This window comes from Erinaceus europaeus, chromosome 2 (assembly GCF_950295315.1).
Source record: "Erinaceus europaeus chromosome 2, mEriEur2.1, whole genome shotgun sequence".
Lineage (NCBI taxonomy): Eukaryota > Metazoa > Chordata > Mammalia > Eulipotyphla > Erinaceidae > Erinaceus > Erinaceus europaeus.
The window spans coordinates 160,442,450-160,586,628 of record NC_080163.1 but is presented as its reverse complement, the minus strand read 5'-3'; the positions used below and the strand labels follow the sequence as shown (position 1 = coordinate 160,586,628).

The 144,179-nt window shown below is 42.1% G+C and overlaps 2 protein-coding genes and 1 non-coding gene across 6 annotated transcripts; 2 read left to right on the top strand and 1 right to left on the bottom strand.

The window, feature by feature from the left end:
• The first annotated feature begins 40,885 nt into the window (after positions 1-40,885).
• On the top strand, positions 40,886-69,154 carry CNEP1R1 (CTD nuclear envelope phosphatase 1 regulatory subunit 1). Of its 2 annotated transcripts, XM_060185587.1 has the most exons (6): positions 40,886-41,026; positions 42,053-42,124; positions 48,746-48,819; positions 54,536-54,645; positions 54,769-54,823; positions 60,191-61,544. In XM_060185587.1, the coding sequence occupies exons 1-6, from the start codon at positions 41,002-41,004 to the stop codon at positions 60,230-60,232; spliced, it is 378 nt and encodes a 125-aa protein (XP_060041570.1). In that variant the 5' UTR covers positions 40,886-41,001; the 3' UTR covers positions 60,233-61,544. The 2 variants fall into 2 exon arrangements, with proteins under 2 accessions (XP_060041570.1, XP_060041571.1); XM_060185588.1 differs by lacking the exons at positions 48,746-48,819; positions 54,536-54,645; positions 54,769-54,823; positions 60,191-61,544 and adding an exon at positions 68,831-69,154.
• Positions 69,155-70,307: 1,153 nt separating this feature from the next.
• On the top strand, positions 70,308-132,203 carry HEATR3 (HEAT repeat containing 3). Of its 3 annotated transcripts, XR_009548298.1 has the most exons (16): positions 70,414-70,869; positions 70,962-71,134; positions 73,509-73,596; positions 76,395-76,507; positions 78,737-78,846; positions 83,377-83,517; positions 85,332-85,609; positions 95,028-95,118; positions 95,220-95,377; positions 95,773-95,855; positions 98,055-98,191; positions 102,690-102,778; positions 112,453-112,596; positions 117,394-117,570; positions 120,597-121,317; positions 132,186-132,203. XR_009548298.1 is itself a non-coding variant. In XM_060185586.1 (15 exons), exons 1-15 carry the CDS (start codon positions 70,732-70,734, stop codon positions 118,860-118,862), a joined length of 1,947 nt encoding a protein of 648 aa, XP_060041569.1. In that variant the 5' UTR covers positions 70,308-70,731; the 3' UTR covers positions 118,863-119,490. The 3 variants fall into 3 exon arrangements, 2 of the variants coding, with proteins under 2 accessions (XP_060041569.1, XP_007538504.1); XM_060185586.1 differs by lacking the exons at positions 120,597-121,317; positions 132,186-132,203 and adding an exon at positions 118,836-119,490 and having other exon boundaries at positions 70,308-70,869; XM_007538442.3 differs by lacking the exon at positions 132,186-132,203 and having other exon boundaries at positions 120,597-121,328.
• On the bottom strand, positions 105,052-105,185 carry LOC132537352 (small nucleolar RNA SNORA70). The gene has a single exon (XR_009548798.1). It is a non-coding gene; the product is annotated as a small nucleolar RNA SNORA70 (small nucleolar RNA).
• Positions 132,204-144,179: the final 11,976 nt, after the last annotated feature.

Below are 144,179 nucleotides of genomic sequence, written 5' to 3'. Positions count from 1 at the left end.
CACTGTATCACAAGAAAAGAAAAAAATGATAATAAGGTTGTGCAGGCACCAAGTTTCAGTGACTCCCCTGGTGGCAAACATAATTAACTAATTAAAAATAAATATGAGAGCAGAGGGGGAGATGGTGTGATGGTGAAGCAAGAAGACTTTCATGCCTGAGGCTCTGAGGTCTCAGGTTCAATCCCCCAACACCTCCATTAGCCAGAGATGAGCAGTGCTCTGGGGAAAATATATATATATAAGTTATAAATGTGTGATGCAGGGGAAATAGTTCTGCTGGTAGAGTGTAGGACTTGCATGTCTGAAGCTCCTGATTAGATCTTTGGCACCATATGTCCCAGAGTGGTACTGTGCTTTTTTCTCTCTATCTTATGGATCATATGAAACATAAGAGATTTTTTAATGTTTTATTTATTTATTTAACATTTATTTATTCCCTTTTGTTGCCCTTATTGTTTTATTGGTGTAGTTATTACAGTTGTTATTACTGCTATCATTGTTGGACAGGACAGAGAGAAAGGGAAGACAGAGAGGAGGAGAGAAAGATAGACACCTGCAGACCTGCTTCACTGCTTGTGAAGCAACTCCCCTGCAGGTGGGGAGCCTGGGACTTGAACCCGTTTCCTTATGGTCCTTGCGCTTTGCGCCACCTGTGCTTAACCTGCTGCGCTACTGCCCAACTCCCAAGGTTTTTTATTTACATATTTTATCAAAATTTTTATGTTTACTTAATTATTTTAATGAGAGAGAAGAGGGAAAGAGAGAGGCAAAAGCAATCTGGATTATGGTGATACAGGGGATTGAACCTAGGATCTCAGAGCCTCAGGCATAAGTCTCTTGCAGAATCATTATGCTGTCACCACTGCCCTAAAATATTTTTTTTTAAGATAAAATCTTAGAGTCTGGGCAGTGGTGCACCAAGATTAGTGCACACATTACCATGCATAAGGACTCAATTTCAAATGGCTGGTTCCTGGCTGCAAGGGGAAGCTTCATGAGTGGTGAAGTTGTATTACAAATCTCTCCCTCTTTATCTCTCTCTCCGTCCATCCCCTCTCTGTCTATCTCTATCAAATTTAAAAAAAAAATGGCTTCCAGGAGTGGTGGATTCATCATACAGGCACTAAGCCTCAGGGTTAATAACCCTGGTAACAGACACAAAAAGAGAGAGAGAGAGAGAGGGAGAGAGAAAGGAAGGAAGGAAGGAAGGAAGGAAGGAAGGAAGGAAGGAAGGAAGGAAGGAAGGAAGAGAGAGAGAGAAAGAAAGAAGAGAGAAGAGAGAGAGAGTCCGGAGGAGTTAAGTGCACGTGGCACTAAGCGCAAGGACTGGCTTAAGGATCCGGGTTAGAGCCCCCAGCTCCCCACCTGCAGGGGAGTCACTTCACAAGTGACTCTCCCCCTCTCTGTCTTCCTCTTCTCTCTCCATTTCTCTCTGTCCTATCTAACAATGACAACATCAATAACAACAACAATAAGAAAAAACAAGGGAAAATAAATAAGGAAGGAAGGAAGAAAGAAAGAAAGAAAGAAAGAAAGAAAGAAAGAAAGAAAGAAAGAAAGAAAGAAAGGAAGGAAGATGCAGATGTGGTCAATCTAGCCTCTACAGCTGTAAGAGAATGCTTTGTTTAATCCATCTACTTTGTGGTACATTGTTTTGATAGCCCTAGAAAACTAGTAAATTCTAATTCAAGTTTTCATGAAAGAAACTAGGTCACACTGGAGAAAGTACTAGACGTTTCTTCAAATTAGTTACTATTGAGTTGATAGTTGCTTGTTCATGTTTGGTTTATGGAAATTACAGCCATGAATCAATGGCACTGGAAATGCTATACACAGAAACATATCCATGTGCACATATAGACATCATCTGCCATATTCAGATGATACTAAGAAAATCTCATTCCAAGATACTAAAAACATTCAAGGAATATACAATAATTTATCTTGATAGACAATTTCTGATTCTAACATTTGATGTTCAAGGATTTCCCCAGGAAAACATTGATCAATGGTCAATTGATCAATTGGTCAATGTTAAAAACTAGGCTACTAGGCATATATATATAATTTATTTCTTTTAATGAAAGAAAGATACAAATATATAGATAGAGAGAGAGAAAGAGAGAGAGAGGCAAGAGCACCGCTCAGGTCTGGATTATTGAGGTGCTGGGGATTGAACCCAGAACATTAAAGCCTCAGGCATGAGTCTTTGCACCCATAGCCCCACGATTAGACTTGTTGAGAGGACTTGTAATCCTGATTTTGGTAAAGGCTCATACAGTTATTGAGCAAGCCAAATTCAGAAACCTGATATTTCCTCTAGCCAGGCAAGTATGATCAGGTTCAAGAAACCAAATCATGGGGCTGAATAGAGGCTCACCCACTAGAGCAAAGAATTTAATATGTGTAAAGAGCTAGATTCAAGTCCTTGGTCCCCATCAGCGTGCGGGAGGTTTTACAAGCAGTGGAGCAGTGTTAGAGGTTCTCTCTGTGCCTCCCCCCCCCCATATCTCACCTTCTGTGAAAAATAAATAAAAAGAAAAAATGAGTACTGAGAGTGGTGGAATATTTTTGCAGGCACTACTAACCCTGGTAGAAAAATACATAAACAAACAAAACCAACCCACAGAGCCTGATTTCCAAGACAAAAGGTTAACCCATTAAGTTTCTACATACCTCAGGCAGGGGAGAGATAGTATATCGATTATGTAAAATGCTTTCCATGCCTGCAGCACCAAGGATTGCAATTTCAATCTTCACACCACCATAAACTAGAGTTTAGAAGTAGTAATAAATTTTAAGGCTCTCAATAACCAGAACACCCTGCTTGCTATCTAGAGCTCCCTCACTCCAGATTACAATTAACAAAAAAACTAAAATAGAAGTCAGGAAACAGCTTAGTTAACAAGTTCAGGCTATAAGGCAGAACACTCTCTTTCCTCAACCAACAGAACACTTGATTACAATTATATTTACTGCAGTGCCTATCCTCACTACTACTCTAAGGAGGTAGACATTGCCACCTGTGAGTAAACTAATGTTGGGGGAGTTAATGGATCACCCTGTATCGGGGGGAAGTGGATCAGCACTTGTTTCCCCAATATTTAAAAAGTCTTGTCATTCATGTCCCTGGGTCCATGCTCCCAGAGGGTTAAAGAATAGGAAAGCTATCAGGGAGGGAACGGGATATGGAGTTCCCATGGTGGGAATTGTGTGAAATTGTGTCCTTCTTATCCTATGGTCTTGTCATTGTTTCCATTTTATAAATAAAAACTTTTAAAAGGGGGGCCAGGCAGTAGTGCAGTGGGTTAAGCGCAAGGACTAGCATAAGGATCCCAGTTCGAGCCCCTGGCTCCCCACCTGCAAGAGAGTCGCTTCACAAGCGGTGAAGCAGGTCTACAGGTGTGTCTATCTTTCTCTTCCCCTCTCTGTCTTCCCCTCCTCTCTCAATTTCTCTCTGTCCTATCCAACAACAACAGCATAAATAACAACAACAACAACAACAACAATAAAACAACAAAAAGGGAATAAATAAGTATTAATAAAAACTTCAAAGAAAAAGTCTGTCATGAATTATCTCAACAAAGAATTGAGGAAAGAGTATGATTTTCAGTAATTTTTTAACTTTATTTAGGAAAATTGAGAACATTCACATTAGGCTGAGAGAGAGAAAGAGAGATAAGCCCCTACTCACATCTTGATGAGAGACCCATGTTATGAGAGAGAGAGAGAGAGAGCGTGAGACAGAGAAAAGAGAAGAGCTCTTACCACATGGTGACCTACGCAGAAAGAAAAAGACAGAGAGAAAAACCCTTGAGAGCTACTTACTATTCATATGTGGACTAGACTGAGTGTCATGCCTACAGATCCAGCTTTTAACACCCAAGCCCCACCTCTCCCTTTCCAAGCCACACCTGTCACCACTCCCATTTGCTGGGAAGCAGTTTCCTTCTTCCAGACAGGTGTGTCTAGAGAATATGTGTTCTGGTGTGGCACAACAGTGTCTGTCCCCTTAAGTACTTCTCGTCCCTCAACAATCCATTAGCTCAAAGAATAAAAATGAAGCCCAAAGCAATAAGGTGAATAACAGGCAGCAACTAACTCCAACATCCTGACACTTAGCTCTTCACCACACATCACTGCCCCTTCTCGGAACAAGCCTCCCCAGCAAACAGGAACACAACTATCTGCTAGACTGAGGATCTTTCTTCCACAGAAATTTGCATACATGGAAAAACCTGCTGCCCCCAGCACTTCCATTTGTCCATATGTTACATGCAATGTACTGATACACTACCCATAACCCAAGCCTATTACAAGTAATCAGATCACAGCTGACCTTTACTAAGTGATTAAAAGGCTCTGTTCTCTAACAAAGAGGAGGAAATGCCACCAGGTTTATTGCTGGGTCTCGATACCATAATGAGACCACCACTCCTGGAGGGCCTTTTTTTCTCCCCCTACCCTATTCTTTCATTTGACAGGACAGACAGAAATTGAGACAAGGGAGGGGAGATAGGGAGAAAGAGAGACAACTGCAGCACTGCTTCACTAGTTGTGAAGCTTCCCTCTACAGGTGGGGACCAAGGGTTTGAACCTGAATTTTTTTGCACATAATAATGTGTGTGTGTGTGTGTGTGTGTGTGTGTGTGTGTGTGTTTTGTTTTGTTAGAGAAGGAGGGGGGAGAGAGGGAGAGAAAGAGAGAGCATACAGCACTAGAACTTCATTTAATGCAGTGGAGGCTGGGTTTGAACCTGGGCTGCACTCGCGGCAAAGCAGCACTTTACCCAAGTGAGCCATTTCACTGGCCTGGGGACCTGGGAAATGTTGAGTTTCACTAACAACACACTCACAAATCCAAGAGACTGTCACTGAGACATTCTCCGCTGATCTCATTAGCTTCAAGAGTATTCTCCCCAAACTCCACCTGCACAGTCTATCGGGTCTCTGTTGCTGCCTGATTTCCCAGAAAAGGCAACAACTGACTCTACCCATCTTATCATTTTGTTGCTAGTTCCTGTATGTGGGGATCATGCTGGTCAATACATTAAAACTCTCCATTATTGGGGATTAAGAATTGATATGCAGCCTGTGTCACACAGAAACCACACCACAGACTATTCCCTTGGTTACTGCCTAAGTAGCACACGATCACAGGGAGCTCGGTGATATCACAAGCAAGATTAAAAACATTGCCAAGTGACTCCACAGAGATGCTAGGGCTTCATGGTTACCAATCAATCCCACTCCTAGAAACAAGTTGCACCTTTAACCTCCACAGCGGGGAGGAAATTAATGTATTCTAGTTAAATGAAAAAGAAATAAGATAAGGACCAAAAGAAGAACCAATGTAGCAGATAGTAGCACACTTGCCTCTTTAGATATGCAGCCCTATTCTTTGCCAAACCTGACTTCTAGAAAAAAGTATGAATGTCAAGCATGTCAAGCTGATACTCTCAGGAAACTTACACTTATGTATTTTGTTCTGTTTTGAGGCCATTTTATTGGGTGGTTAAGAGTTTACAGTGCAGCTGTTGACACCTGGGCACAGTTTTTCATCTCCCTGTGGTAGATGTCTTCAAAATGCTCGCACCCCAACTTAGGTCCCTCTCCATTATCATGCACCAGGACCCCAGCTTATGTGCTTTTATTCTGTCTCATTCCAAAGGACCTAAAGGTTCTGTATCAAAGAAAGTAGCTGCTTAGAACTTGGACTGCAGTTGGTGTATTGCACCAAGGAAAAGACATTGGTGTAGGGAGGTAGGATTCAGGTCCTGGAACACAGGCAGAGTGGAGGTTGAATTGTTATGTGGAAACAGAGAAATGTTATGCATGTACAAACTATTGTATTTTCAACTGTAAACCACTATCCTCCCAATAAATAAATAAAAATAAACAAATAAATAGAAGAAAATAGCTGCATAGGTAGGGCTGAGCAAACAGCATGATGCAAAAAGACTTGCATGTCCAAAGTCCCAAATTCAGTCCCTGGCACCAACATAAGCCAGAGCTGAGCAGTGATCCAGACTTTTAAAAAAATGGGACTATTTTTTCTTTTTCTTTTTTTAATATTTACTTATTTATTTATTTTCCCTTTTGATGCCCTTGTTTTTCATTGTTGTTATAGTTATTGTTATCATCATTGTTAAATAGGACAGACAGAAATGGAGAGAGGGGGAGAGAAAGATGAGAAAGATGCACCTGCAGACCTGCTTCACCACCTGTGAAGCGACTCCCCTGCAGGTGGGGAGCCGGGGGCTGGAACAGAGATCCTTACGGGGTCCTTGCGCTTCGTGTCACATGCGTGCGCTTAACCCATTCCACTACCGCCGGACTCCTGGGACTATCCTTTCATCATCTATGTTTTTTAATTACTCCCAGTCAATTTTGCAATTATGTCCATCATTACTGGAGTTTCTCAATTGTAAGATCAGCACTATTTTGCTCTACAGCTGAAGCTAGGAATCTTTTCTTACAACTTAGTATGTGCATGTAGTGTTGCATATTTTCTTATTAAAAGCTAATAATATGAATTATTTCCTTCCCAGTAGGAATGACACCTCAGAATAACTGCATCATTAACAAAGGGTGGTACAGAAGCAGGTCTGTTAATAAATAATGAAAGGATAATATAGTAACAGATTACCAACATCCTGCAGCAGCCAATGAATTAATGGAGCTCGACAAAGGTCAATGGTTGCTAACAACTCAGGCATAAAGACAGCTAGGCATGAGGCATGTCTCTGAAGGGATGCACATCACACCTCTGGAAACAGGCAGTCCAAAAAAGAACTGGAATCTCATTATCTCTAGAGTTGCCCACAACTTACAGGAAATACAGGGGCAGAATGGCAAGTCAAATGACACAGCAGAATGCAACTGGCACAATCCAGACTCTAGAAAAGCAAGTATTTTCTTCTTCTTCACAATTGTTTTAATATCTTCTTGCTTTATATGTTGGAAAGAGACAGAAATTGAGAGGATATAAAGACCACGTGGTCCAGAGGTGGCACAGAGGATAAAGCATTGGACCCTCAAGCATGAAGTCCTGAGTTTGATCCCTGGCAGCACATGTGCCAGAGTGACATCTGGTTCTTTCTCTCTTCTCCTATCTTTCTCAAAAATAAATTAAAAAAATTTTTTAAAAAGACACCTGCAACATTTCAACACTACTCCTGAAGCTTCCTCCCTGCAGGAGGGGGCTGGAGGTTTGCACCTGGGTCCTTACATGTATGCGCAAACAAATGTGCCACTGTACAGCTCCCCAAATTTTTTTTAAAAATTTTTTAATATTTATTTATTTTCCCTTTTGTTGCCCTTGTTGTTTTCTTGTTGTAGTTATTGATGTCATTGTAGTTGGATAGGACAGAGAGAAATGGAGAGAGGAGGGGAAGACAGAAAGGGGGAGAGAAAGATAAACACCTGCAGACTGCTTGTGAAGCAACTCCCCTGCAGGTGGGGAGCCAGGGGCTAGAACCAAGATCCTTACGCTGGTCCTTGCGCTTTGCCCCACGTGTGCTTAACCCCTGCACTACCGCCAGACTCCCCCCAAAATATTTTTTTAATGAATCTATAGATTTAAAGAAGATTTAAAGGCACACACATTACAGTGCCCAAGGACCCAGGTTTAAGCCCCTAGTCCCTACCTACAGTGAGGAAGCTTCACAAGTGGTAAAATAGTGCTGCAGATCTTTCTTCATCTCCCTAACACTCCTTCTCTCTCAGTATCTCTGTCAGTATCCAAATAAATTGATGGATAAGTTTTGTTTTTTGGTGTTTTTTTTTGCCTCCAGGGTTATCGCTGGGGCTCGGTGCCTGCACTACAAATTCACTGCTCCTGGAGGCCATTTTTCCCATTTTGTTGCCCTTGTTGCGCTTTTGTAGTTGTTGTTGTTATTGTTATTGTTGTCATAGCTATTGTTGTTGTTGGATACGACAGAGAGAGATCGATAGAGGAGGAGAAGACAGAGAGGGGGAGAGAAAGATAGACACCTACAGACCTGCTTCACCACTTGCGAAGTGACCCCCTGCAGGTGGGGAGCTGGGGGCTCGAACCAGGATCCTTATGCTCGTCCTTGCACTTTGCACCATGTGCACTTAACCCGCTACACTACTGCCCAGCCCCCTGAATAAGTAATTTTTAAAGGGTGGGGAGATAGCATAATGGTTATGTAAAGATACTCTTATGCCTGAGGCTCCAATGTCCAAAGTTCAACCCCCCCCCACCTCCAGAAGCCAGAGCAGAGCTAAAAAAAAAAAAAAAAAAAAAAAAAAAGGCTTGAGAATGGCGAGACAGATGGCAGAGCATATAGAGCACACAATTTACATACTGGAGGTCCTGGGCTCAATCCTCAGTGCTACACATGCTGAACAACAGTCTAGTCTCTCTCTTCTTCTATCACAAATCTTTTCTTTTTTTTTAACAATTGTTTTTTTAATTAATTTATTCCCTTTTGTTGCCATTGTTGTTTTCTCATTGCTGTAGTTATTGTTGTCGTCATTGTTAGATAAGACAGAGAGAAATGGAGAGAGCAGGGGAAGACAGAGAGGGGGAGAGAAAGACAGACACCTGCAGAACTGCTTCACCACCTGGAAGCGACTCCCCTGCAGGTGGGGAGCTGGGTGCTCGAACCGGGATTCTTACACTGGTCCTTGCGCTTGGCGCCACTTGCGCTTAACCCGCTGCGCTACCTCGCGACTCCCATCTTTTCTTTTTTTAACATTTACTTATTTATGAGCGAGGATAAGAGGGAAAAGGAGGGAATCAGACCATCACTCTGGCACATGTAATGCCAGGGCTCAAACTCTGAACCTCATGACTTAAAAGAGCTCCACATTTTGGGAGTGGGGCGGCAGCACAGCAGGTAAGCGCACGTGACACAAAGAGTAAAGACTGGTGTTAAGGATCCAGGGTTCGAGCCCCCGGCTCCCCAACTGCAGGGGAGTCTCTTCACAGGCAGTGAAGCAGGTCTGCATGTGTCTTTCTCTCCCCCTCTGTCTTTCCCTCCTCTCTCCATTTCTCTCTGTCTTATACATCAACGCCGATGACATCAATAACAATAATAAAACAACAAGGGCAACAAAAAGGAATAAATAAATAAACATTTTTAAAAAGCTAAAAAAAAAAAAAAAAGAGTTCCACATTGTATCCAATGCACTACCTCCTGGGTCAACCAAAATAAATCTTTTTATTTATTTTTTTATTATTTATTTTCCCTTTTGTTGCCCTTTTGCTGTTGTTGTTGTAGTTATTATTGTTGTTGATGATGATGTCGTTGTTGGATAGGACAGAGAGAAATAGAGAGAGGAGAGGAAGACAGAGAGGGGGAGAGCAAGACAGAAACCTGTAGACCTGCTTCACCACCTGTGAAGGGACTCCCCTGCAGGTGGGGAGCTGGGGGTTCAAAACGGGATCCGGTCCTTGCGCTTTGTGCCACATGCGCTTAAACCGCTGCGCTACCGCTGGATCCCCCAAAATAAATATTTTATAAATAAGAGAGGGCTGGGCAGGAGAGATAGCATAATGTCTATGCAAACAAACTCTCATGCCTGAAGCTCCCAGGTCTCAGATTCAATCCCCTGCACCACCATAAGTCAGACCTGAGCAGTGCTCTGGTAAAAATAAATAAATAATAAAAAATAATAAAATTAATCTCAAAATAATCTGTTTTAAATTAGAAAATAAATAAATAGAAGAGGGCTGTAGATATATCAACCACCAGAGCATATTTTACCTAATAACAGTAGAATACACACTTTTTAAAGCACATGGGTAGCATCCTTTAGAAAAGACATACATTAGTCCATAAAACAAGTCTTAATTTTAAAAAATTATTCATGGTGGGGAGAGTACAGGTCCTGGAACAAGATGGCAGAGGACCTAGTGGGAGTTGTATTGTTATGTGGAAAACTGAGAAATGTTGTGCATGTACAAACTATTGTATTTACTATAGAACATTAATCCCCAATAAAGAAATTAAAATAAATAAATTAAATATTTCCATTTTAAAATTTAAAAAATATTCAGACCTTCCACCTTCTGCACTCCATAATATCCCTGGGTCCATGGTCCCAGAGGGTTAAAGAATAGGAAAGCTGGGGGTCGGGCAAAGTGTAAGGACTGGAGTAAGGATCTCTATTGGAGCCCCTGACTCCCCACCTGCAAGAGAGTCGCTTCAAAAGCGGTGAAGCAGGTCTGCAGGAATCTATCTTTCTCTCCCCCTCTCTGTTTTCCCCTCCTCTCTCCATTTCGCTCTGTCCTATCCAACAACAACAACATCAATAACAACAACAATAGTAACTACAATAATAAAACAAGGGTAACAAAAGGGAATAAATAAGTATTTTTTAAAAAAAGAATAGGGAAGCTATCAGAGGAGAGGATGGGATACAGAGTTCTGGTGAGGAATTGTGTGGAATTGTACCCCTCTTATCCTATGGTCTTGTCAGCGTTTCTATTTTATAAATAAAAACTTAAAAAAAATTATTGTTGCCAGGACTATTGCTTGGTGTCAGGACTATAAATCCACCACCCCACCAGCTACATTTCTCTTTCTTTCTTTCTTTCTTTCTTTCTTTCTTTCTTTCTTTCCTTCTTTATTTATTTATTTATTTCTCCCTTCCTTCCTTCCTTCCTTTCTTTATTTTATCTGATAGGACAGAGAGAAATTGAGAGGGGAGAGATAGAGAGTGAGAGAGAAAGAGAGAGAGACGCCTGCAGTAGCTGCTTCACTACTCATGAAGCAGGTGGGGAGCAGGAGCTTGAACCCCACCCCTTGCACACGGTAATTTGTGCACTCAGTCAAGTGCCCTGGCCCCTCCCTCAGACATTGAACTCTTAAAACCATAGCACATTAACATCATAACCAAGCAGGAGATAAGCCTTTGAATGCAAGGATTGTTAAACATACGAAAATTAATGTGCTGTGTGTCTTTAACAGAATTGTTTTCTTTATTGGGGGGTTGTTGACACATGGGTACTATTTCTGACCTCTGTGTACTAGGTGTCTGCAAAACACTCTTGCCTCCAACTTAGGTCCTTTTCAACTATGATGTACCAAGACCCCAATGCCACCCCAATCTATTCCCTTGTTCTCCTTCTCAGAGTCCTTTGTTTTGGTACAATGCAACAAACCCAGTTCGTGTTTCACTTTGTCTTTTTTATGTCTGTCCTTGTTTATTCAGTTAAACTTATATGTGAGATCATCCAGTATTCATGCTTCTCATTTTACTTATCTTACTTAACATGATTTCTTCAAGCTCCAATCAAGTAGATAAAGGAGAGGACTTTGCCATTTCTCAATGGTGAAATACTGCTGAGCAGTATTTCATCATAGATCACAAGTTTCTTAGGTGCTTTTCTGCTATTGTATGTCTAGGTTACTTCCATTTTGGGGGTTATTAAAATGGTGATGCTGTTGACACAAGTGTACACAGATCTCTTTGGATGGATGTACTTGCTTCCTTGGGAAAGGAATTGCCAGGTCATAGGATAGGTCCAGTGTTCTGAGAAGTTTCCCAACTATTTTCCACACAAGTGGAAATGTAGAAGAGTTCCTTTCCCCCCAACATCCTCACCAACACTATCCTTTCTTTTTATTCTCTTTAAAAATAACTTTCCTTTTTATTTATTTATTTAGGATAGAGATAGAAGTTGAGATGGGGATAGAGAGGAAGAGAGAGAGCACTTGCAGCACTGATTCACAGCTTATGAAGCTCCCCCCTTGCAGGTAGGGCCCAGTGACTTGAACTTGGATCTTTGCATACTGTAATATGTGCACTCAACCACCGCTGGCCCCATTACTCTCCACTCGAATGTATGACATTCTCACAGGTATATTATCTCATTATCTTATATGTGTTTCTCTGATAATCAATGACTCAGCATTTTTTTTTCACATATTGACCCTTTAGATCTCTTCTTTGGTAAAGTTCTGTCCATATCCTCTCCCCATTTTTTTGATGAAGCTATTTGTTTCCTTGTTGCTGAGTTCTTTATAAATTTTAGTTATTAGCCCTTTTTATGATGTAGTGTATGTAAAGATCTTCTCTTGTTCTGCATGGAGTCTCTCAATTTTGGTGGTGTTTCCTATTGTTGTGCAGAAGCTTCTCAATTTGATGTAGTCCCATGGTTTATTTTTGGTTTTGTTTTCTGTACAGCTGGACTGGAGTCACTGAAGATGGTTTGAAAACTAACATCAAATAGAGTTCTGCCAATGTCTTCCTCTAAATATTTGATGGTTTCTAGTCTAACTCCAAATCTGTGCTCTGAATGGAGTTTACTTTTGTGTGTAGTAAAATATAGCGGTCCAGTTTCATTCTTCTGCATGTTTCAACATTAACAGAATCTTAAAAATTCATGTGATCATCTCTTTCATGATAGAGAACACACAACAAGGAACAGAAGGAAACTACCTCAGTATTATACAGGTCATTATGAAAAGCAAATAACTAACATCATTATCAATGAAAGACAGTTTTTCCAAGGTCAGAAACAAGACAAAGCTGCCCAGTGTCACCACCTCCACTCAGCGTAGTATTTGAAGTCTTGCCACAAGCAATTAGGAAAGGGAAAAAGGTAACATGGAAAAGGCTATCCAAATTGTAAGGAAGAAGCAATCCTATATGTAGAAAATATAATGGGGCCCAGTGGTGGGGCACCTGGTTGAGCACCAACATTACAATGCACAAGGAACCCAGTTCAAGCCTCCAGGTCTCCACCTTCATAAGCAGTGAAATAGTGTTGTTATTGTCTCTCTTCTCTCCCTCTATATCGCCCCCCCTTCCCTCTCAATTTCTGTCTCTACCCAAACTAAATAAATAAGAATAAAGTTTAAAAATTAATTTAGAAAAAGAAAATATACTTACATGTAGAAAACCCTAAAAACTGCACAGTAAAAAACTGTTGGAAGAGTGGTCCCTGAGGTAGTGTAATGGATAAACCATTGGACTCTCAAGCATGAGGTCCTAAATTCAATCCCTGGAAGCACATGTACCAGATTGATGTCTGGTTCTTTCTCTGTTTCTCTCTCTTCCTATCTGTCTCATTAATAAATTAAATATTTTAAAAATAACTGTTGGAAAAAGCAAACTAATTCATCTAAAATAAAAGCTACATAACAAGATGAAAGATCAATTGTATCTGAATACACTAACAATGAAAAATGTGAAGGGAAATTAAGAAAAGAATTCCATACAATACTGCTCAAGGACCCAGGTTCAAGACTCCAGTTCACACTTACAGGGGGAAAGCTTCATGAGTGGTAAGACAATGCTGTAATTCTCTCTCTCTCTCTCTCCCTCACTCCCTCCCTTCCTCCCTTCTTCTCTCCCTCCTGTCTTCCTCTTCCCTCTTTTTTAAAATGTACTTTTAAATGTTTATTTTTTTCATTATTTACTTAGGATAGAGATAGATAAATTGAGAGGGAAGGGGGAGATAGAGAGGAAGAGATATAGAAAAGATATCTGCAGCACTACTTCATCACTATAAAGTTTCCCCCCTACAGGTGGGCACCAGGGTCATGAATCTGGATCCTTGTTCATGGTAATGTGTGCACTCAACCATGTGTGCCACTGTCTGGTCCCTTCCCTCCCTTCTTGATTTCTCTTTGTCTCTATGCAATAATAAATAAATAAATAAATAGTATAAAAGTATATTTATAATAGCATCAGTAGGATGCTATTATAATAAGAATAAGATACTTCATAATAAATTAATAAGAATAAGATACTTCATAATAAATTAAAAGCAAGATAAAGAATTGTTGCAAAAAACTAGACACCAATAAATGGAAATCTCTCTCATATCCACAAACTGGAAGAGTTAAGTAGAAAAATTCACCATAAAGTTCAAATGGAATATCAAAACATCCCAAATAGCAAACCCAAAAAGATAAAGTACTTTGGGGTGAATCTCACAGAGGAGGTAAAGGACCTTTGAAATGAAAACTATAGGGCATTGTTTAAATAAGGAAGTACACACAGAAATGGAAGAAAATTCACTGTTCTTGTATGGGAAGAGTAAGAGTAAGTATTATTAAAATGGCCAATCTACTAAAAACTATCTACAGTTTCAGTGTAATTCCTATCAATATCCCAAAAGCATTTTTCAAGCAAATTGAACAGCTTATCTTAAAATATGTATAGAACCACAAAAAGACATGAATAGCCAAAGCACTTCTTAGATAAAAGGAAAATTATAGAGGTATCATGTTCTCCAACTTTATAATTCTAGTATAAAGTAAAGTATAAATATACTTCAGTTTTCTAGTATAAATAGTAGTCAAAACAGCATGGTACTTGAATAAAAATGGACATTTGGATCAATAAAGCAGAGTCCAAATCCCAGAAATGAGTCCATGCACATACAACCATGTAATATATGACAAAGGGGCCAAAGTCATCCAATGGGGTAAAGATCTTTTCAACAAGTGGTGCTGGGAAAATTGGACAACCATATATAGAAAGTGAAAGTAGACCACGACCTAATACCATACACCAAAAAGTCAAATCAAGGGAGTTGGGCAGTAGCGCAGCTGGTTAAGCACACATGGCACAAAGCACAAGGACTCACTCAAGGATCCTGGTTCAAGTCCCTGGCTCCCCACCTGCAGGAGAATCGCTTCACAAGCGGTGAAGCAGGTCTGCAGGTGTCTATCTTTCTCTCCCCCTCTCTGTCTTCCCCTCTTCTCTCCATTTACCTCTGTCCTATACAACAACAACAACATCAGTAACAACTGCAATAATAACTACAACAACAATAAAAACAACAAGGACAACAAAAAGGAAAGTAAATAAATAAATAAAGAAAATAATTTTAAGTAAAATAAAAATGGGTTAAAGATCTGGTTATTAGACCAGAAACTCTAAAATTTATAGAAGAAATGCTGGTGAAAATTGCAGGATCTTCACATCAAAGATGTACTGAGAGACTCAACCATGGATGTGAGAAAGGAAAACAAGAGTAAGTAAATGGAATTACCTGAAACAAAATAGCAAAAAATAATGTTGAAGAATAAAGAACAAAGTTATAGATCTCATACTTCCTGACTTCAAGACTTATACAAAGCCATGGTAATCAAAAAAGTATGATAGTGAACTAGGAATACCAAAGGAGACCACCCGGGACCGAAATAAGACAGGACTAGAATGACCACAGGAACCCAGTAAATCACCAGTGAGTACAAACACATGTGGCTGGTGACAGAGAGGAGAGAGGAGCCTAAGGAGAGATTAAGTGACTGCTAACAGTTCAACAGTTTATCAGTTGAGACACCACCTCCAGTCTGCTCCACCAACAAGAGGACAGCTTAAGGGAGGAGAGGACTCCCCAGAGACTCACCAAGTGCAACTCTGAGTCTCCATTGCTACTACCCTCAGAATCTGGAGCAGCGACAGGGAGGGACACCAGGGGACAGAGATCTAACCAGGAAAATCAGAAGACCTATACCTCGGTGGCATAGTTGAGGGGCTGTGAAAGTCTCTTTGCATAACCACTGGATTATCTCTGCCACACCCTGCTTTCTCTCTTGGTCAGGAGTCAGTGATTAAGCTAAGAAGCCTATTGATAGTTTAAAAGCCCTCAGGCTCCCATAGCCTACAGGGAAGAAAAAAAAAGAGGCTTTTACACCACTGAGCTCCAACTCAGGGACTGAAAAAACTGTTAACTTCCATCACTGTGAGCCCTTTAATTAATTTACTTAGACACAAGTCAATCCAGGCAATAGTGATCAATAATTTGAAAAGTACTGATAAAGGGAACTCATAACATAATATATAAAATGGTTAAAACAACAAGAAAAAATATTGGAGAATCGAACCAGGACAAGAGTCCAGCTAAAAGTCCTCCAGAGGGTGAAGCACAAAATAAATTCAACATCCAAACATTAGCTAAGGAAATAATAACAGGAGTGAGTAAAGAATTTGAAAAAATTATAATCATAAATGCAGGAACAACAAATGAGAATATGGAAGGAAATACTAATTATCTCATGGTTATTAAAGAGCTGAAAGCTGAAATCGCTGAGCTAAGAATGCAACTAGCTGAACAAGCTAAAAGAGTATCAGAGCAGGGCAACAAAATAGATGAACTCCAGAAAATAATAGAGGGCAGAGAGAATAGAATCTATGAGGCTGAAGACAGAATTAGCAAGATTGAGGATGAATTAGAGACAACTAAAAAAGAAGTAAGAGATCTCAAAAAGAGATTAAGAGATGCTGAAAACAACAACAGAGTCCTATGGGATGACTTCAAAAGAAACAATATACACATTATTGGCATACCAGAGGAAGAAAGAGAAGGAGAGGAAGAAAGCATTTTCCAGGCCATAATAGCTGAAAACTTCTCTAGTCTAGAACAACATCAAAGACATAAAGATTCAAGAAGCGCAGAGGGTCCCAAACAGAATTAACCCATACCTAAAGACACCAAGACATATCATACTTAGAATGGAAAGGAATAAGGATAAAGAAAGGATCCTCAAGGCTGCAAGAGAAAAACAAAGAGTCACCTACAAAGGAAAACCCATAAGATTAGCAGCAGACTTCTCCATACAAACACTACAGGCTAGAAGAGAATGGCAAGATATCTACTGAGTGCTCAATGAGAAAGGCTTTCAGCCAAGAATACTATATCCTGCTAAACTGTCACTCAGACTAGATGGAGGCATCAAAACCTTCTCACACAAGCAACAGTTGAAGAAATCAACCATCACCAAGCCTGCCCTGAAAGAAGTTCTGAAAGGTCTCATATAAACAACCAGACCACGACAAATAGGACATATATCAAAACACTCTAAAACTCTACAAGAATGGCGTTAAAATATCTTCAATCTTTGATATCAATAAATGTCAATGGCCTGAATTCACCGATTAAAAGACACAGAGTAGGAAGATGGATCAGAAAACACAACCCAACAACATGCTGTCTATAGGAAACTCACCTAACTCAACAAGACAAACACAGACTTAAAGTAAAAGGATGGAAAACTATCATACAAGCCAATGGCCCACAAAAAAGGGCAGGAACAGCTATTCTCATATCTGACATGATAGACTTTAAAATACATAAGATTAAAAAAGATAGGAATGGACACTACTTAATGCTCAGAGGATCAGTCAATCAAGAGGACTTAATAATTATTAACATCTATGCACCCACTGAGAAGCCATCTAAATACATCAAACTTCTACTGAAAGAGCTACAGCAATATATTAACAGTAACACATTTATAGTATGGGACTTCAACACCCCACTCTCTCAACTTGACAGATCATCCAGGAAGAAAATCAATAAAGACATGAGGGAGCTAAATGAAGAGATAGATAAACTAGAACTATTCGACATTTTCAGAGTCATTCATCCCAAGAAACTGGAATACACATTTTACTCAAATCCACATGGGTCATTCTCAAGGATAGACCATATGTTAAGCCACAAAGACAGCATCAGCCAATTCAAGAGAATTGAAATCATCCCAAGCATCTTCTCAGACCACAGTGGAATTAAACTAACACTTAACAATCAACAGAAGATTAGTAACAGTCCCAAAATGTGGAAGCTCAGCAGTACACTTAACAGCTTCTGGGTAAAAGATTAAAGGAAGAAATCAAAAGGTTTTGAGAGTTCAATGAAAATGAAGACACAAGCTATCAAAATATTTGGGACACAGCTAAAGCAGTCCTAAGAGGGAAGTTCATAGCTATACAAGCACACATTAGGAAACAAGAAAAAGCACAAATAAACAGCCTGATTGCACATCTTAAAGACCTAGAAGAAGAATAACAAAGGAACCCTAAAGCAACCAGAAGGACAGAAATCACTAAAGTTCGGGCAGAAATAAATAACATTGAGAATAGGAAAACCATACAAAAGATCAACAAAAGTAAATGTTGGTTCTTCGAAAGAGTAAACAAAATTGACAAGCCTTTAGCCAGACTCACAAAACAAAAAAGGGAGAAGACCCAAATAAATCGGATAGTAAATGAAAGAGGAGATATCACAACAGACACCACAGAAATTCAACATATCATGTGAGGCTTCTATGAACAACCAAGCTAGAGAACCTGGAAGAAATGGACGATTTCCTAGATACCTACCAAGTTCCAAAACTAAGTAAAGAGGAAGTGGATAACATGAACAGGCCCATCACAGCTAATGAAATTGAAACAGTTATCAAAAATCTCCCCAAAAATAAAAGTCCTGGACCAGATGGTTTAACAAATGAATTCTACAAAACCTTCAAAGAAGAACTAATACCTCTACTTTTAAAAGTCTTCCAGACGACTGAAGACGCTGGAATACTCCCTGCCAGCTTCTATGAAGCCAACATCACCCTGATACCAAAAGCAGACAGGGACACAACCAAAAAAGAAAACTACAGACCAATATCTCTGATGAACATAGATGCGAAAATATTGAACAAAATTCTAGCCAACCGGATACAGCAGTATATCAAAAAGATTGTTCATCATGACCAAGTGGGGTTACTCCCAGGCATGCAAGGTTGGTTTAATATACATAAATCAATCAATGTGATCCACCACATCAACAAAAGCAAGACCAAAAACCACATGGTCATATCAATAGATGCAGAGAAAGCCTTTGACAAAATACAACATTCCTTTATGATCAAAACACTACAAAAAATGGGAATAGATGGGAAATTCCTGAAGATAGTGGAGTCTATATATAGCAAACCTACAGCCAACATCATACTCAATGGTGAAAAACTGGAAGCATTTCCCCTCAGATCAGGTACTAGACAGGGCTGCCCACTATCACCATTACTATTCAACATAGTGTTGGAAGTTCTTGCCATAGCAATCAGGCAGGAGCAAGGAATTAAAGGAATACAGATTGGAAGAGAAGAAGTCAAACTCTCCTTATTTGCAGATGACATGATAGTATACACAGAAAAACCTAAGGAACCCAGCAAGAAGCTTTTGGAGATCATCAGTAAGGTGTCAGGCTATAAAACTAACATTCAAAAATCAGTGGCATTCCTCTATGCAAACACTAAGTTAGAAGAAATTGAAATCCAGAAATCAATTCCTTTTACTATAGCAACAAAAACAATAAAATATCTAGGAGTAAACCTAACCAAAGAAGTGAAAGACTTGTATACTGAAAATTATGAGTCACTACTCAAGGACATAGAAAAAGACACTAAGAAGTGGGAAGATATTCCATGTTCATGGGTTGGAAGAATTAACATCATCAAAATGAATATATTACCCAGAGCCATCTACAAATTTAATGCCATCCCCATCAAGATCCCAACCACATTTTTTAGGAGAATAGAACAAATGCTACAAATGTTTATCTGGAACCAGAAAAGACCTAGAATTGCCAAAACAATCTTGAGAAAAAAGAACAGAACCGGAGGCATCACACTCCCAGATCTCAAACTGTATTATAGGACCATTGTCATCAAAACTGCTTGGTACTGGAACATGAATAGACACACTGACCAGTGGAATAGAATTGAGAGCCCAGAAATGAGGCCCCACACCTATGGACATCTAATCTTTGACAAAGGGGCCCAGACTATTACATGGGGAAAGCAGAGTCTCTTCAACAAATGGTGTTGGAAACAATGGGTTGAAACATGCAGAAGAATGAAACTGAATCACTGTATTTTACCGAATACAAAAGTAAATTCCACCAGTCAACGCCCATGTTCAGCGGGGAAGCAATTACAGAAGCCAGACCTTCTACCTTCTGCAACCCACAATGACCCTGGGTCCATGCTCCCAGAGGGAGAGAGAATGGGAAAGCTATCAGGGGAGGGGGTGGGATATGGAGATTGGGTGGTGGGAATTGTGTGGAATTGTACCCCTCCTACCCTATGGTTTTGTTAATTAATCCTTTCTTAAAGAAAAAAAAAAGTAAATTCCAAGTGGATCAAGGACTTGGATGTTAGACCAGAAACTATCAAATACTTAGAGGAAAATATTGGCAGAACTCTTTTCTGCATAAAGTTTAAAGACATTTTCAATGAAACGAATCCAATTACAAAGAAGACTAAGGCAAGTATAAACCTACGGGACTACATCAAATTAGAAAGCTTCTTCACAGCAAAAGAAACCACTACCCAAATCAAGAGATCCCTCACAGAATGGGAGAAGATATTTACATGCCATACATCAGATAAGAGTTTAATAACCAACCTATATAAAGAGCTTGCCAGACTCAACAACAAGACAACGAATAACCCCATCCAAAAATGGGGGGAGGACTTGGACAGAATATTCACCACAGAAGAGATCCAAAAGGCTGAGAAACACATGAAAAAATGCTCCAAGTCTCTGATTGTCAGAGAAATGCAAATCAAGATAACAATGAGGTATCACTTCACTCCTGTGAGAATGTCATACATCAGAAAAGGTAATAGCAGCAAATGCTGGAGAGGGTGTGGGGAACCCTCCTGCACTGCTGGTGGGAATGTCAATTGGTCCAACCTCTGTGGAGAACAGTCTAGCGAACTCTCAGAAGACTAGAAATGGACCTACCCTATGACCCTGCAATTCCTCTCCTGGGGATATATCCTAAGGAACCCAACACACCCATCCAAAAAGATCTGTGTACACATATGTTCTTGGCAGCACAATTTGTAATAGCCAAAACCTGGAAGCAACCCAGGTGTCCAACAACAGATGAGTGGCTGAGCAAGTTGTGGTATGTATACACAATGGAATACTACTCAGCTGTAAAAAATGGTGACTTCACCATTTTCAGCCGATCTTGGATGGACCTTAAAAAATTCATGTTGAGTGAAATAAGTCAGAAACAGAAGGATGAATATGGGATGATCTGACTCTCAGGCATAAACTGAAAAACAAGATCAGAAGAGAAAACACAAGTAGAACCTGAAATGGAATTGGCGTATTGCACCAAAGTAAAAGACTCTGGGGTGGGTGGGTGGGGAGAATACAGGTCCATGAAGGATGATAAATGACATAGTGGGGGTTGTATTGTTAAATGGGAAACTGGGGATGTTATGCATGTACAAACTATTGTATTTACTGTTGAATGTAAAACATTAATTCCCCAATAAAGAAATAATTTTTTAAAGTATGATAGTATGATAAAATATATGAACTAATCAAGTATAATAGAAAGTCTAAAAATATCCTACCACTTCTAGGGTTAAATCATTTCTAATGTCAAAACTATTCAATGAGAAAATGATTATATTTTCAACAAATTTTGCCAGGTAAAGTGGTATTCACAGGTAAAACAATGCAGTTAGACCATTTTATACTATACCACATATAAAAACTCAAGATAGACACAAAGTCAGACATAGAACTAAAGCTAATCAATTCTTAGAAGTAATGAATTTTTGTCACTAGGGTTTCTCTGACTTTTTCTTTTTTTTAATGAACCTCCTGAAACATTCACAATTTCAATATTTATTTATTTATTCTCTTTTGTTGCCCTTGTTGTTTTATTATTGTAATTATTGTTGTTGTTGTTATTGATGTCATATTAGATAGGACAAAGAGAAATGGAGAGAGGAGGGGAAGACAGAGAGGGGGAGAGAAAAACACCTGCAGACCTGTTACACCGCTTGTGAAGGGACTCCCCTGTAGGTGGGGAGCCAGAGGCTCAAACCAAGGTCCTTACGCCAGTCCTTGTGCTTTGCGCCACCTAAGCTTAACCTGCTGCGCTACCGCCCAACTCCCTCTCTGATTTTTTCAAAGAGAGTGAGGGGGAGATGGAGAAAAAGAGATAGAAATATCATAGCACTGCAGCTTCTTCCAGTGCAGTGGAAGTTGCAGGTAAGGTTTGAACCTGGGTCATATGGCATGGAAAAGTAGATGTACTATGCAGGTAAGCTCTTTTGCCAGCTCTTACGAATAATTCTTAGAGGAAAACTTTAACATATTGGATTTGACAGTTGTTTCTTATATGGCACCACAAGCACAGACAACAACAACAAAACAGATAAAGTGGACTACATTAAAAATGCACACTAGTGGTATGATTATATAAACTGGTGACAGCTACAGAGAATAATCTGGCAGTTGCTCAAAAAATTTTAAAATAGAGCTAGTACATGATCCAGCAATTCCACGTCTGTATATCTATCCAAGAGGACTGAGAGCAGAGTTTCTATAGATATTTAAACATTCCCCCCTGCAGGTGGGAGCTAGGGGCTGGAACCTGGGACTTTGTCCATGATAACTTGTGTGCTTTACCAGTTGTGCCACCATCTGGCACTGAATATTATTTTTTTCTTTTTACCAGAGCATTATTCAGTTCTGGATTATGGTGGCACTGAGGATTGAACCTGGGACCTTTAGTGGCTCAGCCATGCAAGGCTTTTGCATAATCACTATACTATCTCCCCAGTCCAAAAAGTCCAGAAGTCAACAATAAAATAGAGTTGGCTGCAAAGTTTCCCAGATAGCCAGCAGCAACAGTTTGCAGAGCAGGATTAGTCCAATGGCTTCAACTGCCAGAAGCAGGAATCACCTGAGCTTCCCACTTAAACATCTGGACCTCAGGAAACAGCAGGTGTGGATGGAGTCTGGGAGCCTGAATTTTAACAAGCTCTTCATGCAAGTCTTAGGCACCCTCCAGTTTGAGAAGCAAGGTCAAACCTAGCTACATTTCTCTGGGAGCCACTGGACTCTGAGTATGCTTCTCAGACCCTGTCAGCAAGGATGAAAACAACAGTCCAGAAAAATATAAATATGTCAGCTCTTCACATTGTCTAAGCACTCAAGTCCTTCTTGGATATAAAAGTTGCAAATGTTGTCCCCCATTCAGTGGGATCTACTGTGGTGTTGACAGAAATGAGATGTTAATGTGTACTCCTTAGCAATTAAGTTGGCAGACTATTTCCAAACAAGAAAAAAAAAAAAAAAAAGGAAAATTAACCTGAAAATTCAATAAAATACAACAAAGATCTCTCCAGAAACTCACTAAGCTAGAGCCACCAAGTTGCAGATGCTACTGTCATTTCATCCTGAACTCCCTGGGCAGATGACCTCACCAATGTGTCCTGGAGCCTCATCTCTCTAGAGCCCTATCCCACTAGGGAAAAATAGAAATGGGCTGGGTTATGCATCAACCTGCCATGGTCCATGTCTAACAGAGAAGGAATTATAGAAGCCAGACCTTCTGCAGGTGGTGCAAATTATAGAAGCCAGACCTTAAGCGCAGGTGGTGCAAAGCGCAAGGACCTGCGTTAGGATTCTGGTTCGAGCCCCCGGCTCCCCACCTGCAGGGGAGTTGCTTCACAAGTAGTGAAGCAGGTCTGCAGGTGTCTTGTCTGTCTCTCCCCCTGTCTGTCTTCCCCTCCTCTCTCCATTTCTCTCTGTCCTATCCAACAATGACAACAACAATAATAACCACAACAATTTTAAAAAAAAGAAAAAAACAAACACAGGATGAGAGGTAGCTAGGATATCTATTTAGGTATAAACATTCCTAGAAGAAGACTCCCAACAACCATTGATTGAGCTGTTACCATGAAGGCAGGCTTGGGCCAGGTGGTGGCGCACCTGGTTAAGCACACACATTACAGTGCGCAAGGACCCAAGTTCAAGCCCCTGGTTCCCACCTGCAGGGGGAAAGCTTCACAAGTGGTGAGGCAGGTCTGTCTCTTTCCTTGTCTTCCTCCCCCTCCCTTCTCAATTTCACTCTGTCTCTATCCAATAATATAAATAAATAAATAATGTTTTAAAATTACCATAAAGGCAGGCTTGAGAAATCAGGCTGACTTTTTTAAAAACAAATATTTACTGCAACTTCCTGTGAAATTATTATTACTTCAAAAGGAAGTTGAAAAAGAATAAAGGAATTGTAGAGGACGGATGGTGGCACAGTAGGTAGAGCACACACATTACCATGAACAAAGATCCAGCTTCAAGCCCCCAGTCCCCACCTGCAGGGCAGAAGTTTCACGAGTGGAAAAACAGGTCTACTGGACTGACTCTCTCTCTCTCTCTTTCTCTTTCCCTTCCCCTCTCTATTTCTCTAAGTTTCCATCATAAAAAGAAATAAAAAGGAAAAGAGTTTAAAATTAAAAGGTCCCTGGGAATGGTAGAGTTGCAGTGCAGACATTGCACCCCAGGAATAACCCCGGTGGGGAAAATTATATCTTTTTTTGCTAGAAGAAAAGACTGAAAAGCATGCTGGGTTTAATTTAAATTTATTATTTTATTTTTACCAGAACACTGCTCAGTTCTGGATTATGGTGGTCTGAGGAAAAGAACCTGGGACTTTAGAGCCTTCAGGCATGAGAGCCTCTTTGGATAACCATTTTACTGTCTCCTCCACCTTTAAGCATTATATTATAGATGAGTAAAATGTACGGTATTTATTTCCTTTGTTTGCATTGGTCAATGGGGCTTCAGTCCTGCATCGACCACTCCCAGCAGAGGGTTTCTTTCTTTCTTTTCAATCACATTTACAAAGAGGCAGAAAGGAGAGAGAGAGAGAAAGAGAGAGAGAGAGAGAGAGGAAACATCACTGCTCCTTTGCTTGTGAAATTCCCCCTGTTCATGGTGCTCCCTTGTGGTGCCAGTCATGAACCTGGGTCTTCACACTTGGTAAAGTGTGTACTCTACCCAGGAAGCTATCTCCCAGCCTTCCAGTAAGTTGCTTGTTTGTTTGCTTTGTTTTGTTTTGTTCTTTTTCTTTCACCAGAGCACTGCTCAACTCTAACTTACAGTGGTGCAAGATTGAACCTAAGACTTACCTGACACTTTGGAATCTCAAGACATGAGAGTCTCTTTGCATAATCACTATGCTATCTCATCCTACCCCCCAGTAAGCTGGTTTTGGGGGGGGCTATTTTGTTTTTGCCTCCAGGGTCATCGCTGGGGCTCATTGCTTGCACCACAAATCCACTGCTCCTGGAGGCCATATTTTTCCCATTTTGTTGCCCAGGTTGCCCTGGTTTTTGTATTTATTGTTATTGTTGTCATTGCTGTTGTTGTTGTTGGATAGGACAGAGAGAACTCAAGAGAGAAGGGGAAGACAGAGAGGGAAGAGAAAGATAGACACCTGCAGACCTGTTTCACTGCTTGTGAAGCAACCCCCTGCAGGTGAGGAGCTGGGGCTTGAACCAGGATCCTTATGTTGGTCCTTGCACTTTATGCCATGTGCACCCAACCATTGTGCTACCACCCAGCCCCCTCACCCTGGAAGCTGTTTTTAACAAATGAATAAAACTTCTGGTCTGGGCTATGAGGTCCAGTTTGACTAGTAAGGTCCTCTGCCATGAACTAAATGCAATAAATCTGCAATTCCTAAAATTTGCTCAAAATAAGATAAACATACACACACATAGCAAATAGAATATAAGAAGGTAATAATGCCCTTTCCAGGGGACAGGACATAGGACAGGGTGTACCCAGTTGAGTTCACACATTCCCATGAGCAAGGACTTCAGTTCAGGGCCCTTGCTCCCCAGCTGCAGGGAGGATGCTTCAGAAACCATGAAGCAGGTCTGCAGATCTCCCTCTCCCTCTCTGTCTCCCCCTTTCATCTCAATTCTTTGCTGTCTTATCAAAAAGGGGGTGTGTGTGGTGGTGCATCTGGTTGAGCACACATTACAATATTCAAGGACCCAGGTTCGATCCCCTGGTCCCCACCGGCACTGGGAAAGTTTCATAAGTGATGAAGCAGTGTTGCAGGTGTCTGTGTCTCTGTTTCTCTCCCTCTGTATCACCCTGTTCCCTCTCAACTTCTGGCTGTCTCTATCTAATAAATAAATATTTAAAAATAGAAAAAATACCCTTTACAACTCTTTAGAAGGGTAATGAAAAATGTCAACCCACAAACATGTGACACTAATTTTAGTTCCTCCACCATGGACTTCAGAACAGGGGCACTGAGGCATTATTACAGGACAGTGAGGTCCCCAGCAAGAGCCAGCCCTGCTCCACTGGCTCAGTACCTTTTCCAGACCTAGCCATCTTAATCACCTCTGTCCCTCCTGCTTAACCAACACTGGCTGTAGAAGCCTCCGCTCAGGCACAGAGCTGGGAGTGCAGGTGAGCTAAGATAATGCTACTACCCTACTCTCTTGGAGAACAAGTATTCATCACAGCGCAGCACACAATCACAGACGCAAAACTGCACCTGTGTGGGACCTGGCTACAAGCAGAGGCACCTGAGCAAAGGTGCTGCAAGGGCGTCTGCTCCAAGCCTCCCTCCCGAATGGCTCCTTTAACTATCCAGAGAGGCAACGAGGCGAGTTCTGGTATCACTGCTATGCCAGGGATGAGGCAAAGAGGGCACAAGGAGGTCAAGTAACTGTCCCAGGTTCCACAGCTTATGCGAGACCCATCCACATCACGGACAAATATGATTCCAGGAGCCTGGCATCGGCGCCAAATCCACTGCCTCAGTGAATAGCAGAGAAAACAGTGAGCTGTAGACAGCCATGGCACATGGACACGAATTCTTCCAGGGAAGGAGAGGTTAAGAGAGGCTGACAGCAAACTGCACCAGCCTACACACCCCCAGCCCCGCCCCAGGCTGCTCCCTAGGACACCCCTGGCGCTCCCAAGCGGGAAAACAGGGGGTCCTCCAAGCGGGGTGGCTGAAAGAAGGATAAAGGGGGCGCTGGGCATACCCGAGTCCCTCTGTGGGCCATACACTCAAATCCATGAGCCCACTTTCCAACTGGGTAAGCTGATGCCCCCAAAGAAACAGTGCACCGGGTCCGGGGCCTTGCCTGGGCCCAGCTCCCCGGTGAGATCTTAAGGCTTACAAGGCTGCGGAGAAGCGGGGCGGTATCCAGTTGGCCGGGGGTGGGGGTGAGGGGACACACTGACCTGGCTGCCTCGCACAGCACCTACCAGGCACCTACCTCGCCCTCCCCCACTTTGCCCTGCGCACCAGCCGCCCAGTGCCCAGCAAGCCCCGCCCACCGCGCCCCCTGCCGGCAGGGAGGCGCAGACACGAGCAGCATATGCACGCACTGTTCTTTCCCTTTTTCTTTTCTTTTGCTTTCTCGGTCACGCCATTCCTTGGCCCTTCCTCCTCTCTACTCATTTTACCTCTATCTCTCTTTTTTTATCATTTAGAAGCATTCTTTTTTCTTTCATCCACAAATATCTGTGTGCCAGAAATTGGAAACTCTTCATAATGTTAGGCAGAGGAAACAAAACACCTGTGCCCTTCCGTTTAGGTTTACTAGAGGGAGCCAGCAGTAAATCAATGGAGGGGATGAAAACTGTGGCAGCCGGCTAGGGAGACAACATAACGGTTTTGCAAAAATTCTTCCAAGCCTGAGACTCTGAGGTCCCAGGTTCAATCTCCAGCACCACCATACGCCAGAGCTGAGTAGTACTCTGAAAAGAAGGGAGAGAGGGAGGAAGGAAACAGGCTGTAGCTTTGGATAACTTTATGGACATTGCTTTAAAAAATGGAAATACTGGGGCCAAGCAATGGCACACCTGGTTGAACGCATGTTACCATGCGCAAAGGCCAGTGTTCTAGAGCCTCCAATCCCTACTTGCAGTCCCTATTTGCAAGGACTGGAGGCTATGCTACAAGACTGTAATATTACGGCGTGTACTTCCACATCACAACCACCACTAATGTTGTCACAAGTCTTAGAAACAGTTTTCTTTTTTTCAAGTTCATGTGTATTAGATCTCTAGATTCCACATCAGTGAAACCATCTGGTAGTTGTTTTTATCTCTTTACTTATTTTGCTAAGTATAATTACCTCCTGTTTCACCCATTTTTATCCCAAGGAACACAATATTATCTTTTTTTTTACCGCAGAGTAGTATTCCATGAAATATATATGCCATAACTTCTTTAGACAGTCATCTATTGATGCACATTTAGGGTGTTTACAATATTTTGCTGTTGTAAATAATGCAGCTATGAACATAGGGGTGCATATGTCCCTCTGAATTAGTATTTGAGTGTCCATTGGATAAATGTCTAAGATAAATATCATAAGGAAATATCATTTGTTTGTTTAAGGTCTCTCCATACAATCTTTCAAAGGAACTGCACCAGTTTAGTGCTTTGGTTTTCCTCCTTCCCTTCCTCACTCTCTTTATTCCCCCTCCATCTCTCATTAAATAATTTAAAAGATTTGGGATTTGGGCAGTAGCTCAGTGGGTCAAGCACACATGGTGTAAAGCAGAAGGACTGGTGGAAGGATCCTGGTTTGAACCCCTGGCTCCTCACCGGCAGGGGAGTCTCTTCACAAGCAGTGAAGCAGGTCTGCAGGTGTCTGTCTTTCTCTCCCCCCCCCTCTGTCTTCCCTTCCTCTCTCCATTTCTCTCTGTCCTATCCAACAATGATGACATCAATAACAAAAACAATAATAAGTGCAACAACAATAAAACAACAAGGGCAACAAAAGGGAAAATAAATTAATTTTAAAAAATTTACACCATTGTGTTCATAGTAGCAATACTCACAATAGTCAAAATGTGAAATCAACTTAAAAGCCCATCAACAGATGACTGGATAAAGAAGCCATGGACAGGTGGTCCGGGAGATGGTGCTATGAATAAAGCACTGAACTCTCAAGCATGAGGTACTGAGTTCAGTTCCCAGCAGCATATGTACCAAGGTGATATCTGGTTCATTTCTCTCCTGTTATAATTCTTCATGGATAAATAAATAAAATCTTTTTTTTTAAAAAAAGCTATGGGCAGTTAAATGTATGAGACCACAGGGAAAGAGAGCTACTACTTCCATCAAGTCTTAGCAGTGTCTCACCAGTGGGCTGTCATGAGTGAATTTGTAAAGCGTTTCAGGATATGGGCACAAATGGTTTAGGCAAAAACTTTCACAGAGTTTAAGGGTCTGGCTGGGAGTATAGTAAGTGCAAGGCATGGTAATTTAGTATTGGCGACCACACAGGGGAAGGCTTTGAAGGGAGTCGTGTTATATACTGATTGAAGAGAGAGCTGTCTCTTGGGCCTGAAGTTAACTCACCCAGTAGGAGACATGCCTTACTATACACAAGGTGGGTTTTGTTTTGTTCTGTTTTTTACCAGAGCACTGCTCAGCTCTGGCTTATGGTGCTTCAGAGGATTGAACCTGGGACTTTGGAAACTCAGGCATGAGAGTCTCTATGCATAACCACTATGCTATCTACCACTATACCCCAGGTTTTGAGTTCAAAACATGATACCAGACAGGAGTACCAAAGAATTGGTACTCAGAATAAGGGTGGGTGGAAATGCCTTTGTCCCTCAATCTCTTGCTCTTTCTTTCAATAGAAACAATATTTAAAAGGGAGAGGCTAACAAAATAGTTCACTTGGGTAATGCACTGCTTTGCAATAAATGCTATCCAGGTTTAAGCCTGGCACTCACCACATTGAATGAACCTTTTTAAAATATATTTTATTTAATTTAATGAGAAATATATAGATATATTATAGATAGACAGATAGACACCAGAGCTCTACTCATCTGTGGCTTATGGTAGTGCTGGGGATTGAACCTGGGATCTCAGAGCCTCAGGCATGAATCTTTTGCATCACCATTATGCTGTCTCCCAACACTCTGAAAGAAGATTTGGTGTTGTGATCTCATTCTTTCTCTCTCTGTGTCTCTCTGTCTCTCTCTCTCTCCTTCCTTCTCTCCCTCCCTTCTTCCCTCTGCTTTGCCTTTGTTTCTGTCTGAGACAAAAAGTCATCTCATACAGTCAACAATATTTATACTCCTTTCCCATATTAGGGAGCTACTCTCTTCCCTGATACAGCTTTCTCGTTCTTCTGTCAGCCATGACATCATCTCCCCAGACAATAACTTGGATCCACCTGCATATCAGATTTCAAGCTCAGGGGGAAAAAGAAAAAGAAAAGAAAAAAAGCTAGTATCGCCACAGGCCTTTTGGAATATAATTAAAATATGCCTACTAGATATCTACAAAATGAAGGACCCCCCCCACACACTCTTCATCTGCACTATTCCAGCCTTTAGATCCATGACTGCTCAACAATTTGTTTGGCTTTGTATGTTAACTCTCTTTTCAACCTCCAGGTTCCAGATACTAGTAGGATGCCGACCAGACTTCCGTGGACAGACAACCCCACCAATGTGTCCTGGAGCTCCCTATTCCCCAGAACCTCGCCCCAGTAGGGAAAGAGAGAGGCAGGCTGGGAGTATGGATCGACCTGTCAATGCCCATGTTCAGCAGGGAAGCAATTACAGAAGCCAGACCTTCCGCCTTCTGCATCCCACAATGACCTTGCGTGCATACTCCCAGAGGGTTAAAGAATAAGAAAGCTATCAGGGGAGGGGATGGGATATGGAGGTCTGGTGGTGGGAATTGTGTGGAGTTGTACCCCTCTTAGTCAATGTTTCCTTTTTAAAAACATTTTATTTATTTATTTTTCCTTTTTGTTGTCCTTGTTGTTTTTCATTGTTGTAGTTATTTGATGTTATCATTGTTGGATAGGACAGAAAGAAATGGAGAGAGGAGGGGAAGACAGAGAGAGGGAGAGAAAGATAGACACCAGCAGACCTGCTTCACCGCCTGTGAAGCAACTCCCCTGCAGGTAGGGAGCCGGGGGCTCGAACCAGGATCCTTATGCCGGTCCTTGAGCTTTGCACCATGTGCACTTAACCCACTGCACTACCAACCAACTCCCCAATGTTTCCTTTTTATAAATAAAAAATTTTAATAAAAAGGTCATCTCAGAGTGGTGAAGCCACAGTAATGACTACTACTACTAATGATAATAATGATGATGATGATTGTCTGGGAGCAGTGGAATTGCATGTCTACAAAAGCCAGAACTGAAAAGAGAAAAAGAAAGGGGGGGCTGAGTGGTAGTGCACTGGTTAAGCACGCATGTTACAATGCTCAAGAACCCAGGTTCAAGTTCCTGGTCCCCACCTTTACAAGTGGTGAAGCAGGACTGCAGGTGTCTCTCTGTCTCTTTCCCTGTCACCTCTTCCTCTTGACTTCTGACTCTCTCCAGCCAATAAATAAATAAATAATAGTTTGAAAAATTTAAAAAAGAAAAAGGGTTTCTTGTCTACATCAACGAACTGGTCAGACAAATCAGTTTACAGGAATTTCTTGAAGCAAACAGTGAATTTGTTTATTTATTTTAATTTATTTTCCTTTTTGCTGCCCTTATTTTTTTAATTGTTGTTGTAGTTATTATTGTTGTTGTTATTGACGTCGTCGTTGTTAGGACAGAGAGAAATGTAGGGGGTGAGACAGAAATGGGGAGAAAAAGATAGACACACCTGAAGACCTGCTTCACTTCCTGTGAAGCAACTCCCCTGCAGGTGGGGAGCCAGGGCTCAAACCATCCTTAGGATGGTCCCTGAGCTTTGTGCCATATGCTCTTTTTTTTTTTTTTTTTAATTTTCCCTTTTGTTGCCCTTGTTGTTTAACGTTGTTGTGGTTATTGGTGTCGTTGTTGCTGGATGGGACAGAGAGATAGATATGGAGAGAGGAGGGGAAGACAGAGAGGGGGAGAGAAAGATAGACACCTGAAGACCTGCTTCACCACTTATGAAGCGACCCCCCTGTAGGTGGGGAGCCAGGGACTCCAACCGGGATCCTTCTGCCGGTCCTTGCACTTTGCGCCACGTGTGCCTAACCCGCTGCACCACCGCCCTAGGCTCCCTAGGCTACATGCTCTTAAGCCACTGTGCTACCGCTACCGCCCGACTCCCGAATTCATTTATTGGTTTACAATCTTATCTTGCTGGGACACATTTCCCTGAAACAAATAATTTGGGTGAGTGCAGTCAACCCTCAATCCTGACATTTTTTTAGCCATATGGATGTAGGTGCTCTCAGTGCACCCCTTGTTTCTGTGATAGACCCCGATATCTTCACATCTCTGTTTCTGTTCTTTTTAAAAGTCTCTATTTAGTGGTCCGGGAGGTGGCGCAGTGGATAAAGCTTAGGATTCTCAACCATGGGGTCCTGAGTTTAATCCCCAGCAGCACATGTACAGAGTCATGTCCCACTCTTTCTTTTTCTCTCTGCCTATCTTTCTTATGAATAAATAAATAAATAAAATATTTTTAAAACTCTATTTAAAATGTCTGAGTGCTGGATCAAAGTCATCATTGGTTTTATAGAACACTAATAGGTCAAAGCCCACAGATAGAAAGCATCGACAGTGAGGTGGTGCAGTGCTAAAGCTTTGGACTCTCAAGCATGAGGTCCTGAGTTCGATCCCCGGCAGCACATGTGCCAGAGTGATGTCTGGTTCTTTCTCTCTCCTCCTATCTTCTCATTAATAAGTAAATAAATAAATAAAATCTTAAAAAAAGAAAGAAAGCATCGACAAACTAGATTGTTTTGGATGTGTCTCTATTCTGGAAAAAAATAATAATGAAAGGAGAAGGAGGAGGAGAAAGAGAAGAAGGAGGAGGAAGAGGAGAGGAGAAAGTAATGAAAGAAGATAACGTGACAAAGCATTATGGGCTGTTAGTGGTTCCCCCCAAACCTTCACATTTTTGCAGATGCAATTAAGTTAAGGATTTCAAGGTGATATTGCCCTAGATTCTCTAGAGGGACCCTAAATTCAATGACAAATGTCGCTAAAAGAGAAGGGAAGCAATAAGGAAGAGAATAGAGCACTGGACTCTCAAGCATGAAACCCTGAGTTCCATTCCTCTAGTCACATGGGCAAGAGCGATACGATGGTTTTCCCTCGCCTCTCCTTTCTCTCTCTCTCTTAACAAAAAATAGGTAAGTAAGTAAAAATATAAATAATTAAATCTTAAAGAGAGAGGGGAACAGGGATAGATAACGTAATGGTTATGCAAAGAGACTCTCATGCTTGATGATCCAAGGTCCCAGGTTCAATTCCCCCGCACCACCATAAACCAGAGCTGAGCAGTGCTCTGGTAAAAAAAAAAAAAAGAGAGAGAGAAAGAAAGAAAGAAAGAGAAGAAAGGATGGGGGCATAGAAGAAAGCACATAGAAAAGGTGACAAGAAGACAGAGGTAAAATGACACAGTCACACTATAAGACCCATGGTTCAGGGAGTCAGGCGGTAGCACAGCGGGTTAAGCACACGTGTTGCAGAACGCACAGGCGGTGAAGCAGGTCTGCAGGTGTCTATCTTTCTCTCTCCCTCTTTGTCTTTCCCTCCTTTCTCCATTTCTTTCTGTCCTATCTAACAACAATGACATCAATAACAACAGCAATAATAACTACAGCAATAAAAAAAGCAAGGACAACAAAAGTGAAAATAAATAAATATTTTTTAAAATAATAAATAAAAATAAAAACCCATGTTCAAGCACCATCCCCACTGCATTGGAGGAAGCTTCACTGCTCTAACATCCTTCTCTCTCTCTTTTTGTCTCTCCACTTCTGTCTTTCTATCTTTCACTGTGAAAGTCAGTGCAGTGTAGTGAAATCTCCAAAATGGAGGGGGAAATAATCAAATCAGCCATTTAGGCTCCAGAATCCAGGGAATAAATTGTTGTTGTTGGAGCCACTTCAGCTTATGGTCGTTTCCTGTCTCCACCCCAGCAAATGTGGCTAGAAAGAGCCTGGAAGGTGGCACCCTTTGACAGGTATGCTCAGGAAGAGGTGACACTGGTGCAAAATCCGCCGCTTTGCAGGCTCTTTCTCCTACATTGAGGAAGAACCCTCTTACTCATGAATTCGTTGCTTAAGTGGCTAGATTAACAGGGTGCAACAGGAGGGGTAGCACTTGGTGGCACACCCAATAGAGTGCACACCTTGCCATGCTCAAGGACTGAGGTTCAAGCCCCTCCTCCCCAACAGCAGTTGGAGAAGCCTCTTGAGTAGTGAAGCAGTGCAATGTCTCTTTATCTCTCCCTATCTTCCCCTCTTCTCTCAGTTTCTCTCTGTCTCTATCAAATAAATAAATAATAAAATTAATTAAAAAATAAAACTGTTCCCTGCCAGCTTCTATGAAGCCAACATCACCCTGATACCAAAAGCAGACAGGGACACAACCAAAAAAGAAAACTACAGACCAATATCTCTGATGAACATAGATGCGAAAATATTGAACAAAATTCTAGCCAACCGGATACAGCAGTATATCAAAAAGATTGTCCATCATGACCAAGTGGGGTTTATCCCAGGCATGCAAGGTTGGTTTAATATACGTAAATCAATCAATGTGATCCACCACATCAACAAAAGCAAGACCAAAAACCACATGGTCCTATCAATAGATGCAGAGAAAGCCTTTGACAAAATACAACATCCCTTTATGATCAAAACACTACAAAAAATAGGAATAGATGGAAAATTCCTGAAGATAGTGGAGTCTATATATAGCAAACCTACAGCCAACATCATACTCAATGGTGAAAAACTGGAAGCATTTCCCCTCAGATCAGGTACTAGACAGGGCTGCCCACTATCACCATTACTATTCAACATAGTGTTGGAAGTTCTTGCCATAGCAATCAGGCAGGAGCAAGGAATTAAAGGAATACAGATTGGAAGTGAAGAAGTCAAACTCTCCTTATTTGCAGATGACATGATAGTATACATGGAAAAACCTAAGGAATCTAGAAAGAAGCTTTTGGAAATCATCAGGCAATACAGTAATGTGTCAGGTTATAAAATTAACATTCAAAAGTCAGTGGCATTCCTCTATGCAAACACTAAGTTAGAAGAAATTGAAATCCAGAAATCAGTTCCTTTTTCTATAGCAACAAAAACAATAAAATATCTAGGAATAAACCTAACCAAAGAAGTAAAAGACTTGTATACTGAAAATTATGAGTCACTACTCAAAGAAATTGAAAAAGACACAAAGAAATGGAAAGATATTCCATGCTCATGGGTTGGAAGAATTAACATCATCAAAATGAATATATTACCCAGAGCCATCTACAAATTTAATGCCATCCCCATCAAGATCCCAACCACATTTTTTAGGAGAATAGAACAAATGCTACAAATGTTTATCTGGAACCAGAAAAGACCTAGAATTGCCAAAACAATCTTGAGAAAAAAGAACAGAACCGGAGGCATCACACTGCCAGATCTCAAACTATATTATAGGGCCATTGTCATCAAAACTGCTTGGTACTGGAACATGAACAGACACACTGACCAGTGGAATAGAATTGAGAGCCCAGAAATGAGGCCCCACACCTATGGACATCTAATCTTTGACAAAGGGGCCCAGACTATTACATGGGGAAAGCAGAGTCTCTTCAACAAATGGTGTTGGAAACAATGGGTTGAAACATGCAGAAGAATGAAGCTGAATCACTGTATTTCACCAAATACAAAAGTAAATTCCAAGTGGATCAAGGACTTGGATGTTAGACCAGAAACTATCAGATACTTAGAGGAAAATATTGGAAGAACTTTTTTCCGCATAAATTTTAAAGACATTTTCAATGAAACGAATCCAATTACAAGGAAGACTAGGGCAAGTATAAACCTATGGGACTACATCAAATTAAAAAGCTTCTTCACAGCAAAAGAAACCACTACCCAAATCAAGAGACCCCTCACAGAATGGGAGAAGATCTTTACATGCCATACATCAGATAAGAGTTTAATAACCAACATATATAAAGAGCTTGCCAGACTCAACAACAAGACAACAAATAACCCCATCCAAAAATGGGGGGAGGAATTGGACAGAATATTCACCACAGAAGAGATCCAAAAGGCTGAGAAACACATGAAAAAATGCTCCAAGTCTCTTATTGTCAGAGAAATGCAAATCAAGACAACAATGAGATATCACTTCACTCCTGTGAGAATGTCACACATTAGAAAAGGTAACAGCAGCAAATGCTGGAGAGGGTGTGGGGTCAAAGGAACCCTCCTGCACTGCTGGTGGGAATGTCAATTGGTCCAACCTCTGTGGAGAACAGTCTGGAGAACTCTCAGAAGACTAGAAATGGACCTACCCTATGACCCTGCAATTCCCCTCCTGGGGATATATCCTAAGGAACCCAACACATCCATCCAAAAAGATCTGTGTACACATATGTTCTTGGCAGCACAATTTGTAATAGCCAAAACCTGGAAGCAACCCAGGTGTCCAACAACAGATGAGTGGCTGAGCAAGTTGTGGTATATATACACAATGGAATACTACTCAGCTGTAAAAAATGGTGACTTCACCGTTTTCAGCCGATCTTGGATGGACCTTGAAAAAATCATGTTGAGTGAAATAAGTCAGAAACAGAAGGATGAATATGGGATGATCTCACTCTCAGGCCGAAGTTGAAAAACAAGATTAGAAAAGAAAACACAAGTCGAACCTGAAATGGAATTGGAGTATTACACCAAAGTAAAAGACTCTGGGGTGGGTGGGTGGGTGGGTGGGGAGAATACAGGTCCATGAAAAATGATGAATGAAATAGTGGGGGTTGTATTGCTAAATGGGAATCTGGGGAATGTTATGCATGTGAAAAAAAAAAAAGTAGAAACGCAAAGCAGAAATTGAGTTTGGAGTATGGCACCAAAGTAAGAAAGCAGAAGTATACTAGAGTTTGCAGTGAGTACCTCCCTAATACTTCCTCTCCACTTTTCCAAGCTTTGGGTCCATGATTGCTCAACAATTTGTTTGGCTTTGTATGTTAACTCTCTTTTTAGTCACCAGGTTCCAGGTGTCATCAGGATGCTGGCCAGACTTCCCTGGATTGAAGACACCACCAATGTGTCCTGGAGCTCAGCTTCCCCAGAGACCCATCCTACTAGGGAAAGAGAGAGGCAGACTGGGAGTATGGACCGACCAGTCAACGCCCATGTTCAGCGAGGAAGCAATTACAGAAGCCAGACCTTCTACCTTCTGCAACCCTCAATGTCCATGCTCCCAGAGGGATAGAGAATGGGAAAGCTATCGGGGGAGGGGGTGGGATATGGAGATTGGGCGGTGGGAATTGTGTGGAGTTGTACCCCTCCTAAAATTAAAAAAAAACACACACACACACAAAAAAAAAGAAGTTGAAAAACAAGACCAGAAATGAAAACACAAGTAGAACCTGAAATGTAATTTGCATATTGCACCAAAGTAAAAGACTCTGGGGTAGGTGGGTGGGGAGAATCCAGGTCCATGTAGGATGATAAATGACATAGTGGGGGTTGTATTGTTAAATGGGAAACTGGGGAATGTTATGCATGTACAAACTATTGTATTTATTGTTGAATGTAAATCATTAATTCCCCAATAAAGAAATAAATTAAAAAATAAAAAATAAAAAAAATAAAAATAAATAAATAAATAAAACTGTACTATATAGACTATTAAACATAAAACCAGGTGGCACATACAGTACAAAGACCTGCACAAGGAGCTGGGTTGGAGCCTCCACTCCCCAGTTGCAGGAGGGACACTTCACGAGTGGTAAAGCAGGTCTACGGGTGTCTCTCTTCTCTCTCCCTCTCTCCCTCTCCTTTTCTCCTCAATTTCTCTCTGTCCTATCATATAAAATAGGGAGGGTGTAAGAAAAAGGAAAACTATGTCCCCCAGAAGTTGTGGATTCTGGCACCAGCACCAAGGCCCAGTGATAACCCTGATGGCAATAAAAAAATAAAATAAAAATTTGAGGAAAAAAAAAGCCTTATAGAAAAAGAGTGGAGCAGTGACTTTTAAACAGTAAAAGCTGATTGATTCTAAACTGTTAGTGGTATTAGAGGTGGCTAAAACACTCAAATCACAAGCACTCAGTTTTTGTTTTTCTACTCAGCTGTCGGGCTTCTGCTAGTGCTAGAGCTTGAACCTGGAACCTCAGGATCTCAGGCATGAGAGTTTTTCGTATAACCATTATGTTACTCCCTGGTATTCACATGAGCATCTGAAGTACACAAAACAGCCAGTTTCTCCCTGGCCAGATGACCTCAGCAATGTACCCAAGGACCCCACCTCTCCAGAACCCTGCCCCACTGGGGAAAGATAGAAACCAGATGGGAGTATGGGTCGACCTGCCAACACCCAGGGATAAAGAATAGGAAAGCTTCCAATGGAGGGGATAGGATACTGAACTCTGGTGGTGGGAATTGTGTGGAATTGTACCTCTCTTATCCTACGATCTTGTTGATCATTATTAAGTTAATTTTTAAAAAGGAAAAAAAAAAAAACCCTGGCCAATTTCTATTTAGCTGATCTGAGAGGTGGCTGAGTAATAGCAGAGGACTTGGAAGCCTAAAGATCTGAGTTTAATCCCTGGCATTGCATATGCCAAAGTGATGCCCTGGTTCTCATTCTCACCCATATATGTACATGTGTTTACATTCTTTTTATTTAAATTTAAATATTTAATGTAAACTTAAATCTTTTGTTTATTTTTGCCATCAGGACTTCACTGGAGCTGTGTATCTGCACAATACATATATGTATATCCCTCTCCACTTTCCCAGGTAGAAAGTGAAAGACAGAAGGGGAGAGAGAGGGGTGGAAGAGAAACTCCACGGAACTTCTCCACAGCTCATGAACCTTCCCCTTTTCATAGTGTTCCCATTTGAGGGTCAGTTCCTTGTACATAGTAAAGTTTGAGCTCTACTGGGTGAATTATCTCCTGATCCTTAAATAAATGAACCTTAAAAAAATAATAACTTGGGAGTTGGGTGGTAGAACAATGGGTTAAGCTCACATGGCGCAAAGCGCAAGGACCAGTGTAAAGATCCCGGTTCAAACCCCCAGCTCCCCACATTCAGGGGAGTCACTTCACAGGCAGTGAAGTAGGTCTGCAGGTGTCTATCTTTCTCTCCCCCTCTCTGTCTTCCCCTGCTCTCTCCATTAGAAAATAATAATAATTACAGAAGGATGAATATGGGATGATCTCACTCTCAGGCATAAGTTGAAAAACAAGATCAGGAAAGAAAACACAAGTAGAACCTGAAATGGAATTGGCATATTGCACCAAAGTAAAAGACTCTGGGGTAGGTGGGTGGGGAGAATACAGGTCCATGAAGGATGATAAATGACATAGTGGGGGTTGTATTGTTAAATGGGAAACTGGGGAATGTTATGCATGTACAAACTATTGTATTTACTGTTGAATGTAAAACATTAATTCCCCAATAAATAAATAAATAAAAATAAATAAAAAAGGAAAAAAAAAGAAAAGAATAATACCTTTTAGGCAATGGAACTAGAATAAAGCTCAGCCAATAGAGCACATGCTTTACCATGAGCCAGGACCCAAGTCAGAACACCAAGCACCACAAGGGAGCACTATATGTGGCATTAGGGGAAATTTTTTGAGTGGTAGAACAGCACTGTGGTGTATCTTTGTCTCTGTTTCTCTCGCTCTCTGATTCTGTCTTGTTGGTGTGCTTCTAAATTCTGCTTCTAAGACCCCTTCTGTTTCATTGGTTTAATCCCCCCTGCTTAACATTGTATTCTATTTACATAACCACTGTTAACTAAGCACCACCCTGCCTCCAGGGCTTTGGTTTAATCCTGTTTTGCACGCTTTTTCCTTCTCCCCACCCCCATCCTATGTACATCCTCTCTGGACCTGACTCTTCGGCCTCAGGATATATAAGGACAAGATTGTGATTAGAGATAGCTTAGATTGCACTGCCTTCCACATGAATAAAGACTGAACTGTGTACCACTCAGCCATGGGAAGTGGGGTCTTGCAGCTGGGTGGTTGCACGTGGTAACATACACTTGGAGTCCCGCTGCTCAGTCCCTTTCCACTCATTTTCTGATGTTAAACCATCTAGCATTCTTGGGATGAATCACACTTCACTATGTTGTAAAATGTTTTATGAGTGTTATTTCTATGTTCAATTTCCTAATATCTTTTGACAGAGCTCTTTTAATCATGGCCATACATATAGATACACATATGTGTAATTTTTTGTTTATTCGTCTTCAATACTGTGTACAAAAGAATGAATCAAGAACCTCACACATATGTGATACTACTGAGCTGAGTCCAGTTTTTCGTTTATGGAGCTATTCGCCCTCCCACCCTCCCTATGAGTCAATTTTTTATTCTTTAAAAAATTTTTTTTTTCTCCTCATCATCTTGAGGTTCTCAAATCAAAGGCGTAGGAGGGGAGATAAGCATGTTTATGCAAAGAGATTATCATGCCTGAGACTCCAAAAGTTCAACCCCCTACACCACCATAAGCCAGAGCTGAGTAGTGCTCTGGTTAAAAAAAATAAAATAAAATAACTAAGTAATAAAGCCAAAGGTCCCCAGACCCCCGCAGCTCCTGCCACCTATCACCTATCCCTTATTTGCATGTTTATTGCCTGCTTCCACTTTGGGGACAGGAGTCTAGTCTCTTGCTCATCACTGTGTCGCTGATAAAAGGAGTGCCTAGCATGTCATGCAATGAATGATTCCGGAATGAATGAGTGACATAGCATTTTAATCAAATGCAAATGTACTCAATGTCTTGCAGATTTTTTTTTTTTTAGATGTTATGTCTTATACTTTGCTTTCTTCATGATTCGTGGAAGTTGACTGATGTGAACAAGGAAGAGTTTACTTGAAGGGCTGGATATCTAGGCAAGCGATAGTCTCCCTTTAAGTAAAGAAATCTATTATTTTCGATTCTAATCAGTTCTTATTTCGCCTCCCTTTAAGTAAAGAAATCTATTATTTTCGATTCTAATCAGTTCTTATTTCCACTTGAGTCCTAGAAGGAATACCAGCTCGTTGATTTCTGTCTTTTGTTAGCGATCTGGACGCTGCCTGGCAGACAAACCTGCAGCTCATTTGAGGAATGAAATCATCACTCCTGAAAGAGAGACAGACAAATGAAGGAGCGACTCCGACAGGTTGCAGTTCCTCCCCGGGACAGGAGGCGGCACAAACGTTTCTTCAAGTTGGCCGAGGGCAACTTGGGCCCTCCGGCTGGCCGTCTAACGCCGGGCCCCGAGGCCCGTGTAAGATCCAGCCACTCAAATGAAGTCTTACTGATGAGGTCACCACCAGAACACCCAATGAGAGTAGCCAGTCTAGGAGAGGGGCGGGGCGACGAGGGGCCGAGGTGAGCTGTTTAAAAGGTGGGAGCTGGCGCTGCGGGCCGGGCGGGGGGCCGCGGGGCTGCGATGCGGACGACACCGCGGCGGTGACCTGAGCTGCCGCCCGAAATGAACTCGCTGGAGCAAGCGGAAGGTAGGATGGGGCTCCCGGGCTCTTCCCGGAAGCCTGCGGGCCGGAGGTGCAGAGGCACCGCCCCGGACGGAGCTTGGAGGCCGCAGAGGATGGATGCCGGGGGCCGCGCGGCCGCGGGGTGCGTCGGCTGCCGCCTTGCCGCTCCCTCATTTCCTCGCTCCTTTCATCCTCGTTGCCGCTGCTGGGAAACGCTTTGCACGCCGTGCGCTCTGCGGGTGGGGGGGGTGCCCTTTGGCTTTGTCTGTATTGGGGGGACTCCCTCTGCAGCCGTGGTCCTAGGAGCTGGCGAAGTACGAGTGAGAAGTTTCTCTCTCGAGTTCCCTTAGCAAGTTGAAAATGCAAAACCGCCAGGGCGATCAGCCCCACACACCTTGCTCTCCCGGGAGGGGGCTTCTCGCACCCACCTGCTCCCACCCCCCACTGCCCGTCCGCTCGGTGCCGCCCAGGCCACCCTGGGGGTGCGGCATGTTGGGGGGCAAGGGGCGGCGACTCCGCTGCCCCGGAAATGCAGGTGGGCGACTCGGCGCAAATGCCCCTTGGATGTTAGCTACCAAGTCGTTCTGTTAATGGGAAATTCCCATTCCCCCACAATCAAAACTCGACCTGAGCTGGATCCTTTTTTTATTTTCTTCTCTACCTCCCCCAACCCCCCCCCCATCACCACCCCCTAAGTCCCCGTTATGGGGCGGCCTGCAGGAGCTGCTGCTGCAGGTTTTCTTTATGGGCGTTTCAGGAAACTTTTACAAGTGAGCCATCCAGTTTGCCTCTGTGCAACTGGTGTGAGAGAAACACAAAATTGGGGGGGGGCGGTGTCGAGGTCGATGGTTAAAGCCACCACGGTAACCAAAGTCAACTGGAGGGCGAGGGGGGGTGGTCGCTGTAAGCGGTGAGAAAGACCGGAAGCAGCTAGAGCAACTCAGATGTCATCTGAACATCACATTAGCAGCGCACGGCTAATTAGAAAATTAAAATCTTTTTACCTAGACCTCAAGCGGCTAATTAGAAAATTAAAATCCTTTTACCTAGACCTCAAGGCTTTCGAGAGGAGACTCACTGAATATATTCATTGTTTGCAACCTGCCACTGGGCGTTGGAGAAGTAAGTTGCTGATTTTCTTTTTTTTTTTTTTTTAAGGAAAAAAATAAACAATGTTGGCACTTGGTATTCCCCACCCCTCTACGCCCCCCCCACACACACCCTAAAAGAAAAGACTATCTTGTGTGGTTAATTTTAATTTTTTTGTTGAATATTTTATTTCTGTTACTTTTACAAATATGATAAAAGACAATAAGGGAGGGGGTAGATAGATAGCATAATGGTTATGCAAAGAGACTGAGGCTGCAAAGTCCCAAGTTCAGTCCCCCGCACCACCATAAGCCAGAGCTGAGCCATGCTCTGGTTAAAGAAAAAGCTTTAAAAAAACAAGACGGGGGTCCGGCGGTAGCACAGCGGGTTATGAACACGTTGCGGAAAGCGCATGGACCGGCATTCGGGTCCCGCTTCCAGCCCCCGGCTCTCCACCTGCAAGGGAGTCGCTTCACAGCGCTGAAGCAGGTCTGCAGGTGTCTTTCTCTCCCCCTCTCTGCCTTCCCTTCCTCTCTCCGTTTTTCTCTGTCCTATCCAATAACACCAACAGCAGTGACAACAACAATAACAGCAACAATAATAACCACAACAACGATAAAACAACAAAGGCAACAGAAGGGAAAAAATAGCCTCCAAGAGCAGTGGACTTGTGGTGCAGGCACGGAGCCCCAGCAATAACCCTGGAGGCAAAAAAAAAAAAAAAGGACAATAAAAATGTCAAAGTCTTGTTCATTGGTCAAAGTATTGAAATAAAATTTTATTAAAGGAAATAACATTTTCTCTCTCTTTTTTTTCATTTTATTGGGAGGTTAATGGTTTACAGTATGGTTGTTGACATGTGGGTATATCAGTACTCCAAGACTTTCCACACCTTCCTACCACTCCCTCCCCAGTCTTTTGTTTCAGTGCAGTACACTCCACCCAGTTCAAGTTTTGTGTTTTCCTTTTCTGTTGTTTCTGAAGTTTCACTTATAATTGAGACAGAAAATAGCTTAATGTTTTGTAAGGTTATAAAATTACCCTTATTTGATTTTGATGGTGAATAATTGAATGATTCTTTGGGGTCTGAGCTAGAAAATAAGTTTTCCTAACCAGTGTTGGAACCTGTTATTTGTTGTTATTTTTAGTGCAGTTCTAGGACATCACACTTGCATAATACCAGCCTCCAAAGTCCAACTTTTTTTATTTTTTAAACTATTTCTTTATTAATGCGGAGATCGGGGGAGAGAGAATAGGGCATCACTTTGGCACATGTGATGCCAGGGATCGAACGCAAGGCCTCATACCAGATAATCCATATAACACTATCCGCTGTGCCATTTCTATTCTTTTTTTTTTTTAATTATTTATTTATTTTTTGGATAGAGACAGCCAGAAATCAAGAGGGGAGAGGGTGATAGAAAGGGAGAGAAACAGACACCTGCAGCCCTACTTCACCAATTGTGAACCTTCCCCCCTGCAGGTGGGGACCAGGGGCTTCAGCCTGGGTCCTTGTGCATTATAACGTGTGCGTTCAACTAGGTGTGCCACCGCATGGCCCCCTATGCCATTTCTCAGATTGAGAAAAAGCAAGATTGGGGGTCCAGGCTGTGGCACACTAGGTTAAGCCCAAGGATCCCGGTTCGAGCCCCCGACTCCCCACCTGCAAGGGGAGGGGTTGTTTTATAAGCGGTGAAGCAGGTCTGCAGGTGTCTATCTCTTCCTTTCAACTTCTCTCAGTCCTATCCAAAAAAATCGAAAAAATGACCGCAGGAGCAGTGGAATCGTAGTGCAGGCACCAAACCCCAGCAATAACCCTGGAGGCAAAAAAAAAAAAAAAATTGAAATTGGTAGAAGAGACGGTATAGTACTGCACCATCAGCTACAGAGCTCCCTGGTCCTGCATCTAATGGGCTGGTGCATTCTACTCCGTGAGCTCTCTCCAAGACTTTGGACTAGTTTTAATTTTGTTTGGATATTCACTAAAACTTTAATTTCTGGGGACTAGGAATTAAATACTATGCACCCAGTGGAGTGCATAGCATTTCATTCGAGAGAACCCACAGCACCAAATAGAGTTTTCTTATTTATATTTTACCAGAGCACTGCTCAGCTCTGCTTATTGTGGTGCAGGGGATTTAACCTGGAACTTTGGAGCCTGAGGCATGAGAGTCTCTTTCGGTAACCATTATGCTACCTACCTCCGCCCCCACAGCACCAAATAAATGGAAGTTTACACCTGGGGAAGCTTTATGAGTTGTGGAATGTTATATAGTTTTTCTTTCTCTTTCTATTCTGTCTGAAATCTAAACAACAATTCACAAAAAGAAAAAAAATAATATTCCCTGCAAATAAGGAAGTATACTAGCACTGAAGGACCAAGGTTCAAACCCCTTGTCCCCATCTACAGGAGCAAAGCTTCACAAGTGATGAAGCAGGTCTGCAGGTGTCTCTCTTCTCTCTTTCTATCTCCCCTTCCTCTCAATTTCTATCTCTATCCAATAAAGAAAAAGATAACGTAAAAAAAAAAAAAAGAGGTACAGTAGCACACATCAAGATAACTACATTTTTTAAATTTATTTTGTTTTGCCTCCAGGGTTAGTTATTGCTGGTGCTCGGTGCCTGCTCCTGGAGGCCATTTTTTTCCATTTTTGTCGCCTTTGTTGTTGCCCTTGTGGTCATTATTATTATTGTTGCCATTGATGATGTTGTTGTTGAATAGAGCAGAGAGAAATTGAGAGAGATGGGGAGACGGAGGGGGGAGAGAAAGATATACACCTGCAGACCTGCTTCACCACTTGTGAAGCGACTCCCCTGCAGGTGGGGAGCCGGAGGCTTAAACCAGGATCCTCATGCCGGTCCCTGCGCTTCGTGCCATGTGCACTCAACCTGCTGCACCCCTGTCTGACCCTCAAGATAACTGCATTTTTCTAAGTATAGCTCAGTTCTTCTAGCATTTGCCCTTCTTCCGTAGCCAGTCAACAGGTCAGGTTGAAAGCTGTCAGGAGCTGCTTGTTGCTGGCTTTGAAAGTGACTGGGATCCATGTGGATTCAGACGGCTAGGAGTCAGTTTCCCCAATGAATGGGTACTCACGGGATGCACCACGAGAAGGTCGAGTAAGACCTAGTAGGGGTTGAATTGTTATAGGGGAAACTGGGAAATGTTATACATATATAAACTATTGTATTTTACTGTCAGCTGTAAACCATTAATCCCCCAATAAAAGAAATTAAAAAAAATAATAATAATACTGGGGGTTGGGTCGTAGCGAGCGGGTTGAACGCACATGGCACTAAGCACAAGGACCAGCATAAGTATCCTGGTTAGAGCCCCCACCTCCCCACCTGCAGGGGGTCGCTTCACAGGTGGTAAAGCAGATCTGCAGGTATCTCTTTCTCTCCCCCTCTCTGTCTCCCCTCCTCTCTCAATTCCTCTCTGTCCTATCCAGCAACAGTGACAACAATAATTAATAATGACAACAAGGGTAGCAACAAAATGGGAAAAATGGCCTCCATGAGCAGTGGATTCGTAGGGCAGGCACCAAGCCCCAGCAGTAACCCTAGAGGCAAAAAATATATTTATAACACTAAAGTTTGGAGGACTTTCCTATGTCAAAGCTTTTTCTTTAATTTTTTTTTTTTTAATGAGAGGGTAAAAGACAGGTTGAGCATGTGATAAAGTAGCACAGTATTCAAGTTAGTTTGTGAGGTTAATTTATAAAATTTTAATCATATGTTGTAAGAGTTCTAACTGGTCAGGACTAGCAAATAAAATTATTTACTTGGGTTTTCTGGTTTACACTAGAGACTCTCCCCAAAACCTTGTTTCATTGCTACTTAAAAATCTTTTAGGGAGCTGGGCTGTAGTGTAGCGGGTTAAGCGCAGGTAACACAAAGCGCAAGGACCAGCATAAGGATCCAGGTTAGAACCCCCTGGCTCCCCACCTACAGGGGAGTCGTTTCATAAGTGGTGAAGCGGGTCTGTAGGTGTCTAACTTTCTCTCCCCCACTTTGTCTTCCCCTCCTCTCTCCATTTCTCGCTGTCCTATCCAACAACAACGTCAATAACAAGGGCAACAAAAGGGAATAAATAAGTATTTTAAAAAAAAGAATCGGGAGTCCAGCGAGTAAAGCGCACATGGTGTGAAGCTAAGGACGGTGTAAGGATCCCAGTTGGAGCCCCTGGCTCCCTACCTGCAGGTGAAGTTGCTTCACAGGCAGTGAAGCAGGTCTGCAGGTATCTGTCTTTCTCTCCCCCTCTCTGTCTTCCCCTCCTGTCTCCAGTTCTCTCTGTCCTATCTAACAATGATGACATCAATAACAACAAAAGGGGAAATAAATATTTATTTAAAAAATAAAAATAATCTTTTAAAATATGTATGATGCTATCTGATCTTAAACTTGATACACTGAACATACTTTTTTCTCCAGTTTATTGTCTCCCCACTTACATATATAAATGACTTTAATTTGGTTAATCAGATACTTGTGTATAAAGTCGCTTCTAATTGGTTTAATTTTACTTTTCATAAAATATACATTTTTTTGTACTGTGGAATTATAAAAAAGTTGAGTTTGTATTCTGCTCTGAGAAATTTTTGTTAGCAAAAAGTGAGGCTGATACTTTGTGATTTGCCTTTTCTGAAAGTATTTGCCAGGAATACTGGATCATTAGGGTCTAATTACTGTATTTCTATTGCTCTTTGAAATTTGATCTGTACATTTAAAAAAAAATACATGTGTCCCAATTAAAGACAATGACAAATAACTGTCTTCATTTCCAAAATATTAACTAGGTCTTTCTGGTGCCCCCCCCCCTTTTTTTTATTTTGAATCATTGTGTGTTAGGTCAACCTTTTCTAAGTTCTACCACCAGTAATTTCTACTCTGACCTTCACTTAAAAAATTTAATACTGAGTGAGGTCAGGTGGTGACTCAGCGGGTTAAATGCACATAGGACAAAGCTCAAAGACCTACAGGGGGGTTGCTTCACAAGCATTGAAACAGGTCTGCAAGTGTCTATCCTTCTCTCTCCCTCTCTATCTTAAAAAAAAGATGGAAAAAATGGCCACTAGGAGCAGTGGATTTGTAGTGCCAGCATCAAGCCCCCCATGATAACCCTGAGAGCAAAAAAAAAAAAAAAATGGGGGGGATCTAATAGTGATTAATATACACCAGACTTCCTAACACTGCCCTTTGTTTACTTCAACTGTAGGCAGTTATCTGCAAGGCAGAACTCTTTAATCAGATTCATAAAAGAATCTTTGTTTAGTTTGTTTACATTAGAAAATGGTGAGAGAGGCTGGAGAGACAGCATACTGGATATGCAAAAGATTTCAAAAGGCCTGAAGTGTGGTCTCAGGTTCAATCCCCAGCACCACCATAAAAGCCAGAGTTGAAGTCTTTTTGTTCTATCATTAAAAATAAATAAATAGGGGAGTCGGGCGGTAGTGCAGCGGGTTAAGCGCAGATAGCACTAAGCACAAGGTCCAGCAGAAGGATCCCGGTTCGAGCCCCCGGCTCCCCACCTGCAAGGGAGTTGCTTCACAGGCGGTGAAGCAGGTCTGCAGGTGTCTATCTTTCTCTCCCCCTCTACCTTCCCCTCTTCTCTCCATTTCTCTCTATCCTATCCAACAACAATGACATCAGTAATAACTACAACAATAAAACAACAAGGGCAACAAAAGGAATAAATAAATAAGTAAATAAAATAAATTAAAAAAAGAAAAAGAAAAAGCATTTTCGGGGAGTCAAGCTGTAGCGCAACAGGTTAAGTGCAGGTGGCGCAAAGCGCAAGGATCCCGGTTCGAGGCCTGGCTCCTCATCTGCAGGGGAGTCACTTCACAAGCGGTGAAGCAGGTCTGCAGGTGTCTGTCTTTCTCTCTCTGTCTCTGTCCTCCCCTCCCTTCTCCATTTCTCTCTGTCCTATCCAACACAATAATAACTACAACAATAAAAAACAAGAAGGGCAACAAAAGGGAATAAATATATATATAAATAAATAGGGAGTTGGGCAGTAGCGCAGCAGGTTAAGTGCACGTGGCGCAAAGCACAAGAACCGGCATAAGGATTCCGGTTTGAGCCCCTGGCTCCCCACCTGCAGGGGAGTCCCTTCACAGGCAGTGAAGCAGGTTTGCAGGTGTCTATCTTTCTCTCACCCTCTTTGTCTTCCCCATTTCTCTGTCCTATCTAACAATGACGACATCAATAACACAATAACTACAACAACAATAAAAAACCGAGCAACAAAAGGGAAGATAAATATAAAAAATTAATAAAAAATAAAACATTTCAAAAAATGAAATGATAGCAGGTGTTTAGTGTTTTTTAATTTGTAAGATCTGTAGAATCAGTACAAAGCATATTGGGAGTTACATAACTGAAAATAGTCTATGAAAGTTTTATCATCTTGGTTCTTGTTGAATTTGATTTCATTAGCCTTTCAGACTAGTAATAGTTATCACCCTCAATTACTAAGGTTCACTATGTTAAGAGAACTCCTCAAGGTCATGTGGCAAGTTACCTAATTCTTGACTCATGTGATCTTTTCATTAATAAAGTGCTACATCCTTTGACTGGCGTTTGTTAGGAACTCTAATGGTAATAGTATCCAATATTTACTTCTTTTCTAATTTCTTGTTTATCTTTTATCAGTGCTGCTTATAGTGGTGTCTGTCTGTACAGCTACTGGGGCCTGGAACTGGTTAATAGATCCAGAGACACAAAAGGTAGAAGTTTTTACTTTAAATCCTTAATGGACTAAATGCAGTAACGAATATAGTAGTATTTTGTTCATGGCTTTATTTGTTCATTGTATTCAAATGCTACCTGTTAAAACTAGTAGTGATTTTAATTAAATGCCTTAACATTACTTTGACTAAGAAAAACATTCTTGTAAATTGTCTTCTTATAGGGCAAAGGTTCTAATAAGTATTACCCAATGTATATTGCTTTTTCTTTAGAAAAGATTTTTTTTTTTCACAAGAAGGCCAGCAAGATAGTTCACCTGCATAGTGCACCTCCTTTGTCAAGCACATATGACCCATATGTTGAAGCCAATCCCCTACCACCCTAGAGGAAGCTTCAGTGCTGTAGTATCTTTCCTCTTTCTTTCTCTCTGAAAATGTCAATTAGGAGTAGCAATTACTAAAAATAGACCAGAAAAAGACAGTTCGTTACCCCATTTGTCCAAAGTACCACTTTGTAATGACTTGTGGTGCTGTGGGGATTAAACCTAGGTCTTCTGGACCATGAGGCAACTATCCTGGACTTTAATGCTTTGAGCTAGCTCTCTGACTGTGCTTCTCGGTCTGCTTGTATGTAGTTTTGCATATCTGATTTTTGCACTTTAACATATTCCAGTTTGACTATTGTCTTTATTCTGCTTTGTTGAATTTAATCAGTGCCAGATTTTCATTTTTTAAAAATATTTATGTTCCCTTTTGTTGCCCTTGTTTTTTGTTGTTGTTGTAGTTATTTTTGTTATTGATGTTGTCGTTGTTCGATAAGACAGAGAAATGGAGAGAGATGGGGAAGACAGAGGGGAAGAGAAAGACACCTGCAGACCTGCTTCACCGCCTGTTCCCAGCAGGTGGGGAGCCAGGGGCTCGAACCTGGATTCTTACGCCAGTCCTTGCGCTTTGCACCACGTGCACTTAACCCGCTGCACTACTGCCTGACTCCCAGCTTTTCATTTTTTTTTAATATTTTTTTAAATATTTATTCACTTTTGTTGCCCTTGTTTTATTGTTGTAGTTATTGCTGTTGTTGATGTTGTTGGATAGGACAGAGAGAAATGGAGAGAGGAGGGGGAGAAAAAGATAGACACCTGCAGGCCTGCTTTACTGCATATGAAGCGAGTGACTCCCCTGCAGGTGGGGAGCCAGGGGCCGTACACGCTGGTCCTTACGCTTTGCGCCACCTGTGCTTAACCCGCTGCACTACAGCCTGACTCCTGCTTTTTTTTTAAAAGATTAATTTATTTTAATGTAGCCCCACCCTGTCATGTGCAGATACCAGTGTTTGAACCCAGTCCTCAGGAAATGCACTGCCTGCTGAGCCACTTCCCCAGCCAGCTTTTTAAAGTTATGAAATGAGGGTGAGGGAGATAGCATAATGGTTATGCAAGGAGATTCTCCTGAATCTCCTTGAGGCTCCTGAGTCCCAGGTTCAATTCCCACACCACCATAATCCAGAACTAAACAGTGCTATGCAAGAAAGAAAGAAAGAAAGAAAGAAAGAAAGAAAGAAAGAAAGAAAGAAAGAAAGGAAGGAAGGCATTTTCCTTTGTGTATTAGTGCAAAAATGGGATATGCAAAAACTATACACAAGTTCATAATGAAAAGTAGGGTCAGAAAGATAGTTCATAGTACACAGTAGATAAATCTAATTGAAAGGCTTTGGCTAGTAGTTTAAACAGCAAGTATGGCTGAGGAAGAAGCTCAGTTATAGATTGCATGCCTTGCAGCATATTGAGTCCCAGGGTTCAATCCCTGGCACAACAAAGGGAACAATAAAATGTCTCATGCTCTCTCTCTCTCTCTCTCTGTCTCTGTCTCTGTCTCTCTCACACACACATACACACACACACACACACACAGTGAAAATTGAACCAGGGAGACGACTCAGTGGTAGCGAGCATATGCCTTGCACAGTCAAGTCACTGGATTCAATCCTTCCTTGGCACTGTATAAAATAAATAGATGTGGGTCACAAAGTAACTCACCTGGATAGTGCACTTGCATCATCCATCATATGCACATTCCAGGCTCTAGCTTGGCCCCCACTGCATTAGAGGAAGCTTTGGTGCTATAGTGTTTTTCTCTGCTGCCTTCCCCCAGTCTCTCTGTCTCAAGTCTTCCTGTCTGCACAAAGACCACCTGAAGCAACGAAACCCTGGAAAGAATGAAAAGATAAATAGAGCCAGCAAGATAGCTTACCTAGTTGATCACTTGCTTTGTCACACTCACCACCCAGGCTTGAGCCCCATAGATGAAGACTTAGTGTTACTATGTCTTTCCCTCTCTGTCTCCCACTTTCTATCTGAAAAGAAGTTGGTTTGGAGCAGTGAAGCCCTTGTGACAGTGGAATAAAATAAATGGCAATTCAGCTAGCCAGAGGGTTATTTCACGTGTAGTCTCCCTATCCACTGGAGTGGAGATGTAAAAGCTGAAGCGCAAGGGAAGTGGAATTCTATGTTAGTACAGAGGGTTTTATGGCAGATAAAGAAATTCTCCTGTGGATTCATCTATAAAAATCTGATCTGAAGACTGCTTGGTACTCCTCTTTAGGGGAAGAATGAAAGAAGATGACTAGAAGATTGAAAAAAGTCTATCTTGGGATATGAATCTGACTTCTAATTGGGAAAAATGTGAGCTGATTTCAGCTAGTTGAGATCTTAATAAAACACAGAATTAAATGTAATTTGAAATAGGCCCAAAACTCTGTAGTTAATATAATTTTCTAAATTAGTTGAGAATATAACTATTAGCCTAAGGGTTAGCTCTTTATATTTCAGTATTTAATAACCTCAAACCCGATAAGAGTTTTAATAGCAAGTATATCTGTGACAGGAGTTGCCAACTTAAAAATCAGTGGTAGTCAGGGGAGATAGCCTAGTGGTTAAGCAAATGACTTTTCATGCCTGGGTCCCTGGACCCCTGGGCTCAATACTCAGCACCACCATAAATTCAAGCTAAGCGCCAATAAAAACACACACATTGGGGGGGGGGTGGAGTTGGTGGTGGCGCACCTGGTTAAACTCAGTACTGCCAAACTCAAGGACCTGGGTTCGAGCTCCCACTCCCCACCTGCAGCGGGTCCACTTCAGTGAGTGGTAAAGAGGTCTGCAGATGTCTATCTTTCCCTCTCTCTCCCTGTCTTCTCTCAATTTCCTCTGTCCTGTCTGATAAACATTAGAGGGAAAAAAAAGAAAAAAATGGCTGCCAAGAGCTGTGGATTTGTAGTGCTGGCACTGAGCCCCAGCAATAACCCTGGTGGCAGTAAAATAACACACACACACACACACACACACACACGTGCATAGATTAAACCAGAGAGAAGGAATATGACAAATTGGGATCATGAATACCTGATCTTAAGGGGAAACCTGTTATTTGCATGAAGTTGTTATAGGATATTAGAGCATAAAGTACTATGTATGCTGACCTGTGGGAATTAATCTGCCCTCAAAGGTTATAAGAAGGCTTTCCTCTAGAATTTTAACCTCTTTTTAGGTTCCCATCCATCTGGAATCTTCCTCCTTATCTTTTCTATCTATTTCTTGATCTGACAGATTTACTTAAATAATTTCACTTTTCATAAGTTTGGTTCTTAAAACATTTGTGTGTCTCTATTAAGATTCTACTCTGTAAGAGTAGAATGCAGGAGTAGGTGTCCTGAGCTCAAGTCTGTTTCTGTCTGCTAGCCCATTTGAAAAAAATAAAATAGGGGAGTAGGGTATTAGCGCGGCAGGTTAAGCACTGGTGGTGCATAGCACACAGACTGGTGTAAGGATCCCAGTTCGAGTCTCTGACTTCCCACCTGCAGGGGAGTCGCTTCACAGGCGGTGTCTATCTTTCTCTCCCCCTCTCTGTCTTCCCCTCCTCTCTCCATTTCTCTCAGTCCTATTTGGATAGGATGACATCAATAATAACTACAGTAATAAAACAACAAGGGCAACCAAAGGGAATAAGTAAACATTTTAAAGGAAGAAAAGGAAACTTTTTGCGGGGAGTGGTAATCACTTTACTAATCCAGGATGACTTTTTTTTTTTTCTAGAGAGAGATGGGCAGGTGGCAGGGGAGAAGACCATGCCCTAAAACTTCCTCTAATACAGCAGGGCATATATACATGGCAGAACAGCACTCTACCCGAGTTAGCTATTTTGCCAGCCCCCATTTGATAATTTTTATCCCAGACTGTGTTGTCTTCTCTGCTTCTTTTTTTTTTTTTTTTTATTAATTCTTTTATTTTTTAGAGAGATGCAGAGAGAGAGAGACACAGAGAAACACCAGAGCACTGCTCAGCTCTGGCTTATGGTGGTGTGGGGGATTGAACCTGGGACTTAGGAGCCTCAGGCATGAGAGTCTGTTTGCATAACCATTATGCTGTCACCCCCACCCTCTGCTTCTTACACTATATTTCTGTTCCCTAGTAATCTGATGCTAGTGCCTACTCTTGTTTCATTTTTAGATCCTAGGACCCTTATTCCCCTGTATATTCCTAAAATTGCATGCTGTTCTGTTTTCTGCTGATGTCTGATTATGTACAGTTCTGAAATTAGCCCTTTTTTCCTTTGTTTTTCAGTCACTACTGTTGTTGTTTTTTTATCTTTATTTATTGGATAGAGACAACCAAAAATTAAAAGGGAGAGAGAGACAGAGATACACCTGCAACACTGCTTCACCACTTGCAAAGCTTTCCCCCTGCAGGTGGGGACCTGGGGCTCGAACCTGGGTCCTTGTGCACTGTAACATGTGCACTCAACCAGGTGCACCACCATCGACCACTTAAGTCTTAGTTCAGTTCTTTATAGTTAGCTACTAACCCTTTCATTTTTTCCCTGGCTGAGTGTCCTCTGGTCACCTTAATCTGTGTGACTTTAAAACCAAACTCAAATTTATCTTCTACACAGAGGAAAAGTAATGCTGGAGCTGAGTCTTAGGAGGAGGATATGTAAGAATTAACCGAGGAGAGAGGAGAGAGAGATCAGCACAGTAGCATTTGTGTTCAGCGGTGGCAATAGATGATAATTATCAGATTAGGAATGGCCATTTACCCAACTTACCTAAAGAAGCCCTCTAACAAACACAGTAATTAGATCAAAACAATGGGGCTAATTGACAGTAAGTACAGTTGTTAATACTTATGTAAAAGTTTTCAGTTTTCTGCAAAACTCTCTCATCCCCAGCCTAGGTCCTACTCTACCATCGTGCACCAGGACCTAAAAGGAAACCATGCCCGCATCCCAAAAAAACAAGCAAACAAACAAACAAAAAGTGTCCTTTACTTTGGTGCAATACATCAGGAGCCTTATTTTTAACAATAGTTACTGATTACATATATTTGCAGATGTTGGGAGAACATCGATGCACAAGACAAATCCTACTCTCATAAAACCTAGTTTTGTGCTTCTGAATTGGTTCTCAATTGTGAGAGGTTCAGTAAATATTCTGGTAAGGAAATTTATTAAAGATTCGTTTATGAGAGAGGGAGGGGGGAGAGAGAGAACTAGAATATCACTCTGGCATATGCGATGTCAGGAATCAAACTCAGGACCTCATACTTGGGTCTAACATAAGACAGTTTTATAGCTTAGCAGTACAGTAGGTTAGAATTATTGGAAGTTTTAAATCTTTATAGATCATTAAATCATTGCTAGATGAATCCATAATGTTCTCGATTTTTAATATTTTTATATTTCAAACTTTTTTTTGTTACAGGTGTCCTTCTTGACATCACTGTGGAATCATCCATTTTTTACCATTAGCTGTATTACCCTAATAGGCTTGTTCTTTGCCGGAATACACAAGAGAGTAGTGGCACCGTCAATGTATCCTTTACTCAGGTTGAACTTGACTTGATGAGCTAAATGAAAGGGCCTTCCCAGTGATCCAGGTGTTGTTGGAGAATTCACTTCTGAAATAATAAATTTTCCTTTGACTGCATTTATCAGTATAGCCGCTCGATGTCGAACTATATTAGCAGAATACAATATGTCTTGTGATGATGTAAGTATTTCTTTTGTTGGGAATTGCTGATATGTGTAAAAGAACTGAAATGTTTTGGCTTAAGTAAAACACATTTTTAATAATAATTTGTCTCTTTGGAATTAATAGTGGGAAGATGTTTCTTTTGTTTTTAATTTCATTTGTATTGATTTATTTGATAGAAACAGGGGAGATAGATCGGGAGACAGACAGACTTGCAGACCTGCTTCACTGTTCAAGAGTGGGGAGCAGGTGGGGAGCAGGGGCTAAAACCCAGATCCTTGCACATTGTTACATGTATGCTTAACCAGGCACTCCACCGCCTAGCCCCAATCTTAAGTGTTTCTAAGGCACATTCAAAAACAAACCATTTCAGCATCTCTTATGATGTATGTAGTAATCAGTGTTGTTCTTATAATTGAGGTGGTCGAGTTGGACATAAAATGTCATGTGCACCTTTACCATCAGCCCCCAGCTACCATTTGGGAGCATCCGGCACAGCTTCCAGGGAAGCTTCAGGAGCAGTAGTGCTGTTTCCGCTTACTCAGTTTCTTTTTCTTTTCTTTCTTTATTTTTATTAAATATATTTTATTTATTTATTTATTTATGAAACGGATAGGAGGAGAGAGAAAGAACCGGTCATCACTCTGGTACATGTGCTGCTGAGCATTGAACTCAGGACCTCATGCTTTACCCACTGCACCACCTCCCTGTCCACACTCCCCTCACTCTGTTTCTATCAAAAATTAAACAGACAAGCAAAAAAAAAAAAAGTATTAGTATATTAGTACAGTGGAATCAAACAGACACAGGCCCTAGTGGGCAGTAAGAAGAATTAGGGCCAGAAGATTACTGTACCTATGAGAAGAGAATAAAGACTTGAACATTTCAGTTTTTTTCTTTAGAAATTAGTAGAAGGGGGTGCTGGGTGGTAGCGCAGTGGGTTAAGCACACATGGTACAAAGCGCAAGGACCGGCATAAGAATCCTGGTTCAAGCCTCCGGCTCCCCACCTGCAGGGGGTCACTTCACAAGCGGAGAAGCAAGTCTGCAGGTGTCTGTCTTTCTCTCCTCCTTGCTGTCTTTCCCTCCTCTCTCTATTTCTCTCTTTCCTATCCAACAACAATGACAACAATAACTAAATAACAAAGGCAACAGAAGGGAAAAAATAGCCTCCAAGAGCAGTGGTGCAGGCACTTGGAGGCAAAAAAAGAAATTAGTAGAAGATAGAATAGTTTTTCAAGTGTGAAGAAAGAATTTAAAGAAAAGAAAATAGGTTCTTAGTGTTGACAACTGGTTCTTCATTTGGAAAAAAATAAATTTAGATATCTGGCTCACATCAAGAATATAAGCTGACATGGGGGGGGGGATCCTTGGAGATTGACCTGTCAGGTAGAGTACATGCCTTACTGTGCATAAGGACCTGTTTCTATCCCTGGAAGCACCATGGACAGCACCAAGGAGAGGAACCTCCAACTCCCCCCCTGAAATGAAAAAAGAAGAAAAACTAGGTCTAGGACCAGTGGAATAATATATGTACAAGACCCTAGTGCCATAAATAAATGTATGTTAGAATTGTAGTGGCAGCTTATCAGGACATGTGTCTTGCCATGGCCCAGGTTTGAGCACCAGCACTACAGAACACCACACGACTTGAAAAAGCTTTGGCTCTGTGCTGTCCTTCCCTCTCTCTGAATAAAAGAAGTGTTCTGAGAGTTGTGCTTGTATGGGGACCCCAGTTTTGAGAAAGTCAAAAATCCTAACAGTAATAACAAAAGCAAATTCCAGATAAAATCTGTGTGATTAAAAAGGTATACATGTTTCACTATAAAAACATTAGAAAAAAAAACGAGAACTACAACAACAACAAAAAAGGGCAACAAAAAGGGAAAATAAATATTAAAAAAAAACGAGATTGTTTAAAAGTCTTGAGTATAGAAAAATGTCTTCACAAAAGGAGGTGTATGTATTGCAGACATCTGAATTGTTTGTACGGCAAAGGACAAGCAATTAAGTGGTGTTTAAAAGAAAATATTCTAAAGACTCCAAAATATTAGTTAATCCTAGGGACAGAAATTGAAAGGAGAGAACTGCAGCACTGCTTCACTTCTTGAGAAGTTCCCCATCCCCTGCAGGTGGGGACCAGCAGCTTGAACCCTGTTGCTTGCAATTTGTAATGTGCACTCTATTGGGTATACCACTACCTAACCCTTGGATCCAAAATATTTAAAGACCTGTTGATTCTTAATAAGAGATAACTTCTAAATGGGAAAGATAAAGTCATAGAAATGGGAGCTGGGTGGTAGCACAATGGGCTAAGCGTACATGGTGCAAAGTGCAAGGAAGGACCAATGTAAGGATAACAATAATAACAAGGGCAACAAAAGGAAAAGAATAGCCTCTAGGAGCAGTAGATTTGTAGTGCAGGCACCGAGTCCCAGTGATAACCCTGGAGGAAAAAAAAGTCATGGAAGTCATGAATTTACATTGAGTACACATAGAATCATTTTGTAGGCAGTTTCAATTATTCTCTAAAATTTCCCATTAGTGTGTGGGGTGTCATATGTATTCAGGGAGATAGTTACAAAGTCATTTATTGCAAAGTCCTTTGTAGTGATGAAAAAATAAAAGCGACTTTTACACTTCTCAATAGAGAGTGAGTGGCCAAATAGGTTGTAGTACAGCCACTTTATAGGAACCCAGAAGCAGCTCTATCAATACAAGCTTGATATTGGGTGCAATACAAGACATGATATTGGGTGCAAACATAATACTCAGTTGGTACTATTCCTAAAAGATAAATTTCCTTTTGAGAGTGGCCAGAGCACCACTGTGGTATGTCAAGGTCCTGGGACGTCGGGTCTACAAATCCTGTGCACTACCTGCTGAAACCTCTTGCCACTGTTCTTTCTTTTTTCCTTTTGCTTTTTTTTTTTTTTTAAGTTTTAGTTACATATTTTTCTTGGCCATTTTCAACAATAGCCAATTCATGGCTATTACTGCACATATACCTCAGACCACACATTCCAAAATGCCACTTATAGGAATATTTCTGAAAGAAGCTAGATGTCCATATGTAAAGATTTACTCATGAGTGTTATTAATACTTTCATTCAACATGTATTGAGTTCCTACTGTCTGCCAAGACTTACGTGATATGCCTGGGATGAAATAATAAACTAGACTAAGTCCCTGTCCTTGTGGAGTTTAATTCTAGTGGAAAACACAGTACAGAAATTGTGTGTTTAATAGGGGATTCTGTATGCAGTCACTAAGTGAGACAACATGTAATTGAGATAGTTATGAGTTGAGATAGTGTAGATAAAAAGACAAGTCCCGGGTCTCACACAAGTGGAGTCCTTTTCTTCTTTTTAAATATTTTATTTATTTATTTGATAAAGACAGAAATCATGAGGGAAGAGAGACATAGACACCTGCAACACTTATTTACTGCTTATGAAGCTTCTCCCTTATAGATGAGGACCAGGGACTTGAGCCGAGGTCTTTGTATATTATAACAGCTGTGTAAGTGTACTCAACTGCCTGCCGCTACCGTTTTTCCTCCTTCCTTCCTTCCTCCCTCCCTCCCTTCCTTCCTTCCTTCCTTCCCCCCCCCCCCTCTCTCTCCCTCTCTCCCTTTCTTCTTTTACCAGAGCTCTGCTCACCTCTGTTCTATGGTGGTACTGGGGATTAAACCTGGGACTTGGGAGTCGGGCTGTAGTGCAGCGGGTTAAGCGCAGGTGGCGCAAAGCACAAGGACCGGCATAAGGATCCCGGTTCGAACCCCGGCTCCCCACCTGCAGGGGAGTCACTTCACAGGCGGTTCATGAAGCAGGTCTGCAGTTGTCTGTCTTTCTCTCCTCCTCTCTGTCTTCCCCTCCTCTCTCCATTTCTCTCTGTCCTATCCAACAACGACAACAACAATAATAACTACAACAATAAAACAACAAGGGCAACAAAAGGAAATGAATAAATTAAATAAAAAATAAATAAATAAACCTGGGACTTTAGAGCCTCAGGCATCCAAGTCTCTTTGCATAACCATTATATGATCTAGCTAGCTTAATGGTGCCTTCTTATTTTTTCTTTTGTTTTTAATTTTTCATGTTTAATTTAACATAATTGGCTCTGTGAAAGAGTTATATCTAATTATACTGAAATATCAACTGTATGATTATCTTACTAATCTAAATATTGGTTTATGTTGTTACTTGAAGAAGTTAAAACTTTAAAGGTTGGAGCCTACGCAGTGGAACACACACACAGTTGAGCACACACATTACCACACACACAAGGACTCAGGTCCCCACCTGCAGGGGTGAAGCTTCACTAGCAGTGAAGCAGTGCTGCAGATGTCTCTGCCTCTCTCCATCTCTATCTCCCCCTTTATTGATTTCTCCCTGTCTCTATGCAAGAAATAAATAAAATAAAAATTTTTAATGCAGTCATTAAAAATTTAAATATTAGAAATAGAGACAGTTTTGTCTTGTTTGACTTGTGTTAGACAGTTTTGTCTAATTTGACTTGTGTTTTATAAAGTGTACAAATTGGTTATTTCACCCACTGGATTGATAAAGTGATTTAAAGATTGTGTTTGTGAGTTTTAAAGTAATAAAGGTTTTTTTATATTTTATTGGATAGGACAGAGAAAAAATGAGAGGTAAGGGGAAGATAGAGAGGGAGAAAAGTGGTCCAGGAGGTGGCACAGTAGGTGAGGCATTGGACACTCAAGCATGAGTTCAGTCCCAGGCAACATATGTACCAGAGTAATGTCTACTTTCTCTCTCTCCTCCTTTCTATTAATAAAATCTTTTAAAAGAGAGGGAGACAAAGTTGGGTGGGGCCAGGTAGTGGTGCACTTGGCTGAGCACACAGGTTACAGTACGCAAGGACCCAGGTTCAAGTTCCCAGTCCCCATCTGCAGGGGACTTCACAAGTGGTGAAGCAAAGCTGCAGGTGTCTCTCTGTCTCCTCTATTTCCCCCTTCCTCTCGATTTCTGGATGTCTCTATCCAATAAGCAAATATAATTTAAAATATATATATGTATATATATATATTTTTTTTAAAAAAGAGACACCTACAGACCTACTTCACCTCTTGTGAAGCTTCCCCCCTCCAGGTGGAGAGCAGAGGCTCAAACCTGGGTCCTTGCACTCGGTACTGTAAGTGCTTAACCAGGTGTCTGACTGCCCAGCCCCCTAAAGTAATGATGTTTTTAAAACAAAGTTCCACACAAAGAAAACTTAGAGAACATAACTGTTTGCTTAATCGTGACTAAATACAGAGACATGTTCTAATATCCTGTGGTTATCCTTTAAGTTTTTATTGATGTATCGGTGTTTTTAATCAAGCTATGTACTGAAAAACTTTTTTTTTCCCTTGTTACAGACAGGAAAACTTATTTTGAAACCTAGGCCTCATGTTCAATGACAAATCTGCAATCATTGTTTTGGGACCTAAAACAGCCTTTCTTCAAATAAGTGATACAGCAAAAAGCCATAAAGGATTCCTTATACAGTTGGATGTGCGAAGGTCATAGCAACAGTTGACAAGAAGTGTGCAATATTTGCCCAGATTACCTTGATTATCTATGATGATGATGACTGGCATTTATCAGTGCTTTGGTACCTTTGATTATCTGCTTCAGTGTTAGTGTCACTTTAGTACTTCAGGTGCTGCAAAGAAAGATTCCTGCAGCTGAAGTATGTATGTATGTTACTAAGTTAAACTTAGAAACAGAACCTCATCCAGTTTTTTATAATGTATTTTTGCAAACTACTGTACATAGCAAATCAATGCCAATGTAAAAGAGGAAAATGTTATGTGGACTTTGTTCTTCTGCACCAGTATTTCAGGAACATCTGTTTGCCATCTCCACAGCTCTTTAACACCAGCTATTCTGTATAGCTGTGCCTTTCACACTTACCCTCCTCTCTTTTAATCCTTAAGTAGGAAGAGCATCAGCTTGAACCTAGGCTGAAGAACAGTGATCTCCATTATAATTAAAATTATGTTTAAAGAAACAATTTTTTGTTAAACCGGATAGAGAACTTCAGCTACCGTTGTGATATTTTCCAGTTTGTTGTTTTCACTTAATGATAAATATACTTTATATTTTTTTATTAATTTTAAGAATATTCCAAAGGCTTCTGAATCTACAAGTGTGGTTGTAAATTATGTATCATGTGGGAGTTGGCTAGTCATTGTTCTAGATTTTATGCTGTGGGAGACACACTGTTATACTAGTATTACACAGTGTAACTGATGAGCCTCCTTCACAGAGACACCTTGGGAGTGGTGCCACGAACTAGAGTCTACAGTTCTCACTGTTCAGAGAGTGTTAATGGCATACTGTGTATGCACATTAGCTGCATGTATCATAATAGCCCTTAAAATTAAACTATTGGGATGGCTGTAAATATTTTAAAGAACTGGAGGTGCCTTTTTACCTGTTTATTAGAAGATTTTGAAAAGGTTTAAATTATTTTATGAGCAATCTTTTAAATTTCACTTAACACAAAGCTGACAATTCAGTAATAGGACAAAAAAGTTTTTAACAAGGCTATCATTTGGCTTAAATATCTGATTTTTGCTTTCACATGTATATAATTTTATTCTTTGAACTGCAGCAGTAAGACCCTCTGCCCCCTAGAAAGTCTTACGAGGGTATTCTATGTATCCTGCATTGTTTTCTGTAAATTTTGTAGGTAAATATGTGCATAAAATAAATACTTTATATATATATATATATGTATATAGCTCATGCTCTGGCCTCTTCCTTGGTTTATAAATGCAAAGAAAAGGGATTTTAATATCTAATGACTAGGAAGACTAAACATTATGTTTTCTTAGTCTCAACCTCACTGAAAAAAATTCTACGTAATAATAGTCTTAGAGTGACTTTTTTCTCCTATATACTGGGTTCTGTTTATCTATTTTTGTCACTAGGCTTCACACCTGCTTGATTGAACCATCCCTGGCAGTCTCCTCTTCTTCTTCTTCTTCTTCTTCTTCTTCTTCTTCTTCTTCTCCTCCTCCTCCTCCTCCTCCTCCTCCTCCTCCTTCTCCTTCTCCTCCTCCTTCTTCTCCTTCTCCGCCTCCTCCTCCTCCTCCTCCTTCTTCGCCAGTTAAAGGGTAAACAAGGAGGGAAGAAGAGAGAGAAGGAAAGGAAAAGATACCACAGCACCACTTCTGAAGCTCCCACTTTGCATAGTGACCAGGGGTTCAAACCCAGAGTTTTGAACAAGGTAAAGTGTACGATTCGCTGTGTGTTCCCTTATTTATTTATTTATTTCACAAAGAACCAGAGCATCACTCTGGCACATGTGTTCATAGGGATTGAAATCAGGACCTCTTGCTTTTGAATTCAATGTATAGCCACTGTGGCGTCTCCAGGTATAGGTCCACTTTTATTTATTTTTTTAAATGTATTTATTTATTTTCCCTTTTGTTGCCCTTGTTGTTTTATTGTTGTGGTTATTATTGTTCTTGATGTCATTGTTGTTGGATAGGACAGAGAGAAATGGAGAGAGGAGGGGAAGACAGAGACAGGGAGAGAAAGATAGACACCTGCAGCCCTTCTTCACCGCCTGTGAAGCGACTCCCCTTCAGGTGGGGAGCCGGGGGCTCGAACTGGGTGGGATCCTTATACCAGTCCTTGCGCTTGGTGCCACCTGTGCTTAACCTGTTGTGCTACTGCCCAACTCCCTATTTATTTATTTTTAAAGATTTATTTGTGTGCAGCAGAGAGAGATAACCCCATCATTCTAGCACATATAATGCTGAGGATGGAACTCAGGACCTCAAGCTTAGAAGTTTGACACTTTATCTATTGTGCCACCTTCCAGGCCCAGTATTGGACTTTTGACATTCTGAAATATTTTACTTTTTTTTAAATATTTTTTTTATTGGATAGAGACAGAAATTGAGAGAGAGGGAGAGAGATACCTATAGCCCTGCTTCACTTGTGAAGCTTTCCCCCTGCAGATGGGGACCAAGGGCTTGAACCTGGGTCCTTGTGCATTACAATGTGTGTGCGCTTAACCAAGTGTGCCACCACCTAGCCCCAGCTATTGGTTTTCTGTATCTTTCAAAACAATAGGTGCTCTGCGTTCATCAACAAAGTAGTTCCATCATTTCCTCTTCTGTTGAAGGCATAAAATTGAGTCTCGGGAGTTGGGCGGTAGCGCAGCAGGTTAAGCACAGGTGGTACAAAGCGCAAGGACTGGCTTAAGGATCCCGGTTCAAGCCCCCGGCTCCCCACCTGCAGGGGAGTTGCTTCACAGGCGGTGAAGCAGGTCTGCAGGTATCTGTCTTTCTCTCCCTCTCTCTGTCTTTCCCTCCTCTCTCCACTTCTCTCTGTCCTAACAACAGCATCAACAACAATAGTAAGTACAAAAATAAAACAAGGGCAACTTGCAAAAGGAAATAAATATTTAAAAAAAAATTGAGTCTCAATCTTTCAGGCTTTTAAATTTAATATCTGCTAGTCCAAAGCAAGGACTAGCCAGCTTCTATCACTGAAGACCGGACTCCTTGTTGCTACTGCTTCAGAGGGTTCTTAACACAGTATAATACTCCTGTGTGTGACTTCTTTGACTCATTGTTTTTGAAACTATGTTAATATATGCATCTCTAACAGGCAGAGAGTGAAAAAGCACAGCAGGGAAGCTTCTGTCAATGTGGTGGGGACTAGGCTTAAACCTGGGTCACAAATACGACAACACAGTGCACTATCCAGGTGAGATATTTCTCAGACCACAGCAAGGAAGCTTCTGTCAATGTGGTGGGGACTAGGCTTGAACCTGGGTCACAAATATGACAACACAGTGCACTATCCAGGTGAGATATTTCTCAGACCACAGCAGGGAAGCTTCTGTCAATGTGGTGGGGACTAGGCTTGAACCTGGGTCACAAATATGACAACGCAGTGCATTATCCAAGTGAGCTATTTCTCAGACCACAGAGGAAAGCTTCTTGTCAATGTGGTGGGGACTAGGCTTGAACCTGGGTCACAAATATGACAACGCAGTGAACTATCCAGGTGAGCTATTTCTCAGACCCACACCAAGATGTTTGTTTTATTTTATTACTATTATTATTTTTGCCTCCATGATTCTCCTTGGGGCTCAGTGCTGGCACTACAAATCAACCACTCATAGTGGCCATTTTTTCCATTTGATTTGATTTGATAGGACCTAGAGAAATTGAGAGGGGGAGGTGAGATAGAGAGAATGACACCTACAAACTTTGCTTCACCACTCATGAAGTGTCTCCCCTGCAGGTGAGGGCTCAAGCCTGGGTCCTTGTGCATGGTAATGTGTGCGCTCAACCAGGTTTACCACCACTCAGCCCCTTTATTTTTTTATAGATGTTGAGAGAGATTGACAAGGAGAGACACCTGCAGTACTGCTCATGATCCTTCCTCTCTGTTATGTGTGTGTTCAACCAGATGCACTACCACCCGGCCCCCTCCAAATTTTTCAGAAGTATTCCCTCCCCCCACCTTTTTTTTTAACCTGAAGGGTCACTGATGTGGCTCAGTGCTAGCACTACGAATGCACTGCTCCAAGGGCCAGGTTAAGCACACAGTACATAGCACATGGACCCCATCTCCAGGGCTGCAAGTATCTTTTTACTTCCCCCTGTCTGTCTTCCCCTCCCCTCTCAATTTCTCTGTCCTATCCAATAATAATGGGAAAAATGGCCACCCGGAGCAGTGGATTCATAGTGTTGGCACTGAGCCCCATCAGTAACTGGAAACAAAAAAATAGTCCACTGCTTGGTGGCCATTTTTTCCTTTGCATTTGATAGGACAGAGAGGGGGCCGGATAGGGAAAGAGATAGACACCTGCAGACCTGCTTCACTGCTAGTGAGGACCCAGGTCCTCAACCCGGTCCCCCCACATCACAAAGTGCATTCTCTACTGGGTGAGCTATCTCCCAACCCCCCAGATGAGGTTTAGAATAATCTGTATGAGGATCACATTCAACCAAGCAGAAATAACTCTTAATGGGATGACAAAGCTCACTGCTTTGCCATGTGCACAACTTTTGAATCTGGTCTCCACTGCACTGTGGTCTCCACAGAGAGAAATTAAGAGAGGAGGGGGAGATAGAAAGACACCTATGTCCAGGAGGTGGCGCAATGGCTAAAGTATTGGACTCTCAAGCATGAGGTCCTGAGTTTGATCCCTGGCAGCTCATGTGCCAGAGTGATGTCTGGTTCTTTCTCTCCTATCTTTCTCATAAATAAATAAATAAAATATTTTTTTTTAATGAAAGAAAGATAGACACCTGCAGACCTGCTTCACTGCTAGTGAAGTGGACCCGCTGCAGGTGTGGAGTAGGGCTCGGACCCAGATACTTGAACAGGTTCTTGTGCTTATTATTACGTGTGCTTAATAAACTGGGTGCACGACTGCCCGGCCCCCTCTGATTTTCCCATTTTACATCACTACCAACAGTGTTTGAGAATTCCAGCTATGTAGTCTGAGAAGTGCACATTGGATAAAGCACTGGACTCTTAAGTATGAAGTCCTTAGTTCAGTCCCTTACAGCACATGGTTCTTTCTCTTCACCTTTCTCATTTAAAAAAAAAAAATTTTAAGAGAGAATTCCAGTTAGTAGTATACACATACTAAAAATGACTGAAAATTAAATAGAACCTGGCAAAATTGGCTTTTCAAAGATACAAAATAACTGGTTCTGTCGAGTTTTTGGTAAAGAAACATCTCTCAGTACTGTTTTGATAGTGACCGTTTGTTAGTTTTGCCACCAGAGTTTTCACTGGGGGCTCTATGCCTGTAGTGTGTGTGTGTGTGTTTGTTTCGATAGAGGGTAGGAGGCAGAGAGAGGAGAGGGAGAGAAACAGAAATAAAGCACCACAGAGTGCTCCACCACTTGTGAAGTGTCCCTTGTGCAGGTGCTCCGATGTTCATGAGCCCAGGTAGCTCTGGTGGCGCACCTGGTTGAGCGCACATGTTACAATGGCAAGGACCCAGGTTTGAGCCCCCAGTCCCCACCTGCAGAGGAAATGCTTCGCAAGTGGTGAAGCAGTGTTGCAGGTGTCTCTCCCTCTCTATCGCCCTCTTCCCTCTCGATTTCTGGCTGTCTATTCAATAAATAAAGATAATTTAAAAAAATTTTTTTTTACGTACATTCTACTGAGTAAGCTATCTCCCAATCCCCCAGATGAGGTTTAGAACAGTCTGTATGAGGATTACATTCCGCCAAATAGAAATAACTTTTAATGGGATGACAAAGCTCACTGCTTTACCATGTGCACCACTTAGGTTTGAGTCTGGTCTCCACTGCACTGAAGGAAGCTTTGGTGCTGTGGTCTCTCTCTGTTTCTGTCTATAAAAGAAACAGAGCTGAGTGGTGGCACACCTGGTTACCATGCTAAAGGACTTGAGCTTGAGGCCCTGGCCACCATGTGGGTGCACCAGGCAAGGTAAATTTCATGAGAAATTGGTCAGTGCTGTGGTGTCTCACCTCTTTGTCTCTCCCGCATACCACCTCCTGTCTTCATTCTCTAGCTGGAAAAAAGAAGAAAGGGTGGAGGGTTGATAGCATAATGATTATGCAAACAGACTCTCATGCCTGAGGCTCCAAGGTCCCAGGTTCAATCCCCCGCACCACCGTAAGTCAGTTGAACTGTGTTCTGAAAAAAAAGAAAGAAAGGGTCGGGTGGTAGGGCAGTGGGTTAAGTGCATGTAATGCAAAGCACAAGGACTGGCGTGAGGATCCTGATTTGGTCCCTGGCTCCCCACCTGTAGGGGGGTTGCTTCACAAGTGGTGAAGTAAGTATGCAGGTCTTACTGTCTCTCCCCCTCTCTAACTCCCCATATTTCGATTTTTCTCTGTCCTATTCAACAACAACAACATCAATGGCAACAATAACAAGGGTAACAAAATGGGGAAAATGGCCTCCAGGAGCAGTGTACTCGTAGAGTAGGTGCCGAGGCCTAGCAATAACCCTGGAGGCAAAAAAAGGAATTATCCTAAGTAAATCTGGACGGGGGCAATCAAAGCAAAAAGCAAACACGTGTGCTGTCCTGGCTGCCCTGTAAATTCTCCATGACCACACCACACACTCAGCTGAATTATGACCCTTGGGCATACCACATCCTCTCTCCACAGGGCTGCTGGCCCTAGATAGATGGTTGTCATCATCCACAAGGCATATTGGCACTGGGGAAGTCATCCGCAGAGAATCAGTCATACAGCTGGGAGAAAAGGAAGCTTGGGACCCTCTCTGTCTTTCACATCACCTCTGTCTTTCACTCTCTCACACACACATGCAAGGCTACATACCTCTATGGTATGTAATTCCAACTTTAAAAAAAAGTTATTTATTTATTCATGAAGATAGGCAGAGTGGTCCAGGAGGTGGCACAGAGGATAAAGCATTAGATTCTCAGTCATGAGGTCCCAAGTTTGAGCCACGGCAGCACATGTACCAGAGTGATGTCTGGTTCTTTCATTCCTCCAATCTTTCTCATGAATAAATAAATTCTTGAAAAAAAAAAAGATAGGCAGGGAGTTGGGTGGTAGCGCAGCGGGTTAAGCGCATGTGGCACCAAGTGCAATGACTGGCATAAGGATCCCGGTTAGAGCCGCTGGCTCTCCACCTGCAGAGGAGTCGCATCACAGGTGGTGAAGCAAGTCTGAAGATGTCTATCTCTCCCCCTCTCTGTTGTCCCCTCCTCTCTCCATTTCTCTCTGTCCTATCTAACAGTGACAACATCAATAACAACAATAATAACTATAGCAGCAATAAAAAAACAAGGACAACAAAAGGGAAAATAAATAAATAAACAAATATAGACAGAGAAAGGGAGAAAGAACCAGGCTTCCCTCTGGTATATGTGCTGTTGGACATTAAACTTATGCTTGAGAGTATATCCACTGTGCCACCTCCCAGACCACCTTTCTTCAACTTTTCTACCCATACGCGCTCTCTCTCTCTTTATTATTTGATAGGACAGAAATAAATTGAGAAGGGAGAGGGAGACAGAAAAAGAGAGAAATATGTGAGCTCAGCCAGGTGTACCACTTCCCAGCCCCTGAAGTTCATCTTTTATTAATTTTAATTTATTTTTCTATTTATTAATGAGACAGATAGGAGAGAGAAAGAATCAGATATCACTCTGGTACATGTGCTGCCTGGGATTGAATCAGGACCTTAGCTTAAGAGTCCAATGCATTATCCACCACACCATTTCCTGAACCACATTTTTTAAAATTTTTAAACTTTTACCAGAGCACTGATCAGTTCTGGCTTATGGTAATAAGGGGTGGGGGACTTGAACCTGGGATTTTGGAATGAGGGTCTCTTTGCATAACCATTATGCTATCTACCCCAGCTCTCCCATTCTTTCTCTCAATAAATGCTCAACTCTGAAACATGACTGCCTCTTTTGTGATTCTCCCAAGATGAAGACAGTCTAAGACCCTAAGAATGAAGCTTGGAGGCAGTCTTCCTGTTCCCTCAAACTTTTCTTCAACAGTACTTCAGGTGTCTCTTTCCTTTTTTCCTGCTCTGTTTTTCTCTGTCTCTATTTTTTCCTTTCCCTAAAGGAAAAAAAAAAAAAAAAAAAAAAGCTGCAGGGAGTGGTGCAGTGGCCACGCAGGCACGGAGCTCACCATTAAGCCCTGGTGGCAATATATATATATCAACATGCTTCAGCTCAGACTGTGTCCAGAAACTTCAGGTGTGGAATGACAACCCTTCAGCTTCATTACTGGGGTGAGACCTTTCCTTTCATAGTATACTCTAATTCCATCCCAGGTGGTTCACTTTCTAACAAAGTCCCAAAACCTAGATATAGACCAGGTTCTGTGAGAGAGAGCATATGTTCACACATATCCATAAACTAGTGCAAAATATATACCTGAAAGCAGAAGTACACTAGAGTTTGCAGTGAGTACCCCCCCCCCAACACTTCCTCTCCACTATTCCAACCTTCGCATCCATGACTGCTCAACAATTTGTTTGGCTTTGTATGTTAACTCTCTTTTCAGCCACCAGGTTCCAGATGCCATCACGATGCCGGCCAGGCTTCCCTGGACTGAAGACCCCACCTATGTGTCCTGGAGCTCCACTTCCCCAGAGACCCACCCTACTAGGGAAAGAGAGAGGCAGACTGAGAGTATGGACTGACCAGTCAACGTCCATGTTCAGCAGGGAAGCAATTACAGAAGCCAGACCTTCTACCTTCTGCAACCCACAATGACCCTGGGTCCATGCCCCCAGAGGGATAGAGAATGGGAAAGCTATCAGGGGAGGGGATGGGATATGGAGATTGGATGGTGGGAATTGTGTGGAGTTGTACCCCTCCTATCCTATGGTTTTGTTAACTTATCCTTTCTTAAATAAAAAATAAATTTAAAAAAATATATATATATATCAACATCCTATTATTATTATTTTGTTTGTTGGGATTTCACTGCTGCAGGCTGGCATTTTTAGAGAGGCAGAGAGAAAGAAAGAGATCACTGAAACAGGCTCCAGTGCAGTGGGGCAAGGGTTTGAAGCTAAGCCCTGCGCAGGGCAAAACAGGCACCCTCCCAGGTGAACTTTGTCCTTGCCCCCAAATAACCAACTTTTGAGCAAGCTACTACTTGTCATGCATGTTATCAGGCACTTTTCTTACTTTAGTTGAGTTGCACATTAACCTAGCAAGACAGATATATATTTTTAAATATATGGCATCTGGAACCTGGTGATTGAAAAGAGAGTTAACATACGAAGCCAAACAATTTGTTGAGCAATCATGGATTCCAAGCTTGGAATAGTGGAGAACTCTCTAACACTGCAAACTCTAGTGTACTTCTGCTTTCAGGTATATATTTTGCAGTAGTTTATGGATACGTGTGAACATAAGCTCTCTCTCACAGAAACTGGTGTATATCTAGGTTATGGGACTTTGTTAGAAAGTGAACTACCTGAGATGAAATTAGAGTGTACTATAAAAGGAAAGGTCTCACCCGAGTAATGAAGCTGAAGGGTTGTCATTCCACACGTGAAGTCTCTGGACACAGTCTGAGGTGAAGCATGTTGAGGTGGCAATCGTTGCGTTGGTTAGGTTGTGATCGGTGGATGCAATATTATTTGGTTTGGATTGGGAGATGCATAAGGGAAAGTGGGCCCTATCCAAGGGTTCCAGGACTGGGGGAAGTAGGGGCTCTATAGTGGAGATGTGAGGTTCCTGCTGTCTTAGGGTTCAAAAAGACAATCGATAGTTAATGTAATCATCACATTATTTGGTAATTGGGTTAACTTTGAAAAGTCCTTTTGTTATGGTTTGCTGTACAGTATCCAGTATCTTGTATATAGCTGTGCTATAAGACAGATATTATTAACCCTCTTTGACTATTATAAAATATGGTGTTTATCATTATGCTTTCTCCCCTTTTTAAAATCTTTATCGGATAGAGGACAGTCAGAAATTAAGAGGAAGGGGGAGATAAACACCTACAGTAAAGCTTCCCTTCTGAAGGTGGGGATCGGGGACTTGAACCCGAGGCCTTACACATTGTAAGATGTGCGCTCAACCAGGTGCCCCAAACCCTGGCCTCGTGATTGTAGTCAATAAACATCATTTCAGTAGCTGAGCAACTCTGCCACAGACGGCCTAGCCTCCTCCGCCTTTGGGAAGGTACCTGGTGCCCCGCCTCTCAGACAGGCGTGGCCCCGCCCACTAGCCCTTCTACGCCTGCGCGCTCCGATGCCAGCCCCTCGTCTCCCCGCATCCTTGCAGTGCGCCTGCGCACGGCTTCATGTGCACTCTGGCCGTCAGTGGGCCCAGCTGAGCAGCTGCCGCAGGTCCCTCGGGTGACAAGGCCGCCTGCTTCTCTGCTGGGCCCGTGGGGCGTCCACACCGCCCTTTTCTGTCTCTCCCTTTCCCCCAGTGCGCGTCGCCATGGGCAAGAGCCGGACGAAGCGCTTCAAGCGACCTCAGTTTTCCCCCACTGGCGATTGTCAGGCCGAAGCGGCAGTGGCAGCGAACGGGACTGAGGCGGAGGACGAGGACGGCCCGGCGGCAGAGCTGCTGGAGAAGGTGAGACGAAAGGTCCCCCCGGCCCCGAGCCGGCCTTCCCCGGCCCCCGCGCCTGCGCGCTGCCCTCCTCTGACTCTCGTCCCTGTCTGCAGCTCCAGCACCCGAGCGCCGAGGTCCGCGAGTGCGCCTGCGCGGGGCTGGCGCGCCTGGTCCAGCAGCGGCCGGCTCTGCCCGGGCTGGCGCGCCGGGACGCGGTTCGCCGCCTCGGGCCGCTGCTGCTGGACCCCAGCCTGGCGGTGAGGGAGACGGCGGCCGGCGCGCTCAGGTGAGCGGGGGCGGGGTTCGGAGCCAGGTTCCCTCTCCTTCCACCTGTTTGCTCGGCTGCTTCCCTTGCAGCAGCCACCTCTCCAGGCGAGGAGCACTCGCTCTAGGAAGCCTGCACAGCGCCTGCCCGAGGGCGGCGAGCTTAGCCGGGCGCCAGATGTTCCAGGGGCGGGGGCTCGATAGGAGGACATTCAACGAGCCGGCTCAGACCTCTGGATGCATTGAAAACGCAAGACGCTGGAAGCATCCGGCATGTCCTTAGTTACTTATTTTTTAAAAGACATCCTAATAGGGGCCGGGGGAGGGGGGTGGCGCACCTGGCTGAGCACACATTACAGTGCACGAGGACCCAGCGAGCCCCTGGTCCCCACCTGCAGGGGGAAAGCTTTGCGGGTGGTGAAGCAGAGCTGCAGGTGTCTCTCTCTCTCTCTCTCTGTCTGTCTCTCTCCCTCCCCTCGATTTCTGACTGTCTATCCAACACATAAAGAATTTTAAAAATGTATTTAAAAAAAATGCATCCTGAGGGCCAGGCGGTGGCGCACACATTACAGTGTGCAAGGACCGAGGTTCAAGCCCCTGGTCCCCACCTGTAGGGGGAAACCTTCAGGTGAGAAGCAGGGCTGCAGGTGCCTCTGTCTCTCTTCCTCTCCGTCTCTCCCTCCCCTCTTAATTTCCTTCTGCCAATAATAAAGTTTTAATTTTTAATATATATATATGTCCTTTGTATTTTTTTATTAGAGCCCTGCTCAGATCTGGTTTATGGTAATGTGGGGGGGGGTTAAACCTAAGACTTCAGAGCCTCAGGCATGGAGTCTTTTGCATAATCACTATACTATCTTCCTCCTCCCCTTATTTTACTTTACTTATTTTATTAGAGTCCTGCTCACCTCAGGTTTATGGTGGTACTGGGGACTGAACCTGGGATTTTGGAGCCTCAGGCATGAAAGCCTTTTTGCATAACCACTGTGCTATCTCTAAAGCCCAACAGTGCATCTTTGCACAAAATATTTGTCTATTTAATACTAAGAGGACAAGAACAAGAGCATCACTCTGGCATATGTGGTGCTGGGGATGGGACTCCAGACCTCAAGTTTGCAAACCTGATGTTTTACCACTGTGCCTCCTCTTAGGTTGCAAGGAAACTATATACTTAAGTTGAAAACAGACAGTAATAGGTGGTGAGAAAAACTAAAGGGACAACCAAGAAGGTTTTGAGGTAGGAGTGAAAAATTAATTTAAATCAGGTGCTAGAATTACATTTGTGGTGTCCTGGGAGGTGGCGCAGTGGATAAAGTATTGGACCCTCAAGCATGAGATAGATCCTAAACTTTGATCCTCATTGTTGCAGATGCCAGAGTGGTGCTCTGGTTGTTTCTCTCTCATTTATAAATAAAATAAATACTTCAAAAGAATTACACATGTACTAACGGATGAGAGCGGTGGGGGGGGGAGCTATGTTCTTAGCAGAGGAAGGAATAACAACATGGGTATGAGGTAGCAGACAGCTTAGCATGGTTAAAGTTAGGAGGAGGAGAGTGGCTCAGTGGATAGCAGGAGTGAGGTATAGAAAAGACAGGGGGAGTCGGGTGGAAGCACAGCAGGTTAAGCGCACATGGCCTGAAGCACAAGAACTGGCATAAGGATCCCAGTTCCAGCCCCTGGCTCCCCACATGCAGGGGAGTTGCTTCGAGGGCAGTTAAGCAGATGTGCAGGTGTCTATCTTTCTCTCCCCCTTATGCCAGTCAGTCTTTGCACTTTGCGCCACCTGCGCTTAACCCACTGCGCTACAGCCCGACTCAAAGTTCCCACATGACCTAGTTGCTTTCCTAATGAAAAACAAAAATCAGAACAGCTGACAGTCTATGGGTTGGTTCTTCAGTGTCTTTAAAATGGAGAGAAATTTAAGAACTAGGGAGTCGGGCAGTAGCGCAGCGGGTTAACTGCACATGGAGCAAAGTGCAAGGACCGGCATAAGGATCCTGGTTCAAGTCCCCGCTCCCCACCTGCAGGGGAGTCACTTCACAGGAGGTGAAGCAGGTCTGCAGGTGTCTGTCTTTCTCTCCCCTTCTCTGTCTTCCCCTCCTCTCTCCATTTCTCTCTGTCCTATGCAACAATGACAACATCAGCAATAATAACTACAACAACAATAAAAACAAGAGCAACAAAAAGGAAATAAATATAAAAAAAAATTAAGAACTAATGTATTGGGCCTTGGGAGGTAGCACAGTGGATAGTGTCAGACCATCAAGCATGCAGTCCTTACTTGAGTCCCTGGCATTGTATATGCCACAGTGATGGTCCGGTTCTATATCAAATAAATAAATATATATATATAATATATTTTTCTGATGTATTATTTGAAACTTCTTGTGTAGAAATCTCAGTGCTTGTGGAGGTTTCGAAGTTTGTGATGACATGGTGGCTAAGGATATCATGACTCCTCTGGTCGCACTACTGAAAGAGGTATGTAGTTTTTAAATGCCATTTAAGCACTTTAGGGTTCTTTATCTTGTCTTTCCTCAAAGCATCCTATGAGAATTTTACTTCTTTAGGGACCAGGTGGTGGTGCACCCGGTTAAGCACACATAGTACAAAGTGCAAAGGCCCGTGCAAGGATCCAGGATTGAGCCCCAGTGATAACCCTGGAGCAAAACAATTTTTTTTTTTTTTACTTTTCCCAGGAACACTGACCTCTCATTATTATTCATTAATACCTGCCTCTATTATTTTGCCCTTTGCTCCCTTTATATGCTACTTGGAAAATTTTTCTCTTAAACTACAGAATAGCTTGTATAGACATTAAGATCATACAATAAAAATAATTAGTATTGGGGCCAGGTGGTGGCATATCTGGTTAAGCAAATATAGTAGCATGTGCAAGGACCTGGGTTCAGGGGTCTGCAGGTATCTCTCTTTCTCTGTCTTCCCCCTCCCCAATTTCTCTCTGTCCTATGGAATAAAATAATAATAATAATAAAATGACTGTTGGGAGCAGTAGATCAGTAATGTTGGTGCCAAGCCCCAGCGAAATGCTGGAGGCAAAATAATAATAATAATAATATTTGTTGATTGTGTGTGTGCCAGATGCTGTTTTACACTTTCTGTACTATTTCATCTACTCTTTCATACCAGACCTACATTTTACAGACAAGGAAGCTGAAGCACAGGCATCAAGAATTTGCTTTGAAGTTTAAGTTCTCAAGTTCATTATATCTGCCTCCTGCATGGTGTGACTCCAGAATTAAGGAGCTCTCTCTCTTGGCATGCCGTTGGTCCACTGTTGTGTATCGATGGATAATTTTCCCTTAAGGCTTTATAAACCATATCAAACTTTGGGGTGAGGCATCTGTGTTGCTCTTTTTTTATATATATTTATTTTCTTTATTTATTCCCTTTTGTTGCACTTGTTGTTTTATTGTTGTAGTTATAATTATTGTTGTCATCGTTGTTGGATAGGACCGAGAGAAATGGAGAGGGGGGGAAGACAGAGAAGGGGAGAGAAAGATAGACACCCGCAGACCTGCTTCACTGCTTGTAAAGCGACTCCCCTACAGGTGGGGAGCCAGGGCTGGAACCGCGATCCTTACGCCAGTCCTTGCGCTTAACCCACTGCGTGACAGCCCAACTCCCTGTGTTGCTCTCTTTTTTTTTCTTTTTTTCTCCTCCAGGGTTATTGCCGGGCTCGGTGCCTGCACCATGAATCCACCGCTCCTGGAGGCCATTTTTTCCCCCTTTTTGTTGCCCTAGTTGTTGCAGCCTCGTTGCGGTTATTATTGCCATTATTGACGTTTCTTTGTTGTTGGATAGAACAGAGAGAAATGGAGAGAGGAGGGGAAGACAGAGAGAGGGGGAGAGAAAGGTAGACACCTGCAGACCTGCTTCACCGCCCGTGAAGCGACTCCCCTGCAGGTGGGGAGCCGGGGGCTCGAACCGGGATCCTTACGCCGGTCCCTGCGCTTTGCGCCATGTGCGCTTAACCCACTGCGCCACCGCCCGACCCCCATGTTGCTCTCTTTAGAGCAGTTTCAACAGGGTGGTGATTTGCCCTGAGGATACATTTGGCATTGTCTGGATCCACTTTTGGGTCTTATAGCTGCTACTGCCATGCACGGGATCCACCTCAGCAGTGCTGCTAAACACCCCATGGTACATACCACAGCCCTACCACCAGGGATCATGGTCTAAATGTCTAGTGCCAAGACCAGGAAACCTTGGGAGGGTGCAGAGGGGCAGGGCTGAAGAACTGCTGAAGAGCAGTTCAACGCACCAGCTTTGAAGCCAGGACTTGCAGATCTGAACCTCAGCTTCACCAGCAACTAAGTTACACTCTCAGCAACCACTCTGAACCTCAGTTTCCTAGCTGGAGAGGGAGGATGGGGATGAACTACCTTCTCAGGTTTGTGGCAAGGATTCAGTGACTACGTTAAGTGCTTAGAGCAGTACCTTGCACATTGTGGTGATATATAGACATTGGCTCTTACTGTGTGTTAATTTTCTTTACCACATTTATAGTCTATATGACACTAGCCAAAAAGACCTTTTAGTTTTTTTAATATTTTATTTTATTTTAAGGAGAAAGATATAGAGAGACCTCAGATGTGAAAGTTTTGCATAAGCATTATGCTGTCTCTCCAGTTCCATTTTTATATATATTTTATTTATTGGATAGAGACAGAGAGACATTGAGAGGGAAGTGGAAGATAGAAAGAGAGATACCAGGACCAGCATAAGAATCCCAGTTCAAGCCCCGGGCTCCCCACCTGCTGGTGAGTCGCTTTACGGGCGGTGAAGCAGATCTGCAGGTGTCTTATCTTTCTCTCTCCCTCTCTGTCTTCCCCTCCTCTCTCCATTTCTCTCTGTCCTATCCAACAATGATGACATCAATAACAACAACAATAATAACTACAACAATGAAGAACAACCAGGGCAACAAAAGGGAATAAACAAATATTAAAAAAAAAAAGAGAGATAGCTGGATCCTTGCACATTGTAACGTGCACTCAACTAAGCGCGCCACCGCCCAGCCCCTTACATTTTCTTTTAAACTCAGAAATGCCTTTATGTCCAGTTTGCACCATGACTTAGTCTCTTTCTTGCCAGAAGGAGCAGATTTGTAGGAACTATATTGCTTAGGAATCTGACTGGCTTGTTAACCACTATAATTTCTAATGTCTAGTTTTTGTGATTTTTCACTATCGCTAGCCTTTTCTGTTTCATTATTCTTGAGAACCAGATCTACTAATCATGACATTTGGTTACAGTGTAGTGCTGGACTGGATTCAAATGAGATGTCACCACAGGAAAAAAAAGATGAAAGCAAAAATTCTATTGAGACCATAGCTAATGAGGCTGTGAACGTGCTGTGGAATATCTGGTAAGACGCTTCCTAAACATGGCCCCATGCTACAGGCTATTGCTCTTTGTGTTAAAGTGCAGAGAAGTCTCTGTTCTCCTTAGTAGACTTATAAATTCTTTTTTTTTTTTTTTAATTTATTTATGAGAAAGATAAAGAGCCAAACATCAATCTGGTACATGTGCTGCTGGGGATTGAACTCGGGACCTCATGCTTGAGAGCCCAATGCTTTATCCACTCCTCCATCTCCCAGACCACAGATGTATAAATTCTTGGTGGTACTGCTTGGTAGGTGATAGTCTCAGGTGACCTAAAATCAACCCTCTTTCCTAAGTTTTTTTTTTTTTTTTTTAATTTTTTAAGAACATGTATTTTATTTATTTAACTTTTTATTTTGGATACAGAGAGAGAAGTTGAAAGGGAAGAGGGGATAACAAAGGAGGGAGAGAGACACCTGCACTACTGCTTCACTGCTTGTGAAGTCTGCCACCTGCAGGTGGGGACCAGGGGCTTGAATGCAGGTCCTTGTGTACTGTGATAAGTGCACTCAACCAGGTGTGCTATCACCTGGTGCCTCCCAAGCTTTTTTTTTATTTCTTTATCGGGGACTGTTTTACAGTCGACAGTAAATACAGTACTTTGTACATGCATAATATTTCCCAGTTTTCCACATAACCATACAACCCCCACTAGGTCCTCCTCTGCTATCCTGTTCCAGGGCCTAAAACCCCCACCCCAGAGTCTTTTACTTTGGTGCAGTACAACAACTCTAGTCCAAGTTCTGCTTAGTGTTTTCCCTTCTGATTTTGCTTTTCAGCTTCTGCCTATGAGATCATCCCATATTCATCCTTTTTTTTCTGATTTATCTCACTTAACATGATTCTTTTAAGCTCCATCCAAGATGGGCTGAAAACAGTAAAATCACCATTTTTAATAGCTGAATAGTAGTCCATTGTGTATATATTTACCACAACTTTCTCAGCCACTCATCTGTTGTTGGACACCTGGGTTGCTTCCAGGTTTTGGCCATTACAAATTGTGCTGCTTATGAACATAGGTGTAAACAAATCTTTTTGGATGGGTATGTTTGGATCCTCAGCATCTATCCCTAGGAGAGGAATTGCAGTGTCATAGGTTAGGTCAATTTCTAGCCTTCTGAGAGTTCTCCCAAGCTTATATATACATATATATACTTTATTTTGTGTAGGAATAGGGAGGAATTGAGAGGGATGGGGGAGATAAAGAGGGACACATACAGAACTGCTTCACCACTTTTGAAGCTTTCCCCCTGCAAGTGGTGACTTGACAGGCTTGAGAGAGACAGAGACCAGAGCACTGGAGATTGAGCCTAGAACCTTACATGTGCAAGCCACGTATTCTACCACTAAGCCAGCTCCCCAGACCCTAAGTCATATCCCCATGTGTTTATGTTTTTAATTGTCTTAACAAACATGTCTACTTCATTTTCCCAACTACAACGGACTTCGGCAGACTTCTTGTGGTAGGCTTATAACAGAGATACAGTGACTAGCTGGCTAACTAGAATATAATTTACCCTTTAGTTAACAAAGATTTAATAATTTAGTTAGCTTTGCTAGTTATGAGAGTGTCATGTATATATGTAGTATGTAGACAAGACTACTTTTCTCTGGAAAAATGATCACAGTGGCTATAATTTGCTATTGACTATTTACACAGCATATATACTATTTTTTTGAAATATTTTTTATTTAGTTCTTTATTTATTTTGGATAGAGTCATAAAGAAACTGAGAGAAAAAAAGAAATTGAGAGGAATGGGGGATATGTAGATGAAGAGAGACAGAGCGACACCTGCAGCACTGCTTCAAGGCTCATAAAGCTTTCCCGCTTGCAGGTGGGGTTTGAACCTGGGTCCTTGCACATTTTAATGTGGGCTCTCAACTAGGTGCACCACCACCTGGCTTCCCAGCATATATGCTATTAATAATTTTTCTCCTTGAAAAATTATTTTCATGTCATAAGTATACTTTTTATATCTTCTTATGAGAAAATAGTGGAAAGAAAAGGAAATGGAACCCAAGAATTCAGATTTTGGGTCTGATTCTACTACTAGTAAAATGTGTGACCAAAATAAAAATACAGATAGCCAGTTTTTCATGTATAGTGAATTTGATGGATGTTTGATTTAAATTTATGAATTTCTAGGATTAATTCTCTTAATGTTAAAATGTGACTAGTAAAACTTTTTTTTTTCCCCCTTTTAATATAGTGAATGCAATAGTAGAGCAGTCTCTATATTCAACAAAGAAGGGTGTTTGGAGATTGTTTTAAAGTATTTAAGTAGGTTTTCCACCAATGTTGACCTGGCTATTTCAGTAGGTAAGTGAAGAAAAATGATTTCTCAAGTATGTGTGTAATAGCTAAAAATAAATAAATAAAACTTTATTCTGATATAGATGTTTATTCTAGAGGAGTGTTTTGTTGTTTTATTATATATAAATGCAGAGGTGAGAAGTTCTATTTGTTCTGAATGGTTTTTTAATTCTTTTTAATATTTATTTACTCATTTTCCCTTTTGTTGCCCTTGTTTTATTGTTGTAGTTATTGTTGTTGTTATTAATGTCATTGTTGTTGGATAGGACAGAGAGAAATGGAGAGAGGAGGGAAAGACAGAGAGGGAGAGAGAAAGACAGACAGCTGCAGACCTGCTTCACTGCCTGTGAAGCTACTCCCCTGCAGGTGGGGAGCTGGGGGCTTGAACCGGGATCTTTAGGTCGGTCCTTGTGCTTTGCGCTACGTGCGCTTAACCGCTGCTCTAATACCCGACTCCCTGTTCTGCATCTTTTTAAAACTGTGGTTAAAACACTTTATGTGCTCATCTAACTTTCCTACTCTTTGTTCTTCAAGGGAGGGAGTTAATTCTGTGAGCTTGCATGCTCTCTAGTGTAGGTTTTTGTTGTTGTTGTTGCCAGGCCTTCACTATTCCAGGCCAACTTTTTCAGAGAGACAGAGACAGAGGGAGAGAGAGAAAGGCACCATAACATGGAAGGTTCCCTCAGTGTGGTGAGGACTGGGCTCACACCTGTGTAGCATACACAGCAGAGCAGCTGCTTCCCCAGGTGAGCTATCTTGCCAGTCCTGCTGTTGTCCATTCTTTAAAGCCTTGATTAATTCTTGAAACTTATCTCTCACTTGCTGAGAAATAGTAACCTGCAGTTACCTGCAAGCTGACGTTAAACAGAACCTAGACTTAAAGTCTTATACCACTATTCCATATTTACAGCAGAAAACTGACACTTGAGCATCTTTTTTCTCCCCCTTTACCTACTGTGAGGGTTTTCACTGAGGCTCTGTGCCTGCATGACCCCACTGCTCCTCATGGACACTGTAGGCAAAGGGAGGGAGGGAGGGAGAGAAGAGACACCATGTCACTGCCTCACCACTTAAAAAGCTTCCCTTTTGCATTCTGCTCCTATGTGGTAGCCAGGGGCTTGAACCCAGATCCATGCATGACAGAGTGCACATTCTGCCAGATGAGCTATCTCTTGGTCCCCATCTGTGCTTTCTTTTTGAGAGAGAAAACTAAGAGATTGGAATTTCACATGGGCCCATTTTTCTTTCCACAGGACAGGGAAAGCATTCTCTGTTGGTGGTGAGTGAGCCATTTGGAGCCCTCACTAAGCAGGAGTGGGAGATAGACATTGTGGAGTGAGTGGGTGACTCAGCAGGACTCAGATAAGCACGGAGAAATAAATGATGATTTCTTTTCTACCCATCATGATGCCAGGCATCCAGCTGTCATGTTATTTAGCTATGTGTTTCTTCTGGAGTGGAAGAATGTTTCAAGTCAGGGTAGTGTTTTCCAAACATCTATTCTGTTTCAACATTGGTATCCTAAGCTTTATAGAAAAATGTCATAACAAACTAATTTGGAAAGAACAGTAAGAAATCAGTTCTCAGTTTCCACTGACTCTTTTGCATGCTGTGTGCTTTCTCAAAACCTAGTCCACTACTGGGAAAACTTTTAAATGAATTTCTATATGTTAAGTGTTGCTTGTGCCTTGCTTATGTGTGACTACTGCTCTTGAGCTGATATATTCAAACATATATAGAGAGAAGCAGGCGCTTTACAAGGTATTTTTTTTTCTTCTTCTTCTTCTTATTATCTTTATTTATTTATTGGATACAGACAGCCAGAAATCCAGAGGGTGGTAGAGGGAGAGAGACAGACACCTACAGCACTGCTTCACCATTTGTGAAGCTTTCCCCCTCCCTGCAGGTGGGAACTGGGGGTTTGAACCTGGGTCCTTCCACACTGTAATGTGTGAGCTTAACCAGGTACGCCACCAGCTGGTCCCCCATTTGTTTTTCTACCAAGTTTATCTCTGGGGCTTGCTACCTGCACAACCCCCCAATCCACTGTACTTGGCAACAATTTTCTGTTCCTCCTTTTTGACAGAGTTAGAGACAAAAAGATAGAAACCTGTAGCACTGTTCCACCACTTGTGAAGCTTCCTCTTACTGGTAGGGACCTGGGGCTTGAACCTAGTTCCTCACCCATAGTTACATGTGTGTTTTACTGGGTATGCTATTGCCTGGCTTCATAAAATGTGTTAACTTCTGTCCTCTAACTTCAGCCCGAGGAGAGATTATGAGTAAATATGGATTTTAATGGCAGTTTAACTAGGAAGTTGATGCATGACTTTTTAATCTCATGGAAGTTTTCATTTCAATGAAAGAATTTCAAAATTAGTTCCTACCTTTTAAAAGAAAAACTCGTTTTTGTACCTTTAGTCCTATTATAGATATTTTCAGTTTTGAAGAGGTTAGACCTGGTTAAGTGCACACATTACAGTGCATAAGGTTCCAGGTTCAAGCCCTTGGTCCCCACGTGCGAGGGGAAAGCTTCACAAGTGTTGAAGCAGGGTTGCCTCTTTCCTTCTCTACCTCCCCCTCCCGTCTCAATTTCTTTCTGTCTCTAATAACAAATATATATATATAGATGTTTTAATTTTGAGAAAAATCAAACTTTTTCTTCTTATTTTTTAATTTTTTTCTTATTTTAATATTTGTTTAATTTATTTATTCCCTTTTGTTGCCCTTGTTGTTTATTGTTGTAGTTATTATTGTTGTCATTGTTATTGTTGGATAGAACAGAGAGAAATGGAGAGAGGATAGGGAAGACAGAGGGGGAGAGAAAGACACCTGCAGACCTGCTTCACCGCTTGTGAAGCGACTCCCCTGCAGGTGGGGAGCCAGGGCTCGAACCGGGATCCTTCGTTGGTCCTTGTGCTTTGCGCCACGTGCGTTTAACCTGCTGTGCTATAGCCCGACTCCCTATTTTTTAATTTTTTTACCAGAGCACTGTTCGGCTATGGCTTATGGTGGTGCGGGGGATTGAACCTGGGACTTTGGAGCCTCAGGCACGAGAGTCTGTTTGCATAACCATTATGCTATCTACCCTCTACCCTTTTTTTTTTTTTTTTTTTTTTTTATGAGAAAGATAGGAGGAGAGAGAAAGAACCAGGCATCACTCTGGTACATGTGCTGCCAGGGATCAAACTCGAGACCTCATGATTGAGTCCAAAGCTTTACCACTGTACCACCTCCCGGACAGCCAAACAAACTTTTAAAACAAGGATCAAAATAAAGTTTCATTTTGCATTATGTAATGGCATTTTCCCTCTCCATTTAGCTGAATTCATGATTTTGAAACAAATGTCAAGTTACTGTTTTGAATATCAAGCAAGGTTTACATATAGTAAAGAACTCCTGAAACTCAGTGCTGTGCATTAATAGAGCTTTTTTTTAGACATACTGCTTTTATAGCAGCAGTCACAACTTAGTGTTTTTGGTTTTTTGTAAGTGGTCACCTTACAAAACTTAAGGTAGGGGGAGTCGAGCAGTAGCACAGCGGGTTAAGCACAGGTGGCGCAAAGTGCAAGGACTGGCACAAGGATCCCGGTTCGAAACCCTGGCTCCCTACCTGCAGGGGAGTCGCTTCACAAGCGGTGAAGCAGGTCTGCAGGTGTCTACCTTTCTCTCTCCCTCTCTGTCTTTCCTTCCTCTCTCCATTTCTCTCTGTCCTATCCAACAGTGACATCAATAATAATAATAATAACTACAACAATTAAACAGCAAGGCAACAAAAGAATAAATAAATATTTTATGTATATAAAAAAACTTAAGGTAGATTTGTGTAGTTAATATGAAAGGGTAGCATTGCTCAACTCTGGTATCAGGTGATGTATTTATTTTCTGTTTTGTTGCCCTTGTTTTTATTGTTGTAGTTATTGTTGTTATTGATGTTGTCATTGTTAGATGGGACAGAGAGAAATGGAGAGAGGAGGGGAAGACAGAGGGGGAGAGAAAGATAGACACCTGTAGACCTGCTTCACCTCCTGTGCAGCAATTCCCCTACAGGTGGGGACCCGGGGCTCGAACCGGGATCCTTATGCCAGTCCTTGAGCTTTGCACCATGTGCGCTTAACCTGCTGCACTACCACCAACTCCCCATTTGGATATTTATAACATCATTCTCAAGTCATACAAAATTGTCAGCTTAAAAATTAGCACATAATAACCACTGTGAAAAAAACTAGATTTTTTTGAATTTTGAGTCATGCCTGAGGTTGCCTTGACAGGGCCTGACCAAAAGTGATACGGCTTGGAGCCTCAGGCATGAAAGCCTTTTTGCATATAACCATTGTACTATCTCCCCACAATTTCCCCCCCCCCCCCCAAGGATCTTTTCAACAACTGATAGCTTGGGAAGCCTCCTTTGCTTGTATCCCGCACAAGCTATTTTTAGCTAAAGGAGTCGTAAAAATGGAAATATGTTTTGATATGTTACCTTGATATAGATTATCCTAGCATTCATTTCTAAAGATCTCATTTCTGCCTTTGTAGCATATTGTTTGCAGACAGTAACTGAAGATAACCCGGAGCTACTGAAATCTTTTAGTACCCCAGCATTGCAGGTGCTGGAGTCAGCAATGCTTTCTCCTGTCAGTTCCATGGAATTCATTTTATTAAAAACATTGGTGGCAGGTAATGTGTTTTGTGTATATATGCTTTGTGTATATTTTTAGCAAGCGGTAAGGAGCAGAGATGGTGACCAAAGTAGTCTTTCATTCTTTGATCATTTTATCATTAACAGGATTCTCTGTGTTTATGCCCTGAAACAACTACTACTGGGGCCAGGCCATAGCACACTGGGTTAAGTGCACATAGTACAAAGTGCAAAGATCAGCGCAAGGATTCCAGTTTGAGCCCCAGGCTCTCCACCTGCAGGAAGGTCACTTCACAAACAGTGAAGCAGGTCTGCAGGTCTCTCCCCCTCTGGCTTCCCCTCTTCTTTCGATTTCTCTCTGTCCAATCAATCTAACAACAACAACAAAGAAACACTTACCTCCCTCTCATCCCCCTTCCCCTCCCACTCCCCGTCCCCCTTCCTTCCTCCCTTCCTTCCTTCATTTCTTTATATTGCCACCAGGGTTATCGCTGGAACTTGGTGCCAGCCACTATGAATCTACTGCTCCTGGATCCCATTTTTCTCCTTCCTTCCTTTCTTTCTTTCTTTCTTTCTTTCTTTCTTTCTTTCTTTCTTTCTTTCTTTCTTCTCCTCCTCCTCCTCCTCCTTCTTCTTCTACTCCTTTTCCTCCACCTCTTCCCTCTTCTCCTCCTCCTCCTTCTCCTCTCTCTCCCCTTATTTGATAGGACACAAAAATTAAGAGGAGGTTGGGAAATAGAAAGGGGGAGAGAAAGACACCTGCAGCACTGCTTCACCACTAGTGAAGCTTTCCCTTCTGCAGGTGGGGGCCAGCGCTTTGAACCCACATCCTTTTTTTTTTCTAGATAAGCAGATAAACTCAAAATTGAGAGAGGAAAAGAAACACCTGCAAACCTGCTTCACTGCAGGTGGGACAGAGGGCTTGGACCCGAGTCCAGGGTAATGTGCATGGTAATGTGTGCACCCAGCCAGGTGCACCACCACCTGCCCCTTGTCCTAAAACTTCTAATACTTCAAGTGAAGACCCTAAATTGTTGTGCACTGTTATAAAGACTTGTGGAGTAAATTTTCAGTTGCACAAAGAACTTTCTTTGAAGTATCTCCCAATCCCCAGGATTTTTCCATCTACTGTACCACTTTTTGGGCCACAGCTCAAGAAGTATTTTTATTTATTATACTGTCACAGATTAAATATGTGCTCTATTGTTGAGCTACCTATCCAAATCAACAAATTCTTCATTTTATTTTTTTAAAAGAGAATGAGAGACACAGAGTGCTAAACACTGTTCCTCTCTCCCATTAACCTTTACTTTTTTTTTGGTCTTTGTTGCTTTCATATGGTCTTGGGGATTGATCCTGGAAGCTCATACATACAAGGTGGATACTCTACTAGTGAGCCAACTGCCTGACCTCTATAGCCACTTGATAAAAATTAGTCTAAGTGATTAATAGTAATTCCTGCTTTTTGGTATGCAAAATACTGAGCATCTGTTCTCTGGTGTCTGAAACCTTGGAATTTTCATGCATTACATCCTTGGAATATAAAAAGCTGCTTAGGAGAGCTGTTCAGGTTAAGATGAAAGCAAGCAAAGTAGCTTAATTTGTCATACTAAAAGAAATGTGATCAGTGTTCTCTTGGCCGGCCACATGCAGAGGCAAGCATTGTGTGTCGGGGAAGGGAGATGATTGTGAAGAACTCTAGTAAGGGACACTGTCTCTTTGCAGAAAGTTGACGTTTAATAAAAGCTGGACAGAGGCAATAAGGGCAGGATTTTTTGAAGTGATACTTGAGTTTTATGAACCAAACTTGTAGAAATTAGACTTCTCACAGGCAATTTCTTTGTCTTTTCAGGCACAGTTTGGAATCTAAGAAACATTATTCCATCCATGAGTCAAGCTGAAATCATTAATGCTATACTAAAGATCTTAGCCGACGTTTTGGAACTGGATATGGGTGAAACGATCATTCAGATGAAGGAGGCAGAAACTCAGAGGCTGAAATCTGCCGCTGAGAGCGAGGAGACAGTAGAGATGGCTAATGGTCATGATTTGATTGAAGACGAAGAAATGGAGGAACTTCCTCAGAAAAGAAAAATCAGAAGGAAAACTTACACTTCAGATTTACTTCCAGTAAGTCAGAGGGATTCTTTCAAACTTGAATTAACACAACTATTCTCTCAATATAGGGATCTTAAGCCTCTTAGAAGACTTTTAGAGCAAAAGTCATTGTAAAGTGAAATTCAGTAAGAAACCAAGTTTCCTATTGACTCTTATTATAGTAGTAGAAATCTACTCCCGGGACCAGGTGGTGGTGCACCTGGTTAAGCACTCACATTACAGTGGGCAAGGACCTGGGTTTGAGTCCCTGGTCCACGCCTGCAGGGGAAAGCTTCACAAGTGGTGAAGCTGGGCTACAGATGTCTTTCTGTCTCTCCCTCTCTGTATCCCCCTCCTCTCTCAATTTCTCTCTGTCTCTATCCAATAATGAATAAATAAACAAAAATATTTTTAAGAAAGAAAACAGGAATCTTAGAAAAAAAGAAGTGTGCTCCCAATGTGGTGGGGGGAGGGGGAATCATCAAGATGAAACCTATCCTTACAGAAGGTTTCTAAAGATTTTTTTTATTCCCTTTTTTGTTGCCCTTGTTTTTTGTATTGTTGAAGTTATTGTTGTTAATAGTGTCATTGTTGTTTGGATAGGACAGAGAAAAATGGAGAGAGGAGGGGAAGACAGGGAGAGAAAGAGAGACACCTGCAGACCTGCTTCACCACTTGTAAAGCAACGCCCCTACAGGTGGGGGACTGGAGGCTCGAACTGGGATCTTTAGGCCGATCCTTGAGCTTTGTGCCACCTGTGCTTAACCCACTGCACTACCTACCGCCCGATGGATGAGAGAGGAGAAAGAACCAGTTTATCACCCTGGTACATGCAATGCCAGAGATTGTGCTTGGGACCTTATGCTTTTAAACGTCCAATGGTTTACCACTGTGCCACCTTCCAAGCCAATTTTTCTGTTTGTTTGTTTGTTTTTGGAGAGAGAGAATAAAAATATCACTGTGACATATGCTTTTCTGGGGACCAAACTCAGTACCTCATACTTGAGAATCCAATGCTTTATTCACTGAGCTGCCACCTGCACTGAGAGATGTGGGTCTTATCAGCACTTTTGCAAACTTTAGAAATAATGCATGCAGTCATTCATTATGTCTCTCTGCTTTAGTTAATGTATTGTGCTATCTTTCAGACTGTCTTCAGTCTTCCCCCCGCCCCATGGATACAAATCTTTATTTTCACACAGGTAATTTTCCATCTCAAAACTAGAATCCCAAAGGTCAGAACTCTTATCACTTGGCCCCTTCTCTTCTCATCTCCTCCCAGTTCAGGATGCTTGCATCTCTTAATGGCCAGCATCCTCTTGGACCTGTGGTTGGGCTCAACATATTCAAGCCTAAGCACAGTCTTTTTTCACCACCTGCGTTTAACCCGCTACGCTACCACCCAACTCCCAGCACAATCTTTTTTGTGGTTTTACCCTTCCAGAAAATTGGGTTTGTTTGCCCACTCTAGCCGATTTGCTTGCAGTCATCTCACCTCTTTCCCTGGGCTTACAGGGGATCTTTGCCCTTCTCATACTTGGTCGCTTTGTGAGGCTGATGCTTTTCACACCTCTTGCAGAAATTTCATCGGATTTTTTTTTTCTTTTTTTACTTTTTTTTTTTTTGCCTCCAGGGTTATTGCTGGGGCTCAGTGCCTACACTATGAATTCACTGCTTCTGGAGGCCATATTTTTTCCCCTTTTGTTGCCCTTGTTGTTGTAGCCTTGTGGTTATTATTGTTGTTGATGATGTTGATGTCGTTGTTGTTGGATAGGACAGAGAGAAATGGAGAGAGGAGGGGAAGACAGGGGGAGAGAAGACAAACACCTGCAGACCTGCTTCACCACCTGTAAAGCAACTCCCCTGCAGGTGGGGAGCGGGAAGCTAGATTCTTACGCTGGTCCTTGTGCTTTGCGCCACATGCGCTTAACCTGCTGCACATGCGCTTAACCCGACCCCAGTTCTTCAGGTTTTAAGTACAGTGGCCATTTTTGCCGTAGCTTTGTGTGTACAATGAAAATAGGCAACTATAGCAGCTGTGCAAGGATGCCCAGCACTCTGACTCCTGTGCAAAGCAGGTTCCTCTGAGACGTAGTTTACTGTGGCTGAAAATTTAGCGCCCACATTCCCGTGCCTCTCTCCACCTGCACCCAACCAGAAATCGTTTTTGCTTAGATTGTCCCTTAAATTCCTGTCATTTATTTTGCTTTTTATTTTTTTGTTTTGCTTTTGTTGCCCTATTTTTTTATTGTTGTAGTTATTGTTGGTGTTAATGATGTCGTTGTTAGATAGGACAGAAGGAAATGGAGAGAAGAGAGGAAGGCAGAGGGGGAGAGAAAGAGAGACACCTACAGACCTGCTTCACTGCCTGTGAAGCGACTCCCCTGCAGGTGGGGAGCTGGGGGCTCCAGCCGAAATCCTTGCCCGGGTCCTTGCGCTTTGTGCCACTTGTGCTTAACCCACTGTGCTACTGCCCGACTCCCTTATTTTGCTTTTTAACCGTACCAAAGTAGCAAGCCTTACCTTCAGTTAGCCACTACTTACTTAGCCGAGGAGGCTGGGCAATTACAAGAATTAATGGTCTATAGTTTTCATACACTAAGTGCTTGTGGCATATTTGTGTTAGTGGGAGTAATTTGGAGGGAGGGGTCAGCAATTTTAGGTGCAGGTAGCATTTCAGGGAGAGCCAGTCAGCAGAAATGGAGCCACACTTTTGGGAGAATATTTCCCCCGAGGAGGATAAGTAGTCAGAAACCCAGGAAGGAGTGTGTCCTGGTTTTAATCACTCAGAAACACTTTTCTGTGTATCTGCTATACATATATATGTCAGGCACTGTGCTAGATGCTGAGGATAGGAAAGATGGTAGCTAAGACATGTTCCCTGCCTTTAGGACCTCTTCCATCTTATAGGAGGACTGTTATGTAATATCAATTTAGTGTGATGCCTGTGCTAGAACTCTGATGATTATACAGTTTTTTTGTTTGTTTGGTGGGTTTGTTTTGTTTATAGAGGCAGAGAGACAGACCACAACACTGAAACTTTTTAAAAATTTTTTTATATTTATTGATTTTCCGTTTTGTTGCCCTCGTTTTTTTGTTTGTTTGTTTTTTGTTATTGATGTCATCACTTTTAGATAGGACAGAGAGAAGTGGAGACAGGAAGGGAAGGCAGAGAGGGGGAGAAAAAGATAGACACCTGCAGACCTGCTCCAATGGCTGTGAAGTGACTCCCCAGCAGGTGGGGAACCAAGGGCTCCAACCGGAATCCTTACGCCGGTCCTTGCACTTTGCGCCATGTGCGCTTAACCCATTGCGCTACCACCAGACTCCCACTTTTCCTTTTTTTGCCTCCAGGGTTATTGCTGGGGCTCAGTGCCTACACTACAAACCCATTGTTCCTGGAGGCCATTTTTCCCATTTTTGTTACCCTTGTTGTCATTATTATTATTGTTGTTATCATTGCTGTTGTTGGATAGGACAGAGAAATTGAGAGAAGAGGGGAAACAGGAGAGAAAGACCTGCAGACCTACTTCACCACCTGTGAAGTGACCTCCCCCCCCCCCCCCCGTAGGTGGGGAGCCAGAGGCTCGAACCAGGATCCTTAAGCCGGTCCTTGAGCTTTGTGCCATGTGCACTTAACCCACTGTGCTACCGCCCAGTCCCCCAACACTGAAAGTTTTTTCAGTGCAGTGGAGGCTCGGCTTGAATCTAGGTCAAGCACATGGCAAAGCAGCATACTATCCAAGTGAGCTGTTTCACAAAATCCCAGAGATTTGTCTATTATTTTAACCAGAGGACTGTTCAGCTCTGGATTATGGTGGGGAGGGGGATTGGACCTGGGATCTTAAAGCCTCTGGCATGAAAGTCTTTTGCATAACCACTACACTGTCTTCTCAGATTGGGGATTCAGATTTCTAAGGGATTAATTTCTTTAGATAGGACATAGCTGGTTCTGCCCTGATGGAAGAAGAAAGAAGAGGCTGTCAGAGAAGGCTCTTAGGATAGGATACCTGAGGTGTCATAAGGAACAGCTAAGAAACAGCATGACGGGGCTGGGTGGTGGTGTACCTGGTTGAGCAGATGGGTTACAGTTTGCAAAGACTCGAGTTCAAGCCCCCTTCCGCACCTCCCACCCCTACCCCATCCTCAACTGCAAAGGGAAAGCTTCATGAGTGGTGAAGCAGGGCTGTAGATATCTCTCTCTACCCCTCTCTATTTCCGCTTCCCCTCTCAGTTTCTCTTTGTCTCTGTCAAATAAAATTGAAAAGAGAGCGAGAATGTATGGGTGGATGGATGGATGGATGGATGGATGGATGGATGGGTAAAAGTGTCAGTGTTGTTTAGGGGCAAAGGGCTTCTGAAGAAAGGGCATTCTGAAGAAAGATGGTGAAGCTTTAACTAGACAGAGAATGAGTAAGTTGTTTGTAGCTATACTGTGTTTACTATTTGATAGTCTTGTTGGAGCAGAAGTGGGAATTACATTTGCGTGTCTAGTAGCTCTAAAGTATTTGAAACCCCCTCCTGGGAATGGGGAAACAGCAGTCTGGAGTGATTTGATTTTCCCCATCTCCAGCCTTGCCTCTACCCTAAAGGGAGTAACTAGGAGGTCGGGGTGGGGGGTGAGAATGCAGGTCTCCCAGGGTTTAGCTAAAAGAGATATTGTGGGGCCAGAGTGCTCACTGGCTAGGGAGTGTACATTTTCATGTGCACAACCGAGGTTGAAGCCACAGCACCACACAGGAAGCAATGGAGGAAGGCTTCAGCCCCTCTCTTTCTGTTTCTGTCTCTGTTGCTCTGTCTGAATGAAAAAAATAATATCCACAGCCCAGGAGATGCTGCAGTGTATAAAGTCCTGGATTCACAAGCATCTAGTCCTGAGTTTGATCCCAACATCTTATGTGTCAGAGTGATGATCTCTTTCTGTCTTCCCAAACTTCTAGAGCCAGTCCTATTATCTAATTTAAAAAAGAAAGGAAGAGTATCCATCAAAAACTAAACAAATAGAAAAGGAAGTTTCATTGCTAAAGGGAAAAAAACGTCTTGAGGACCTGGGGGATAATATAATGGTTATGCGAGACTTTCTTGTGGCAGAGGGTCAGGTTCAATACCCAGTACCACCATAAGCCGAAGACAACAGTGCTGTAGTTCAGAAATGAAAAAGAACTGTTATCTAGAGTCAGTTTTCTTTCTTTTCTCCCCCCACTCCTTCTCTCTTTCACTACCAGGTAAGTTAATATTGCTAGGTCTTGGTGCTTGAACAGCAAATCTGCCACTCCTGGTGGTCATTCCTCACCCTCAGCACTACACACACACCCCCTTTTTTAAAGTCTTTTAACATAACTGAATAGACTAGACAATTAGCATGCTGCTCTGTCACTAGTGTTTTAAATGCCAGTAGCATTCTCAGCATCCTGTGGATATGTGCCTGGAATACAAATTTATGGCCTGTAAGCTCTGGTCACACATTGCTCAGTGGTGTGTGCAGGGATGTCTTAGAATTCAAGCCCTTAATCATATCGTCTAACTAAAGGTTGATCTTAAGTTTGTAAAGGAAGAGTCAGCCCAAGTTGTTCTCCCATACAACAGTACTCAAGTGTCAGGTTTTTTTTCTTTTTTAAAAAACTAATTTATTAAATATAGACAGAAACTGGCATGCAAGGGGAACTTGAGAAGGAGAGAGAGACTGCTGTAGCACTGCTTCACCCTTTATGAAGCTTCTTCCATACTTGAGACCAGGAAATTGAACCTGGATCCTTCCGCGTAGAACCCTGAGCTCGCCTGAGTATGCTAGCATCCAGCCTCCTGCTGTCAGTTAGCAGTTATCAAAGTCAATCTATTTCCTTACCCACTCTGCCCTCTCACCATGAATATTTTGAAGTACATCTCTTGTCATAACATTTTATCTAGATTGATCTATATGCCAGTTTGATAATGTCAAGAATCAGAGAAATGTTTTGAGCAGGAGAGTTACATAAAGAAGTGGAATAAGGACGGAGGTAGATGAGCATAATGATTATGCAAAGAGACTGTCATGCCTGAGGCTCCAAAGTCCCAGGTTCAGTCCCCCACACTACCATAAACTAGAGCTGAGCAATACTCTGGTTAAAAAAAAAAAAAAAAAAAAGGGAGTCGGACAGTAGCGTAGCAGGTTAAGTGCAGGTGGCGCAAAGCGCAAAAATCAGCATAAGGATCCCGGTTCGAGCCCCCAACTCCCCACCTGCAGGGGAGTCACTTCACAGGCGGTGAAGCAGATCTGCAGGTGTCTGTCTTTCTCTCCCCCTCTCTGTCTTCCCCTCCTCTCTTTATATCTATCTCTCTGTCCTATCCAACAACAACGACATCAATAACTACAATAATAAAACAGCAAGGGCAACAAAAGGAAATAAATATTTTTTAAAAATTTATAAAAAATGGGTGGAATATAGGGCCAGCAAGATAGCCTACGTGGATGTGTGCCTGCGTTACCATGTATACAAACCAGGTTTGACTGGCCTCCACCACACTAGAAGAAGCTCTGTTGCTGTGGTGTCTTTCCTTTTTTTTTTAAGTGGGACTTTTCTGTTTTTTGGGGTTTTTTTTTTACTATTTGTTTATTTGTTGCCTTTTGTTGCCCTTGTTATTTTATTGTTGTAGTTCTTTTTTTAAAAAATATTTTTATATTTATTTATTTTCTTTTGTTGCCCTTGTTGTTTTATTGTTGTAGTTATTGTTGTTATTGATGTCATTGTTGTCGTTGTTGGATAGGACAGAGAAATGGAGAGAGGAGGGGAAGACAGAGGGGGAGAGAAAGACAGACACCTGCAGACCTGCTTCACTGCCTTTGAAGAGACTCCCCTGCAGGTGGGGAGCCAGGGGCTCAAACCAGGCTCCTTACGCCAGTCCTTTTGCTTGCGCCATGTGCACTTCACCCGCTGCGCCACCACCCAACTCCCAATCCCCCTTTTTTTTTATTATTTATAAAAAGGAATCACTGACAAAACCATAGGATAAGAGGGGTACAACTCCACACAATGCCCATCATCAGAACTCCGTATCCCATCCCCTCACTTGATAGCTTTCCTATTCTTTAACTCTGGGAGTATGGACCCAAGGTCATTGTGGGGTGCAGAAGGTAGAAGGTCTGGCTTCTATAATTGCTTCGCCACTGAACATGGGCATTGACAGGTCGATCCATACTCACAGCCTGTCTCTCTCTTTTTCTAGTGGGGCAGGTCTGGGGAATTGGGAGCTCCAGGACACATTGGTAGTGTTGTCTGTCCAGGGAGGTCTGTTTGGCATCATGCTAGCATCTGGAACCTGGTGGCTGAAAAGAGAGCTAACATACAAAGCCAAAAAAAATTGTTGACTAATCATGAACCTAAAGGCTGGAGTAGTACAGATGAAGAGTGGGGGGGGGGGTCTTCCATTCTATAGATAGCTAGTAGGCATATTTTAGTAATATTCCAAAGGGCCTGTGACTATACTAGGTTTTTTTTTTTCCCCCTGAGCCTGAAATCTGATATGCAGGTGGATCCTAGTTATTGTCTAGGGAGATGATGTCATGGCTGGAAAAAGGACCAGAAAGCTGGATCTGGTGGGACTTCAATCCCTTTTTATCTGGGGAAGAAGAAGGGGGGAAAATCATTTCAGTGTAGGTTTCAGAGACAACAACAACAAAAATGTGGAATTTAATTTCAGACTTATTTTTATTTATTTACTTTGCCACCAGGTTTATTGCTAGGGGTTGGTGCCTGCATACAAATTCACTGCCCCACTGGACATTTTTCCTTTTTATTATTATCTCATATATATTTTTTTCCGTCTTTTTATTTAATCGGAGAGAAATTGAGAGACAGAGGAGAGGTAAGAAGAGAGAAAGAGACGCCTGCAGACCTGCTTCACCACTTGTAAAGCTTCAACAACAGCTTGAACCCAGGTTCTTGCTCTTGGTAGTGTGTGCACTTAACTGGGTACTCCACCACCTGGCCCCCTAATTTCAGAATCCTTCGAAGTCACATCTTCATACATTTTGTATCGATAGGATCCCAGCAATCTGTTGTCTTTAACTTTGCATCTATTCTTCATTTTGTTTAGTTGAATATCATATACACACAAAGTAAAAAGAATAGACTTGGTAAACATTCTTGTCAGCAGCAAACTCATACAAATGTTGGGACTACTAAATTACATCTGTTAAATTAGCTGCTTGCTTTTTTTTTCTTTTCTTTTTCTATTATCTTTATTTATTTATTGGATAGAAACAGCCAGAAATTAAGAGGAAAGGGGGAGATAGAGAGGGAGAGAGGCATCTGCAGCCCTACTTCCCCACTTGTGAAGCTTCTCCCCTGAAGGTGAGAACCAGGGGGCTTGAGCCTGGGTCCTTGCGCTTTGTAACAGGTATGCCAGGGCCCACCTCACCCTCCCTTTTTTTTAAGAATACATTTCAAAATTATTGCAAAAAGAAGTTGCTGAAGGATTCTGAGTATGACCATTCTAGAAAAGAAAATGAATCTATAAATGTTTTTAGCTATTGACCCAGTAAATCTGAGGAAATAGAATATTGAGGTAATCTGAAATACTCCACACTAGTAGGATGCTTGGTAAATTTAATGTATTCATTTAAAGGAATATTATATAACCATTAAAAACAGTGGGCTAGAGAAATAGCATAATGGTCATGGAAAAGATCATCATGCTTTGAGACTCTTAAGATCTCAGGTTCAATCTCATCATAAAGCAGTTTTGGTTAAAGAAAAGAATAATAACAGAAAACCTAACATTGGGAACTGTTCATATGATAAGATATATTCGTTAGCAACAGTTTTGAATAATCAGTGTAGCTTTTGCACGTAGGTAATTTGAGAGTTGTGTTCATATGAATTTATATCTCATTTAAAGAATGTTCATTGAAAAGTTAATTTCATACCACATGTTTGCAGGAACTGGGATTAGTCGTGCCCCCCCCCTTTCTTCAGTGGCATAGAAATGCTCTATGATAGTCTTCCAAGAAAGCTGGGGAGCAAGCCAGTCTCTAGCCAGGCACTGCTGGTCAAAGAAGGACCATTTAGTCGCTGTTGTCAATACAGTCTCTTCCAAGATGTCTAAGTGTCTAAAAGCAGGTTTGTTTTGTCCAAGTGCCTGTTGTCTAAAATGAACTCTTGCTTTAATCTCAGTATGCCGAGCTACTTCTGAACACACTAGATTAAGTCTCGGGGTGAATTCACTTCAGAATTCCTGAACATGTTATCTGCTCTCTCCAGCACACTAAGTTATGACAGAAAACCATGCAGATAGATGGAAGCCCAGTTAATACTGTCCTTCTGTACAGGGCTTGTAGCACTTTATGACTTTTCCACCATCCATGCCCATGCCATGTAATCCATTCCAAGTACAAAAAGGTTCAAGCAGGCTTTCACTAAGAAAAATCTGTGCACAAACATTTTCCTAAACATTGACTTATTTCTTTTCTTAGACCACTGACAAGGAACTAAGAGAGACCATAGCGTTGCTGACAGCTCAGCAGACAGCTCTGGAAATTATTGTCAACATGTGTTGCAATGAAGGTTTGTTATCAGTTTCCATTGGGACTGCCTGGACTGAGTGGACAGCTCTTGTGAGGATTTTTGTAAATATTCCACTTACGTGAGGTTTGCCCTTTTCCCAGACCCCTCTGATGATGAGTGGGAAGAGCTTTCTAGCAGTGATGAAAGCGATGCATTTATGGAGAGTTCCTTCAGTGATGGTGGTGGGCAGCTGCTCTCCCCGCTGTGCCTCTCCGATGAGATCCACACTGCTCTCACCAACTATCTTATCCCAAAGAAGGTAACCTGATGTTCATTTTATGTTGTTGTTGCTACCCGGCTTGTTGCTGGTTCTCAGTGACTGCATGACACATCTACCACTCCCAGTAGCCTATTTATTTATTTATTTATTTATTTATTTATTGCCCTTATTGTAGTTGTTGTTGTTATTGATGTCGCTGTTGTTGGATAGGACAGAGAGAAATGGAGAGAGGAGGAGAAGACAGAGAGGAGGAGAGAAAGACCGGTTTCACTGCCTGTGAAGCAACTCCCCTGCAGGTGGGGAGCCAGGGGCTCGAAACGGGATCCTTATGCCAGTCCTTGCACTTTGCAACACATGCACTTAACCCGCTGCGCTACCACCCGACCCCCATATGTAGGATTTTAACCTTTGTGTTACTGTTTCTTAAAATCTAGGTTTTTGAGAAGACTACCTTTCCAAACAGCAATGCAGTTGAAGTGTGTTCTAGGAACCCTTCTTGGAAACCTTTGATTAGAAAGTAAGTACTTTGCTGTTCTCAAAAAGTTAGTCACTGTTATTATATGAAATGATAGACCATTAAACAGGAGATACTGACTTTGTACCTCCCCCAGTACACAAGTGCTGTTCCTATGTTTCCAGAGAAAAGTGTACATACATCTAGGTTGTGATAATGTACACAGCAGTGTGGCTCACAGTTAACCCAATGTGGAAATAATTACTGTCCCCCAATGAGAGAATGGATAGATAAATATTGACATAGTCATAGAACACAAACACCTGAAATAAAACTTCTTACAACACAGATAAAATTTATAACATTGGGAGTCAGGCAGTAGTGCAGCGGGTTAAGCACTGGTGGCGCAAAACGCAAGGACCGGCATAAGGATCCTGGTTCAAGTCTCGGGCTCCCCACCTGCAGGGGAGTTGCTTTGCAAGTGGTGAAGCAGGTCTGCGGGTGTCTATTTTTCTCTCCCCCTGTCTTCCCCTCTCCCTCCATTTCTCTCTGTCCTATCCAACAATGATGACATTAGTAACAATAACTACAACAATAAAACAACAAGGGCAACAAAAGGGAATAAATAAATATTTTTTTTTTAATTGTAACATTTAAGCAAAAAAAAGTAAGGCACAAAAGAATATATACATTGTGATTCATTTTTTACCAAGTTCAAAAATAGGAAACACTAAACTATTTTGTTTACAGATGTATACATATGTGGTAACCCTACAGAGAAAAAACAAGGAAGGGCTAGGTGGTGGTGCACCTGGTAAAACACACATGGTACTAACCGCAAGGACCTGTACAAGGACCCAGGTTCGAGCCCCCACTCCCCACTTGTAGAGGTCCTGCTTCACAAGCTGCAAAGCAGGTCTACAGGTGTCTCTCTCCCTCTCGATCTTCCTCCCCTCTCAGTTTCAATTTTATTCCTACTGAATAAAATTGAAAATATTACCACCAGGAGCAATGGGTTTGCAGTGCCGTCACAGAGCCCCAGTGATCACCCTGGAAGCAAATAATAATAATGAAAGGAAATACAAACTTTTTGTGTGTGTGGGTGGGGAGGTGAGGGAGGTGCAACATGATAGGAAGGAGGCAGCTGGATGGTTAGAGTACTATCAGTCTTTCTGTCTTGTCTAGGTGATGGGGGTTTGTTTTTAAGCTACTTCTTAAGTGCATTGAGCACTTAATGTATGTCATATTTTATTGCAAAAGTTTATTGTGGGGCTGTATGGTGGCACAATCATTGGAGTGCCCACATTAACCATGCCTAAAGATGCAGGTTCAAGCTCTTGCTCCCTGCCTGCAGGAAGAAGCTTCATAGGGCATGGAGCAGTGATGTAGGTATAGGTGTCACTTCTTTCACTGTCTGTCCTTTGTTTCTCCCTCTCATCCTCTGTCAAAAAAAAAAAAAAATTTGGGCCGGGCGGGGGACAGGTGGTAACAGCGGCTAAGCGCACATGGCACAAATTGCAAGGAGCAGCGTAAAGATCCCAGTTTGAGCCCCCGGCTCTCTACCTGCAGGGGAGTCGCTTCACAGGCTGTCTTTCTCTCCCCCTCTCAGTCTTCCCCTCCTCTCTTGATTTCTGTCTGTCCTATCCAACAACAACAGCAGCAATGGCAACAACAAGGGTAACAACAGGGGCAATAAAATGGAAAAAATGGCCTCCAGGAGCAGTAGATTCATAGTGCAGGCACCAAGCCCCAGCAGTAGCCCTAGAGGCAAAAAAGAAAAGTTGTCTTTTTTTAAAAAAAAGGTTTGGCTACACACAGAAATCTTCTGAACCAGCTATCTGACGACTCATTTATGGGTTGTGCCTCAAAGGTCTGGAGTGCTCAGGCAATTTAATTTGGTTGATAGACTGTCCCCATGAAACTCTTTGCTAACAGGAGTTAGGCAGCAGTGCACCTGGTTGAGTGCACAGGGACCTGCATTCAAGCTCTTGTCCCCACCTGCAGGGGGAAAGCTTGTAAGTGGTGAAGCACTTCTATAGGTGCCTGTTCTCACTCTATCTTCCATTTGCCTCTCAATTTCTGTCTCTAATAAAGTTAAGTAATTTTTTTTTTTAAACTCTTGGCTAATTGCCATAGGCCTCCTCCCTTCTGTTGACAGATATTCCTGGTCAGAACTGAAAGTTTGAATTAAACATTAATATTGAATTCACTCAGTAACTTGTAACTTTCTCATAAATACAGCAGTCGTTCCTTCCTTTTCAGAATGAACACTATACAGTGTAGAGCCCTCATGTGTCTCCAGACTCTCGTGTCCCTCCTAGATGTAGGCCATCTGGGAGGGGTTCCAGCCCTGCAGACACTTGCACAACATCTGTCACAGCTGCTCTTTTCTCAACCAGGTAAGTACTTACACACACACACACACACACTTTGTGCACTCATATGTATAAATAACTCTTTTACGTATTTAACAGAGAGAAGCAGAGAGCCTGCTCTGGCATACATGGTTCTGGAAATTAAGCAGGGGACCTCATGCAAGTTCTGCTCTCTACCCTGGGCTCTTTTCTCTCTCTCCCCTCCTTCCTTCCTCTTTTTAGATTTACTTTTATATAGGTGAGAGGAGAGAGAGAGAACACACTCAAGAGTACAGCTCTGGCATATATAATGCTGGGCCTGGAACTCGGACATCGTTTGCCAGTCCTGTGCTTTAGTCATTGAACCAACTCCTGAGCCACCATTTTTGTTTTCTTCCTTTCTTCCTTTTTTTATGATTTATTTTATTTATCTTACATGAGGTAGAGAAAATGTTACAAGAGAGAAAAGGAAGCCAAAACACGACTCCATCCATGTGATTCCAGATATAGATGGGACCACAGCCTCAAGAATACAACCCCTGTGCTCTACCAGTTGAACTATATACTCACCAGCTTTAAATATATATATATATGTGTCGGGTAGTAGCACAATGGGTTAAGCGCAGGTGGTGCAAAGCACAAGGACCCTGATCCGAACTCCCGGCTCCCCACCTGCAGGGGAGTTGCTTCACAAGTGGTGAAGCAGGTCTGCAAGTGTCTTTCTTTCATCCTGTCTTCCCCTCCTCTCCATTTCTCTGTCCTATCCAACAACAATAATAACTACAACAATAAAACAATAAGGGCAACAAAAGGGGATATATAATTATATATAATTTTAATGATAAATAACAGAGGAAGGTACAGAGACCAGGGTACTGCTCAGTTTTTGCTTATGGTCTCATCTCCTTTCCTCTTTTTTTTTTTCTTTCTTTTTTTTTTTTTTTTTCTTAACCAAAGCACTGCTCAGCTCTGGTTTATGTGGTGGTGGGGCTGGTGGGGGGAGGTTGAACCTGGGACATCGGAACCTCAGGCATGAGAGTCTCTTTGCATGACCATTATCCTATCTACCCCCGCCCTCTTTTTTCTTTACTTATCTGCTTCCAGTCATGTCAGGCCAATTAAGACTGAATTATGGGAGCAAGCATGGTGCACCTGATATTGCACACACTTTACCATGTATATGCACGTACCTGCATGCAAGTCCCTGTTCCCCTCCTGAGGGAGATATCTTTTATGAGTGGTGGAGCAGGTGACTCTTCCCAACCCCCGTTTCCCTGTTTCTGTTGAAATAGGAAAGGGAGTGGGGGAATGCTTGCTGGCAGCAGTGGATTTGGTGTGTAGTCTTCCCCCTACAGGTCAGGACCAGAGATTTGAACCTCACGCATGGTAACTTGTTCACTTTTCCAGTGAACAGCACCAGAACTAGAATCTAACCAAATCAGATGTAACTCTGTTATGTTCAGTGAATTAGTGGCATATCTTGTGCATGCACAAGAAAGTGTGTGTGCGCGTGTTTTGCCGGGGGATGAAGTCAGTCACTCCTGCTTGTGTCTTAACCACCGCAGAGCAGCCTTCCTAGGCCAATTTTTTTTTCCCCACATGATTTTAGAGGGAGAGAGAGACTAGAGGGAGACAGCAACACTTCTCCATTCATTGCCTTTCCCCACCCCCCAACATGCTTTCCATGTTGCTCTTTTGTGCCAGGGCTTGAAGTGGGGCCGCAGGCATGGTCAGGTGTCTGTTCACCAAAGCCTCACTGCTCCAGATAACTTTCAGATAGAGACCGCGACATCAAAGTTTCCTCCAGTATGGTGGGGACCAATCTTGAACCAAGATTGTACTCATAGCAAAACAATACAAAGTCCAAGGAAGCTATTTTACTGGCCCTTCTGTATTCATATATTTCATTAGAAATTGTTTAGCATTTCTCCTCAGGTATAGCATTAAGTCTGAGAGTTGACTTTTTTCTCTTTTTTAATTTTTTATAATATTTATTTATTCCCTTTTGTTGCCCTTGTTGTTTTATTGTTGTAGTTATTATCGATGTCATTGTTGTTAGATAGGACAGAGAGAAATGGAGAGAGGCAGGGAAGACAGGGGGAGAGATAGACACCTGCAGACCTGCTTCACTGCTTGTAAAGCAACTCCCCTGCAGGTGGGGAGCTGGGGACTCGAACCAGGATCCTTAGAATGGTCCTTGCTTTGCACCATCTGCGCTTAACCCGCTGCGCTACCGCCCAACTCCCAATTTTTTTTTTCTTACATTTGATTATTATGAGAGAGACCAGAGCACTGCTCACCTGGGATGTAGGGTGCCACTAGGGTTTCAGCCTGTGGCCTCGAGGGCTTCAGGCCTATGTGTTTGTGCTCTAGAGGCCCAAGAGTTGAACTTTTTTTCTCTTTTCTGACAGAGACAGGCTTTGGGGGCAGGTAGAGAATGAGGCATCTGGGGGCCAGGTGGTGGCTCACCTGCTTGAGTGCATGCTAAGATGCACAAGGACGTGGGTTCAAGCCCCTGGTCCCCACCTGCAGTGAGTGGTGAAGCAGTGTTACAGGTGTCTCTCTGTCTCTCTCCCTCTCCTCTCGATTTCTAGCTATCTCTATCCAATAAAGGTTAAAAAAAGAGAGAGAGAATGAGGCATCTGCAGCACTACTTCACCACTTGTGAAGCTGCTCCCCTGTGAGCCTAGGGACTTGAACCTGGGTCCTTGGGCATGGAATCATATGTGCCACCTCCAGCCACAGAGTTGAGCTTTTTTTTTTTTTTTTTTTTTTTTTTTTTTTTTTTTTTTTTTTTTAACCAGAGCACTGACCAGCTCTGGCTTTTTGGTGGTGCAAGGGGTTGAACCTGGGACTTTAAGCCTCAGGCACGAGAGTCTTTGCATAACCATTATGCTATCTACCCCCGCCCCAAAGTTGAGTTTTTAAAAGACTAAATGCAGGGGGCTAGACAGTAGTACAGCAGGTTAAGTATGCAAAGCACAAGCACCGGTGTAGGGAACCCAGTTCAAACCCCTGGCTCCCCACCTGCAGGGGGGTTGCCTCACAAGCAATGAAGCAGGTCTGCAGGTGTCTGTCTTTCTCTCCCCCCCCCCCCGTCTTCCCTTCGTCTCTCAATTTGTCTCTGTCCTATCCAACAACAACAGTGATAAACAAGGACAACAAAAGTGAGTGGGAAATGGTCTCCAGGACCAGTGGATTCGTAGAGCAGGCACCGAGCCCCAGCAACAACCTTGGAGGCAAGAAAAAAAAAAAAAGACTAAATACAGATTTCTCTGTGAACATTCATTAGTTTCCCAGATCTTTAGACTTCTCTTTTGGATTCTTATCAAATTTATAAAAAGTGTTAGGTATTGGTGCTTGTTTTACAAATAAATTTCTAAATTTAAGAAAATGGGGGGCCAGGCAATAGCACACTAGGTTAAATGCACATAGTGCAGACCAGTGGAAGGATCCTGGTTCGAACCCTGGCTCCCCACCTACAGGGCCATCACTTTGCAGCGGTGAAACAGGTCTGCAGGTGTCTTTCTTTCCTCTTCTCTTATTTCTCTCTGTCTTATCCAACAACAATAGCAACAATAATAGTAGTAACAGCAACAACAATGGAAAAAAGATGGCCACGAGGAGCAGTGGATTCATAGTGTAGGCACAGAGCCCGAGATAACCATGGAGGTAAAAAAAAAAAAAAAAAAAAAAAAAGGAAGAAAGAAAGAAATTTTTTTACTTTTACTTTGTTTTTGAAATTGTTTGACTTTTTAAAAAATATTTTTATTTATTATTGGATAGAGACAGAAATTGAGAGGGGAGCGGAAGATAGAGAGTGAGACACCTGTAGCCCTGCTTCAACACTTAGGAAGCTTCCTCCTACAGGTGGGGACCAGGGGCTTGAACCCAGGTCCTTTTTTTTTTTTTTTTTTTTTTAACAATACCATATGTGTTGACTTTTTTCAGAAAAGTTGTCAGAAAGCCAGAGTGGTTTGAACTTCCTCTCCAAAATGGGAGCTGTATGACCAGTTATGTGAATTAAATAAAGATCATCTGGGGCTGTGGAAATAGTGTAGTGGTTTCCACAACAGACTTTGATACTAAAGATGTGTATGTGTGTGTTTAAATTTCATGTGAGGTATATAAGGAGAGACACAGAGACCAGAGCACCACAGCACCACTCTGGTTGGTTCATGCAGTGCTGGGGTCTCAAGCATGCAATTCCTATGTTCTGTCAGTTGAGCCATTTCCCCAGCCATGTAATTTGGTAGGTTTTTGTTTGTTTTGTTTTGTTTCTTATTGATGCAGAGAGAAAGAGTAAAAAAAGATCAACCACAGCCTGGAAGATCTTTCCCTTCAGTGCAGTGGGAGTTGGGCTCAAATCTGGGTTGTGCATAGTGCACATATGGGCAAAGCAGCACGTTATCCAAGCGAGCTAGCTCATCAGTTCTGTATGATGTGTTGACACTGCGTGCATGTGTGTGTGTGTGTGTGTGTGTTTTCCTACAAACTAATGGCACAGAAAAGCACGAGTTTACATTTCATTTTTGTGTTTTAGATTTTGATAAGAATGTTGACTTTCTAGAAGCCATAAGTAGTGCCTTGAGAGCGCTTTTGCAAACAATGGCCTCCAAGAACATTTCTCAGGTAAGCTCTTTTACTTACACCTTCTCAGCACTGCAACTAACATTTACAAAATTTTGCTATAGTTGATGTTAGGATGTATTGAACAAGATTAAGTAGAGGTCAGCTCTGAAGCTTTCAGGAGTGTAGGACCCGCCACTTGTCCAGGGGACCACAGTCAGGGATATATATTCAACCCCGGGGAGTCGGGCAGTAGCGCAGCGGGTTAAGTGCACGTGGCGCTAAGTGCAAGGACCGGCTTAAGGATCCTGGGTTCAAGCCTCCAGCTCTCCATCTGCAGGGGAGTCCCTTCACAGGCGGTGAAGCAGGTCTGCAGGTGTCTATCTTTCTCTCCCCCTATCTGTCTTCCCCTCCTCTCTCCGTTTCTCTTTATCCTATCCAACAACATCAATAACAACAGCAATAATAACTACAACAACAGCAGAAAAACCAACAAGGGCAACAAAAGGGAAAATAAAATAAATGAATGCATAGATGAAAAAAAGAGGGAGAGAGAAATATATTCAACCCCACAGCCATCTTGGACACATTGCTTTTCAATCACCCTGCCTTCAGAATCATCCAAGTTAAGCTTGGTGAAGCCTCACTCCTAGTGCCCAGGGAGCTTGAATTCAGTCCTGGACAGGGCCACAATCACATACTCCTTGTTCTGTAACTTGGTGTGGATGGACATGATGGCCAGGCTGGTGTGAACCCCAACCACCTTACCCTTTTCTTTTTCTTAACTGGGGGGATTGATGGTTTACAATCAACAGTAAAGAAAAAACAGCAGCAGTTTGTACATGTGTGACATTTCTCAGTTTTCCACATAACAATTCAACGCTCTCTAAGTCCTCCTCTGCCATCATTTTCCAGGACCTGAACCCCCCAAAAAACTCTTTATTATTATTATTGCTATCTTTATTTATTGGATAGAGACAGCCAGAAATCAAGACGGAAAGAGGTGATAGAGAGGGAGAGACAACCTACAGCCCTGCTTTACCACTCACAAAGCTGCAGGTGGATGGAGACCTGGGGCTCAAACCCATGTCTTTGCATATTGTCGCACATGCCACCACCCACCCCTTACCCCAACTCTTTTTTTTTTCATTTTTTAAAATTAATTTTTTTTTTAAATTTCATTTATTTATTTATTAGATCGAGACAGAGAGAAACTGAGAGGGCAGAGAGATAGAGAGGGAGAGAGACAGAAAGACACCTGCAGGCCTGCTCCACCATTCGTGAAGCTTTCCTGCTACAGGTGGGGACCAAGGGCTTGAACCCGGGTCCTTCGCTATGTAATGTGTGCATTTCACCAGGTGCACTACCACCTGGTCCCTTTTTTTTTTTTTTTCTTTATTGTGGGGTTAATGGTTTACATCAGCAGGAAAATACAATTGTTTGTACATGCATAACATTTCCATATAACGGTACAATAACCCCCACTAGGTTCTCTGCAATCATGTTCCAGGACCTGAAACCTCTCCCTCCCGACCCACCCTACACCCAGACTGTTTAACTTTGGTGCAATACACCAGCCCTGAGGTTCTTAAAAGGTATCCCACAGAACTGAGCAGTGGCATACCTGGTTAAGTGCATATTATTAAGTGCAAGGATCCAGGTTTGAGCCCTGGGGTCCCCGCCTGCAGGGGGGACAACTTTACAAGCAGCATAGCACATCTGCATTTGTCTGTCTTTCTCTCTCCCTCTTTTATCTCTACCTCCGCTCTCAGTCTCTCTCTGTCCTTTCCAATGAAATGTAAAAAATGGGGGGGTCGGGCGGTGGCGCAGCGGGTTAAGCGCATGTGGCGCAAAGCGCAAGGACCAGCGTAGGGATCCCGGTTTGAGCCCCCAGCTCCCCACCTGCAGGGGAGTCGCCTCACAAAAAGTGAAGCAGGTCTGCAGGTGTCTATCTTTCTCTCCCCCTCTCTGTCTTCCCCTCCTCTCTCCATTTCTCTCTGTCCTATCCAACAACGAGCAGCATCAGTGATGGCAATAATAATAACCACAACGAGGCTACAACAAGGGCAACAAAAGGGGGGAAAAGTGGCCTCCAGGAGTGGTGGATTCATGGTGCAGGCACCGAGCCCAGAAATAACCCTGGAGGAAAAAAATAAATAAATAAAAAATAAAAATGTAAAAAATGACTGCCAGGAGCAGTAGATTCATAGTGCTGGCACCAAGCCCATCAGTAACCCTGGAGGCAATAAATAAATTCTTAACAAAATAAAAGGCACCCCACATACCTGTCTGGAGCCTCAGGTTAAGTGGTCAGGCATGAAACATTTACTGGAGAAGGCTGCCTGTAAGGGCCCTTAAGGCAACCATACAAGCAATAGGCTACAAACAAACTACTACCAGGGAGGCTGCTATTTGCAGCTGTTGTATACTGAACCCCATGTGGAAGACAGCATGGTCAACTGAATTACAGGGATTTTTTTGTTTTGCTTTGTTTGCTTTACCACTCCAGGATAACTTTTTCAGAGACACAGGGCATAGCAGATAGCACTGAAAGGTTTCTTCAGTGCATTAATATTTCCATATGGGGTGCCTGGGGCTTGAACCTGGGACCAGTTCAAATTTTTTTTTTTACTTTCCCTTTTGTTTGTTGCCCTTATTGTTTTCCATTGTTGTTGTTGTTGTTGTTATTAATGTCATTGTTGTTAGATAGGACAGAGAGAAATAGAGAGAGGAGGAAAAGACAGAGGGGGAGAGAGAGAGACACCTGCAGACCTGCTTTACCACCGATGAAGCTACTCCTCTGCAGGTAGGGAGCTGGGGGCTCGAACTGTCCTTGTGCTTAACCCGCTGCACTACCACCTGACTCCCCAGTTCAGTTTTAAAACCCTGATTGTCTGGTGTATTGCACCAAAGTATAAGAATCAGGTTGGGGGAAGTGCTCAGGTCCTGGAACATGATGACCGAAGAGGCCCTAGGTGGGGGGTTAGAGTGTTACTCGGAAAACCGAGAAATGTTACACATGTACCAACTACTATATTTTACTGTAGATTATAAGTCATCCCCCCAATAAAGAAAAAAAAGATTTACGTTTAAAATAATAATAATGAATTTTATTTATTTATTGCCTCTGGGGTTATTGCTGGGGCTTGGTGCCTGCACCACAAATCTCCTAGAGACTATTTTTTTCCATTTTGTTGCTCTTGTTTCATCATTATGGTTATTATTTTTATTTATAAAAAGGAAGCACTGACAAAAGCCATAGGATAAGAGGGGTACAACTCCACACAATTTCCACCCCAAGAACTCCGTATCTCATCCCTTCCCCTGATAGCTTTCCTATTCTTTTTTAATTCCCTTTTGTTGCCCTTGTTTTTATTGTTGTAGTTATTGTTATTGATGCTGTCATTGTTAGATAGGACAGAGAAAAATGGAGAGAGGGGGAGAGAAAGATAGACACCTGCAGACCTGCTTCACTGCCTGTGAAGCGACTCCCCTGCAGAAAGTGGAGAGCTGGGCGCTCGAACCAGGATCCTTATGCTGGTCTTTGCACTTTGTGCCACATGCGCTTAACCTGCTGTACTACCGCCCGACTTTCCTGTTCTTTATCCCTCTGGGAGTATGACCCAGGGTCATTATGGGGTGTGGAAGGTCTGAATTCTGTAATTGCTTCCCTGATGAACATGGGCATTGACAGGTCGATCCATACTCCCAGCCTCTCTCTCTCTCTTTCCCTAGTGGGGCAGGTCTCTGGAGAGACAGGGCTTCAGGATACATTGGTGGGGTTGGCTGCCCAGGGAAGTCAGGTTGGCATGGTAGCATCTGGAACCTGGTGGCTGAAAAAGACTTAAGATATAAAGCAGAACAAATTGTTGACTAATCATGAACCTTAAGGCAAGAATCTTGCAGGAGATTTGGGGTTTCTATTTTGGAAAAAGCTAGTAGGTCTATTTTTGATATATTCCAAGGGGCCCATGACTTTACTAGCTTTTGCCTGAGCCTGACCTCTAATATGCAGGTGGACCCAAGTTTTTGTCTGGGGAGATGATGTCATGGCTGGAAAAAGGTCCAGAAAGCTGGATCAGGGAAGAGAGTAGCTCCCAAATATTTGAAAGGTGTATAAATATTGTTTACTGTAAACCCCATCAATTTGATCTGGTTTTTATTATTGTTGTTATTAATGTCGTTGTTCTTGCATAGGACAGAGAGAAATTGAGAAAAGACAGGAAGACAGAGAGGAGAAGAGAAAGATGGACACCTGCAGACCTGCTTCACCAATTGTGAAGCAGGTGGGGAGCCGGGGGCTCGAACCGGGATCCTTATGCTTGTCCATGCACTTTGAGCCCTGTACGCTTAACCTGCTGCACTACCACCCGGCCCCCATAATAAAAAAATTTTTTTGAAGTTAAACATAAAAAGAAAAAAATATGAGAATTTGTTTCTCTTTGCCATATTTTGCTTGTAGTGAGTGTTATTCTAAGATATTTCTGAAGGACATTAAAATAAGGAAATTCAAATAGATAAATCTTCTACTAAACTAGAAATATATTTTGTATCTAGGGTAATAAATTTGTAAGTAGTAGATTGTAAGTTTATAGATTGCCCCTTGATTCACTGATTATGAAGCTTATACTAGTTTATTATCACTGTACATACATAAAATATCTTAACATAAAACATAAAAGTAGGTATCAAAATTCAGTTCCTCATAAGTCACATTGGCACCATGTACCCTTTTAATGTAGGGCAATGGGAGAATGTGTTATTCCTAAAGTGATCTTACCTAATTTTGAGAAAGCAATCCAACTTAATCAATATTCCGCTAACAGGACTGATCTCTACTTCTCAAACATGTAAATTTCTAGAAAAATAAGGAAAGGCTGAGAGCTGATATGTGTTAGAGGTGGTTAAGGAGACATCTATGCAAATATGTGATCTTGATTGAGTCCTAGGAGAGAGAAAGCACATTAGTGGAAGAAAAATAAAGACTACTTGAATAAAAACAAGATTGGTTGTTAAATTAATGACATTGTTAATCACTTTGTATGTCTACATTTATCGCCATGTCTTTGTAGAAAATCATTAGGGTTACTTTCATAATAAACAACTTTTTAAAAGTCAAAACAAATAAACAAAACCCTGATTGTCTTAAAAATGCTTCAGTTGGTTTGTTCAAAACAAAATCCTCCAGAGGAAATGAGATTTGTGCAGGAATGAAGTCCCAAAGAAAACCCTGGCAACAAAAAATAAAACTTTCTGTCTGGTCAGTTACTTGGTGATTTTGAAATATGATTTATATCATAAAAGATACCACTGGGAGTTGGGTGGTAGTGCAGTGGGTTAAACGCACATGTTGCAAAGCGCAACGACCGGCATAAGGATCCCGGTTCAAGCCCCCGGCTCCCCACATGTAGGGGAGTCACTTCATAGGCAGTGAAGCAGGTCTACAGGTGTCTTTCTCTCTCCATTTCTCTCTGTCCTATCCAACAACAATAATAACTACAACAATAAAAACAAGGGCAACAAAAGGGAATAAATAAATAAATAAATATTTTTAAAAAGAGAGAGAGAGAAAGATACCACTAGGGAGTTGGGCAGTAGCTCAGCAGATTAAGCGCAGGTGGTGCAAAGCGCAAGGACTGGTGTAAGGATCCCAATTCAAGCCCCCAGCTCCCCACCTGCAAGGGAGTCGCTTCACAAGTGGTGAAGCAGGTCTGCAGGTGTCTGCAGGTGTCTCTCCCCCTCTCTGTCTTTCCCTCCTCTCTCCATTTCTCTCTGTCCTATCCAACAACAACAACATCAACAACAACAACAGTAACAACTACAAAAATTAAAAAAAAACACAAGGGCAACAAAAGGGGATAAATAAATATTAAAAAAAAAAACTTTTAAAAAATACCACTAATGGACTTGGGTAGCAGCGTAACGACTATGCAAAAGGCTTTTGTGTCTGAGGCTCAGAGTTCCCAGCACCACCATCAGCCAGAGCTGAGCAGTCCTCTGGTCTCTCTATATCTTCCTCTGTGTCTGTCTCTCCCTCTCTTTCTCTTGCACCATCTCTCCCCCTTTCATGAAAATAAATAAAATATTTTTAAAATTTTATTTATTTTCCCTTTTGTTGTCCTTGTTGTGTTTATTGTTGTTGTTATTATTATTGCTGTTATTGATGTTGTCATTGTAAGGACAGAGAGAAATGGAGAGAGATGGGGAAGACAGAGGTGGAGAGAAAGACACCTGCAGACTTGCTTCACCACCTGTGAAGTGACTCCCCTGCAGGTGGGAGGCACGGGGCTCGAACCGGGATCCTTACACCTGTCCTTGCGCTTTGCGCCACTTGGCTTAACCTGCTGCGCTACCGCCCAACTCCCAAATAAAATATTTTAAAAGTAAATATTAAAAAAAAAAAGATACCACCAATGTTGTGATTTCTCCCACCCAAAACCCCTTTTTGCCAGTGTGATTTGGTGCCCTGCCACTCTCAGAGACCATTTTGGTCATTGAGATATAAAAAAGTTGTCCCATATTTGAATCATAGCAGTACCTTTAAATTAGCTTCTTTGACATAAACCTAATAGTTCTTTATAGTTTCTGGACACAAGACCATATCCAAAATTCATGTTGTACTTTTCCTGCTTAAAATATTGCTCCAAGAAATCCTGATTTCTGTAGTGGGAAATTGAATTTTGGAGTGTTTATGGGTGTTATCACTGCTTTTAGAGCAATTTTTGTTGAAATAGCAAGGAAACAACTATCATAAGGAAAACAAAAATCCATCATAATTTCAAACTGCATTTTCAGTTCATATTAAAAAGAAAAGTATTTGTTTATCTTTTGACTATATCATTGTGACTTATAATTTGTGTGTTTACTGGTATTTTGCTTTGTAGTGACCTTGAAACTACTCTTTCCTTTGTATCTGGGACTATATAGTCAAATTACTAGATGAAAAAATATAATTTTTACATATACATATATATGTATATATCCAGGCAGTGGCATACCCAGTAGAGCAAACACATCACCAAGCACAAAGATCTGGGTTGAGGCACTAGGTCCCCCCCTGCAGGAAGGGAACTTCACAAGCGGTAAAGCAGTACAAGTATATCTCTCTGCCTTTTCCTCTCAATTTCTCCCAGTCCTATCAAATAAAAGAAAAAAGGAGGGGAAAAATAGCCTTTGGGATTGGTGAGTTTGTCTTTCTCCTTTCATTTGATACAGACAGAGGTTGAAAGGGGAGGAAGGGGAGTTGAGCGGAAGCACAGCAGGTTAAACGCAGGTGGCACAAAGCGCAAGGACTGGCACAAGGATCCTGGTTCGAGCCCCCAGCTCCCCACCTGCAGGGGAGTCACTTCACCAATGGTGAAGCAGGTTTTCGGGTATCTTATCTTTCTCTTCCCCTCTCTGTCTTCCCCTCCTCTCTCCATTTCTCTCTGTCCTATCCAGCAACAATGACATCAATAATAACAATAATAATAACTACAACAATAAAGCAACAAATGGGAATAAATAAATATTAAAATAATAATAAAAACTATAATGCTTTAAAAAAGAAAAAGTTAAAAAAAAAAGAGGAGGGAAAGAAAGGGTCAACACTGTTCAGCAAGATTGCCATCTGTGAAGCTTCTCCTCTGCAGGTGGGGCACAGGGGCTTGAGCATAGCAGTGTGTACATTCACACAAGTGCATCAGCACATAGCCCTCTACTGTAGTCTTTATAGCTCTGATTTCTGCTGTAACTTCTCCCATACATTGTCTTGTGCTTCACTTTACTAAAATTTTCTTCTATTGAATTTTTCATCTCAGTAAGCATTCTTAGGGCCATGGTTTTGATGTCTTCATTATGCATAGCTTTGGTGTTTTCTTCCAGATGCTGCTTTGGCCCAACAATCACCTCTTTTTTTTTTTTTTTTTTTTAATATTTACTTATTCCCTTTTGTTGCCCTTGTTTTTTTTTTTTTTTTATTATAGTTATTATTATTGTTGTTATTGGATATAGGTCAGAGAGTAATGGAGAGAGGAGGGGAAGACAGATGAGGAGACAAAGAGAGACACCTACAAGACCTGCTTCACTGCTTGTGAAGCGACTCCCCTGCAGGTGGGGAGCCGGGAGCTCAAACCAGGATCCTTATGCTGGTCCTTGTGCTTTGTGCCATGTGTGCTTAACCCACTGCACTACCGCCTGACTCCCCCTTTTTTTTTTTTTTGAAATCTTATTTTGTTTAATGCTCTGTGAGAACCTGGGTAGTGGCCTGAAGCTTGGAGTTCAACAAGTGCTCAAAGGTCACTGGGCCTCAGTCTAGGTTGTGACAGTTCAGATCAGGCTCTAGGATGAGCCTGGAACAGATATGTGAGCTGGGAACCAGAAATGTGCCCTCAGGATCTGTTACAGAAACATGGCGGCCTACAGAGCTCTGACATGTGGCCCTGCTTCAGGCACTATAGTCCTGATTTCCCCTCTCCCAGATTTGCTGCTCTTCATTTCCAAGTGGTTTTTCTAGTTTTGTAAGCCTAGGGAGCCCTACCCAGCAAACTAGACAGCAAATCCTCTCCAAGTCCAGGCTCTGTGGAAACTGAAATCTTAATGTGATTGTATCCTTGTGAACTTTCTGGCAAGCTTTCACCTACAGTTGCTCTCTACACCTGCCCCCCATCTCTTCCCATACCATCCGCCACTATAGTTCTTAAATTTCCATTTCTACTATTGTAGAGTTGTAGGAATAGATTTGGGGGGAGGGAGGGGATACCTCAGGATTTCAGCATACCCCCACTCTCATTGCAATACAGATCTTTCATCTTCTGGGGAAAATGGGTTTTTCTGTCTCCTACACCCCAGGCTGACCCTTTCTGTCTGTTGCTGTGGAAAGTCCATTTCTAGGAATGTTTTTTTCATGTATTGCTGTGTATTTGCTGTTGATGGCAGGAGGAGGGATACATAACCCCTGTGTTAATCTGCCAGCTTTACCCCAGAAGTTGGTTTTACAACCCTTAATAATTTGCAGTAAAACAAATGTCTCAAAGACTTAGCTTATTTTTATCAGAGCTCCATGAGCCTATTTACATTTTCTAATAAGCATTTTCTATGATGATCAGTGCTGAAAAGAGATGGGAGTCTCCTGAGCCTCTGTCTTTCTGAATGAGAGTGTTCTCCAAATCAAATGAATGGAAACCGAAACCCCTTTTATAGGCTTATGGCTCCAACTAATTGAATAATGATGACAAGAACAGGCTTTACTTCAGTTCAGAGTTATCAGCCATATTTGGGAATGATTGGAATATATAACTTCTCTCCAAAGATTTTATGTCACTCAGGCTGACAAAATAGCTCATTTGGAAAATGTGATGCTTTGCCATGTGCACAACCTAGGTTCAAGCATAACCCCCAACACATTGAAGGAAAATCGATGCTGTGGTCTCTTTTACTCAATCTCTGCCGGTTTCTATTAAATATATGTGTGTGTGTGTGTGTGTGTGTGTGTCACTCTTGGAATCATGTGACCTATAAAAGATATTCCTGTCAAGAACTATTTCACATATGATTGGAATTGATTTTTATTTTTTACTTTATTGTTACTATTATTATTTTTACCAGAGTAGTGCTCAGCGCTGGCTTATAGTGGTACCACTGGTTAAACCTAGGATCTCTAGTACCTTGGGCATGAAAGTCTGTTGTATAAACCACTGTGCAATATTCCTCAGCCCAGGAATTGTTGGATTTTAACACTGTACTTTCTTTTTCAACAGTGTATGACTCCTGATCAGCTGATGACTTTGTGCAAAGTAGGCATTTGCAGTAGCAACATCAGTGTTAGAGTAAATGTCGTCAGTATTTTAGGAATCACTGGCAGCGTTCTAGCCAAAGAAGAAGGTACACTTGAAACTCTTAAGGTAAAATCATATGCTTCCATCTTTAGGTGTTTAGTTGAAAGTGAGAGGAGATACTGTATTTACTGTCAACTGTAAAGTATTAATCCCTCAATAAAGAAAAATTTAAAAATAAAATAAAAGGGAGTCGGGCTGTAGCGCAGTGGGTTAAGTGCATGTGGCACAAAGCTCAAGGGCCAGCATAAGGATCCTGGTTCGATCCCCTGGCTCCCCACCTGCAGGGGAGTCACTTCACAGGCGTGAAGCAGGTCTGCAGGTGTCTATCTTTTTCTCCCCCTCTGTCTTCCCCTCCTCTCTCCATTTCTCTCTGTCTTATCCAATAACAACAACAACAATAAGAATAACTACAACAATGATGAAACAACAGAGCAACAAAAGGGGAAAAAATTGTCTCCAGGAGCAGTGGATTCGTGGTGTAGGCACCGAGCCCTGGCAATAACCCTGGGGGCAAAAATAAAATAAAATAAAATAAAATGGAGCAAAGAGTAGTTGTTGTCATGGGGTTAAAAAAAAAAACTAAACATCATGAGAGAAATCATAGTTAGGAATTGTTTGCTAGTGTATGTTGTTGAAATATGTGCTTAGATAAATGTTTGACACTTGAGTGGCATTTGGATGTTATAACTTTCTCTGGAGGTGACTTCAAAAGGAATTCCTTAGGGCTCGAGGAATAGCTCATCTGGTAGGGCACCTGTCTGAGGATAGTCACAGCCCAGGTACGAGCAGTAGCAACACCAGCAGCAGCACACCATACAGGAGTGCCACATCCCTGGAGAGGGCTCTGGTGACGTGCTTTCTTTCCGCCTCTCTGTCTGAAAAAGCCCAAAGTGGTGAAGTCACACTTGCCCAGGGCCCAATGAGTCCAATAAATACACACTCAATATTCTCTTCAGTAAAGATCAAGTTAAGAATCCTTAAAGATGCCTCTGCTTTTGCTATTGAATAAAATGGATACAAGGGGCCAGGAGACAGCTCCCCCATAGCATACACACCTCACCACGCACCAGGCCCCAGGTTTCAACCCTGGGGCCCTGTGGGAGCATCAGAGCACCCGGGGAAGCCTCATGGATAGTGGAACAGTGCTCTGGTATCTGCTCCTGTCTCTCTATATATCAGAAATAAAAAGAATGAAAAAGTGGGCCTGAGAACCATAGAATTATATATGTGCAAGGCCCCAGCAATGCAAAAGTAATAATATGTAAAATGTGTACATAATATTCACCAACTGGTGAAGGAGTAACGCACACAGTTTTAGAAATGTGCATTAAGTTTTCTTAAAACCTAGGTTAAATGCAGTCTGAACCACTCCATCATACTACCACTCCATAAGTGTTCAGCAGCAACTCTTGGTTCTAGTTTATTAGGAACTTGTCCACTTGAGTGCACAAGTCACCATATATTAGGAATTCACTAAACATGTTAGTTTCCACTTCTTTCCCTTAGCATAGTTGCTCATGAACTGCTCTTCTAGGGACATAGCATCATTAGTAACTAAAAGAACAAGAGTAAAATTATCCAGAACCCAGAGATAGCTTGTCTGGTAGGGTACGTGCCTGACTATGTACGGGGCCCTGACGCCAAGACACCCATAGCAGAGGAAGTTTCACAGATGATAAAGCTGTGCTGTAGTGTCTCCTTAAATATTTCCCTTTTCTTTTCTTTCCTTTTCTTTCCTCTTCTTTTCTTTTCACTGCATTATTTAATGAGAGATAAAGAGAGACCGACCAACCAGAGGACTGCACAGCCCTGGCTTGTGGTGGTACTGGGGATTAAACCTGGGACCTCAAAGCCTCGGGCATGAAATTTCCTTATATGTTTCTTTCTTACTATCTGTCTATCTATGGGGAATATTTATTAACAAGTCAGAGAGAGAGAGAACCAGAGCATTATTCTGGCACATTCCGTTCTGGGAATCAAACTTAAGACCTCGTGCATTTTGAGTCTATAACACTCTGGCCACTATACCACCTCCCAGGTTGCTATAAAATACTTAACTTAAAAAACAAATAAACAGGGAGTCAAGCAGTAGCGCAGTGGGTTAAACACAAGTGGCATAAAGCGCAAGGACCGATATAAGGATCCTGGTTCGAACCCCGGCTCCCCACCTGCAGGGGAGTCGCTTCACAAGCGGTAAAGCAGGTCTGCAGGTGTCTATCTTTCTCTCCTCCTCTCTGTCTTCCCCTCCTCTCTCCATTTCTCTCTGTCTTATCCAACAACAATGACATCAATAATAACTACAACAATAAAACAACAAGGGCAATAAAAGGGAATAAAATTTTTTTTAAGTGAACAAAAATTTTACTGTAGTAACTAGTATTTTTTTTTTTTTTGAGGTTCTTTCTGTGAAAAAGATGATGTAGGTACATAGGAAAGTAGAAGAGAGAGTTGGGGGTTCAGGTGGTGACACACCTGGTCAAGCACACATATTACAATGTACAAGGAACTGGGTTCAAGCCCCCGGTCCCCAGCTTCAGGGGGAAAGTTTCACGAGTGGTGAAGCAGTGTTCTGTTTCCCTTGTCTGTCTTTCTTTCTTTCTTTCTTTCTTTCTTTCTTTCTTTCTTTCTTCCTTCCTTCCTTCCTTCCTTTCTTTCTTCCTTTCTTCCTTTCTTCCTTTCTTCCTTTCTTCCTTTCTTTCTTCCTTTCTTACCTTTTTGTTGCCCTTGTTGTTTTTTTTTATTGTTGTCATTGTTGGATAGGACAGAGAGAAATGGAGAGAGGAGGGGAAGATAGGGGGAGAGAAAGATAGACACCTGCAGACCTGCTTCACCATTTGTGAAGCGACTCCCCTGCAGGTGGATCTCTTCGTCTTTCTGTGTCCCCCCGTCTTAGTTTCTGACTGTCTCTATTATAAATAAAGATAATAAAAAGTTTTTTAGAAACGAAAGGAAAGGGGGTTGGGAAATAGTTCACGCAGTAGAGTGTATGTCTTACGTAATAGAAGGCTCTGGGCTCCAGTTCTGTTCCCACATGGGGACACCTAGTCAGCACCAGGAAAGCTCCAGAAATGTTGGAACCATGCTATGGTATCTCTTCCTCTCCTCTATGCCTCCTTCTCTTTTTCTTTCCTCTCTCCCTCCTTTCCTAAGAGAAGAATTTAAAAAATGGGCCCGGGTATACAACTCAGAGGTATCTTGCATGCAAGGTCCCCAATAACTGAAGGGGGAGTGAGGGAGACAGTGGGTAGGGAAAAGGCTACACTTACTTCTAAACTTCTAGTCCCTCAGTCCTCTGGATAAGGAGCCAGTGTTACCCATTTCTTTTTTCTTTCTTTTTTTTTTATGAATTTATTTATTTACTTATTCATGAGAAAGACAGGAGGAAAGGAAGAACCAGACATCACTCTGGTACATGTGCTGCTGGGAATCTATCAAACTCGGAACCTCATGGTTGAGAACTCGATGTTTTATCCACTGCACCACCTCCCAGACCACACCCATTTCTTTAGTCTCATTCTAGGGCTTTAAAAGATGAACAGATATCTTGTTTCATTTAATGAGAGAAAATGAGGCCAGAGCACTGCTTAAATATGGCATATGCTGGGGATTGAACCTTTGGGGCCTCGGTCTGAAGGTCTGGTTCATGTGTTATCATTCCCTGACCTATCAGATAGTTTATTCAAACCAGAATTTGAGTAATGTCTTATGTGTTGTTTTGGTTGGGTCTTTTTAGTCTCTTCGTCTTCAGCAGTTACCCTATAATAGTCACCTTTTTCCTTCAACTCTTAGGTCAGTTATTCTACATAGTGTCCAGCCTTCTGGGTTTGTCTGATTGCTTCTTTGTGGTGTTTAGCTTGTTGCTTTTCCCTCTGTTTCCTATAAAATCAAAGTTTTGATCTAAAAACTAGAGTCAGTTCCAATTCAGATTACTTTTTTTGACTAAGACAGCTTCATATATTATCTTGTATGCTTCCTATTACATTGTAGGATATTAAACCCAAATAGTGTCTTAAACATTATCTAGAACACTTAAATTCCATGAAAACAGGAAAGCCAGGGCAGGAGTGTAACTGTGCATTATAATGTGTACATTCAACCATGTGCATCACCACCCAGTCCTGGAAAAATTCTTTTTGAGGACATAGAGGGGGGAATTTAATAATTTCTAAAGTCAAGAGATATCTGAGGTATCATAAGATACCTCAGAGAGTGTGCTGTTTTGTCATGTGTGCAGCCAAGGCTCGAGTCCAGCCCCTCCACATTGAAGGAAGCTTCAGTGTTTGGTCTCTCTCACTCTTTCACTTCTGCCTCTCTGTCTCTATCTAAGGGGAAAAAAAAAATCTAACACCAATCTTTCATATATCATTTAGGGATGTCAATTTTTAAAAAAATATTTACTGATTTATCCCCTTTTGTCACCCTTGTTGTTTTATTGTAGTTATTATTGTTGTTATTGATGTTGTTGTTGCTGGATAGGATAGAGAGAAATGGAGAGAGGAGGGGAAGACAGAGGGGGAGAGAAAGACAGACACCTGCTGACCTGCTTCACCACCTGTGAAGCGATTCCCCCCGCAGGTGGGGAGCTGGGGGCTCGAACCGGGATCCTTATGCTGGTCCTTGCGCTTTGAGCCATTTGTGCTTAACCTGATGCGCTATTGCCCGACTCCCAGGGATGTCAATTTTTTAATGTGTAAATGAATTTAACTGGAATATTATACTTGGCATTTAATGCTCTCAAAAGGGCTTTTTCTGACATTTTCAGGTAAGAGACTAAGCATGAATTACTGCCACATTTAATGTGTTTGCTTTGGAAACTGACCTTGGAATGTACGGGACTAAAGTAACGTATTCTATTACCTCCAGACCATTGGGAGCTTTCTACTTGAGGTTGCCACCAAAGATCCTTCCTTGGTAGTAGCAGGAGAAGCTCTGGATGCCCTCTTTGATGTTTTTGCAGATGGTAAAGAAGCTGAAAAAGCCTCAGTTCAAATTAAATTGTTATCTATGCTGAGAGAATTTCAGCCTATCTTTAAAATGAGGGTAAGTGGCTATTTATTTATTTTCAACAGAGATTTGCTCAGCTCTGGTTTATTATGCATCAGCAGACTGAACCTGTGATTAAGCCTGCTTTGGACCGGAAAGTCTTTTTGCATAAGTATTATGCTATCTCTTCATCCAGTGTTTTATTTGAAATACAGAAATCTCAACCACATTGTCTTTACCTCAATGCCTGTGTGAATTACCCTTGATTCTGTCACACCATAGAATCATCGTAACTTGAACTAAAATGGTATCCATCCCCTGTTCCCTCCATATCAGAATGTAACGATGCTCTTTCTATCTCATGGAATATATTTTTAAAATCAACCTTAAAAAAAAAAATAGTTACAGCAGCAACAACAACAATGGAAAAAAGATGGCCTCCAGGAGCAGTGAATTCTTAGTGCAGGCACCAAGTCCCAGTGATAACCCTGGAGGCAAAAAAAAAAAAAAAAGTTACAAACCCATTAAACTTCTAATATATATATATATATATTAGAAGAAATGGAGGAAAACTTTTCCTTTAAAAAAAATAAAATTCACAGGTGGCACAAAGCGCAAGAACTGGCGGAAGGATCCCGGTTCGAGCCCCCGGCTCCTCACCTATAGGGGAGTCGCTTCACAAGCGGTGAAGCAGGTCTGCAGGTGCCTATCTTTCTCTCCCCGTCTGCCCCTCCTCTACAACAATACATCAACAACGACATCATCAACAACAATAATAAAACAGCAAGGGCAACAAAAGGGAATAAATAAATAAATATTTTTTAAAAAGATAAAATTAAAGGGGGTCAGGTGGTAGTGCAGCGGGTTAATCGCATCTGGTGCAAAGCGCAAGGACCAGAGTCAGGATCCCAGTTCTAGCCCCAGCTCCTCCCCTGCAGGAGAGTCGCTTCACAGATGGTGAAGCAGGTCTGCAGGTGTCTTTCCCCATCTCTGTCTTCCCCTCCGCTCTCCATTTCTCTTTGTCCTTTCCAACCAACAACAATGACATCAATAGTAACTACAACAATAAAACAACAAGAGCAACAAAAGGAAATAAATAAATAAATATTTTTTTAAATCTTATAAAAGAAAAAAAGAGATGCATCTATAGTACTGTCTCATGAAGCTTCTCCCCTACGTGTGGGGACCAGAAGCTTAAACCCAGGTTTTTGTGCATGGTAACGTGCATTCAGCTGGGTGTGCCACCACCACCACCCCCCAATTGCATTAAACACGATATACTATATTTTACTAAACGACTTTTTTTTTTCTCTTCTCACCAGGCACTGCTCAGCTCCGGTTTGTACTAGTGCTGGGGATTAAACCTGGGACTTTAGAGCCTCATGCATGAATCATTATGCTGTCTTCCCTGGAGAACTATTTTATTTATTTATTTTTTTACTTCATACATGATTTTACTTCTCCTGGGCTGACTCTAGCACTGAGAGCGTAAGAGAGACACTACAGTGCCATAGCTTCCACCAGCACCATGGTATTTCTGTGAGCTCAAACCTGGGCTGTGCATGTGACTGGGCACATACCCTATCCAGTGAACACCTAATGAGCCTGCCTGTGTCTTCCTCCCTCCCTCTCTCCCTCCCTTCTTCCCTCCTTCTCTCTCTCCCTTCCCCTACCTCTCTCTCCCTCTTCTCTCTCCCCCCCACTCTCCCTCTTTCCCTCCCTCCTTCTCTCTCTCTCCCCTCCCCTCTATATCTCTCTCCCTCCCTTCTCTCTCTGTCCCCCTCCACCCCCCCCCATCTCTTTCTCCAGATCAGTTCTCAGCTCTGTCTTAAACTGGTGTCAGGAATTGAACCTGGACCTCAAGTGTGCAAATCTTGTGGTTTGACACATTGTGTTGTCTTCCTGATGAAGTGTCTCTTCTTTTTCCTCCTCCTCCTTTCTCTTCTTCTTCTCCTTCTCCTTCTCCGTCTTCTTTTTCTCTCTCTCTCTCTTTCTTTTAGTTTAAAGTGAGCCAGGACCTCATCATGCACAATTTCACTACTGCCAGGTTGCTTTCTACAGTGAGTGAGAGAGATACTAGAGCTGTCTCTTGTGGTGTGGTATTGCCAATTGGTGCTAGAACTTGAGCCTGAGCTACATTCACATGGGTGCAGCTCACTGGGCACCCCGCCCAGTGAGCTATCTCTGACTCCTGGAGAACTTCTTTAGAGCAATGCTTCTCAAAAAACACTGTATCTACCTATATTCACCATTACCTTTTCACTTGGTAATTTGTTAGAAAAGCACACTTTCAGAGCCAATTCCAGACCTACTGGGAATCAAATTCTATGAATAGGTTCACCAATATGTTTTGGTGAACCTATTTGTTTGTTTTAACAATCCTTCCAGGTCCAGATACTATTGGACACTAAAATTTGAGACCCACTACTCTATAAACTAGAGGTGAAATAGCTACATACTATAAAATTCATTCTTTGAAAGTATAAGTGATCATTTATTTTTGCCTCCAGGGTTAAGCCCTGGAGGCAAAAAACAGTGTTGGCACTATAAATCTACTTACTGTTCCTGGCAGCCATTGTTTTCATCTTTTTTATTGGATAGGACAGAGAGAAATTGAAAGAGATGGGGAGATAAGAGACAGAGGGAAAGACACCTGCAGATCTGCTTCACTGCTTGTGAAGTGACCCCCCTGCAGGTGAGGAGCTGGGGGCTTGAGCCCAGATCCTTGCTGCACAGGTCCTTGCATGTTGCAGTATGTGTGTTTAACTGGCTGCGCCACCACCTGCCTCCCCACCTACCCACCAACTTACCCACACACCCCCTTTTTTTTTTTTTGTAACTGTCACTTTCAAGCTGAACAATCTTGACTTATATTTGTGGCGTATCTACTTTGTTTCTTTATCTTGGAAGCGAAAATGTTTCAGCACAATCTAGCTGCTGACTTGTTTAGAAAGTGGTTAGATGTTTTCCAAATTAAATGCTCCCTTTCTTTAAAGGAATTGCTGACACATGTCAAACTAACAGTGTTTGTATTTAGTATATACTAGTATATTTTTTAAAATGTGATTTTTTTTTTTTGGCAGATAAGAAAAGAAGGGAGAGGTAAATATAGCCCAGATCAACTGTGTGTTCTTGACAATGTGAAGATGAATTTGAGAAGGTTTGTGGCTTATCAAGAAACTGTTGAGAAAAGACTGACTTCTTGAACTTTTAAAAGAGAGACCATTTCTTTCTCTAGCATATATAAATAGAAAAGTCTCTTATGGATATCCACTTCTGTAGGTCTCTACTTTTATTTGAAGTTCATAAAAACTTAAAAATCTGTCAGAAATACTTGCAGCATTTCTGGTGCTCTCTAAATCACGTTTCCTGCGTGTTTTACTCCCCAGAAACTCCAAGAGTGAAAAAAAAACAAAGGATTATCAATTGGTTTTTTGTGAGCAGTGAAAAAAATACTTCCAAATAATTATGCTTTCCTTAAAGTTTGCAAAAAAGGATGATCCAAAACATTGGTTGGATGCTCTTTTAAACCAGCATCATTTTATATTAGGTCAGTCTTTAAATGAAATAGGAAAACAGGCTTTATCAAATTTAATTTTTTTTAAAGTTTGATGTATATTAGAGCATTATGTTTACCTTTTGTGACCTGAAATAAGCTGAATTTGTATTTCACTATTTATTAGAATACACTGATGGTAATTGTCATCTCCTATGGAAATAGATTTGATTGGCTATTTTGTAACCTTACTCCTTAATTTGATAGAGAATCTGAATTGGGGTAAAATATTTTTAATAAATAACTTTGTAGCTGAAAATTTTATGTTGTAGAAAATCTTTTTTTGAAATGTCAGAAAAACCTATTCCTGGGTGTTTGCTTGTTAATGGATCTTGACTCCAATATATGTGAGATAGTAAAATCAGGACACACAGAGCATTTTCCATGTTGTTGGAGTAGTAGGATATCAGAGCTAGGAGAGGGGGTTTTAGTATGTGTTACAGTCCTGAGGGGACCCCTCCCCCCCCCCGTCAAGTTTTGTCATCCATTCATTTTTCTGGCCCAGTTATTTGCCATAGAGATAGGAAAATTTCCCAACAGTTGATCTGAGTTGCCATTTGAATACCCAGTCTAAATCTTGACTTTTTTTCTTTCTTTTTTTGTTTTTTTTGCCTCCAGGGTTATTGCTGGGGCTCAGTGCCTGCACTACGAATCCACTGCTCCTGGAGGCTATTTTTCCCATTTTGTTGCCCTTGTTGTTGTGCTTGTTGTAGTTGTTATTGTTGTTATAGCTGTTGTAGTTGTTAGATAGGACAGAGAGAAATGGAGAGAGGAGGGGAAGACAGAGAGGAGGAGAGAAAGATAGACACCTGCAAACCTGCTTCACCACCTGTGAAGCGACTCCCCTGCAGGTGGGGAACTGGAGGCTTGAACCAGGATCCTCACACCGGCCCTTGCTCTTTGCGCAAGGTGCACTTAACCCGCTGTGCTACTACCCGACTCCCAAAACTTGACTTTTTATTTATAGCACTGAGGCATCTCCTAGGTCTCAAAGTTGGCTTCTTAGGCCAACTTCTTCGTGCTTTTTGAGCTCAGAAAGAGGGAGAGGCCAGATCCCTCTTGCTAAGCTGTTCCCATAAGACACCGGAGCTCTAACCTAGGTCCATGAATGGCAAAGTATGTGCCCTACTGGGAGAGTTATCTCCCAGTCCCATTAATTTAGCTTAGATTTTGTTTGTTTGTTTTGTTTTTTAAGTTTATTTCTTTATTGGGGAATTAATATTTTACATTCAACAGTAAATACGATAGTTTGTACATGCCTAACATTTCCCAGTTTCCCATTTAACAATACAACCCCCACTATGTCATTCATGGACCTGTATTCTCTCCACCCACCCACTCCCACCCCAGAGTCTTTTACTTTGGTGCGATATGCCAATTCCATTTCAGGTTCTACTTGTGTTTTCGTTTCTGATCTTGTTTTTCAACTTCTGCCTGAGAGTGAGATCATCCCATATTCATCCTTCTGTTTCTGACTTATTTCACATAACATGAATTTTTCAAGGTCCATCCAAGATCGGCTGAAAACAGTGAAGTCACCATTTTTACAACTGAGTTTTGTTTTTGTTTTTAATAACAAAGCATTTTGTTGTGATTGAGTGACCAAACATTATTTCCACCCTTTTGTTTTCTTATGGGGGAGATTAATGGTTTACAGTCAGTAGTAGAATACAGCAGTTTGTACATGTGTAATAGTTTTCAGTTTTCCACATAACAATTAGACCCCCTCTAGGTCCTCCAACATCATATTCTAACAACTATACCCTCCCCTCCACCCCAGAGCACTCCAGAGTCTTTTACTTTGGTACAGTACACCAACTCCAGTCCAACTTCTGCTTTCTGTTTTCTTTTCTTTTTTTTTTTTTTCCTTTTGATTTTTTGGATAGGACAGAGAGAAATTGAAAGGGGACAGGAAAAAAAGAAAAAAAGAAAGGGGACAGGAAGATAGGGAGAAAGGTAGACACCTGCAGACCTACCTACTTCACAGCTAGAGTGACTCCCTTGCAGGTAGGGAGTGGGGGGCTCGAATCAGGATCCTTGCGCTTTGTACTATGTGCACTTAACCTGGTGCATCACAGCCTGACCCCCCTGTGTTTTTCTTATTTTTCAACTCGTATTATTGCTATTAGTGATTTAATAATGATCGACAAGATTGTGGTATAAGAGGGGTACAATTCTATACAGTTACCACCACCAGAGTTCTATATCCCATCCCCTCCATTTGAAGCTTTCCTATTCTTTATCCCTCTGGAGGAATGGACCAAAATCCCTCTTTGGGTACAGAAGGTGGGAGTTCTGGCTTCTGAAATTGCTTCTCCGCTGGACATGGGTGTTGACAGGTCAATCCATACCCACAGCCTGTCTCTAAACTTTCCCTAGTGGGGTAGGTAGGGCTCTGGGGAAGTGGGTTTCCAAGACACATTGGTGAGGTGATCAGCCCAGATATTCCCCCATTTTATATTGTGTCAGGATCAAACCCAGAGCCTCATTTGCACATGTAAGGCATGTGTTCAACTAGAGCTACCTCCTACTCCCAAGACTGAACTTTTTTTTCTTTCTATTACTGAATTTATCGGGCTGTTGGAAAAAGTCATGATGCATTTTTACATAGAATAGGGGCCTGGTATCCCATCAGCGGGCCCCTAGTCGGGGAGTCCTGGGATTCCCACACAAACACGATGAGCCTTGGCCTCAAATAGATCCCTTTCTCCATTATCACTGGTCATCTCCATCAGGAACAGCATAATGGACCCCCTTTGGGGGGCCCCATAGGACCTTGCCCTCAATGTGGATCAACAATGGTAGAGAATGTTCCATCCTCTGAAGGGGGGTTGGATAGCATACTCTATCTACCACCTGAAGAAGATGGCTCCTGAAATTGGTGCAACTCGGAATGTTCCTACTGATGACCACAGAATGCAAGTTCGGACCTACAGGGATGTGGAGGTTACATAGACTCCTAAGCTGAATATGGGCCCCAGATCAAATCGATGGGGTTTACAACCAACAATATTTATACACTTTTCCCATATTTGGGAGCTACTCTCTTCCCTGATCCAGCTTTGTAGCCCTTTTTCCAACCATGAAATCATCTCCCCAGACAATAACTTGGGTCCACCTGCATATCATGTCAGGCTCAGGCAAAAACTAATGCAGTCATGGTCCCTTTGTAATATACCTAAAATAGGCCTACTAGCTATTTCCAAAACAGAGACCCCAAATCCTCATCTGCAATATTCCAGCCTTTAGGCTCATGATTAATCAACAATTTGTATGGCTATATGTGTTAACTCTTTTTTAGCCACCAGGTTCCAGATGCTACTGTGATATCAATTGGACTTCCCTGGACAGATGACCCCAGCAGTGTGTCCTGGAGCTCCGTTTTCTTAGAGCCCTACCCCACTAGGGAAAGAGAGAAACAGGCTGAGAGTATAGATCAACCTGTCAATGCCTAGGTTCAGCAGGGAAGCTATTACAGAAGGCAGACCTTCCACCTTCTGCATCCCCATAATGCTTCTGGGTTCCATACTCCCACAGAGTTAAAGAATAGGAAAGCTAGGGTGAGGTAGAGATGGTTGTGCAAAGAGACTCTCATGCCTCAGGCTCCGAAATCCCAGGTTCAATCCTCCCCCCGCCCCCCCCCGCCGCACCACCATAAGCCAGAGCTGAATGAACAGTGCTCTGGTTAAAAAGTAATAATTTAAAAAATAAATAAAAATTAAAAAACGAATAGGAAAGCTATCGGGAGGGGATGGGATACAGAGCTCTGGTGGTGGGAATTGTACCCCTCTTATCCTATGGTCTTATCAGTGTTTACATTTTTTTTTTTTTATATTTATTTTCCCTTTTGTTGCCCTTGGTTTTTTATTGTTGTTGTAGTTATTGTTGTTGTCATTGATGTCGTTGTTAGACAGGACAGAAAGAAATGGAGAGAGGAGAGGAAGACGGGGAGAGAAAGACACCTGCAGACCTGGAGTCAGGTGGTAGCGCAGTGGGTTAAGTGAACATGGCACAAGGGCCAGTGTAAGGATCCTGGTTTGAGCCCCCAGCTCCCCACCTGCAGGGGAGCTATCTGCAAGGTGTCTTATCTTTCTCTCCCCCTCTCTCTTCCCCTCCTCTCTCCATTTCTTTCCGCCTTATCTAACAACGACATCAATAACAACAGCAATAATAACAACAACAACAAAAAAAAAAAAAGGGCAGCAAAATGGAAAATAAATAAATATAAAAAAATAGTAAAATAAAAGTGCCTAAGAATTGCTTTTGTGTGTGCAGTGGCAGAATTCTGGACTTAAAAACATGAGGTCCCAGTTTAAATCCCCACATTACATGAAACCAGCATTATACTCTGGTTCTCTTTTTCTTTCTATCTCAAAATAAAATCTTTTCTAAAACATTCCCTTTGAGGGCCGGGCTGTGGTGTACCCAGTTAGGTGCACATTGTACTGTGCACAAAGACCAGTGCGAGGACCCAGGTTCAAACCCCTGCTCTCCACCTATGGCAGGGACACTTCATGAGTGGTGAAGGAGGTCTATAGGTATCTTTTTCTCCCTCTTCTCTCCCCCACCCCTCTCATTTCTCAGTCCTATCAAATAAAAAGGGGGGGGAAAGGCGGGGCAGGGGGGAGGCGTTCCAGGAGCAGTGGATTTGTAGTGCAAGGACCAAGCCCCAGTAATAACCTAGTGGCAAAAAAAAAAAAAAAAAATTCCTTTTGCTTATATTCCTTGACCATGGATTTTATGGTTTGTGTATATGTAAAAACACGGAGGGGGAATTTATAAAAATTATTAATTGTGCAGCACAAAAGTAGGCAGGACTCTGAAACATAAAATCATGAGTTTAGACCCTACCATCACATATGCCAGAGCAATGCCCTGGTTCCCTTTCTCCTTCCCCCTCTTCTGTCTCTTTCATTAATATATATATAATATATAAAGTGATTGTTAGGTTATAGTGGTGCTGTCTGTTTCTAATTCAATTTTTAATTTTTCTCAGTATCTTATGGTTTAGATGTAGATGCAATAAATTACATATAAAAGAAATCTAAGTATAATGTTTACTGTTATATAGATTTTAGTAGTAAATAGTGAATTATCTGAGAATAATTTTTATGGGAAATAAAACTTATTAGTCTTTCATCTTTCCCTACTCACAAACATGAAAAAAACAATAGTCAAAAGACCTAGGACAGGGCCCAGTGGTGGCGCACCTGGTTGAGCGCACATGTTACAATGTGCAAAGACCCAGGTTCCCACTTGCAAGGGGAAAGCTTCATGAGTGGTGAAGCAGTGCTGCAGGTGTCTCTGTCTCCTCTTCCTCTCTATCCGCCCCCCTTCCCTCTTGATTTATGGCTGTCTCTAGCCAATAAATAATTTTAAAAAAAGAAAATTCCAAATTTAAAATAATAATAATATAAAAAGACCTAGGACACAGTAGGCTCTCTATAATATGTATTGAACACATAAATGCTAGTGATTTTTGTAAGAAAACTCTAAGCCAGTTACTGAATGCAGAGTCATCCTATGGGATAGTAAGGGAGTCATTATGTTGAAATTGTGTTCTTCTAAAAATCTGTGAAGCACTAATAGTTCAGGCTGTTCATTTAATTTTAGTTCTGTAAGTACAGGTAGATGGGGAAATCAAGATTAAATAGGCTTTGCAACCTGGGATTAGTGGATTAAATGTTGTCATGAGATCCCAAATTCAGTCCCTGACATCTTATGTGCAAGAGTGATGATCTGGTTCTTTCTCTTTCCTCCCCCTCCTAACTCCTATTTCCCATAAACAAGTTTTTTTTTTTAATTTATTTATTTTCCCTTTTTGTTGCCCTTGTTGTTTTTCATTGTTGTTGTAGTTATTGTTGTTGTTGTCGTTGTCATTGTTAGATAGGACAGAGAAAAATGGAGAGAGGAGGGGGAAGACAAAGAAGGGGAGAGAAAGATAGACACCTGCAGACCTGCTTCACCGCCTGTGAAGTGACTCCCCTGCAGGTGGGGAGCCGGGGGCTAGAACCGGGATCCTTACATTGGTCCTTGTGCTTTGCGCCACGTGCGCTTAACCCGCTGTGCTACCGCCCGACTCCCCATAAATAAGTATTTTAAAACAATAAATACATGCTATATTTAACTAGGTACGTAAAATTGTTCAGTAGAACATGCAGATATTTTTCATGATATAGTAGAAAATGGTTTTTACTCTTTTTTTTTTTTCTTTTTTTTTCTTTCTTCCATAGTTATTGCTGAGGCTCGGTGCCTGCATCACAAATCCATTCTTCTGAAGGCTATTTTTTCCGCTTTTGTTGTCCTTGTTATTTTGGTTATTATTATTGATGTCGTTGTTGTATAACAGAGAAATGGAGAGAGGAGGGAGAGACAGACATCTGCAGACCTGCTTCACAGCTTGTGAAGCAAACCCCCTGTAGGTGGGGATCAAGGGGCTTGAACCGGGATTCTTAATCCTGGTCCTTGTGCTTCACGCCATGTGAGCTTAACCCACTGTGCTACCACGCTGCCCCCTATTTATTTTTTATTTTTTTTATTTTATTTATTTATTTTTTAATTTAAAATTTTTTTTCTTTTTTTTTATTTAAGAAAGGATTAATTAACAAAACCATAGGGTAGGAGGGGTACAACTCCACACAATTCCCACCGCCCAATCTCCATATATTTTATTTTTTGAGAGATGCAGAGAGTGAAAAACACAGAAACACCAGAGCACCGCACAGCTCTGGCTTATTGTGTGTGTATGGGGGAGTGTTGAACCTGGGACTTTGGAGCCTCAGGCATGAGGCTCTCTTTGCATAACCATTATGCTATCTACCCCTACCCGAGAAAATATGTATTTAAATACAGTTATCCACAGCCAGGCGCACCTAGTTGAGTGCACAATTACAGTGCATAAGGACCCAGGTTCAAGCCCCTGTTCCCTTCCTGCAAGGGGAAGGTTCCATGAGTGGTGAAGCAGGTCTGAAGGTGTCTATCTTTCCCTGCATCTCTACCTCCCCCTTAACTTCTCTCTGTCTCTATCCAAAATAAAATACTAAAAAAAATTTTTTTAAATAAAAATGTAGTTATTCCATGAAATACTACTCTGCAATCAAATGGGTGCTATTGTTTCCTTTGGGACAAAATGGATGGATCTGGAGGTGATTATGCTTTGCAGAATAAGAGATGAAAGACAACTATTGGATGGTTTCACTCATGTGGAATCTAGAGCTCTGATACATATGAACTTGCAAAAAATTAAAACAGAAACAAGCAAACTTCCTAAGAGTTGTGAAAACCACTGTGGTTATTTGGGTGAGGAGGGAGGGTAGGGACATAGAACTCTGGTGGTAGATGTGGTTTGGAACTATACACTATAATTTCATTTATTTTTTTATTTTTGTAGTTATTATTGTTATTGATGTCATCATTGTTGGATAGGACAGAGAGAAATGGAGAGAGGAAAGGAAGACAGAGGGGAGAGAAAGACACCTGCAAACCTGCTTCACCGCCTGTGAAGCGACTCCCCTGCAGACAGGGAGCCGGGGGCTTGAACCAGGATCCTTATGCTGGTCCCTGCACTTAACCCACTGCGCTTCCGCCCGAATCCCTGGAACTATACACTATAATTTTATAATCTTGTAGCCTACTAATTACTTATTATTATTACTTAACCAGAGCACTGTTCAGCTCTGGCTTATGGTGGTGCAGGGAATTGAACCTGGGACTTTGGATCCTCAGGCAAGAGAGTCTCTGCATAACCATCTTGTTATCCACCCTCCACCCATAGCCTACTAATTAGAAATTTTTTGTTTTATTTCTTATTATTCATCACAATTTTAAATGAAAAAAAAACAATAAAATAGTTATTTGTAAAACAATCAGGATAGTCTACTACTTTACACACGACGTTAGTGTTAAGTATCCAACCTACTATGACAAGTTCGCCCAAGGAAATGAGAAACACTGCTTTGCTTCTCATTCTTTATTGTCTTTCTTCAAAATGGAAACTAATTTTACATTAAAATGGAGTTGATCTTGAAATAGAAATCATTTAATTACACCTCTTTATTTTCAGTGTTTAGTCTAAAAATGAAATTGGCCTTTTTCAGCCTCTCAAAGAAATACCTTTGAGGAGGCGGAGCTACGAGCAGCAGATCGCTTTCTCTCCTCTCCTCTCCTCTCCCGGATCAACTAGGAATACCAAAGGAGACCACCCGGACCGAAACAAGACAGGACTAGAATGACCACAGAAACCTAGTAAATCACCCGTGAGTACAAACACGCATGGCTGGTGACAGAGAGGAGAGAGGGGCCTAAGGAGAGATTAAGTGACTGCTAACAGTTCGACAGTCTGTCAGTGGAGACACCACCTCCAGTCTGCTCCACCAACAAGGGGACAGCTGAAGGGAGGAAAGGACTCCCCAGAGACTCACCAAGTACAATTCTGAGTCTCCATTGCTACTACCCTCAGAATCTGGAGCAGCAACAGGGAGGGACACCAGGGCACAGAGATCTAACCGGGAAACTCAAGAGAAGACCTATACCTCGGTGGCATAGCTGAAGGGCTGTGAAAGTCTCTTTGCATAACCACTGGATTATCTCTGCCACACCCTGCTTTATCTCTTGGTCAGGAGTCATTGATTAAGCCAAGAAGCCTATTGATAGTTTAAAAGCCCTCAGACTACCATAGCCTACAGGGGAAAAAAAAAAGGCTTTTACACCACTGAACTCCAACTCAGGGATTGAAAAACCTCTTAACTTATATAAAATGGTTAAAACAACAAGAAAAAATAATGGAGACTCGAACCAGGACAAGAGTCCAGCTAAAAGTCCTCCAGAGGGCGAAGCACAAAACAACGAGTTCAACATCCAAACATTAGCTAAGGAAATAATAACAGGAGTGAGTAAAGAATTTGAAAAAATTGTAATCAGAACTGCAGGAACAACAAATGAGAATATGGAAGAAAATTCTAATTATCTCATGGTTATTAGAGAGCTGAAAGCTGAAATTGCTGAGCTAAGAAGGCAACTAGCTGAACAAGCTAAAACAGTATCAGAGCAGGGCAACAAAATAGATGAACTCCAGAAAGCAGTAGAGGGCAGAGAGAATAGAATCAATGAGGCTGAAGACAGAATTAGCAAGATTGAGGATGAATTAGAGACAACTAAAGAAGAAGTAAGAGATCTCAAAAAGAGATTAAGAGATGCTGAAAACAACAACAGAGTCCTATGGGATGACTTCAAAAGAAACAATATACGCATTATTGGCTTACCAGAGGAAGAAAGAGAAGGGGAGGAAGAAAGCGTTCTCCAGGCCATAATAGCTGAAAATTTCTCTAGTTTAGACAACACCAAAGACATAAAGATTCAAGAAGCCCAGAGGGTCCCAAACAGAATTAACCCAGACCTAAAGACACCAAGACATGTCATACTTAGATTGGAAAGGAATAAGGATAAAGAAAGGATCCTCAAGGCTGCAAGAGAAAAACAAAGAGTCACCTACAAAGGAAAACCCATAAGATTAGCAGCAGACTTCTCCATACAAACACTACAGGCCAGAAGAGAATGGCAAGATATCTATCGAATGCTCAATGAGAAAGGCTTTCAGCCAGGAATACTATATCCTGCTAGATTGTCATTCAGACTAGATGGAAGCATCAAAACCTTCTCAGACAAGCAACAGTTGAAGGAAGCAACCATCACCAAGCCTGCCTTGAAAGAAGTTCTGAAAGGTTTCCTATAAACAACCAGACCACCACAAATAGAACACATATCAAAACACTCTAAAACTCTACAAGAATGGCGTTAAAATATCTTCAATCTTTGATATCAATAAATGTGAATGGCCTGAATTCACCTATTAAAAGACACAGAGTAGGAAGATGGATCAGAAAACACAACCCAACAATATGTTGTCTACAGGAAACTCACCTAACGCAACAAGACAAACAGACTTAAAGTGAAAGGATGGAAAACTATCATTCAAGCCAATGGCCCACAAAAAAGGGCAGGAACAGCTATTCTCATATCTGACATGATAGACTACCCTATGATCCTGCAATTCCTCTCCTGGGGATATATCCTAAGGAACACAACATATCTATCCAAAAAAAATCTGTGTACACATATGTTCTTGGCAGCACAATTTGTAATAGTCAAAACCTGGAAGCAACCCAGGTGTCCAACAACAGATGAGTGGCTGAGCAAGTTGTGGTATATATATACACAATGGAATACTACTCAGCTGTAAAAAATGGTGACTTCACCGTTTTCAGCCAATCTTGGATGGACCTTGAAAAAATCATGTTGAGTGAAATAAGTCAGAAACAGAAGGATGAATATGGGATGATCTCACTCTCAGGCCGAAGTTGAAAAACAAGATTAGAAAAGAAAACACAAGTCGAACCTGAAATGGAATTGGAGTATTACACCAAAGTAAAAGACTCTGGGGTGGGTGGGTGGGTGGGTGGGGAGAATACAGGTCCATGAAAAATGATGAATGAAATAGTGGGGGTTGTATTGTTGAATGGGAATCTGGGGAATGTTATGCATGTAAAAAAAAAAAAAAAGAAGTAGAAACGCAAAGCAGAAATTGACTGAGTTTGGAGTATGGCACCAAAGTAAGAAAGCAGAAGTACACTAGAGTTTGCAGTGAGTACCTCCCTAATACTTCCTCTCCACTTTTCCAAGCTTTGGGACCAGGATTGCTCAACAATTTGTTTGGCTTTGTATGTTAACTCTCTTTTCAGTCACCAGGTTCCAGGTGTCATCAGGATGCCGGCCAGACTTCCCTGGATTGAAGACACCACCAATGTGTCCTGGAGCTCAGCTTCCCCAGAGACCCATCCTACTAGGGAAAGAGAGAGGCAGACTGGGAGTATGGACCGACCAGTCAACACCCATGTTCAGCGAGGAAGCAATTACAGAAGCCAGACCTTCTACCTTCTGCAACCCTCAATGACCCTGGGTCCATGCTCCCAGAGGGATAGAGAATGGGAAAGCTATTGGGGGAGGGGGTGGGATATGGAGATTGGGCGGTGGGAATTGTGTGGAGTTGTACCCCTCCTACCCTATGGTTTTGTTAATTAATCCTTTCTTTAATAAAAAATTAAAAAAAAAAAAAAAAAAGGAAACTGAAAAAAAAAAAAAAAAGAAATACCTTTGAGTTGTCAAGATATGGAAAAGTCCTTATTTGGATCAGCGAAAAAGCCCATTTGGATAGTGAGTGCACTGCTTTGCCATCTGTGTGACCCATGTTTGAGACTAGCCTCCACTACATGGACAGAAGCCTGGGTTTTGAGGTGTTGTTCTCCCTCTCCCTCTTTCTCCCTCTCCCTCTCTCTCCCTCTTCCTCTCTCCCTCTCCCTCTCCCTCCCTCTCCCTCTCCCACCCCTTTCCACCCTTCTTCCCTCTGCCTCTGTCTCAGAAGGAAGGAAGGTTGGCTGCATTAGGATGTTTTAAAATATTCACTTTTAGAAGCAGAAAATTCCCTTTTACTTTATTAGATTATGAGAGACGAAGAGAAGACAGAGGACCAGAGCATCATTCTGGCCTATGTAATAGTGGGGATTGAACTTGGATCCTAATGTTTGAGGGCCCAGGTTCAATACTTGATCTACTGTGCCACTCTTTGCCTTTTTTTATTTCTTTCTTTTTTAAATTTGTTTCCCCCCCTTTGTTGCCCTTGTTGTTCTAGTTATTATTGTTGTTCTTGATGCCGTTGTTGGATAGGACAGAGAGAAATGGAGAGAAGAGGGGAAGACAGAGAGGGGGAGAGAAAGACACCTGCAGACCTGCTTCACTGCTTGTGAAGTGACTCCCTTGCAGGTAGGGAGCCGGGGGCTCAAACCAGGATCCTTATGCTTGTCCTTGCGCTTTGTGCCACGTGCTTTTAAAGGCATGAAAGTATTTTACAGAACCATTTGGCTATTTCCCCAGCCCAGCCTAGAAATTTTTTTGTTATTGTTGTTGCTGTTGATGTTGTCCTTGTTAGATAGGACAGAGAGAAATGGAGAGAGGAGGGGAAGACAGAGGGGGAGGAAAAGATAGACACTTGTAGATCTGCTTCACCAGCTGTGAAGTGACTCCCCTGCAGGTGGGGAGCCGAGGGCTCCAACCAGGATCCTTCCACCTGTCCTTGCGCTTTGTGCCACTTGTGCTTAACCCACTGCGCTATCGCCAGACCCCCCCAATTATTTATTATTTTTTTAATATTAATGTTATTTATTTAATGGATAGAGACAGCAAGAAATCGAGAGGGAATTGGGTGATAGAGAGGGAGAGAGACAGGCACCTGCAACACTACTTTACCACTTGCAAATCTTTACACCTGCAGGTGGGGGCCAGGGGCTTGAACCCAGGTCCTTGCACCTTGTAACATGTGCACTCAACCAGGTGCACCACCACTTGGCCTTCATCCCAGTTATTCTTTAAAAAAAAAAATTAAATTTTTTACCAGACTACTGCTCAACTCTGGCTTATGGTGATACTTGAGATTGAACCTGAGAGCCCTGAGCCTCAAGTATGACAGACATTTTTGCATTATGCTATCTCCCTAGCCCTTTTTAAATTTTTTACTTATTTGAGAGAGACCAGAACACCATTCTAGTATAGGCAGTGCCAGGAATTGATCCTGGGACTTCAGTCTCCCAGCTACATAGTAGTAATCTTTTTGCCATCAGGGTTAGCTCTGTGGGTAGGGGCCTGCATGATGACTCCACCACTCCAGATGGTCATTCTTTTTTTTCCTATTCTTTCTTTTTCTCATAGAGACAGAGAGAAAAAGAGAGAGGAAAGGGGGGAGTTGGAAAGAGAGAGACACGAAGCCAGGCAGTAGTCACCTGGTTAAGTGTGCACATTATAGTGCGCTAGAACCCTGGTTCAAGCCCCTGGTCCCCACCTTTAGGTGGAAATCTGCATGAGTGGATAAGCAGGACTGCAGATGTCTCTCTATCTTCCCTCCCCTCTCAATTTCTCTCTTTATGTATATCCAATAAGAAGGAAGAAAGGGAGGAAAGGAGGGAGGGGAAGAGGGAAGGAAGAAAGAGGGACAGAAAGGTCCCTGCAGCACAGCTCTTCTGCTCATGAAGCTTCCCCGCCCCTGCAGGTGGGAACCAGGGGTTTGAACCCATGTCCTTGCACGTGGTAACTTCTACAGGGTAAACCACCGCCTAGCCCTACAATAGTTACTCTTTTAAAAAATTTTTTTAAATTTTTTTATTATTTTTATTTTTAGTTACTGGATAGACAGCCATAAATTGAGAGGGAAGGGGGTGACAGAGAGGGAGAGACAGACATGTGCGACACTGCTTCACCACTTGCAAAGCATTCCCCCTGCAGATGGGGACTGGGGGCTCAAACCTGGGTCCTTGTACACTGTAACATTCACTCAACCAGGTGCGCCACCACCCAGCACCAATAGTAATTCTTAACCTTGACAGTTCCTCTGCTCATGAAGCTTCCCCGCCCCTGCAGGTGGGAATCGGGTTTGAACCCATGTCCTTGCACATGGTAACTTCTACAGGGTGAGCCACTGCCTAACCCCTACAGTATTCTTTTTTTTTTTTTTTTTTTTGCCTCCAGGGTTATTGCTGGGGCTCGGTACCTGCACTAGGAATCCACTCCTCCTGGAGGCTATTTTTCCCTTTATTTTGTAGCCCTTGTTGTTGCATTTGTTGTTGTTATTATTGTTATTGTTATATAGGACAGGGAGAAATGGAGAGAAGAGGGGAAGACAGAGAGGAGGAGAAAAAGATAGACACCTGCAGACCTGCTTCACCTCCTGTGGAGCGAACCCCTGCAGGTGGGGAGCCCGGGGCCTAGACCAAGATCTTTATGCCGCAGGTCCTTGCACTTTGCGCCATGTGGGCTTAACCCGCTGTGCTACTGCCCGACTCCCCTATAATATTAATTCTTTTTTTTAATATTTATTTATTTATTCCCTTTTGTTGTCCTTGCTGTTTTATTGTTGTTGTTCTTGATGTCATTGTTAGATAGGACAGAGAGAAATGGAGAGAGGCGGGGAAGACAGAGAGGGGAAAACAGAAAGACAGACACTTGCAGATCTGCTTCACTGGCTGTGAAGTGATTCTCCTGCAGGTGGGGACCTGGGGCTCGAACCTGGATTCTTACGCTGGTCCTTGTACTTTGTGCCACCTGCGCTTAACCTACTGCACTACCGCCGACTCCCACAATATTAATTCTTAACCTTTTTTTAGATTATTAATTATTGAAACTCAAATGAAAATCATAGACTCCTCAAAGGAACTGTGTTATCAGTTGTGTATACCTCACCCCAAACATAGTAGTTTCCAAGAATAAAATTTATTATCTCATTGTTTAGTTCAGGAGTTGAGGAGCTACATGGCTGGGTGTGTTTTGCCTCAGTCTCACATTACTGACTGCAGTGAAGCTGTCAGCCAGGGTGGTTGTGCCACCTCACCACCCCCTGGGCTGCCTTTAGGGTTTTAGCAAATACATGTTGTCCACATTTTATCTTTGCTCCAGAATGGAGTGAGGAGTCCTTTTGAACTTTAAACACTAACTCCTCAGGCTGTGTGGTGACACACCAGGTTAAGTGCTCACATCATCATGCTTAAAGACCCAGATTCAAGCCACCAGCTCCCACCTGCAGGGTGAAAGCTTTACAAAAGGTGAACTATGCTGCAGGGAGCTGTTTCTCTGTTTCTTTCTCCCTCTCTATTCTCCTTGCCTTTATGCTCTAAAATGGAATGGGAAAACCTTTTTTTTTTTCTCTCCCATGGGCCATTTGGATATTTATAATATCGTTGACAGGCTTTATGAAACTATTGATTTAAAAATTAACACTTCAGGAGTCGGGCAGTAGCACAGCGGGTTAAGCGCAGGTGGTGCAAAGTGCAAGGACCGGTGTAAGGATCCCGGTTTGAACCCCCGGCTCCCCACCTGCAGGGGAGTCGCTTCAGAAGCGGTGAAGCAGGTCTGCAGGTGTCTTTCTCTCCCCCACTCTGTCTTCCCCTCTTCTCTCCATTTCTCTCTCTCCTATCCAACAGTGAACATCAACAATAACTACAACAGTAAAACAACAAGGGCAACAAAAGGGAGTAAATAAATAAAGTAAGTTTAAAAAAATTTTTAAAATATCACTTCATGCTGTAAAACAAAATGCTCCTAGACTTATTGAATTTTTTTAAAAAATTAAAAATTACCTTTATTTATTTATTGGGTAGAAACAACCAAAAATTGAGAGGAATAGGGGGGAGAGAGAAGGAGAGAGACAGAGAGACACCTGCAGCCCTGCTTCACCACTTGTGAAGCTTACCCCCCTGCAGGTGGGGACTGGTAGCTTGAACCTGGGTCCTTGTGCCACTGCCCAGCCCCAATTTATTGAATTTTGAGTCCCACTTGCATTTGCTTTGGTAGAGTCAGAATAAGTGATGGAATCATACATAGCACCAAGGGAGGCACTGCAATGAATGGTAAGGCAATGCTGTGGTGTCTTTCCTCCATCATTCTCTCTGTACCTTTTCTATCTGGAATTGAAAAGGTGGTAGGGGCAGTGATGCTGTGGTGTCTTCCTTCTCACATTCTCTCTCTTTTTTACATACTTTTTACTGCTAGAGACAGAAATTGAGAGGGGAGGGGTAGAGAGAAGGAGAGAGACAAAGAGACACCTGCAGCCTTGCTTCACCACTTGTGAAGCTTTCCCCCTGCAGTCGGGGAACAGAGGCTTGAACCTGGGTCCTTGTGCACTATAATGTGAACCCCTTACTTGGTCCCCTCTTCCTTCTCTCTCCCTCTCCATCTTTTCTCTCTCTTTCACCCTCTATAAAATAGAAGAGGGGGGAATATGGCTGCCGGAGGGGTGGAATCAGGCAGACACAGAGCCTCAGTGATATCCCTGGTGCAAAAAAAAAATAATAATAATAATAATTAAATTTAAAATATGAGTTTTCATACAAATAGCAGAAAATACGAATCTGCCTCAGGTTGCAATGAACTTATTACCTCATATAAAAATATGATGAGGAGCTGGGGAGATAGCACAATGGTTATGCAAGAGACTTTCATGCCTGAGCCACCAAAGGTCCCAGATTCAATCCCCTGCACCGTCATAAGACGGAGCTAGGCAGTGCTCTTGTTTTAAAAAAATCACAACACAACAACAGCAATAATAACTACAACAATAAAACAAGGGCAACAAAAGGGAATAAATATATTTTTTAAAAATCTTTAAAAAATTGCAACATAATAATATGAAGAGAAATCAAATACCAATGAAAGCCATTTCCATTCTAAGTAAATATAATGAAAAGGACCAGAAGTTAGCTTACCCAATAAGTCAGTAAATGTGCAGAGTCCTGGGTTTAAGCCCCCACACCACATGGGAGCACCATCAGCACCTTGGCTAGTAACCAGGTACAGAGATGTCTTTGTCTTCTTTCTTTTTCCCTGTCTTTCTTCCTTTCTCTTTTTTCTTTTCTTTCCTTCCTTCCTTCCTTTCTCTCTCTCTCTCTCTCTTTCTCTTCTTTTCTTTTCTTCCTTCCTTCCTTTCTCTCTCTCCTTCTTTTCTCTCTCTTTTTTTTTCTTCCAGAGAACTGCTCAGCTCAGGTTTATGGTGGTGTTGGGGACTGAGCCTGGGACTCAGGCATGAAAGTCTTTCGCAGAACTGTTATGTTATCTCCCTAGCCCCATTGTTCTCTAAATAAAAGAGTGAAGAAATATCCAGAATGGTGAAATCACACATACACAAGAACTGGGCTCTGAAAAAAAGAGAAAGAAAGAGAGATGTGAAGGGTAAAGCAGTAACTGAGAGAAGAGGTCACAACTGTCAGTTTTCTATAAATGAATGAATTGATGATTCACTGAATATGTTTAGACTTTTTTTTTGTTTTTTTGGAGAGCTGGAGCTTGAACCAGGATCCTTATGCCAGTCCTTGCACCACCGGTCCTTGCACTGATCCTTGTGCCAGTCCTTGAGCTTGGTGCCATGTGCGCTTAACCCGCTGCACTACAGCCCTGCCCTGATTCACTGGACATGAAGGAGAAAAAAAAAAGAAAATCCCAAGATGATTCCTAGTCGCCTACTTTAATTAATTAATTTGTTTATTTATTCTTAGCAAAGCACTGCTCAGCTCTGGCTTGTGGTGAGGGGAATGGGGACTTGGGAGCTTCAGGCATGAGAGTCTCTTTGTTTTGTTTGTTTGTTTGTTTTTGTTTTTATTTTATTTTTTTGTTGGTGAATATTTTTTATACTTAATAATTTTCCCTTTTGTTGCCCTTGTTGCTTTTCATTGTTGTTGTAGTTATTGTTGTTGTCGATGTTGTTGTTGGATAGGACAGAGAAAAATGGAGAGATGCGGGGAAGACAGGGGGAGAGAAAGATAAACACCTGCAGACCTGCTTCACCGCCTGTGAAGAGACTCCCCTGCAGGGGCTGGAACGGGATGAGAGTCTCTTTGAATAGCCATTATGCTAGCTACCCCCACCCTCTACTTATGAGACTAGTTACTAGTGCTCTGTTGAGATGGGAAAAAAGACCTAAGTTGGATGAGATACCTATGATTTGAGCTGAGAGTTGAAGAAGCATTTGTGTATTTATTTGGATAGAGGGAGAGAGAAAGGTAGACATCACACTACCAACAAACTATTCATGAAGTTCTTCCCTGCAGGTGCTCCCATGCAGTGGCCTGGGGCTTCAGCCCTAGTCCTTGTGCATGGCAAAGTGTGTGCTTTCCCTGTGAGCTATCTCCCCACCCTTGCATAGGAAATCTTAAATGCCTTTTTCTTTTCTTTCCTTTTCTTTTCCCTTCTTTTATTCTCACTTTCTTTCTTTCTTTTTTTTTAATAACCTGACATTTTTTCTCCTATTTTTATTTATTTTTAAATTTCTTTATTGGGGGATTAATGTTTTACATTAGACAGTAAATACAATAGTTTGTACATAACATTTCTCAGTTTTCCACATAACAATACAACCCCCACTAGGTCCTCTGTCATCCTTTTTGGAGCTGTCTCTCCCCCCCCCCAGTCTTTTACTTTGGTGAAATACACCAACTTTAAAATTTTTTTTTCCCTTTTGTTGCCCTTGTTTTTTTTTTGTTGTTGTTGTTGTTATAGTTATTATTGTTTTTTTTATTTATTTATTTAAGAAACGATTAATTAACAAAACCATAGGGTAGGAGGGGTACAACTCCACACAATTCCCACCGCCCAATCTCCATATCCCACCCCCTCCCCCAATAGCTTTCCCATTCTCTATCCCTCTGGGAGCATGGACCCAGGGTCATTGAGGGTTGCAGAAGGTAGAAGGTCTGGCTTCTGTAATTGCTTCCTCGCTGAACATGGGCGTTGACTGGTCGGTCCATACTCCCAGTCTGCCTCTCTCTTTCCCTAGTAGGATGGGTCTCTGGGGAAGCTGAGCTCCAGGACACATTGGTGGTGTCTTCAATCCAGGGAAGTCTGGCCGGCATCCTGATGATACCTGGAACCTGGTGACTGAAAAGAGAGTTAACATACAAAGCCAAACAAATTGTTGAGCAATCATGGACCCAAAGCTTGGAAAAGTGGAGAGGAAGTATTAGGGGAGGTACTCACTGCAAACTCTAGTATACTTCTGCTTTCTTACTTTGGTGCCATACTCCAAACTCAGTCAATTTCTGCTTTGTGTTTCTACTTCTTTTTTTTTTTTTTACATGCATAACATTCCCCAGATTCCCATTTAGCAATAAAACCCCCACTATTTCATTCATCATTTTTCATGGACCTGTATTCTCCCCACCCACCCACCCACCCACCCCAGAGTCTTTTACTTTGGTGTAATACTCCAATTCCATTTCAGGTTCGACTTGTGTTTTCTTTTCTAATCTTGTTTTTCAACTTCGGCCTGAGAGTGAGATCATCCCATATTCATCCTTCTGTTTCTGACTTATTTCACTCAACATGATTTTTTCAAGGTCCATCCAAGATCGGCTGAAAACGGTGAAGTCACCATTTTTTACAGCTGAGTAGTATTCCATTGTGTATATATACCACAACTTGCTCTGAATGACTCTGAAAATGTCCAATAGTTCTAGGTTATCTATCTCTTCATTTAGCTCCCTTATGTCTTTACTGATTTTCTTCCTGGATGATCTGTCAAGTTGAGATAGTGGGGTGTTGAAGTCCCCTACTATGATTGTGTTACTGTTAATATATTGCTGTAGCTCTTTCAGTAGAAGTTTGATGTATTTAGATGGCTTCTCATTGGGTGCATAGATATTAATAATTGTTAAGTCCTCTTGATTGACTGATCCTCTGAGCATTAAGTAGTGTCCATTCCTATCTTTTTTAATCTTATGTATTTTAAAGTCTATCATGTCAGATATGAGAATAGCTGTTCCTGCCCTTTTTTGTGGGCCATTGGCTTGAATGATAGTTTTCCATCCTTTCACTTTAAGTCTGTGTTTGTCTTGTTGCGTTAGGTGAGTTTCCTGTAGACAACATATTGTTGGGTTGTGTTTTCTGATCCATCTTCCTACTCTGTGTCTTTTAATAGGTGAATTCAGGCCATTCACATTTATTGATATCAAAGATTGAAGATATTTTAACGCCATTCTTGTAGAGTTTTAGAGTGTTTTGATATATGTTCTATTTGTGGTGGTCTGGTTGTTTATAGGAAACCTTTCAGAACTTCTTTCAAGGCAGGCTTGGTGATGGTTGCTTCCTTCAACTGTTGCTTGTCTGAGAAGGTTTTGATGCTTCCATCTAGTCTGAATGACAGTCTAGCAGGATATAGTATTCTTGGCTGAAAGCCTTTCTCATTGAGCACTCGATAGATATCTTGCCATTCTCTTCTGGCCTGTAGTGTTTGTATGGAGAAGTCTGCTGCTAATCTTATGGGTTTTCCTTTGTAGGTGACTCTTTGTTTTTCTCTTGCAGCCTTGAGGATCCTTTCTTTATCCTTATTCCTTTCCAATCTAAGTATGACATGTCTTGGTGTCTTTAGGTCTGGGTTAATTCTGTTTGGGACCCTCTGGGCTTCTTGAATCTTTATGTCTTTGGTGTTGTCTAGACTAGAGAAATTTTCAGCTATTATGGCCTGGAGAACGCTTTCTTCCTCCCCTTCTCTTTCTTCCTCTGGTAAGCCAATAATGCGTATATTGTTTCTTTTGAAGTCATCCCATAGGACTCTGTTGTTGTTTTCAGCATCTCTTAATCTCTTTTTGAGATCTCTTACTTCTTCTTTAGTTGTCTCTAATTCATCCTCAGTCTTGCTAATTCTGTCTTCAGCCTCATTGATTCTGTTCTCTCTGCCCTCTACTGCTTTCTGGAGTTCATCTATTTTGTTGCCCTGCTCTGATACTGTTTTAGCTTGTTCAGCTAGTTGCCTTCTTAGCTCAGCAATTTCAGCTTTCAGCTCTCTAATAACCATGAGATAATTAGAATTTTCTTCCATATTCTCATTTGTTGTTCCTGCAGTTCTGATTACAATTTTTTCAAATTCTTTACTCACTCCTGTTATTATTTCCTTAGCTAATGTTTGGATGTTGAACTCGTTGTTTTGTGCTTCGCCCTCTGGAGGACTTTTAGCTGGACTCTTGTCCTGGTTCGAGTCTCCATTATTTTTTCTTGTTGTTTTAACCATTTTATATAAGTTAAGAGGTTTTTCAATCCCTGAGTTGGAGTTCAGTGGTGTAAAAGCCTTTTTTTTTTCCCCTGTAGGCTATGGTAGTCTGAGGGCTTTTAAACTATCAATAGGCTTCTTGGCTTAATCAATGACTCCTGACCAAGAGATAAAGCAGGGTGTGGCAGAGATAATCCAGTGGTTATGCAAAGAGACTTTCACAGCCCTTCAGCTATGCCACCGAGGTATAGGTCTTCTCCTGAGTTTCCCGGTTAGATCTCTGTGCCCTGGTGTCCCTCCCTGTTGCTGCTCCAGATTCTGAGGGTAGTAGCAATGGAGACTCAGAGTTGTACTTGGTGAGTCTCTGGGGAGTCCTTTCCTCCCTTCAGCTGTCCCCTTGTTGGTGGAGCAGACTGGAGGTGGTGTCTCCACTGACAAACTGTGGAACTGTTAGCAGTCACTTAATCTCTCCTTAGGCCCCTCTCTCCTCTCTGTCACCTGCCATGCGTGTTTGTACTCACGGGTGATTTACTGGGTTTCTGTGGTCATTCTAGTCCTGTCTTGTTTCGGTCCGGGTGGTCTCCTTTGGTATTCCTAGTTGATCCGGGAGAGGAGAGGAGAGGAGAGAAAGCGATCTGCTGCTTGTAGCTCCGCCTCCGGAAGTCCTATTGTTGTTGTTATTGATGTTGGATAGGACAGAGAGAAATGGAAAGATGAGGGGAAGACAAAAGAGGGGAGAGAAAGACACCTGCAGACTTGCTTCACTGCCTATGAAGAGACTCCCCTACAGGTGCAGACTGGGGGCTCGAACCAGGATCCTTAAGCCAGTCCTTGCGCTTGGCGCCATGTGCACTTAACCCACTGCGCTAACACCCAACCCCCCTTTTCTTTCTTTCTTTCTTTCTTTCTTTCTTTCTTTCTTTCTTTCTTTCTTTCTTTCTTTCTTTCAGAAAATTGGCTCTGACCAGCTTCAAACATTTCAAGGTCTTAGTTAATATTCTTTCAAAATTTTCCCCTCTTTGAGTTAAAATACACCTTAATCTTACCATCTAATGAAAAAAAAAGTTCTGTCTTCATCTAGTGGAAGATTCTCAATTTTGCCCTACTGCAGAAATTTATATCTTTAATTAAAACTATTTTGGTCCATTTGATTGAACATTTTCTTACTTTAAAGAACAAAGTTAACTTGAGTTATTTTTTTCTCTGCAGAGTGTGAAATTACAAGTAAGTGGGTTCCAGTACTTTCTTAAATGTATTTTTATCTTCTCTAATTTTATATAGGAATCCTAATTATGAGAATATTGTTGCCCTAAATTCTAATACTTTTCAATAATGAATGCCAGTCTATGAAAAGAGCTTTTTTTTTTTTTTTAACTACTTCAATTATTTCCATAAGTGAAATCTGAAAAATAAATCTTCATACTTTCATGTGTGGGGACCATTTTTGAGTTTAATTAATATAAAGAATATAAAGATATATAGAGACCAGAGTGCCAGTCTTACTTAGCATGTGTCAGTTCCTGGGCTAGGCACCAAAACAGCACTAGGGTGGGGGCAGGGTGGTGGTGTTGTCAGTAGACATGTGTTACCATGCACAAGAATCTGAGTTCAAGCCCCTAGTCTCCACCTACAGGGGAAAGCTTTGAGAGCAGTGAAACAGTGCTACAGGTGTCTCTCTCCCCTCCCTTCCTATCTCTCCCTCCCCTCTTTTTCTACCTCTTCCTCCACTCTTGATTTCTCTCTGTCTCTAACCAGTAAAATGAATAAAAATAAATAAATAAATAAATAAATAATAGATAATGAATAAATAATAGATATCACCAAGGGAACTCCATGGATGGCGGGGCTCATGTTTTTTTGTTTTGTTTTGTTGTGTGTGTGTCTGTTTTGCTCTCTCTTTCTTTGTTTTTAGTCCCTCTGAGCTCCAAGCTCATTTCTACACTGGATTTTCTTTCTTTTTTCTTTTTAATATTTAAAGTATTTATTTATTATTGGATAGAGACAGAGAAATTGAGAGGGAAGGGGAAGATACAGAGGGAGAAAGACAGAGACACCTGCAGCCCTACTTCACCACTTGTAAAGCTTTCCCTCTTCAGGTGGGGACCAGGGGCTTGAATGCAGGTCCTTGTGCATTGTAGTGTGTGCTCTTAACCAGGTGCACCATCTCCTGGCCCCATGATTTTCTCTTTCCAACTCCCCTCTTCTTCCCCCGCCACCCCAGAAAAAGAAAGAATAGGAAAAAATGGAATGACTATGTGGATGCCCACATGGTGGCAGCATCATGCACCGTAGTGAGTGTGCTTAACCAGATGCACCACCAACTGGCCCCTCGATGCTGGATTTTCAATGTATATTGTAGTATTTGCTGTGGTGATAGTGGTAAGAGCACTGAGGCTGCTATTCTGCCACCATCTTGACTGGAATTCTTTATCTCTTTGTCTTTCCATTTTTAGGCCATCTTTAAATTCATGATTAATAAACTATAAGGTTACAAGACATAGGTTCACACCATACCTGTGGCCAATGTTCTCTACCCCTACT

What these genes read in the sequence shown, in the direction of transcription:
- CNEP1R1 (XM_060185587.1), top strand. Translation starts at nt 41,002, where the DNA reads ATGAACTCGCTGGAGCAAGCGGAAG. An exon ending in TGCCACTGGGCGTTGGAGAA is followed by an intron (nt 42,125 to 48,745) that starts GTAAGTTGCTGA and finishes ATCTTTTATCAG; the next exon opens with TGCTGCTTATAGTGGTGTCT. An exon ending in TAGATCCAGAGACACAAAAG is followed by an intron (nt 48,820 to 54,535) that starts GTAGAAGTTTTT and finishes TTTTTGTTACAG; the next exon opens with GTGTCCTTCTTGACATCACT.
- HEATR3 (XM_007538442.3), top strand. Translation starts at nt 70,732, where the DNA reads ATGGGCAAGAGCCGGACGAAGCGCTTCAAGCGACCTCAGTTTTCCCCC. An exon ending in CGGCAGAGCTGCTGGAGAAG is followed by an intron (nt 70,870 to 70,961) that starts GTGAGACGAAAG and finishes CCCTGTCTGCAG; the next exon opens with CTCCAGCACCCGAGCGCCGA. An exon ending in TGACCTGGCTATTTCAGTAG is followed by an intron (nt 78,847 to 83,376) that starts GTAAGTGAAGAA and finishes CTGCCTTTGTAG; the next exon opens with CATATTGTTTGCAGACAGTA.